We start from the raw sequence: 135,001 nt of genomic DNA on the forward strand, positions 1-135,001 counted from the left end.
TTGATGAAAGGATAGAAGGAGAGAACTTTGCAGTATCAGGCCTGGATATCAATGGAGCAGTCAGCACTACTCTGTATAGCACCAACTTCTGTAACTCGTCGCCACTCTACTTGGAGTGGGTAAAGTGCCCCCGGACAGACCCCTATAATAGGCCTGGAAGCCGAAGTGTCACTCTGAACTGTCTGGGAGGAGCAGGTCTGTCTCACAGACCCGGCTCCAGACTTCGGCCACAGGCCAGTTTCAATAAAGGACTTAGGTGAATAAAGAGCGACTCCTCCCAGTAGACTTTCCTTAAACAGGCCCCCCGGATGACAGCAATCATACCTGTCAGTGGTCCGGACACCCGATCCCAGACTGGGATTTTCTCAATAGGTCCTGGAACCCAGCGAAACACTGGGGTCCCCTCAGACCTCCGGATGAGGTTCAATGCAGCCTTGAGCTTTGGCCAGGTGGGCCTCGCTGGCGGGGTCCATGGATGCGCGTACCCTAAAGGTGGGTACCGCACCTGGAACGGGGACCCCGTGAAGATTTTTGGATACATGACACCTGTCCCAGATATACTCTCCCCCAGCATGCCCCGTGAGGGAAAACTCCTCCAATTGGCTGCTGGGAAAGCTTTCTCTGCCAGAACTTCTCTAGCGCCAACTGCTGGCCAGGGATGGCACTGCATCCCTGGACCACAAACTGACCCAGTGGACAATTCTGGAAAGACAGAGGTCCCAAAATTTGAACAAATGATGAGTGGGAGCAAAGTAACTCTCCCCATTAACTTTAGCGTAGAGCCCATGCTGAAAGCAAGGGGGCGCTACACTAAATATACAGTATTTCAGCAAGCATAGCTCTGGACAAAAGTGAAGACTGGCAACATGACGAATAGGATAAGCGAGTAATTCCATTCTTTGCACGCAGACCTTAGTTTCATGTTTTTATTCCAATGAATAACAGAATCACGTTAACATTTTATATGAAAATTGTGGATAAAAATGAATGCAAGTAAAATAACACATACACAAGGCTTTTGACCCTCTTATTTAGCTCCTTGGCTTTAGTTATGTCTCTAGTTCAAGCCATAGCAATGTTTGAAAAACATACACTCTACCACACTCTTGGGATAAGGGGAGAGTGAAACGGAAAATTATGCTCAGCTCATACATACTTTATTAGCTCAGCATGGGAAAATTTGGGGCCACATGTTTTTAGGAACCAAAAATCTCATCCACTTTACGCCTTGTTTAATAAAGCAGTAAACAATATATTAATCATAGTACACACATTAACCAATCAGACTCCTCCTTTCACTTACTTAGAATGCAGACAGGACATTGAAGTTTGGTTTTTGACTAGTTATCATGGTTATTGTGCCTGCTGGAGACGAAAAAATATCTTGCATACAGTACCTGTGATATAATCTTCATTTTGCATTGTATGAACAAATACAATGCAGAAATATAAATATAAATTTTTAAACATATACTTTTTTATTTTTTTTTACATATAGACATCCTTCTTTGCACAGAAATATACATGTTTAGTCAAAAGATAAGTGAAAAAAATCATTACTATCCCACCCATATGAAAGTCAGAAAAATCCTACCATCTGCTTGGTCTGGGATGGAGGAATTTGCATGATAAGTAAACTTATCTATTAAAGCCCAACTAGTTTTGGCTTTAACCCTTCCTTATGCCGTGTACACACGATCGGATTTCTGATGGAATAGAATCTGATGGTTTTTTTTCCCTCGGATATCCGATGAAGCTGACTTTCATCAGTCTTGCATACACACTATGAGGCCCCGTACACACGTCCGAGAAACTCGACGAGCAAAACACATCGTTTTGCTCGTCGAGTTCCTTGTGAAGCCGCCGAGGATCTCGGCGAGCCAAGTTTCCCCATTGACTAACGAGGAAATAGAGAACATGTTCTCTATTTGGCTCGACGAGTTCCTCGTCGGTTTCCTCGGCCAAAAGTGTACACACGACCGGTTTCCTCGGCAGAATACGGCTCCCATCGAGTTTCTGGCTGAATTCTGTCGTGTGTACGGGGCCTCAGACTAAATTCCGACTGTGCCAAAACGCGTCGACGTACAACACTACGAGGAGCCGAAAAAAATTAAGTTCAATGCTTTCCGAGCATGCGTCGACTTGAGTCTGAGCATGAGTGGATTTTTCTCCGATGGAGTTCCACACAGACGATTGGAATTTACTATCGTTTTTTTTATCTATCGGAAAAATGTAAAACATGCAGGGCCGATCCTAGGCAGGGTGCATTGCACCCAGGCGCCTGCAGAGATGGGGACGCCAAACATCTAACAGACTCTCTAACAGAAGCCCTCTCTGTGTCCATCACAGAGGCCCTTCTCCAGGTCCCAATAAAGTACTCTGCTTCTCTTCCTGTATTTTGTTTATTGTTAAGAGATCATGTAGGGATCCCAGGTTAATGAAGACTTTGTGGGAGAGCATCTCCGTGGTTGAGTCATTGCCATAGAAACATTTGTAAAGGGGAGGAGTTAGTAAAATGATGACGCCATGTGGGGGCGCCAGAAATATTTCTGCACCCAGGCGCCTATGACCCTAGGATCGGCCCTGAAAACATGTTCTATTTTTTTACATCGATTGGAAAAAACACCGATGGGGCCCACACACGATCGGTTTGTCCGATGAAAAAAGTCCATCGGACTGTTTTCATCGGATAAACCGATCGTGTGTACGCGGCATTACTGTATCCAAGCAAAATAAAAAATTAAAAAGTACACCCGTGTCCAGACTACATATTCCTGGCCCTCTCTAGCTGCTTGTACTGTAAAGTATCTAATTATCAAAATCCTCAAATATCACAAAAAGGCTGATTTAAGTTGGTTTCTAACAGCTTAGAAACACCTGATGTGTGCCTATATTAGAAGGATTGCAGGCTTCCAAGATTTGCTATCTTTAGAATATGGCTAGTATTTCGGTTTCTCTGTTGTGAACTTTAAATATTAATTCTTCCACAATGCTTATAGCCACAGAGATGAATTAGAGCTGCTGTAAAGTGCTCATACTGTTTGCTCTTAATTTACTACTTTAGTGTGCATAGTCTGGGCATAGGGTTTTACTTTAAAGCGGAAGTAAACCCATCCATAAAACAGTTTCGTTTCCGGCACGTGCCAGAAATGTAACACTCCCATTGGTTGTGCTCTCAACCAAACTGTCAAACCATCCAATATCTATTGTCATAACGGATCAGAGGTGTACCATCATGGCAGTTGTAGATTAAACAGAGGCATTTTTTAAAAAAAAATGGGATATTATTATAACAAAAAGTAAAAAATATTGTGGTTTTTTTCAAAATTTTCTGTCTTTTTATGTTTATAGCACAAAAAATAAAAATCGCAGAGATGATCAAATACCACCAAAAGAAAGCTCTCTTTGTAGGAAAAATATAATTTGGGTACAGTGTTGTATGACCGCGCAAATGTCATTCAAAATGCGTCAGCGCTGAAAGCTGAAAATTGGTCTGGGCACGAAAGGGGGTTCAAGTGCCCAGTAATGAAGTGGTTAAGGTCCAATACAGCTTTGGGTTGCCCAAACTAATATTTTGGATCCACTGTTTACAAAGACATTCAGTGCAGGTAACCGATGCTTATGCATTTTTGTATAATATGTTTTGTTTGAACTGTTGAAATTTGTGACAAATTTACTGTTAGCTTATTAAAACTCAATAAATACACATTGATTTGTACACATATACATATCTCTCATAACTTCTATAGACTGATGCGTTTTATTAGACTGGGCCTTGTTTGAATGTAGAGAACCATATTTCCTGCCCACATCAACCAATCCAAGGTGAAAATAAAATAAGTTTTGGATTAGCTACTATAGGTCAGACCATTTTACCTTACACACTTTGATTACTTAAGCCCCGTATACACGGTCGGACCTTAGTCCGACCAAAATCACATCGGAATTCCATCAGAGTAAAGGAGAACATGTTCTCTATCTAAACTCTGATGGAATTCCTCTGAATTTCCGATGGGGCATACACACGGTCGGAATTTCCACTGGAAAAAGTCAGTCGGACTTTTTCCATCGGAAATTCCGATCGTGTGTACGGGGCATAAGACTGTACCCTAAAACAACTCTTTCTAAAAAGAACATTTCTAAAAAAGGTTCCTTTGCACAGAAATTTGTAAAATGTCTCTCTCGAATCCTGAAGAATCGTCAGAATCCAGCATTTCTGGGTTTCCTGGTCTCAGTGGTTCAATCCACTGGCCCCAACATCACTACTGTGACCTGTAGTGACTTCTTGGGTCACTTGGGGACCAATTGGAGGGGGACCATGAATTTGACACTCCTGGATGTTTCAGGCCCCGTACACACGACCTGTTTTCTCGGCAGAATTCAGCAAGAAACTCGATGGGAGACGTATTCTGCCGAGGAAACCGGTCGTGTGTACACTTTTCGCCGAGAAACCCGTCGGGAAACTCGTCGAGCCAAAAAGAGAGCATGTTCTCTATTTCCTCGTTGGGCAATGGGAACATTTGGCTCGACGAGTTTTCTGACAGCCGAAAAAGGAACTCGACGAGCAAAACGATGTGTTTTGCCCGTCGAGTTTCTCGGTCGTGTGTACGGGGCCTCAGAGTCTGAAGAATCTTAAGTCAGCAGTTTCTCAGGAGAGTTTGGTGTTGCAGGTTGCAGGATAGTAATATCTTCTACGCAGAGGAACCTCTTTTGGAAATTTTATTTTAGCGGCAAAGTTGCTTTAAAATGTGTTTAATTTGCTCTACATTTTTTATAAAAGGTCACACTGAAGTGCTGAAATTGTCTCATTTACATGGTTTATTAAAATTTCATTCCTCCGTATTTCAGTCTTTGGTAAATGCTGGAAACTTAAACCAACTAACGGTTTCTTATGCTGCGTACACATGACCGTTTTTCATAACGTGAAAAATGCATTTTTTTTTAAAATGTCATTAAAAACGATCGTGTGTGGGCTCCAGAGCATTTTTCTCGACATGAAAAATGGGCATTAAAAATTTAGAACATGCTTTAACGACGGGGAAAAAAAAGCGGATGCTCAGAAGCAAGTTATGAGACGGGAGCACTCGTTCTGGTAAAACTAGCGTTTGTAATGGAGATAGCACATTCATCACGCTGTAACAGACTGAAAAGCACGAAGACTGAAAAGCGCGAATTGTCTCTCACCAAACTTTTACTAACACGAAATTAGCAAAAGAAGCCCAAAGGGTGGCGCCATCTGAATGGAACTTCCCCTTTATAGTGCCGTTGTACGTGTTGTACGCCACCGCGCTTTGCACAAGCATTTTTGTTTCACGATCGTGTGTATGGAAGGCAGGCTTGACAAGAATCACATTGAGAAGAACGTTGTTTTTTTCTAGGACATTAAAAACGGTCGTGTGTATGCGGCATCATATGTTTCACAGACTCTGTTGAGGTTGTTCCAGGGTTTGCACACCTGTTGTGCCCATTATGAGTTTCTAACTTTCCTGTTGGATTTTTAATTTATTATATCAGAATGCAACTGTAAGGCCTCGTACACACGATCGGTTAACCAGAGGACAACAGTCTGATGGACCGTTTTCATCAGTCAAACCCGATCGTGTGTGGGCCCCATAGGTTATTTAACCATAGGTTAAAAAAAAGCCAACTTGCTTTAAAATTAACCTATGGATTCCTAACCGATAGGTCAAAACCGATCATTAGTAGGCACGACCATCGGTTAAAAATCCATGCATACTCAGAATCAAGTCGACGCATGCTTGGAAGCATTGAACTTAGTTTTTTTCAGAACGTCGTTGTGTTTTACGTCACCGCGTTCTGACACGATCGGTTATTTAACCTATGGTGTGTAGTCGCGACGGACCATCAGTCAGCTTCATCGGTTAACCTAAGACAACAGTCCTTCAGACCGTTGTCCTCTGGTTAACCTATCGTGTGTACAGGGCTTTAGAGCTAGTAAGTGTGGGTAAGAACATCTCCAGGATGGACAGGCACAGTCAGGACTATCAAAGAGATCTTGCTGCACCCAAGGCATACAAGAAAGATTGGAGCTGACTCTGGCTCTATCTATAACTGAAATATCAATTTGGGTGCAATTGCCCCATATAAGGGTTGTACAACCTGGTTTCTCTGCAGTGGGTTTACGTCACTTTGCTGTCAGCTTCATTAAGCACCAGTTAAAAAGAACTGGACTGATGTAGAAGGGACCAATACTTTCGTAAAAGTCATGTAAACTCCAAATTGATTTATAACAGTTGGTTTGTACAACACCACCTCAATCAGACTAAATAGTTACATTTTGAACATCCATTTTTTTGCTGCGGGTCTAAATGTAATTTGTTATTAAGGGCAACTAAGGCCTCGTACACACGATAGGTTAACCAGAGGACAACGGTCTGATGGACCGTTTTCATCGGTCCAGACCGATCGTGTGTGGGCCCCATAGGTTATTTAACCATCGGTTAAAAAAAAAGCCAACTTGCTTTAAATTTAACCGATGGATTCCTAACCGATGGGAAAAAAACAATTGTTAGTAGGCACGACCATCGGTTAAAAATCCATGCATGCTCAGAATCAAGTCGACGCATGCTTGGAAGCATTGAACTTCATTTTTTTCAGCACGTCGTTGTGTTTTACGTCACCGCGTTCTGACACGATCGTTTTTTTAACTGAAGGTGTGTAGGCGCGACGGACCATCAGTCAGCTTCATCGGTTAACCTATGACAATGGTCCTTCAGACCGTTCTCATCGGATGGACTGATCGTGTGTACGAGGCTTAAGAAAGTCCTTATTTCAGACCATATGGTAGGTTTAGCCTTTGTTTCCTTATAATAAACAGATTATCCATCACAGAACACTTTCAGAGTAAGCCATGTGGAGTCGTTGACATCATTGCATCAAATAAATACTGTAAGTCACATGTTATAACAGCGATGTCACTACAGATAAAATAAAATATAACATACACATATTCACATCACTGAAAATATATTTATGTGTAATAAATGTCTTTAAAATCTTTTTTTACTGGATATATGGGAAGCCAACAATTCCCCCATCCAATCAATTTTAGGTGCTGAAGAACCAATGTGAACTATCCTGTACATCATCTGTTTGTTTGGTTTGCTAGCAAATGTCTATATCCTAAGGGGCAGGCCATACATATGCATGGCAACATATATATAAAAAAAATCAGGCTATTTGCACCTCTGTCATACAAGAAGACAAATTTAAAATGCACCTACTTTAAAAAGAATCAGCGACAGACTTCTGTAAGAATCTCAACTACTATTATAGTAATTTGTAACTAAATATTTGTGGCTGATTCTCTTTAAAGCGGGGGTTCCAATCCTGACGGAAGGTGATTGACGGCCGGCTCTGGCGCGTCACGCTTCTCCGGAAATAGCCGAAATATGCTTGGCTCTTCACGGCGCCTGCGCATAGTCTGTGTGCAGGCGCCGTGAAGAGCCGAGACCTACTCCGGCTGTCTTCGGGGAGCGTGACGTGCCAGAGCCGGCCGTCAATCACCCTCCCTCTTGAAAGGAATGCCCATTCCCCGCGGGCAGTCGGAATCTTCTATGTACGATATAACAGTGAGTACGGGGATAAAAAATTTAAGACAGGCATACTGTAGCTCGCGCTACTATGCCAAATTTTATGCTAAAAAGTTGTTCTGCAGGGTGAAACACCGCTTTAAGAAAAAACTCCACCTAAGTATGACTTGGGCTGGGGTTTGTACTCACCAGCCCATCCTGTTCCCCAATCCAATGTAACCAGTGAGTGATAATGAAAACTCAGATGAAGAGCCAAACAGGACTTGTATGGATAGAATAGGATTTGGAGCATATCCCACCAGCCTACTCCCCTCCCCCCATTAAAAGGAAAATACATATCAATTGGTGTTCTGCTGTAATACATAGATACAATTAGTTGCATTTATACAATATCTACTGTATGCAAAACTTAATACACTTTATGTACAGAATTACACTCTCTGTGTAAGTACTTATGGAGCAGTCTATATACATGTATTTGTACAAATATTTCTATACATATGGTCATTCCAAAAGAACATTATATGGTCAAAAGTTTGTGGACACCTGACCGTCACATATTCGGACAAAACTATGTTGACCCACCCCTTTAAATATTAAGTTCAGATGTTTCCATTGGAGAGTGGAGATGAGGAAACCTATGAAAAGTTTGGTCAGTTGTGGTTCAGTCAAACTTTTTAAATATTCACAAGCATCTGAAATTTTGAAATTCTGAAGCACAAGTCCCACTGAAGTCAATGGAAAAAGCAACAAAAGATGCAAAATTGTCTTGGAAAGATCTTGGCAACAATGTTGATGAGATGATTGGGCCAAACAACAGCCACTTCTAAAAGGCATACAAAGGCCTCGTACACACGATAGGTTAACCAGAGGACAACGGTCTGATGGACCGTTTTCATCGGTCAAAACCGATCGTGTGTGGGCCCCATAGGTTATTTAACCATCGGTTAAAAAAAAGCCAACTTGCTTTAGATTTAACCGATGGATTCCTAACTGATAGGCCAAAACCCATCGTTAGTAGGCATGACCATCGGTTAAAAATCCACGCATGCTCAGAATCAAGTCGACGCATGCTTGGAAGCATTGAACTTCATTCTTTTCAGCACGTCGTTGTGTTTTACGTCACCTCGTTCTGACACGATTGGTTATTTAACCGATGGTGTGTGGGCGCGACGGACCATCAGTCAGCTTCATCGGTTAACCGATTAAAACGGTCCTTCAGACCGTTGTCGTCGGATGGACTGATCGTGTGTACGCGGCTTAAGATAGAAGGGTGGGACTTGGTGGCACTAGAAAGTCAAGCTAAGGGTGCCCAGACAACAGCGGGACCAGATAAAAGGCAGAATATGCCTCAAAGCAGTCTTTGGTCCTTTTCCCAATCCAAACCAGCAAACATTACATTGAAATTTGGATTCAGATTTGGCCATAAAAATCCATGAAACCGTAATTAACAACATTTGAAATTCAGGTCAGCTCTAGTGAAGGGTACTGTTAATGCTACAGCATAAAAAGACATTTTAGATAATTGTGAGGCTACAACCTTGTGGCAAAAGCTTAGTGGTTCTAAAGCCTAATATTTTTTTTACCTTAGTGCTATCTTTTTTTTATTTTCAATCGCTTAAAAAAAGGCCCTTTTCTGTTCCAGCACTCCAGCTCCATAAAGATATGGTTTGACAAATTTGGTGTGGAGGAACCCAAGTTTCTTGCAAAGAGCCCTGATCCCAACCCTACTGAACACCTAATGAAAGGGAATGCCAATTGCGAGCAACCTCATGAATTTCCTTTTGACTGAATAGGAACAAATTCACACAGACATATTTCAAAATCATGCGGAAAGCATTCCCAGAAGAGTGGAGGCTAGACATGTGCATTCGTTTTCATCCGAATGCATTTTCGTCTGAATTTCAGGTATTTTCGTTATCGTTTTAACAAACGAAAACGAATGCGCAGAATACGAAAACCGAAAGATCCGACATAAACAAATGCTTTATTTTCGTTTTCGTTGCTGCAACAGTTCGATATAGATAGACGATTCGACATGACGCCGACAATAGTGATCTGTGTCTATTGAATCTGTGGTCAAATGTGCCTAACCCTAACTCTGTTAAGATTATTCTACATTGAGAGGAAAGATTCAACATAGAGAGAAAAGATTTGACATTATAGAGAGAAAAGATTCAACATAGAGAGAAAAGATTCGACATTATAGAGAGAAAAGATTCGACATTATAGAGAGAAAAGATTTGACATTATAGAGAGAAAAGATTCGACATTATAGAGAGAAAAGATCGAACATTATAGAGAGGAAAGATTTGACATTATAGAGAGGAAAGATTCGACATTATAGAGAGAAAAGATTTGACATTATAGAGAGAAAAGATTCGACATTATAGAGAGAAAAGATCGAACATTATAGAGAGAAAAGATTTGACATTATAGAGAGGAAAGATTCGACATTATAGAGAGAAAAGATTCGACATTATAGAGAGAAAAGATTTGACATTATAGAGAGAAAAGATTCGACATTATAGAGAGAAAAGATTCGACATTATAGAGAGAAAAGATTTGACATTATAGAGAGAAAAGATTTGACATTATAGAGAGAAAAGATCGCTGCTGGAATTGGGTGGGGGAAGTAAAATAAAAATAATGATAATGATGAATGTTATTGGCTGATTGTAACCAAAGAGGAGGAGCAGTAAAATAGCTAGAACTAACTTGACAATTCAACATGAACGTCGAAGATTCGACAAAGGATCGAAAAACATACAACCTGTCATTGAAGGCTTATGGTGTCTGTCAAAAGTTCTAAGAAGATTCCACGGAGCAGCTAAACTGTACGACGCCGCAATCGTACATTTCTGGTCAAATGCTCGGCCCATAGGCTATAGAAAAATTCTAATGTTGGTTGACTAGTAATAATAATTAATAAATATAATTACTACTAGTCATACAACATTAGAATTCTAATATAGCTAGCTTGTAGGCGGAACATTCGACCAGAAATGTACGATCGCGGCGTCGTAAAGTTTCGCTGCTCCATAAACCTTCAATGACAGATTTCGGACGAATGCAATTTCTAACGAAAAACAAAATGAATAAAAACTAATTTCGGGAGTAACTAAATTAATTTATTTTTCGGACGAAAACGAAATTCCGAAACAAAATATTTCAGTGTGCACATGTCTAGTGGAGGCTAACCAAAGCCACAAAATAGGAAGGGGGTCAATTTCATATTAATGCCCATGGTTGTGGAATAGTATGTCCTACAAGCTCATATAGTTGTGATGGTCAGGTGTCCACAAACTCTTGGTCATATAGAGTATATATGTACACTTTGCTCTGCGGAAAACACAGATACAGGACTGTATAGAAGCTGCAGTCATGACAGCCGACAGCATCGTAAGATTTTGCTGGCTTCTTCCTCTTCTTCTTCAGATGTAGCTTTTAGTCGTAAAATTGGGGGATCCCCACTAGTGGGTGTATAGTACACAGGCGTACCATTGGAACACCATGGGGGTGTGCCAGGATCACTACCGTAGTCTACATTGCCAGACCCAAGCAACTCACTCGTACTCCGTGCCAGGTACCTGCTCTGTTTTGCTGCCATCCTCTGCCGCTTCAGCTCAGAAAGTGTAATTGGGGCCTGGTCCAAGATGCTGCTCCACACGGGGCTTTGTGTATACGAGGACAGGGAGTAGTTGGAGCTGCCGTTGGAAATGGGGGTAGGAACTTGTGAGTCAGGAATGATTTGAGAACAATAAAAAGGAGGGACTGGAGAGCAGTACCCATTATGGTACTGGACTTCTGAAAAGTCATTGTGATTTCCTCGGACTGTGTCAGGATCCAAGGGTTTACTCTGTAAAGACAAACATCAAATACACCGTTATGCTGCTGTCACTAAATAGATTACCATCTTACTTCTTCCCATACATCTATTACCTCTCTAGGTCCTATATGAAATAGTCTCTTTGTTTTATATAAAATAGACCATTCTAAGCTTGTGGTCCATATAACCCTGTTGGCATAGGCGTGCGCACAGGGTGTGCCGAGTGTGCCCAGGCACACCCTAATCACCCTGTGCAGCACAGATTCCCCCTACTGCTCCTTCCCTCTGCAGCACTACTGGCATCCCTCCTCTCCTCTCGACTGTCGCTGCGGGGATGTTTTAGGATGAGTGAGGAAAGGGGCTGGTAAATATGGGCCAGATTCACGTACCCGCGGCGCAGCGTAACGTAACCCGTTTACGTTACACCGCCGCAAGTTTTCAGTCTAAGTGCCCGATCCACAAAGCACTTACCTGGAAATTTGCGGTGGTGTATCGTAAACACGTCCGGCTCAAGACGGCCCAATTCAAATGGGGCGGGTACCATTTAAATTAGACGCGCTCCCGCGACGGACGTACTGCGCATGCCCAGGTCGCAAGTTTCCCGACGTGCTTTGCGCGAAATTACAACGCGCCGACGTTTTGAGAATCGCGACGTGCGTAACGTACTTACGCCGGGAAAAAAAATTCAAAAGCGACGCGGGAAAGACGGGCATACTTTAACATGGTGGAGTACTTTTACACCATATTAAAGGCGCCCTATCTTTGCGACGGGAATCTAAAACTTGCGACAACGTAACGACGGGAAGAACCTTCGTGGATCGCCGTAACTGCTAATTTGCATACCCGACGCTGGTTTACGACGCAAACTCCCCCCAGCGGCGGCCGCGGTACTGCATCCTAAGATCCGACAGTGTAAAACAATTACACCTGTCGGATCTTAGGGCTATCTATGCGTAACTGATTCTATGAATCAGCCGCATAGATACATTTGGCTGCATTTGATGGCACAGTGGCTGCGTTTGATGGGCACAGTGGCTGTATTTGATGGGCACATTGGCTGTATTTGATGGGCACATTGGCTGTATTTGATGGGCACAGTGAGGCTGCAATTGTTTTGTTTTTTCGTTTGTTTGCGCCCCCCCCCAAAAATGTTGAGCACCAGCCACCACTGCTGTTTACACATGCACGTCCCTGTTCTGCCTCTCATGCCCGTGACCGCTGGCACCCCCGCCATGCAGCTGTGGTGGAATCTTATTAGAAGAGCCATGGTTTGCCTTTAACCACTTGTACATAACAAAAATGTGTTATGTTATGTTAATATTCACCCAATATTCACTGCAGGTAAATCTTCATGGGGCATGTGTTTTAAGTTATGGCCAATGATTCAACTCCAAATGTATCTCTCATTCACTGCTTTATAAATAGGATACCTTTACAGGAAGAAGTGGGACAAACAATGGCATGTCCCTGTGTTGCTAGAAGAGATTCCTTAATCATCACTAGAGGGAGCTGTTTCCCTGTGAATACCTCACATGTGTGGTATGAATGCCAATCACATATGCGTGTGCAACGTACGCAGGCGTTCGCTCCTGCACGCGAGCATGAGGGATGGATCTTTCTTTTTCTTATTTTACTACAGGGAGTGTAGAATTATTAGGCAAATTAGTATTTTGACCACATCATCCTCTTTATGCACGTTGTCTTACTCCAAGCTGTATAGGCTCGAAAGCCTACTACCAATTAAGCATATTAGGTGATGTGCATCTCTGTAATGAGAAGGTGTGTGGTCTAATGACATCAACACCCTATATCAGGTGTGCATAATTATTAGGCAACTTCCTTTCCTTTGGCAAAATGGGTCAAAAGAAGGACTTGACAGGCTCAGAAAAGTCAAAAATAGTGAGATATCTTGCAGAGGGATGCAGCACTCTTAAAATTGCAAAGCTTCTGAAGCGTGATCATCGAACAATCAAGCGTTTCATTCAAAATAGTCAACAGGGTCACAAGAAGCGTGTGGAAAAACCAAGGCGCAAAATAACTGCCCATGAACTGAGAAAAGTTAAGCGTGCAGCTGCCAAGATGCCACTTGCCACCAGTTTGGCCATATTTCAGAGCTGCAACATCACTGGAGTGCCCAAAAGCACAAGGTGTGCAATACTCCGAGACATGGCCAAGGTAAGAAAGGCTGAAAGACCACTGCACAAGACACACAAGCTGAAACGTCAAGACTGGGCCAAGAAATATCTCAAGAATGATTTTTCTAAGGTTTTATGGACTGATGAAATGAGAGTGAGTCTTGATGGGCCAGATGGAAGAGCCCGTGGCTGGATTGGTAAAGGGCAGAGAGCTCCAGTCCGACTCAGACGCCAGCAAGGTGGTGGTGGAGTACTGGTTTGGGCTGGTATCATCAAAGATGAGCTTGTGGGGCCTTTTCGGGTTGAGGATGGAGTCAAGCTCAACTCCCAGTCCTACTGCCAGTTTCTGGAAGACACCTTCTTCAAGCAGTGGTACAGGAAGAAGTCTGCATCCTTCAAGAAAAACATGATTTTCATGCAGGACAATGCTCCATCACACGCGTCCAAGTACTCCACAGCGTGGCTGGCAAGAAAGGGTATAAAAGAAGAAAAACTAATGACATGGCCTCCTTGTTCACCTGATCTGAACCCCATTGAGAACCTGTGGTCCGTCATCAAATGTGAGATTTACAAGGAGGGAAAACAGTACACCTCTCTGAACAGTGTCTGGGAGGCTGTGGTTGCTGCTGCACGCAATGTTGATGGTGAACAGATCAAAACACTGACATAATCCATGGATGGCAGGCTTTTGAGTGTCCTTGCAAAGAAAGGTGGCTATATTGGTCACTGATTTGTTTTTGTTTTGTTTTTGAATGTCAGAAATGTATATTTGTGAATGTTGAGATGTTATATTGGTTTCACTGGTAAAAATAAATAATTGAAATGGGTATATATTTGTTTTTTGTTAAGTTGCCTAATAATTATGCACAGTAATAGTCACCTGCACACACAGATACCCCCCTAAAATAGCTAAAACTAAAAACAAACTAAAAACTACTTCCAAAAATATTCAGCTTTGATATTAATGAGTTTTTTGGGTTCATTGAGAACATGGTTGTTGTTCAATAATAAAATTAATCCTCAAAAATACAACTTGCCTAATAATTCTGCACTCCCTGTATATATTTTTTTACACTGTCCCTTTACTTTATTTATTTTTTGGTTGCTTTTATTCCTTTTGCAAGGCATGTAAACATCCCTTGTAATAGAAATAAGAATGACAGATCCTCTTTATGGAGAGATCTGGGGTCAAAGGAAACAATCAATTTTTTTTTTAATTCTTTAAATTTTTTGCTTTAAAAAAAATATAGATTAGTTTACTTCCACCCTGGACCGGGAAGTGAAGTCATGACGTCGCTCCGGTCCTCCAAGGACATAGAGGCGTTTAGGGACAATCTACTTTTTGATGGCTTCTGGAACCACCCGGCCACACCGTTGGATCGTTTCTCAGGCAAGCCGGTGGAAATGGTAAGCCCGAGAGACACCAGCAAGCAGAGGGAGGCGGAGACGAGTATGTCTATGTATGAATGTTAGTTAGGGATCTTAGATTGTAAGCTCCTCTGGGGCAGGGACTGATGTGAATGTACAATACTGTAAATGTAAAGTGCTGCATCAATTGTTGGCGCTATACAGCATAAGTACCTGAAATATAATACAGTAAAACCTTGGTTTGAAAGTAACTTGGATTGAGAGCGTTTTGCAAGACAAGCTAAATTTTTAAAAACACATTTTGACTTGATAGACAAGTGATGTCTTGATATACAAGTATAAGGCTTCATTTCCACTGGCGTTTTTACAGCGTTTTTGAGCGTTTTTGCGCGTTTTTGAGCGTTTTTTAATGTCTGGCGTTTTTACAGCTCTATTGCTGGAGCCACAGAACGCCCTGGTCCCGCGTTTTTTTTACAGCTCAAAAACACCTATGCCATTTGCAGCTCAAAAACGCCTATGTGGGCATGATGCCATAGAATAACATGGACAGGCGTTTTTAAAGCGGATGTGCCATGGGAAAAAAATATTAAAAGCCAGCAGCTACAAATACTGCAGCTGCTGACTTTTAATATTAGGACACTTACCTGTCCTGGAGTCCAGCGCTGATCGCAGCAGAGGACGAGCGATCGCTCGTCTCTCTGCTGCTCCCCCCTCCATCCACGGTGAGGGAACCAGGAAGTGAAGCGCTGCGGCTTCACTGCCCGGTTCCCTACGGCGCATGCGCGAGTCGCGCTGCGCCCGCCGATTGGCTCACACGCTGTGTGCTAGGAGCCGAGTGTTCCCAGCACACAACGGGCGACAGACGGGAAGTCAGAAAAACCCGTCTTTTGCCCGTAGCGTGTGGCCGGAAGTGGGTGCAAATACCTGTCTTTAGACAGGTATCTGCACCCCCCTCCCCCCTGAAAGGTGTCAAATGTGACACCGGAGGGGGGGAGGGTTCCGATCAGCGGGACTCCACTTTAGGGTGGAGAACCGCTTTAAGCTGTAAAAAACGCTCGGAAAAGTGGCTGTAAAAACGCCAGTAGAAATGATGCCTAAAAGAGAAGAGAGGAGCCTCTAAGTGTAGCAATATGGTTACATTTAATGGAGGTACAACATTTTGCAACATATTGCATATTGCACTCCAAAGACATGCTGGTAGGTAAATTGGATCCTGTCCAAAAATTGGCCCAGTATATATATGTATATCTGTGTGTATGACTGTGTGTCCCAAGCGTGTCGAGATCCTACGGGGTAAAATGACCGCACCAGCCAAGCAGACACTGGCTGGAAAAAGCGCCCAGAGGCGATTCAGTTTGCATGTGTAGCGCTATACAAGTCATTCATTCATTCATTCATTGCTACACTTAGAGGCTCCTCTCTGGATTTTTCTTCTAATCCCCTTGTGGAGGCTTCCATTTGTGGATGGACATTTTATGGTTACACAACCTATCACATTGCTATAATCTTTTTATATGGACTATAAACTGAAGGACTTATGAATAAATGGTTGTGGAATGAATCATTTGAGTTTCCATTATTTCTTATGGGAAAATTTGCTTTGATATACAAGTGCTTTGGATTACAAGCATCTTTCTGGAACTAATTATACTCGCAATCCAAGGTTTTACTGTATATGAAAGTATAAAGTATAATGGGGTCACTGTGTTTCTACAAACGGTTTACTATGACAGCCTGATCCCACATATGATGACACAGCTGCCATCTGTCATACAGCAGTGTGCCAACAGTGACTGGGCACGTGATGATGTCATCACCCTGTGTACTGTACACTCAGTTCTGCACTGATGTCCCCATACAGGGTGCGCCAGCTGTATACCAAGAGACCTGATTACTCAGCCAGACAAATAACCCTCCATATAATGAGATCTTCAGATGTAATTATCAGAGTCGCTCTAACTGTTGCAGAGCGGCACCCCCACACACACTATTATGCTAGCGTAATTTTCCCACTTATGATTAAACCTACACTGTGCTTTTTATCATGACTCAGGGTGGACTTACATGGTTTCTGGAGTTGTATGTGATGCAAGTGACTCAAGCCTAGCTCCTAAGAAAATGCTCTATGCAGAAATCTTTTCTGGCACATGTACAGTAACCCTCCGAAGATTTAAATGGCACCAAACCCCTAGTGCCTCTATAGTAAGAGTGTCTCTGTGTCTGTGAGGAGTTACTACACAGGTACAGGCTGTAGTGTACTTAGGTTTTGTGCTGCCCTAGGCCTGACTAAACTCGCGCACCCCCTAATTTAAATATGACCCACCCCTTCCTGTCAAGGCCACACCCCTTTCTGTTTAAGTCTCGCCCTGAAATTTTCGAGTGGGGAGGTGGGGCGGGGGCAATGGATTTGCATAGATTTTCTCTCACTTCCTGTTTGGCTATGGGGCAGGAAGTGAAGGGAAAGCGCTGTAATGAGACAGGAATGGTAAAAAATAAACCCTCCCTTACTCTATCCAAAATGAAAAAACGAAAAAAGTGTTGCCTATAGTTCTACCGTACTACTTTATGGAGTATTGCTTACCCTCTGTAAGTCGGGGCTACTTTCCTCATCCTCTTGTGCTCCTTCTGCTTCCGCTGATACAAGACATTGCCACACTACGGCCTCCTTCTCATATTCCCGTCGGTACATATTAGTCCTCTCTGATAAGCTGGCACGCCGCACAACCTTTCTGAGAAACAACCAAACTGTCAGATCATTGGAAAACGTATAAAATCAACAGGAAATAATAAATGATTGTAACAGTCACTGAACAAGACTTACAGCTGGTATATAACCTCTCTTTAAAGCGGAGTTCCACCTAAAAATGGAACTTCCGCTTAACCCACTCCTCGCCCCCTTACATGCCACATTTGGCATGTAATTTTTTTGGGGGGGGGGGGAGTGGGGGCTTCAGGAGAAGAGGACTTCCTGTCCCACTTCCTCCTTCCGCCGAGGGGCTGGAAAGGCGATTAGCTTAATCGCCTTTTCACAGCCCCTCCCTGTAGGCGAGCGCCTGTCCAATCGGACGGCGCCGCTCGCGCATGCGCACTGCCACTCGTGCATGCGCAGTGGGTGCCCGGCCGTGAAGCCGAAAGCTGTCACTGCCGGGTGCCCACACTAAGAATGAAGACGCCGGCCGGCGAGGGGGGGCGAGGAGCGGAGCCCCGGCCGGCTCGTCGCTGGAGCCGTGGAGCAGGTAAGTGTCTGTTTATTAAAAGCCAGCAGCTACACTTTTTGTAGCTGCTGACTTTTAATAAACTTAAAAAAAAGGTGGAAAACCCCTTTAAAATAATCACATGTTGTTGCTTTGCAGCCTTAAAGCGGGGGTTCACCCTAAAAACAATTTTCTAACATTACATTGAGCTCAGTCTCGACATTGACAGTATGCCGATTTTTTTTTTTTTTTTTGCTGTTTATACTTCGTATAGCTATTTTCTTAGCCAGCTTCCGGGTGTTAATCCCGCGGGAGTGGGCGTTCCTATGCAGCAGTTAGTGATTGACTTGATGACAAAAACTACCCCCCCGCCCCCGTCGCATAAGGAGCGTCACGAGTTGCCGAAAGAAGCCGAACGTCGAGTCGGTGCTATACGGCGCTTGTGCACCGACGTTCGGCTTCTTTCGGTAACTCGTGATGCTCCTTATGCGACGGGGGGGGGGGTCGTTTTTGTCATCACGTCAATCACTAACTGCTGCATAGGAACGCCCACTCCCGCGGGATTCACTACCCGGAAGCCGGCTAAGAAAATAGCTATACGAAGTATAAACAGCAAAAAAAAAAAATCGACATACTGTCAATGTCGAGACTGAGCTCAATGTAATGTTAGAAAATTGTTTTTAGGGTGAACCCCCGCTTTAAATGAAGACAGAAACAGTTTTTGTTTTATTCAGCTGTATTTACTCAGTACAACTTTTAACATCCAAGTGAAAGATAGAACATCAACATGTCAGAAGAAAATAACAAAAATGCAAAAACTGAATCAGTGAGTTGGAAAAAGGATCACCCCCGTGTATCAGTATTTTATTGAACCACCTTTTGCTTTCAGCCTTTAGTCTATTGGGATATGTCTTTACTAACCTTGCACATCTAGACTTTGCAATATTTACCCACTCTTCAACAAAATACTGACATAAAGGGGGGGGGGGGGTCCTTTTTCCAACTTAGTGATTCTGTTTTTGAATTTTTATATATATTTTTTATAACATGCTGGTGTTATATCTTTCACTTGGATGTGTTAAAGTGTTAGTTACCCTAAAAAACAAAAAACAAAATGGATCCTGTTCCTTTAACCTCCTGGGACCCGCGCTATAGTCAAATGACGGCTACAGCGCGGATCCCAAAATCCAACAGGACGTCAATTGACTTCCGCCCCTTTGGGCGTTCCCCGCGCGCGCTCCAGAGCGTGCAGCGGGGAAACTCTGTGTTGGCCGTGTCCCTTGGACACAGCCAATTACAGATCGCCGCGAACGGCCAATCAGAGTGGCCGTTTGCGATGCGATCTGTGCGGCCAATGAGAGATGATCTCATATGTAAACATATGAGATCATCTCTCATTGCCGTTTTACACAGAGACAGCGGTGCTGTCTCTGGAGAGGAGACCGATCTGTGTCCCTTGTACATAGAGACATAGATCGGTCACCCCCCCTCCACCTACAGTTAGAACACAATGCAGGGATACATTTAACCCCTTCCTCACCCCCTAGTGTTAACCCCTTCAATGCCAGTCACATTTATACTGTAATTAGTGCATATTTATAGCACTGATCGCAGTATAAATGTGAATGGCGCCAAAAATGTGTCAAAAGTGTCCGATGTGTCCGCCATAACTTTGCAGTCCCAATAAAAATCGCAGATCGCCGCCATTTCTAGTAAAAAAAATAAATAATAAAAAATAATAATTCTGTCCCCTATTTTGTAGGCGCTATAACTTTTGCGCAAAGCAGTCGCTTATTGCGATTTTTTTTTTTCTTTACCAAAAATACGTAGAAGAATACGTATCGGCCTAAACTGAGAAAAAAAATGTGTTTTTTTTTTTAAATTTGGATATTTATTATAGCAACAAGTAAAAAATATTGTATTTTTTTCAAAATTGTCGCTCTTTTTTGTTTATAGCGCAAAAAATAAAAACCGCACCGGCGATCAAATACCACCAAAAGAAAGCTCTATTTGTGGGGAAAAAAGGACGTCAATTTTGTTTGGGAGCCACGTCGCACGACCGCGCAATTGTTAGTTAAAGCGATGCAGTGCCGGAAGCTGAAATTTCACCTGGGCAGGAGGGGGGTATATGTGCCCAGTAAGCAAGTGGTTAAAGTATGAATAACAGCACAGTGTAATTTGGCCCCCTGTATCACCTGAAATACCTGGCTGATCCTGCCTGGTTCTGCCCTCCCCCCTGTAAACTGACTACGGTTTATCCTAGCTGCTGCTCCCTGACACCCTGGTCAGTTTACATGCCTCCGTCATCCGCAGCTCTCCTCTCTGCTCTCCCCTGTCCTCTCCCCCCTCCCCTCCCTGCCTGTCAGCTTTGTGTCAGGGCCTGCCCCCCTCCTGCTGCTGAAAAACCTTAGTGATTTATCAGGCAATCCCCTGTCTTTTATAATGGTAAGTGTCCTGTATATGTGCCTTATAAAAAAAATGCTGTTCTATACCTTATTTGCTAGGGCTGTTTGGTGCTCACATGACCGGTCGCCTCTCTCCTTCCCTCCTCCCAACTGACATCAGCTGCGAATCTCAGCCCCTCCCGCTCTAGCTGTCAGATCAGGAGAGGGGAGAACCAGCCGGTTACCTTAGCGCCGCCAGCAAATAAGGTTTAGAACAGCATTTTTTTAATAAGGCACATATACAGGACACTTACCATTATGGAAGAGAGGGGATAATCACTAAGTGGGTTTACAACCACTTTAAGTTGCACTAGTAAATACAGCTGGATAAAACAAAAACTGTGTCTGTCTTCGTTTTAGGCTGCAAAGCAACAAAGTGTGATTATTTTAAAGGGGGTGATTCTTTTCTATAACCACTGTAGCTAATTGTTTGTATAAAGGATATTTAAAATGACTGTCCAAATACTGCCTGTTTTATTAGGATAAATGCGATATAAAAAAGATAGACTACTGTGAATTCTGAAAAGAATTGTTTAATCATTGTGTCTCTATAAACATTTTCAAGTAAATGTCATAAAATAATTTCAACATGTAATGAAGAAAAAAATCCCTTGAGCTGCACATCACTTCAAATCTGCTATAGAGAAGTATGTGTCTGTCTCAGCCCGGTCTACGGCCAGGCCACGCCCCACCCCCGGAGCTACAGTATATCATGGGTGGCACCAACATTTGTTCATGGGTTGACATAAAATAATGTCACTTACAGAAAAGAAACTTTTATAATAATATTTTAAAAAATATTGTTAACCTTTTGGCGCCAAGCACATGCAAATATGGATGGGCCTTTGCGCAGAGTGGCTGCATATTTGTGTGCATTAGTGCTGTCCTGAGAGCTGTCCTGAGAGAGACCATTAGAGCTGTCCTGAGAGCACACAGTTGCCGGCGGGTAACACAAAGCTCCTGAACGCTTATGATTGGGAGCTTTTCGATCATGTGACTGCCGTGACAGCCAATTATGGTGGTCACATGACCATAAGCCCCACCCCTGGTATTCTAAACCCCTTAAAGTGATTGTAAACCCTTACAGACCACTTAGACCTACAGGTAAGCCTAGATTAAGGCTTACCTGTAGGTGCAAGAAATATCTCCAATACATTTCCAAAAGACATGCACTGATACTATTCCTCCTACTAATAGGGGGAATACTCCTCTTCCTATTGACCACCAACCCTGAGGCCATATTTATGGTCACTGATGCTGGGCCCTGTGACATTTTCTGCCCGTGCTGGCCCTCCTAAAGTCTGAAGGACAATTAAAGTGGCCCTTTGTTTGAAAAGTTTGGAGATCCCTGCTATAGACTATTAGGACACTTTACATGAACTATGCATGAACTACCGCTCTGAAATTCACCATATGCAAGCACAAGGAACCATAGAGCGAAACGACATTCTCAAGCACATAAGATGAGGATAGCCATTTTAAATGAAAAAATAAACATTTTCATTACAAGCCTTCCAGTGTGGCGTTGGAGGGCTGTGCGTACTGCTGACCCACCAAATTTCTCAGTACAAAAATACTGTCCGAGAATTTAAAAGTGTATAGTTGTCATTATCTTTCTTACTGACCCATGGCTTCCAGTGCTGGAGCTCCTGCGGCTCAGAGAGGACTTGTTCTTCTGCTGAGATTTCATAATGAGGTCATGCTTGTGCTTCAGCTCCAGCAGCAAAGAGCGCAGCTCTTCATCTTCACACAAATCTAGGGAGAGAGGAATATAAATGTTTCATAATTCGCTCCTCTCAAGACCCCCTGCTCTCTAACTCCCTCGTCACCTCATCCAATGCTCGCCTTCAGGACTTCTCCAGAGCCTCTCCCATCCCCTGGAATGCTCTACCCCAATCTGTCCAACTTTCTCCTACTTTGTCCACTTTTAGACGATCCCTGAAAACTCATCTCTTCAGAGAAGCCTATCTGGCCCCCACCTAACAACTGTACATTTATTTTCTCCATGATGCAGCATAAAGAGAGGTCAAATGCACCTGTCAATTAAAGCGGTTGTAAGCCCTTGTATATACCAAGTGAAGTGACTGGCATTAGGTGATACACAAAGATGAAACAAAGCCTCCAACATAAGTTGTTCCAGTATATCTGCAGTCTTCTCTTCTCTACATCTGTTCAAAGTGGTGAATTTATAAAGCTTGTAGAGCTGTCAAGAAAGGGGGCGGAGAGCTGAAGTTACACTCTGCAGAGCTCAGTGAGGAGAGCTCTGAGAGCTGATTGGAGGGAAGGGACACCGCCCCCTTCACACAGCACACAGGAACAGAGCTGAGGCTGGGGGTTCCTTCCCCTGACACAATTTTTCTGTTGGTGTCAGGAAAACTCATCAGAAGTGATTCATGCAGATAACAGAGGAACAAAGCAACAGACAGAAAATGACATTTCGTGCTCTGGACTAGTACACACTATAGAGGGATATGCTTTGTTCATATTTCATGCCTGAGGTTTACAATCAATTTAATTCTGAATAATCCCAGAAACATCCCAAACTGATGTTAAATGCAAGTAGAAGGAATTTTAAAAAGCAAGCCCAGCCCACTGATACAGGCCCTATTACTGCTGATCGGCACAGGCAAATTTAGAAAGATTATAAATTTCAATCTAGACTCACCAAGAGGAGTTTCATCCAAAGAGGTCCTACAGCTCAGACTAGCTCCATGTGAGACCAAAATCTCAGCCACATAGATCTGAAACAGGCAAAGCAACACAGACATTATTTTTAAGACATTTAAGAAAAGATTTTGAAAAAATATTTTTTTGTGAATATCTAGAAAGGATTGCATATGAACTGCCCAACTAAAATAAAAGCAACCTAAAGTGTGTGAATAGCTGAAAGCTTTGTTTTTCTTAAGTTTTGGATCGAGTATAAAGGATTATAACACCTCTTTACATGTAAAGGAATATAAAGAGGACCTGCCATGGCTCTTTAAATGTATATAGGAGTATAAAGAGGACCTGACATGGCTCTATACATGTATAAAGGAGTATAAAGGGACCTGTGAATTGCCGGCGGCCACAATGTCTTTTGCGCAAACTAATCAATGTACGCTAATTGTGTTTTTTTTTTTTGTTGGTACCAAAAATATGTAGAAGAATACATATTGGCCTAAACTGAAGAAAATCGTTTATTTTTCTAAATTTTGGGGATATTTATTATAGCAAAAAGTTTAAAAATATATATATTTATAGCACAAAAAATATGCAGCCCCCCTAAAAGTGCTGCCTGGTACCCATGGTACCACCCGGTCCCATCATAGGGCCGGCCCTGGTGTATACTGTGTATGCATACTGTATGTGTGTGTTTATACTGTGTGGCCCCATAATCTATTGCCTGGGGGCCCCATAATCTCCTATTGCCCGGGGGCCCCATAATCTCCTATTGCCTGGGGGCCCCATAATCTCCTATTGCCCGGGGGCCCCATGAGTTGTCAGTCCACCCCTGACTTTAACATTATGTGTTGCTCAGTGTGTAATATTAAAGGTGCATTATAAAACAAATATTGTATATAATAAATGAGATGACGTTGTCCTTTCTTTATTTAAAATGCTCTGATTTCCATTTATCTCCACATTTATATGCAGAGAAAATTCTGTTCAGCAAACATGACCATGAGAAATGTTAGGCAAAACCTTCTAGGGGTGCTGTTGCAGCAATAATTCTCTAAAAATAAGAAGATATAAAACATGTGAACACAAGATTATCATTATGAGAACTCAATTCTAGTGTTAAAGTTCATCCCACAAAGGCTGTGGCCTAGGGTGCCGTTGCCGTTGAGAATGGCAGAGTCTAGGGTTACCAAGTGTCCTGGATGCCACGGGTTGTCCTTTAGGATTCAGGAGACTCAGCAGTCCCCGGCCTCATGCAAATCCTCTCGATTGCCTCTCCACTGACTCTCAGCTACGTACAGTCCACCTCAGCTCTGGAGCTACCCGGCCCTGTCCACAGTGACCAACCCCATGAGTGGTTGTTTGGAGGGTAAGGGGTGGCAAAAGGTAGCTAACCTAGGAAAAAAGTAGGAATTATCCAGACCTGGTCCCAACAACTCACCATCACATTTACTGACCAGTTGGATTTTCCCAGCCGAAAGTTAATTTTTTTTCCTGCAATGGGATCGGCCAGCTGCTTTCGCACACACAAATGTTCCCAATATGTCCAGATCAAGAAAAAGGTCTATAATGTTTGTAGGCACCTTAATTGTTCAGCTGAGCAATTAAACACAACAGAGCAAAATTAATTTACTGAAGGCCACTCGAGATATCAAATTGCTTTTGGGATAAAAAAGGAAAGTGGAGCAAACCAATGCAAAAATAAGACTGAACAGCCTCCCCTGCATCCAACCCAAAAGCCTTGCGTTGCTAGGCAGCAATGCTAATGTACCCTAGTTAGGCTATCTTCATACTGGCATAATGACATCAAGTTCTAAGCTGATCTCTCAGTCTGAGCAGAATGTGTTCTTACCTGACCCCAAAATGCTGCAGCATGCAGAGGCTCCCACATGTCCGGGTCCTTCACATCCACTTGAGCCCCATTTTCAAGCAGAGTCTCTGCTACTTCTGCATAACCTCGAGAAGATGCAATATGGAGCTGTACAGGAACAACAACAGTCACTATTACTATTGAAAGCCTACATCCAGGTGATTTTTTTGGGGGGGGGGTGTGCAAGTCGGGGGAAATTTTCCTTTGTTTTTAGTTGTTGTGACACCCATACAAGAAATCGGTAGTGTGACTGCTCCTAAGGCAGGAAAGCACAGGCAGCAATACAAACATTACCAGGATTTAACCCTTCCCTATTGTATGAAAAAAAAAAGTTCTGCGTCCCTCTTGAAGAGAATTACCATCACTTCCTGTCCTGACATTAGACTTCTAGGTAGATTCAGTAAGAGTTAGGCCGGCTTATCAGTAGATAAGCCGACCTAACTCAGAATCTACGCCGACTTAGACATGTGCACAGAATTTTTTTTTTGTTCTGTTTCGTATCGTTCCGTAGGTTCGTTCCCGTTCGTTTTTCGTAAGACACCTGTTTTCCTGTTCGTTTTTCGTACGACGCGATTTTTTCGTATTCCGATCGTTTCGTATTTTGGTTACCGTTTTATTTTCGTACATGCGGGATGGTTCGTTATTCTGTTTAATTCATGTTCGTTACTTGTTAGACAATAATTTTCGTGAATTTTCGTCATTTTGTACTTTCGTAAAAATATCGCGGGATTCGCGGCACTTTCAACACGCAGCTCATCCATATTAACTATTGTTAAGCCCCATACACTTGGTCAGACTTTTTTAACAACAAACATAAAAACGATCGTTTTACCGAACGTTCGTTCGTTTTTAAACTCCATCAGAAAAACATTTTTGGGTTCCAGGTTCAAAAGTCTGGCCAACTGATCTCTCCCTTCAGACGAAAATCCACAGAAAAGTTTATTTGGCTCTACTGTACTACTGTACTCAGCACAAAAGAGAAGCTGCTTCACTAACTAACTACACTCACTGCCCATTCAAAAAAACGAAAATGACATCTTATAACAAAAGATTTGCATTCTGTATTTTGAAACCAAATTACGAACAGAAAAAAGGCATTCAGAATACAGAATACAAATCTTTTGTTATAAGATGTCATATGAACATACAAACAGAAAAAGGAATCAAACAAAATACAGAATGAAAATCTTTTGTTAGATGTCATATGAACATACGACTGAAAATCAAAATACGAACAGAACAAGGATTCAAACAAAATAAAGAATGCAAGTCTTTTGTTATAGATGTCATATTCGTTCTTTTGCCGTTTTCGTTTTGTCGTATTTTCGTCGGATCGTTCGTTCGTATTTGCGGTTGTTCGTTATGCGACTCATTCGTAATCCCGTCGTTTTCGTATTTTGGTGCTTACATTTTTTCGTAGGTACACATTATTCTGCGGGTACGAAAATGAACATTTTCGTACGAAAATAACATTCGTACGAACGGGAATGCACATATCTACGACTTATGTTTAAGTGTATGCTCAAACAGAGATACGCTTAAACATATCTAAGATAGGACGGCTTGCGCCGTCCTATCTTAGGTTGCAATATTTCCGATGGCCGCTAGGTGGCGCTTCCATTGCGCTCGGCATAGAATATGTAAATTAGTAGATACGCCCATTCACGAACGTACGCCCGGCCGCTGCAGTACATTTACGCCATTTCCGTAAGCCTTTATCAGGCCTAAAGTTATTCTATTAGATGGAATAGCAATGTTAAAGTATGGCCGGCGTTCCCGCTTCGAGATTCAAAATTTTTACGTTGTTTACGTCCACGTCGAAATCAATAGGCCTGTGCGGCGTACTTAGCCGCAATGCACACTGGGAAATGTAGGCGCCCGGCATGCGCAGTTCGAATAAAACGTAAAAAAAACGCAAGGTCAAGCACTATTAACATAAAACACGCCCCCCCTAAACACATTTTAATTAGGCGCCCTTATGCCCGCCGCTTTAGGCTTTAGGCTACGCCGCCATAACTTAGCAGGCAAGTACATTGTGAATCATGTACTTGCCTCGCTAACTTAGGGCGGCGTAGCTAAAAATTCCTTAAGCTACGCCGCCGCAAAGTTGCGGCAATCTTACTGAATCTACCTATAAAAGTGGGTGGCAATACTCTCTGAGCCAATCAGGTTGTACTGCACAGGACAATGCTGTCAATCCAATATGCTTTAGGGTACTGAGAGATGGAGTGGGGAGTTTGTTAAGAAGCTTACAGGAGAACTCAGGGAAGACCTCAGCAGTGATTATGTTAATATACAGTCCAATGAGCAGACAACTACATTGTAATACAGGAACTTTCGGTCAGTGTGTACAGCAGACTGTCCAACAGAAGCAAGTCTAACGATGTTGGAGTGTGTAAACATTCCTGAGCTGCTGGGCTCATTCCAGTATGGTGGTTTTGACTGTGATGTTCTCTCCCTGTCTGCCTGTCCACCTGCAAGGTGATTGATGTAGTCAGTCTCTGGGTGGAGACCAAACCTGATTTAAGCCAGCCAAGCCTGCAGTCTCATGCTTATGATAGTGTTTGTTACACATGCTTCAAGCTTCCTGTGTGTCTGCCCTGCTCTGCTGTTTGGATTGCCCTATTTATGACCTCGGATTGGAACTTGGACTATTCTCTGAACTTTGTCTGCCTTTTGACTACGGACTGGACCCTGACTATTATGAACCCTCCCTGCCTTATACCCGGACTCTCATTGAACCACTACGGCAGACAGTGGTAATTTTACGCCTGCCCTGGCGTGTTGGACAAGTACTATGGCATTGTGTATAAGACCTGGGGGCAACCAAGTACCGGTAGGCCTGCTTGCCTTATGGGAAAGGGGGTTGCTATAGGTGAAGAACACAGAAGCCAGCTATAGTGTCTGACCACCAGTGCTAGGGGTAGGCGTGACAAACACGCTTTTGTCACAGCAACATGCTGGAAAACCAGCATCCAATCAGCGATTGCAGCCAATAAGCCAACGGTTGAACGAAAAAAATAAACTTGTAGTATATACCGGGCTCTAATCTGCAACAGGAAATTGTCAAGTCACTCTGCTTGCTATGCAGTATGAAAGGGATGCCTGGATTTTCAGATTTAATGAACATATATGTGTTTGAATGTGTTAGAATGTTTACCTTTGTTTCAGTGAAGCAAGTTTAGCTTCATTTGGAGAAAATAGAATTCTAAGGGCGCATTCAAACTGGCCTGTGGTCCGTACAGTTTGAATGAGCCCTTTGTTCATGTGGCTGTAGTCGCTTTGAGCTTTATGCAGGCAGCCTGTTTTAATATATGTGGATACAGCAGCTTTAAGGACACAGCTGCAGGTCCTAACTGGACAGACATGTGGGCGCATGGCCCCAAACGCAGACAGTGTGAATTCAGGGGCCACACATCCACACGTCACATGACCTGTGGCTTTGCCCATACAGCGGCTGTGTCCCCAAAGAGTAAGTAACTAAGGCCCAGATTCTCGTATCTCGGCGTAAATCTCCACGGGCGTAACGTATCTCTTTACGTTAAGCCGCCGCAAGTTTTACGGGCAAGTGCTTTATTCACAAAGAACTTGCCTGTAAAGTTGTGGCGGCGTAGCATAAATCCTCCGGCGCAAGCCCGCCTAATTCAAATGATCCGGGTAGGGGGCGTGGATCATTTAAATTAGGCGCATTCCCACGCCGATCGTACTGCGCATGCGCCGTCCCTAAAATTTCCCGACGTGCATTGCGCTAAATGAAGTCGCAAGGACGTCATTGGTTTCAACGTAAATGGTGTCCAGCGCCATTCACGGACGACTTACGCAAACAACGTAAATTTTAAAATTTCGACACGGGAACGACGGCCATACTTAAAGTTGGTTGCCCCTCATATAGCAGGGGCAACTTTACGCGTCGCAAATCTAACGTAAACGTTGTATCTTCACTGCGTCGACCGTGCGTACGTTCGGGAATTCGCATATTTTGCTAATTTGCATACTCGATCGGGAAAACGACGGAGGCGACACCTAGCGGCGAAAAAAAAAATTGCATTTAAGATCCGACAGCATAAGAGCCTTACGCCTGTCGGATCTAAAGGTTATCTATGCGTAACTGATTCTAAGAATCAGTCGCATAGATACGACGGCCCAGATAAGGACTTATGACGGCGCACATGGCGTTGCGCTGTCGTAAGCCCTTTCAGAATCTGGGCCATAGGCTGCTCTGTAGGGAATCTAGATCCTGATCTGCATCACTTTTCTCTTAGGCCCCGTACACACGATAGAATCTATCCGCAGATAAATCCCAGCAAATGGGTTTCTGCGGATAGATCCTATGGTGTGTACACGCCAGCGGATCTGTTTCCGCGGAGAAATCTCCTCTGGGATGGATTCCAGCAGATCGAATATTTGTTGTGCTGCACAACATATCCATCTGCTGGAATCCATTCCAACGGATGGATCCGCTCGTCTGTACAGACTTACCGGATCCATCCGTCCAAAGGGATTCCCCGCACGCGTCGTAATGATTTGACGCATGCGTGGAATTCCTTATATGACAGCGTCGCGCCCGTCGCCGCGTCATAATCGCGGCGACGGCGCGACACGTCATCGGCAGAGGATTTCCGCGCGGATTTCAATGGGATGGTGTGTACACTCCATCCCATCGAAATCAGCGGATTTCTTTGAGAGGATTTATCCGTGGAAACGGTCCGCTGGACCGTATCTGCGGATAAATCCTCTCGTGTGTATGGGGCCTTAAGGTCAGGTGTCTAGTCCGAAAAGCCAGAGCCTGGCTAGAAGAACCCCCACATCTTCACCCCCACTTCAAGAGCCAACGGAAGTGAAAGACAGGGCACTTCAGCTCCCATCTACTGCAACCGCTAAAGTCTAGCTGTCAGAGCAGCCAGCAAAACAAGGTTCCAGCAGGAGGAAGACTATGATGGTTGAGAACCAATGTCCTAAATGCAGCTGTGTCAGTGTGAATGAGGCCTATAGGAATGCAAAATCTGTCTGAAGGTACGAAGGAGGTCAACAGCAGATGATATGCTCCTGTCAATAAATTATGAACATGCTCAGAAGCTTCTCAAACTGATTGCAAACTGATACCATCAACGTATATACTCGAGTATAAGCCGAGTTTTTCAGCACATTTTTTTATGCTGAAAATGCCCCCCTCGGCTTATACTCGAGTCACCTTTTTGCGCCCGATCTTCCGGACTTTGGGGACCCGGTACCGGCTGTAGGTCCCCTGGACCCCAAACTTGGCACACATATAGCCCCACTATTCCTCTACAAGTGTGCAAAGGTTGTTGTCCGGGGGACCTATGGCCGGGGAGCACCGATTTTTCAAAGCCGGGCACCCCTTCTATATACTCCCATCTTAAACGTAAGTCTAGTCATGGACACAGTGAGGCATGGGCACAGTGAGGCATGCACACAGTCTCCCGGACTTTGGGGACCCGGTATCGGCCGGCTGTAGATCCCCTGGACCCCAAACTTGGCACACATGTAGCCCCACTCTTCCTCTACAAAGTTTGTTGTCCGGGGGACCTATGGCCGGGGAGCACCAATCTTTCAAAGCCGGGCATCCCTTCCATAGACTCCCATGTTAAACGGTAATTTCTACGGTGACTTTGGGGACCCGGTACCGGCTGGTCGTAGGTCCCCTGGCACACATGTTGCCCAGTTTCTCCTCTACAAGTGTGCAAAGTTTGTTGTCTAGGGGACCTACGGCTGGGGAGCACCAATTTTTCAAAGCCGGGCACCCCTTTCATATGACTCCCATTTTAAATGTCAGTCTAGTCATGGACACAGTGAGGCATGGGCATAGTGAGGCATGGGCATAGTGAGGCATGGGCACAGTGAGGCATGCACACAGTGAGGCATGGGCACAGTGAGGCGTGGACACAGTGAGGCGTGGACACAGTGAGGCGTGGGCACAGTGAGGCGTGGGCACAGTGAGGCATGGGCACCGTGAGGCATGGGCACAGTGAGGCATGGGCACAGTGAGGCATGCAGATGGACAACCTAGGCTTATACTTGAGTCAATACGTTTTGCCATTTTTTGGGGGTAAAATTAGGTGCCTCAGCTTATATTCGGGTCTGCTTATACTCGAGTATATACGGTAATTTGATTAAAATTAAAATGATCTAATGGATTATTCTAAATCTATTCTTCCCCCAAGCAGCAAGCTTTGTTTATGTTCTGTAAAACGTGAAATAATCAATAAAAAATAACTTTGCAAGCAGAAAGTAAAAGCAGTAATGCATCATATATGAATATATTGCTGTAAACATGTTCTGCTCAATGCAAGCTCTCTCTGACCCATGGGATGAAGTGAATGATAGCCGCTGAGTGCTGCCCTTATGACAGACAGGGGTATAACATACTGACACGACTTGCTTGTACAATAAATTAACTTATCTCACCAGGGTGGCCCCTTGGTTATCTGTTCTGTTCAGGTCCTGTCCGGCTGCTACCAGCGCTCCGATGTCATTTAGCATGTGACGCTCAGGAGCCTGACGAGCTTCATTAACCATTTCTTGTGTGACGCCTAGGGGGAATGAAAAGGTTAAGTAAAGGGTAAAGGCTCAATACATTGCGAGTTAGTCGCTGAGCTGGAAAAAGTATGCTGATCAGGATCTCTGACTTTACTTGCTGCATGCTTGTTCCAATCATGTGACTCGGAAAGACTCTAAAGCAAACTTTCCTAAGAAGAGACACAACATTATCCCTCATATTACCTTTACTGGTCAAACAGGTCTCTTCATGCCACTTTCTGCTTTAGTTTCAGTTTATTATTGGGTTCACTCACACAGGCACACAACCCCATGCGGTGGCCAGAGCCGATTGTTCCTTTTTTTTTTTATTTCCAGTGAGCTGCATGCCCCCTCGCCGGTCAGTTACCAGCCCCGCACTTACCCCATCTATGGGGCAGGTAGCGTTTCCCTCCGGCTGACAGGTGGCGGCTTCCCCTGCGTCTCCTCCTCGGCATCACAGTGGCCATGCATCCCCTCCCTCCTCCACCTAGGCCAATAGGATTGCTTCTCCTTTCGGCCAATCAGGAAATGGGTCCCAGGACCGGCTTCCTGATTGGCCAGGAGGAAAATCAGTGTGACAATATGGCTCTAATCACGTGATAAAAAAAAAACATTGGAATCCACGCGTCTGGCGCCCCGCATGTAGATTAGGGAGCTGGACGCATGAGTGAGTAAAAAACGTATATAGCGCAACGCCTGCGAACTGAATCGCATCTGGGCGCTTAGTATCCTTTCCCTAACAGAACTTTTGCCCTCAGAAAAGACGGGTTTGATTATTTTCCTGAAAGCCAGGTAATTCACTTCCGAGCGGATGCTGGTTGGTAGAGCGTTCCATAGTCTAGGTCCTTGGACTGCATGGATAGGGGGGTGGCATCCCTGCGCCCTGCATTACGGGCCGCCACTGGTGCACCCATCCTTGTGTACCTGTCAAACTCGGCTGTGCAGGTGGTGAGTCTGTACAGCCAATACATACCCATTAACTTTCCATTCGTTGCTGCACTTAGCTACTCAGTACTAATGAAAAAAGTATACAGATGGCTATGGCCGTTGGATAGTTGTTGACACCATAGGGACTGGTAAAATGCAATGTATAACATTTTTGGGTTCAAATATGCTAAACCCTGGGCCGGATTCAGAAAAGAGATATGACGGCGTATCTCCTCATACGCCGTCGTATCTCTGAGTCCGGCCGTCGTATCTATGCGCCTGATTCATAGAATCAAGTTACGTATAGAAATCCCTAAGATCCGACAGGTGTAAGTGTCTTACACCGTCGTATCTTAGGCTGCAATTTTACGCTGGCCTCTAGGTGGCGCTTCCGTTTGTTTACGCAAGGAATATGCAAATTAGTATTTACGTCGATTCAGAAACGAACTACCGCCTGTCACTTTTTTTTTACGTCGCTTGCGTTCGGCTTTTTCCGGTGTATAGTTACCCCTGCTATATGAGGCGTAGCTAATGTTAAGTATGGCCGTCGTTCCCACGACGAAATTTGAAATTTTAACGTCGTTTGCGTAAGTCGTTCGCGAATACGGCTGGACGTAATTTTTCGTTCACGTCGAAAGCATGACGATTTACTGACGTCATTTGGAGCATGCGCACTGGGATTCAGTCGCGGCCGGCGCATGCGCAGTTCGTTCGGCGCGGGGAAGTGCTTCATTTAAATGATACACGCCCCCTGCCCGCCGAATTTGAATTCCGCCGGGTGATTTACGCTACGCCGCCTCAACTTTACAGGCAAGTGCTTTGTGAATAAAGCACTTGCCTGAAAAACTTGCGGCGGCGTAACGTAAACGACATACGTTACGCCAGCAGAAAGATCCGCTGATCTTTCTGAATCTTGCACCCTGTTTACCAATAAAATATGACACTGCGATAATGAGTGGTATCACCAGCAAATATAAGATATATGTGGCCAGTGATCTCATTCCTGTATTTGTGAATGTTTGTTAGTCATTCATACAAATTAAGTTTTAGCCCCCGTTCACATCGGCGTGATTTGACATGCCATTTGACAGGTTAAATCGGAGCCTATTGCCAGCAATAGGAGTGTCCCAATCCATGGGCATCCGCTGAAATTTTTTCAAAGGGGGGGCGCTTCGGCAGCGACGATACACAGTCGCTTTTTACCCTTTCTTCGACCGCTAGCGGGGCTTAAAAGCGACCCCCCCCCACGTTAAAATGTAAAAACACCCCACTGTGCCCCCTGCATCTTTCAATATCTCTTTGTCACTACTGTGTACCCCCTCTCCACAACTGCACCTCTGGACCCCTTTACATTACACAACACCCCACAGCTCTGGACCCCTTTACATTACACAACACCCCACAGCTCTGGACCCCTTTACATTACACAGCACCTCACAGCTCTGGACCCCTTTACATTACAAAGCACCCTGCAACACTGGCCCCCTTTACATTACACAGCACCCTGCATCACTGGCCCTCTTTACATTACACAGCACCCTGCATCACTGGACCCCTTTACATTACACAGCACCCTGCATCACTGGCCCCCTTTACATTACACAGCACCCTGCATTACTGGCCCCCTTTACATTACACAGCACCCTGCATTAATGGCCCCCTTTACATTACACAGCACCCTGCATTACTGGCCCCCTTTACATTACACAGCACCCTGCACCACTGGACCCCTTTACATTACACAGCACCCCTTTCCCTTGACTCAAACACTACACTATATTGACAGTATATTTATTTCAGGTCTAAAAGTGGAACCTTTTGGAATGAGGGACAAATGGATTTGATTCCAGAAGAGGGACAGGCACTCTAAATAAGGGACAACTAGAGGGGAGGGGAGCGCTGCAATCACTGCTTAAATCGGCCCCAGGGCCAGTTCGGCCCTGCTCCTGGCTCTCCCTGGCGATTCCAGGAGGGGGCAAATGACCCCCCTTGCCCTATGGAGCGGACGCCCATGTCCCAATCGGTGCGACGCCAACTTTGCAGCGCTGCACCCGTTTCCAAAAGTAGTTACTGCACTACTTTCGGCGACTTCGGGGGCGATTTCAATAGACATGTGTGCATGAAGATGTCTTTCATGTCAGACTGAAATGCGGTTTTGAAATTGTGCGAGTTTAGATGAAGCCGTGTTTAGTGTGAACGAGAGCTAAATGGAAATTTGTAAAATGTATAAGGAAGAAAAGGTTGTAGCAATTGTCTCTTTTCACCTTTGTACGTCATGAAATTCTCGATGACATTCAGCGTAGCATCTTCCTCACACAGATCATACACCATGTTGCCATCTGCATTTACAGCCAGTAGATCTGCCCCACTGAAAGAGACACATAATTACAATGAAACATGGTTGTTGGGGACACCTGTAATCTAAAGGGTTAATCTGACAGACCAATCCACTTATTTTAAAGGTAATGTTGGGTTCTGCCTGCTATTATCTGATGATCAGTCCCAGTGTTGTAATAGGACAATCTAATTGGAAAAGCAGTGAGCCCATTATAGGATCAAGGAATGAGCTTTCTGATTTCGTGTGAAAAGAGTGTACAGAATGCCTTTAGCTGCCAAGAAGTGAAAATTTGTTCTTCGACAGTTTTATAAATTTATAGTTGTGTGCAGATTGAAATGAAATGAAAACTTGTATTATTTAACAGTTCTATATGTAATCTTATGTTTTTTTGAAATGGAGTTTTTTTGCCCAATTATTATGTGACAGTGACATGTAACATTTTGAAAATGCAATTGTGCTCGAGTTTCTTAGCAATTATACCTATAGTTTAAAGTGCCCATAGGTTATCCAGGGTTGGGGATATAGCCATGGCCTAGACCAGTGGTTCTCAACCGTGCTAGTGCCATGACTGCGACATTATGGCGGACACTTCGAACACTTTTGACACATTTTTGGGACCATTGGCATTTTTATAGCGATCAGTGCATTGGATTACTATAAAAATGCCACTGGCAGTGAAGGGGTTAACACTAGGGGGCGGGGAAGGAGTTAAGTATGTCCCTGGGTGTGTTCTTACTGTAGGGGGAGTGGGACTTACATGGGGAAATGACTGATCTTCTGTTCATACATTGTATGAACAGAAGATCAGCATTTCTCTCCCTGACAGGACCGGGAGCTGTGTGTTTACAGACACAGCTCCCGGTCCTCGCTCTGTAACGAGCAATCGCGTGTGCTGTAAAACGACGGCGGCTGGTCGGCAACCAGTTAAGATAGTGCATTGTTGGTTCACTAACCCTTTCCTTCGATTTCCCTTCTAAAAAATGTTTTTCTTTGTTTTCTTTGTCTGAATTTCTCACTTCCTGTTCCTCCCCAGTAAGCTCAGTAAGAAAAAAACATTTAGAAGGGAAATGGAAGGAAAAGGTAAGTGAACCAACAAAGCACTAGCTTAAAGGAACCTATTTAGAAAATAAAAAACAAACCTTTACAATCCCTTTAAGGGCTTTAAAACTTTTTGTTTCACATACTCAGAACAAATATCTAGATCATGAGTTCTGATTTTGGTCTGATGTTGCTTGTGTGCTTTTTTTTTTAGGTCAGTCACTTATAAACTACTAAGCCAGAGAGGCTCAATCAGTTTTCAAAAAGAGGTCAGAAATGTCATCCCCTGAGGCCCCGTACACACAGCCGAGAAACTCGACGAGCAAAACACATCGTTTTGCTAGTCGAGTTTCTTGTGAAGCCGCCGAGGATCTCGGCGGGCCAACTTTTCCCATTGAGGAACGAGGAAATAGAGAACATGTTCTCTATTTAACCGACGAGATTCTCGTCGGTTTCCTCGGCCGAAAGTGTACACACGGCCGGGTTTCTCGGCAGAATACAGCTCCGATCGAGTTTCTGGCTGAATTCTGTCGAGAAACTCGGTCGTGTGTACGGGGCCTGACTCTTTTTCAGGACAGGTTTCCTTTATAGCCCAACTCTAGCCAAACAGGGGAGGACTGGGAACCCTTGGCCTGGGTGGGGGCAAACGCAATCAACTTGTCTTTTCCATGTAGATTTCTGTGGACTAAAGAAAGTGTACCAAGGAAAATGTGCCGTGGTGCAGCAGTAATCGTGGTCATGATGAAAGGTTCTCAAGGATTTGGTTTACTTTGATACACCACCTCACATTTTCTTTTGGCATTAGATTACATGACTTGTCAGAGACTCAACAAAAGTTGGTGTTGAATGTTTTCACCTTGCTAGACAAGGTGATTTCAGATCTGAGTTTTGGAGCGAGTAGCTATACAATGCCCAACATGTATTAATGGTTTCAAGTCTTGGTCTGAATGGTAAAGCATGTCCACTCATCAGCCCAACATACACTATATGGACAAACGTATTGGGACACCTGCCTTTACACTCACATGAACTTTAATGACACCCCAGTCTTAGTCCGTAGGGTTCAATATTGAGTTGGCCCAGCCTTAGCAGCTATGACAGCTTCAACTCTTCTGGGAAGGCTGTCCACAAGGTTTAGGAGTGTGTTTATGGGAATGTTTGACGCATTTATGAGGTCAAGCACTGATGTTGCACGAGAAGGCCTGGCTCGCAGTCTCCGCTTGAATTCATCCCAAAGGTGTGCAGGCCAGTCAAATTCCTCCACCCCAAACTTGCTCAATTATTTCTTTAAGGACCTTGCTTTGTGCACTGGTCCAAATCATTTGATGGAGGGGGGCTTATGGTGTGGGGTTGTTTTTCAGGGGTTGGGCTTGGCCCCTTAGTTCCAGTGAAAGGAACTCTTAAGACATCATCGTACCAAGACATTTTGGACAATTACATAGTTACATAGTTAGTCAGGTTGAAAAAAAACACAAGTCCATCCAGTTCAACCATAAAAAAAAAACAATGTCATGCTCCCAATTTTGTGGTAACAGTTTGGGGATGGTCCCTTCCCGTTTCAACATTATGCGCACCAGTGCACAAAGCAAGGTCCAGAAAGACATGGATGAGTGAGTTTGGGGTGGAGGAACTTGACAGGCCTGCAACTCGATAGAACACTTAGGCCCCGTACAGACGAGGAGACATGTCCGATGAAAACGGTCCGCAGACCGTGTTCATCGGACATGTCTCCTGGGAGCTTTTGGTCTGATGTGTGTAGACACCATCAGACCAAAATCCCCGCGGACAGAGAACGTGGTGACGTAGAAGACACCGACGTTCTCAAACACGGAAGTGCAATGCTTCCACGCATGCGTCGAATCAATTCGACGCATGCGCGGGATTTCGGGACGCTGGTTACACGTCATAACCAGCGGACATGTCCGATTAGGTGTCCAACGGACATGTTTCCAGCGGACAAGTTTCTTAGCTTGCTAAGAAACTTTTGCCTGCTGGAAACCTGTCCGCTAGGCCGTACACATGGTCGGACATGTCCGCGGAAACTGGTCCGCGGACCAGTTTCAGCAGACATGTTCGACCGTGTGTACGGGGCCTTAAGGGTTGAATTAGAGTGGAGACTGCGAGCCAGGCCTTCTCACCAAACATCAGTGCCTGACCTCACAAATGCGCTTCTAGAAGAATGGTCAAACAGTCCCCATAGACCTAAACCTTGTGAAAAGCCTTCCCAGAAGAGTTGAAGCTGTTATAGCTGCAAAGGGAGGGCCAACTCAATATTAAACCCTATGAACTGGGATGCCATTAAAGTTCATGTGCATGTAAAGGCAGACTTCCCAATAATTTCATCAATAGAGTGTATCTTAGAAGTACTGGCCCAGTGGAAAAAAAGGGGCCCTATTCCAGTCTTCCTCTGGTGGAAAAGAACAGACCATCAAGATACAGTAAGAGACCATAGTTAATTGTAGCATATTATAGCACAATATACTTACTGCTGAATTAGTATCCGCACCAGGTTGGTGTGACCGCAGGTGGCCGCCGCATGGAGAGGTGTCCAAAGCTCATTGTCTGTGACATTAACATTAGCACCATGTGATAACAGCAACTTGAGAAGATCTTCATAGTTATCAATGCAGCACTGAGGGGACAGAGTGACAGGACAGATGATGTGATGCAGGAAAGACAGTGACTGAAAATGGGCAGAATTTGCAGAATATGAAATACAGTCAGATGTAAGATGGCACTACTGGTAGGTACAGGATCGGGACACTGTACAGACACAACAATAGGAAGGAAGAGGAGTTTCAGCACCTTCATGGACAGGTCACAAGACACACAAAGTGGTGTACAGACAACATTTTTAAACCACTGATGGAAATGTTTTAAATATCCATGTTCTTAAAGGCAACCATAGCCAAAAGGAGGGCAAAATAAGTCAACCACCAATACATCTCTTTTTTTTTTTTACCATGCTAGTATCCTGCTAACTATGGTGCCCCATCAGTAAAGTCATAGCAGGTGATGCAGGCATGATTAGGCCAGTAAGTGACAAAGGCCTTCACTGCAACACTGTTTAATATAGGAAATTCACCCGCCACATATACTTACCCAACCAGCACCATATAGCAACACTTCTCTATTGAAATTCAATACCATAGATATTTGTGCTAAGAGTGTCTCTGTTTAGTTCTTGATAACTGCCATTAGGAAGATAACTGCCATATAACTGCCATACATACGAATAACTAAAAGATGGCTAATAATACTTTCTGGGGGAACCGACTGGGCAGTCAATGGTGGTCTTTCTGCAGGGCAGTTTCGGCTGCATGGAGGGCCATTACCTGGAGAGTTATGCCCCCAAAACACGGTCGGAATTTCCGCCACCAACCGTCCGATGTGAGCTTTTCGTCGGAAATTCCGACAGTGTGTAGGCTCCATCGGACTTTTGTTGTTGGAATTACCGCCAGCAAAAGATTGAGAGCTGGTTCTCAAATTTTCAGACGGAAAAAATTCTGATCGTCTGTGGCAATTCCGACGCGCAAAATTCCGACACGTGCTGTCCTCCGACACGTGCTGTGTGTACATCACCGCGTTCTTGACAGACGAAAGTTCAGAGAACTTTTGCATGACCGTGTGTATGCAAGTCAAGCTTGAGCACAATTACGTCAGAAAAACCATCCAAGATTTTTCCTACGGAAAATCCGATTGTGTGTACGGGGCATTACTGAGCTGAGGGGCTGTTGGGCAAGGCCCATATTAGGATCAGTAACCCATGTCTCATCACTGCCTGGACACACTGAGGCATGGGCACAGTGAGGCATGGGCACAGTGAGGCATGGGCACAGTGAGGTATGTGCACAGTTAGGCATGTGCACAGTGAGGCATTCACATGGACACAGTGGGGTAGATTCACGTATGTGCGCGCATAGTTACGGCGGCGCAGCGTATCGTATTTACGCTACGCCGCCGTAACTTACAGGAGCAAGTGCTGTATTCACAAAGCACTTGCTCCGTAAGTCGTGTCAGCGTAGCGTAAAAGGGGCCGGCGTAAGCGCGCGTAATTCAAATGTGGAAGGGGGGGCGTGTTTTATGTAAATTTAGGATGACCTGACGTGATTGACGTTTTGCGCCGTCCGTGTACATTGCTTCCAAGTACGGCGCAACGACGTATTGGTTTCGACGTGAACGTAATTTATGTCCAGCCCTATTCGCGAACGACTTACGCAAACGACGTAAAAAATTGAAATTTCGAAGCGGGAACGACGTCCATACTTAACATTGGCTGCGCCTCCTAATAGCAGGAACAACGTGACGCCGGAAAAGCCTTAACGCAAACGACGTAAAAAACGAACGCCGGGCGCACGTACATTTGTGAATCAATTTTACTTATTTACTTATATATACTGTTTGCATCAACACACATCTCATTTAAAGTCCCAACCCTTTCTTTCTTTCAACTTTTAGGGATGGAGGCATGTGTTATTCACATGCCTCATTCAAAGTCCCAAACCCATTTCCATGTTTACATTTGTGAATCGACGTAAGTAGGCAATTTGCATACTCTACGCTGAAAACTACGGGAGCGCCACCTAGCGGCCAGCGTAAGAATGCACCCTAAGATACGACGGTGTAAGAGACTTATGCCAGTCGTATCTTAGGCTAATGTCGGCGTATCTAGCTTTCTGAATACAGAAAGTAGATACGCCGGCGCCGCTTAGCAATTACGCGGCGTATCTATGGATACGCCGGCGTAATTGTTCTCTGAATCTACCCCAGTGAGGCAAAGTGAGGCATGCAGATGGACACTCTAGGCTTATACTCGAGTCAATAAGTTTTCCCAGTTTTTTGTGGTAAAATTAGGTGCCTCTGGTTATATTCGGGTCGGCTTATACTCAAATATATACGGGAATTTGGCAAAATCTTCAGATAATTTTTTTTTCTTTCTTCTAGCAATTTTTTATTTTGTGTGTAAACTACATGACACATGCACAGAATAGTATATACTCAACTGTTGCCTGCTGAGTGATGAGCCAATGTAGTAACTCTTGTGGGCATGCACAGGATTTACACCATCAATGGCTGCTCAATGGCTGAAGAGGAGCAATAAAATGGCAGCAGGAGGAAGGAGCAGTGACAGCGAGCTTTGATCTACCTTCTAGTGAAGGGCACTCTAGTATGCCATTTTGCGCTAGGGCACTTTAGTGGGTAAGTGTACAATTACCTAGCAATTACCTACCTAGAAACGGCAGAGAAGATGGCAGAGAATAAGCAGGGGGATGAAACGGTGACAGCGAGCCTTGAATTGCCAGCACTAGAGGATGGCATGCTATGTGACATTATGCTGTGTGCTTAAATTCTGCTTTAAATTATATAGTTGTCATGCAAACTTATGTCAGAAACAAGTCACTAGAGGATATATAAGTAAACTCTTTAAAGACACGGAATGCATCAGGTGGTGAAAGTAAATGGGCACCTAATGGATACTAAGCACACAACCTCTCAGATAAATTACATATTATCCTATTCCAGCTTATACTAGCGGCAGCTCTGGAAGCAAAGCTGACTTGCCTTAGGCTGCTATTGGGTTAATTTTCACAAACATTAAAAGCAAGTACAACTATTTAGTACGTGTTCAGTACAAATTATGCAACATCATGTACTCCTGCCAATGCCTTGACAGGATTTCTAAGAACAAATTGCTACTGAGCAGATGTACCAAGTACATCATGTGTGATTTCTGTCTAAGTGAATCTTGGATTGCTAAGTTAACTATTACTAATTGCACAAGTACACCTGTCATAAAAGAAATATAGGGGCTGCAACTGATGATCTCCATGTGAAAATGCCAGTTGCTTGGCATTTATGCAAATATATATATATATATATATATATATATATATATACACCGTATATACTCGAGTATAAGCTGACCCAAATATAAGCCGAGGGACATAATTTTATAACAAAAAAATGGGAAATTATATTGACTCGAGTATAAGCGTAGGATGAGAATGCAGCAACTACTGTAAGTGGAAAAAAGGGTCAACAATGCCCATTTTCAACCTCGCTGTGCCCATTTGCAGCCTCACTGTGCCCATTGCATGTCTCACTGTGCCCATTACAAGCCTCACTGTGCCCATTGATGCCTCACTGTGCCCATTGATGCCTCACTGTGTCCATTACAAGCCTCACTGTGCCCATTACAAGCCTCACTATGCCCATTACAAGCCTCACTGTGCCCATTACAAGCCTCACTGTGCCCATTACAAGCCTCACTGTGCCCATTGATGCCTCACTGTGTCCATTGCACGCCTCACTGTGCCCATTGCACGCCTCACTGTGACATACCTGATAAAAGCCATGTCATGATTTGCCAAGCCTCACTGTGCCATACCTGATGAGAGCCGTGTCATGCTTTGCATGACAGGGCTCTCATCAGGTATGCAGACACAGACTCGAGTATAAGCCGAGGGGGGCATTTTCAGCACAAAAAAAATGTGCTGAAAAACTCGGCTTATACTCGAGTATATACGGTATATACAGTGGGAAAAATAATTATTTGATCCCCTGCAGATTTTGTAAGTTTGCCCACTTACAAAGAAATGAAAGGTCTATCATTTTTATCACAGGTAAATTTTAAATGCTAGAGACAGAATACCAACCAAAAATCTAGAAAAAACACATGATACAAATGTTATAAATTAAGTTGCAGTTCAGTGAGTAAAATAAGTATTCGATCCCCAAGCAAAACATGACTTAGTACTTGGTGGAGCAACCCTTGTTGGCAAGCACAGAGGTCAGACGTTTCTTGTAGTTGGTTATTAGGTTTGCACACATCTCAGGAGGGATTTGGTCCACTCTTCTTTACAGATCTTGGGGCAGATCCGCCTCTCATTTGCAACTATTAGTTGTCTCTACAACTCCTATTTACTACGTGCTTGACATAGGCCTTGCCCCAAACTCCTGTTTACGTGGAGTGACGCCTGGGGTCCCGTACTGATAATCACTTGCATATAGAGGTGCATTGGAATCTTTAAAGTGTATATTATAATTTTAAATATTAAGCTCTGGTCGCATGTTGTAATGCGTCCATCCTTAGTAGCTCAACGCCTTTCTTTATGTGAAAGAGAGATGATGTAGAGAACCCCCAAACTCCTGTTTGTGTGGAGTGATGCCTGGGGTCCAATACTGAATTCTAACATAAAGAAGTGCATTGAAATCCTTGCTAACGGCAGTTGTGGTTCACTCATTCACCAGAGCTGTTACACATACACACGATCGTGAAAAAAAAATGCTCGAGCAAAGTGTGGTGACGTACAACACGTAGGACGGCACTATAAAGGGGACGTTCCATTCGAATGGAACCCTTTGGGCTTGATTATGCAAATTTCCCTTCTCATAACCTGCTTCCCCGTCGTTAAAGCCTACACGACGTGAAAAACGGCGAGAAAAAATAGAGCATGTTCAAAATTTTTAATGGCCATTTTTCACGTCCAGAAAAATGCTCTGGAGCCTACACATGATCGTTTTTAATGACCAAATAAAAAAATAGCATTTTTCTCGTCATGAAAAACGGTCATGTATACTCGGCATAGTCAGCATTTTGTTTCCTCCAAACACAACGAGTCGAGTTAATGCCAAAGAGCTCAATTGTGGTCCCATCTGACCACAGCACTTTCTTCCAATCCTCCAATCCAATCATTTAGATGTTCATTGGTAAACTGCTGACGGGCCTGTACTTTTCCCTTTTTGCGGAGGGGGACCTTGTAGGATTTTAATCCATGGCGGCGTATTGTATCACCAATGGTTTGCTTGGTGACTGTGGTCCCAACTGCCTTAAGATCATTCACAAGCTCCTCTTGTGTCGTTCTAGGCTGATCCTTCACTTTTCTCATGATCATCCTTACCCCAAGAGGCGAAATCTTGCATGGAGCTCCATACCAAGGGTGATTCTTCCATTTGCAAATAATCACTCCAACAGTTGCCCCCTTCTCACCAAGCTACTTGCTGATGGTCTTGTAGCCCATTCCTGCCTTGTGCAAGTCTACAGTCTTGTTCCTGACCAGTAGTGTATTTAGGTTTTGTGCTGCCCTAGGCCTGTCTAAACTCATGCACCCTCTAATTTAAATATGACCCACCCCTTCCTGTCAAGGCCACACCCCTTTCCGTTTAAGACCCGCCCTGACATTTTCGAGTGGGGGCACTAGTTCTTAGGGCCTGGGGGGGGGGGGCAATGGATTCCCATAATTTGCAAAGATTTCCTCTCACTTCGTGTTTGGCTATGGGGCAGGAAGCAAAGGGAAATAAACTGTCAGGTGCTATAACCCTCCCTTACTCTATCTATTTTTTGGCAAGGATGACAATGTGCAGTTTTTTATTATATCTATGTATTTGGCTATTTGCCTGGGGTTCAGCTTTAAATTGTTCTTAAGAAATGTTATGGGGACAGGGCATTTGAGTTGATCAGCCTTCATACAAAATGACATAATCTTGAGGATGAATTGATGGTATTATCAATTACCCATACAGCACCACCATAGTTAAGCATATCTGAAGCCTTAATAAAGTTTCAGTATACATGAAGGCTTCTAATGACCCATGCTCATGGGGTCATTAGTTTAAAAGAAGCCTTTACCCAACACATACTACTGCAGAAGCCTATAAACAAAAAATGGGTACCCCTACAAGACTAAGGGACCAGAGGACGCAAGGTGTGTGCCAGGTGTGCCTGGGCACACCCTAATCCTGGGGTTGGCAACCTGTCAATGGTGGGCAGGTGCTAGGTAAACCGCAATCCTTAATTGCCGACCCCAGAACCTGGACACTAGAGGTGGCGGGGGTGGAATTTAGTGGAACCGAATATTTTCCTCCTGCAGCATCTGAAAGTAGGCATCTCCTCCTCTCCCTTTTGTCAATATTCAGCTGCCACAGGAGTTAAATATAGGGGATTGGTACTAATATATGCCACCCCTTCTTTCCCTGTTCCTCTTCCCTCTGTTGCCCGGGTCCCCCATGTGCTCCCCGTTTCCCCCTATTGTTTCAGGATGGAGAGCGAGGAAGAGACCAGTAATGTCAAACGCATATGTGCTGGAGCTTTGGGGTGCACACCCTAATGCGATAGGCTGCGCACACCTATGCAGAGGACCAAATACGTGTGCAATGTATAAGAAATTATAAAATATGATAATCTATTGATATATATCATAAAACTCCTTTTTTATAATTTCTCATACATTGCATACTGTGTCACTTATTTGGTCCTCTGGTCCCTTACAGTCTTGTAGGGGTACCCATTTTTATTATTTTTTGTTTATATGCAGTATTTTCTGACTAGAGTGCATACTAGTGTGTTTTATACACGCATATTTGCCATTTTCCTTTCTTTTTTGTTTATATTACTGAAGAAGCCTGCACATTAGGATAAAAGAGGAAAATTAGGGCTTGACCCAGTGGCGATTGGTGCTCAAAAGTTTTTGGGGGGTGCAAAATTCAGAAAAATACTGAAAAAAACCCCCATCAAATGCAACCACTGTACCCATCAAATGCAGCCACTGTGCCCATCAAATGCAGCAACTGTGCCTTTAAATGCAGCCACTGTGACCCCCCCCCCCCGCTCGCCCGGCACTTACCTCATCTTGGTATGGGAATCAGGCAGCGGGTCAGGTGGCGAGCTGTGGAAAGAGCAGCGGGTGATGGCTCCTTCTGCTAGGCGTCCAATCACAGGCGCCGGTGCCTTTGAAGATGAAGATGATGAGGGTAATAGATAGGGGTGGCCCGCCCCCATCTGGCACCACGGGGAAACCGCAGAAAAACCCCTGGCATCAGAGGGGGCGGGGTCACCCGTGTACGTCACGGGTGACCCCACCCTCAGCTATTTAAGAGCTGTCACGGAGGGTGTAGCATCATTTGACGGGTACCACCTATGAGGCAACAGGTCAAATGGCACCAGCAACAGGCTGAAAAGGCACCGGCGCCTGTGATTGGACGCCTAGCAGAAGGAGCCGTAACCCGCTGCTCTTTCCACAGCTCGCCGCCTGACCCGCTGCCTGATCCCATACCAAGATGAGTTAAGTGCCATGGGGTGGTGACAGTGGCTGCATTTGACGGGCACAGTGGCTACATTTGACCAGGTGACGGGTATTAAATCCGCGCCCCCTGATTGGCTGAGAGGCAGTTCAGTGTTAGAAAATCCCATACCAAGATGAGGTAAGTGCCAGGGGGGGGGGGGGGGGGGGGTGACAGTGGCTGCATTTGACGGGCACAGTGGCTACATTTCACCAGGTGACGGGTATTAGATCCGCGCCCCCTGATTGGCTGAGAGGCAGTTCAATGTTAGAAAATCCCATACCAAGATGAGGTAAGTGCCGGGGGGGGGGGGGGTGACAGTGGCTGCATTTGACCAGGTGACGGGTATTAGATACGCGCCCCCTGATTGGCTGAGAGGCAGTTCAGTGTTAGAAAAGCGCCTACTCATTTGATTTTCTAACACATCTGGGTGGGCTCGTAGCGCAATGCTCTGTGCCACAAGTTTATATTTTTTGAAGCCCATTAGAGCCTAATGCCCCATACAGACGGTCGTTTTTTGTGATGAAAAAAAAATGACGTTTGAAGTGATGAAAAAAAACGACATTTTTGAAACTTCATTTTCAAAAACGATGGAGCATACACACCATCATTTTGAAAAATGATGAACAAAGTGACGGCACTCTAAAGGGGAAGTTCTATTCGCCTTGAGGCCGCTTTTAGCTGGTTACTTGTTAGTAAAAGATGATTTGTGCTTTTTTGTCTGTTAAAGCGTGATGAATGTGCTTACTCCATTATGAATGGTAGTTTTACCTCCCGTCTCAAAACTTGCTTCTGGGCATGTGCGGGTTTAAAAACGTCGTTTTGCCCACACACTATCATTTTCATTGACACAAAAAATGACATTTTGAAAAACGACACAAAAAATTCGAGCATGTTCGAATTTTTTTTTGTCGTTTTTCTGAAGACATAAAACGACATTTTCCCCACACACTATCATTTTAAATGACGTTTTCAAAAACGTCATTTTTTTTCATCACAAAAAACGATCGTCTGTATGCGGCATAAGGCTCAGCGTCTTAAAAGGGGCTTGCGCCTGAATAGGGGGTGGCGGCGGCGATGGATAGATTCATGTTATCTATCCATATTACACAGAGGGTGGGGGGGGGGGGGGCGTGATAGAGGGGGTGCACGCACTGCCACTGGCTTGACCTCTTTTTTTTTCAATCAGGCAGGGGCTATTTCAGGCTCTACAAAAATAAAAATTACCTTTTGGGTGGAATGATAATGTTCCTACATTTGTTACTGAGTAATAAGAGAAAGCAGGACTGGAGAAAGCATTTAGAACTTGTGTTATATTGGCTCTTTAAGTATGAAAAAAGCATTATTCTAATAATGATGGGAACTCGATGTTGAATTGTGTTTATTTCTATGAGTCTGGCCTCTAGCGCTCCAAGGCCAGCTACTTTCCTACCACTGTGAAAAACAGCATTGAACACAGGCCAGTATAATTAAGACCGAGGATACCGGATCAGACGGACAAACAGTGGGTGGCAGACAATGCCTGCCTTGATACTCAGATCTATGTAGGGTGCTGAGAATGTGCAATCTCTGAAGTTCTTTCTTATGGTTAAAAATGGCAGTGGCTTCACTTAAAGCGGGAGTTCACCCGAATTTTTTTTTAGCATTAGATTGATGCTCATTTTGTGAAGGGGAATCGGGTAGTTTTTTTAAAATCGAAGCAGTACTTACCGTTTTAGAGACCGATCTTCTCCGCCACTTCCGGGTATGGGCTGCTGGACTGGGCGTTCCTACTTGATTGACAGGCTTCCGACGGTCGCATACATCGCGTCACGAGTAGCCGAAAGAAGCCGAACGTCGGTGCGGCTCTATACGGCGCCTGCGCACCGACGTTCGGCTACTTTCGTAAAATCGTGACGCGATGTATGCGACCGTCGGAAGCCTGTCAATCAAATAGGAACGCCCAGTCCCGCAGCCCATACCCGGAAGCGGCGGAGAAGATCGCTCTCTAATACGGTAAGTACTGCTTCGATTGTAAAAAAAACACCCGATTCCCCTTGACAAAACGAGCATCAATCTAATGTTAAAAAAGTTTTTGGGGTGAACCTCCACTTTAACCCCTCTGATAGAGTTAAAGTGTTACTAAACCCAGGACCCTGCATTCACTATATCTGGACTCCCATACCTCCCAACTGTCCCTGATTTCGAGGGACTGTCCCTGATCTGGAGCAATGTCCCTCATTCTCCTCATTTGTCCCTCATTTTGGTCTGATCTGTATAGATGTATATAAAATGCACTTTTTATCTATCAAAAAGTGTTTCCCATCACTAAACTTTCATCTGATTTCTAAATTGCTGGATTTGTAAATTCCAAAAGCCAATATAAAGAAATAGTAGTGGTAAAAAAAGCACTTGTGGGTTTAACCAATCTTATTTTTTTGTAAATTCTCCTTTAAGGGGGCGTGGCAAGGGGTGTGTCCTATGCCTGCATACTTTTGCTGATAGGTGTCCCTCATTCCCATCTCAGAAAGTTGGGAGGTATGGACTCCCACAGTACATGGAAATGCAATAGTTTTAGTAAATATAAACTGCTAAATATGTTTTTTTTCATCAGAAGTATATAGCAGTCTTGTGACTTCTATCAGTGTCTGGTTAAAGCTTGTAGGAGATGTTTTATTTGTCCCCTGATTGTCCGATGAGGCTGCATGACCCCTGACCCTCTGTCTGGACAGTGCTGATTAGCCCTATGCTGATCACATGCACCCTCCAAAGAAAAAAAAAAACTTTCAATAAACAGCAAACTGTGCATGTGCAGAGTTCTCCCAATGCTCTGTGCTATAAGAAGGTGGTTTGGGGACTTTGGAAGAAGGAGAGGATCAAACAGCCTTTTTACACAATGTGCAGGATTAACCCCCTAGGTACCACATTGAGTAGGACAAGAACGTTTTACTGCATTATACAGCCTGATTTTACTGTTGTGGGTTTAGTAATACTTTCACCACTTCATTACTGGGCACTTAAACCCCCTTCCTGTCCAGACCAATTTTCAGCTTTCAGCATTGACGCATTTTGAATGACAATTGCGCGGTCATACAACACTGTACCCAAATTTTTTTCCTCGGTTTAGGCTGATACGTATTCTTCTACATATTTTTGTTAAAAAAAATCGCAATAAGCGTATATTGATGGGTTTGCGCAAAAGTTATAGCGCCTACAAAATAGGGGATATATTTATTTATTTTTTAATAGTAATGGCGGCGATCTGCGTTTTTTTTTGTCAGGCCTGCGATATTGCGGCGGACATATCGGACAGTTTAGACACAATTTTGGGACCATTCACATTTATACAGCGATCAGTGCTATAAAAATGCACTAATTACTGTATAAATGTGACTGTCAGGGAAGGGGTTAACAACTAGGGGGTGAGGAAGGGGTTAAATGTATTCCCTGGGTGTGTTCTAACCAGTGCCGATCCTGACCTCCCTGGGGCCCTAAGCAAAATGACATGGCACATTAAAAATGAGAAGCGGGGGGCGCTGACGACAGTGACATGTCACATTAAAGAAAGTTGAGAAGTGGGGGGAGGGGGTGTTCTGCTGTCGGAAATGACATCTTACATTAAATTGAGAAGCAGGGGGTGCTGACTTCGTACCTCTTCTCCCATGCAGCCAGCGAGTTGAGAAGCGGAGTGAGGGGGCAAAAATGACTTCTCACCAGGCCTCTAGTAATTTGGGGGGCCCTTCGCAGCTTTGCGGGGCCCTAAGCGGCTTGCATAGTGAGCCTATAAGGCGGATCGGCCCTGGTTCTAACTGTGGGGGGAGGGGACTGACTGAGGGAGGTGACCGATGCTGTGTCCCTATGTACAAGGGACACAGCATCGGTCTCCTCTCTCTCTGACAGGACGTGGAGCTCTGTGTTTACACACAGAGCTCCACATCCCTGCTGTCACCGCTGATCGCGGGCACCCGGCGGACATCGCGGCCGCCAGGCACGCGCATCGGCATCTCAGCGATACGCCGGGCACAGTGTTTCTCCGATGCGCGCCCCCAGCGGCGCGCGTGGGGAATGCACATAAAAGGACATCCACCTGGCAGTTGAGAGCCGCGCTGTGGACGTCTTTCGTCTATAGCGTGGCCCTCAAGTGGTTAAGTACTATAGCATAACATTATGAAGTCAGCAGCTACAAATACTGCAGCTGCTGACTTTTAATATATGGATCCAGTGACCCTTAAGGATCCAGGGAGCCCACAATGTTGGCACCCCAACAGATCTTCGGATCGGCTGTCAGGTGCAGCCGCCGCCATTACTGGTAACGGAACCCTACTGCGCATACGTGAAGCGAGCTACGCTTTCTAATTGGTCTGGCGGCAGAGGAGACCAAACTTCTGGGAGACCGGGTCCACCATCTCCCGGGCCAGAAGTGGGGAACAATACCTGTCAAAAAACAGGTACTTGTTCCGCCTCCCCCTAAAAGGTGCCAAACGTGGCACCGGAGGGGGGGTAGACAGATAAGCAAACTTTTGAGAACTCCGCTTTAAATACCTATAATGCTGATGACAGCCAAGGGCAATGGGCCAGATTCCCGTATATCCTGCTGCGGCGTCGCGTAGGCTATTTACACTATGCCGCCGCAACTTACAGGAGCAAGTGCCGTATTCCTCAAGCACTTGCTCCGTAATTTGCGGCGGCGTAGTGTAAATGGCCCGGCGTATGGCCGTGCAATTCAAAGGGGGCACTTGTATTCAAATTAAGCGCACCCCCGCGCCGATCGAACTTCGCATGCGCCGGGCGGAAAAAGAGCCCAGTGCGCATGCTCCAGCTCACGACGGAAAACGTCAATGACGCCGACGTGAGCGTCATTGACGTAAAGTCGTATTCGCGGACGACTTAGTAAAACGACGTAACCGACGGAAAAAGACGACGCTGACCCGACGCCATACTTAACATGGCATACGGCGGACTGGCGTAAGGTTACCCCCTCATATAGCAGGGGTAACCTTACGCTTACGTAAACGACGTAAACGACAACTACGCGGCGCTAATTCGTTCGGGAATCGGCGTATAAGGCTCATTTGCATAGTCAAATGAGAACTGAACGTAAACGCCACCTAGCGGCCGGCATTGAATTACATCTAAGATCCGACGGTGTAAGTGACTTACACCTGTCGGATCTTGGCCGTATGTATGCGAATATGATTCTAGGAATCACTCGCATAGATACCCGGGGCCAAAAACAGAGATACGATGGTGTTTCCTGAGATACACCGTCGTATCTCTTCTGAGAATCTGGCCCATAGTGATCAAGACTGGTTCACCAAACATTCATTTGGCCATGCTGACACATGCCTAAGGATTGAAATGAAGTGTGAGTTTTAATGGAAGGTGCACCTTACTATGAATGACAGTATGGAAAGTAGTGTCGGTGGTACAAAAAATATGTCTCCACATACCTGATGTAGAGCTGTCAAGCCATCTTCATTACTCAGGTTGGGGTCCACATTACTCTTAAGTAATACCAGGACTGCAGAAGACACAGAGAGAGAGAGAGAGAGAGAGAGAGAGAGAGAGAGAATAGTTTTAAACTCATTTTAGGGAATATTTAGCCTTTTCAAAGATTATTTAGTCTAAAGCCTCATACACACGATCGTACTTCAAACAAACTTTTCCGTGGATTTTTGTTTGAAGGGAGTTGCCCGGGCACGCCCATAGCATACACACGGCAGAGCTTTTCTGCAAACTTTCCCGAAACTTTCCCACCATCACGTGTTTTTTTTGCTCTTTACCGCCACCCTTTGGCCAACTTCTGCTTTTGTTGGTTGATTTTAACATTGGTTCTGGGCATGCGTGTTTGTACTTCGGACAAAAGTCCGATGGATTTCTGTACACATGATAGGACTTTGCACCATCATACTTTTGTTGCCGGAAAGTTGGTCCATTTGCAGAGCGAACTTTTGTCCGATGAAAATCGAAAAAAGTTTGTCTGATGGAGCGTACACACGGTCGGATTTTTTAGGAAAACTTGCTCATTTTGAAGTTTGTTGGAAAATAGTCCAACCTGGACAGGTAAGTGTCCTAATATTAAAAGTCAGTGGGGCAGATTCATCAAGGGGATACAACGGCGGATCTCCTGATCCGCCGTCGTATCTCTGAGTCCAGCCGGTCGGATCTATGCGACTGATTCATAAGAATCAGTTCTGCATAGATCTCCCTTAGATCCGACTGGTGTAAGTGCCTTACACCAGTCGGATCTTAGGCTGCAATCTACCGCCGGCCGCTAGGTGTCGTCGCAGTTTTTTACGCGTCAGATATGCAAATGAGGAGAACCGCCGATTCGAGACCGAACGCCCGCCCGTCGCTTTTTTTTTACGTCGTTTGCGTTCGGCTTTTTACGTGGGATAGTTACCCCTGCTATATGAGGGGTAGCTAATGTTAAGTATGGCCGTCGTTCCCGCGCCGAGTTTTGAAATTTTTACGTTGTTTGCGTAAGTCGATCGGGAATACGGATGGCCGGAATTTACGTAGCCGCTGAAAACATTGACGTCCTAGCGACGTCATTTGGAGCATGCACACTGGCAAATTTCGCCGGCGACGCATGCACAGTTAAATCGGCGCGGGAACGCGCCTGATTTAAATTGTACATTCCCCCTAGCCGCAAAATTTGCATTCCGCCGGGGGAGTTACCATCCGACGGTGCAATTTTCGAGGTAAGTGCTTGGTGAATCATGCACTAGCCTCACAAAATTGGACCGGCGGATCGAAAATCAGATAGATTACGCGGATCTAAAGATCCGCTAATCTATCTGAATCTGCCCCAGTAGCTGCAGTATTTGTAGCTGCTGACTTTTATTTTTCATTTATTTCATCGGAACTCTTCTTTAAAAAGTCAACACAGCATAACAAATTATTAGCCTCTGATATTTACAGACAATTGTAAAAATCATAGATTTTCTATAAACTGTCAGTAAATTTACTGATGGTTGGCAACCCCATGCGTTTGTCTAATGCTATTTGCTTTATGTAAAATGGCTGTGCAAAAAGAAATTTAGTTCAAATGAAGTGCAAACTGCAGGAGCCCATACAACAAACCAGATTTCACTTTACGGTGGGTCGGATGTCAGTTGATTCGAATCTCTTTGGTTTCCACCACAGTTACTTATACTTATTTCTTACATTTATATTCAAATCAAGCCTAATCAGTCCATAATGCATTGCACAGTCACTTACATTACCTGTAGATAGCAAGTATACTTTTAGAAATACGGTATGTACAAGAACAGATTTGCATACCAAAATGTGACCTACATTTTTTGAAAAGCGGAACGCCATCTGTTTGGATAGAGTGTGCACAAGTAAAAATTTCTGTCAAAACATTTTATTGCTGGGTCCTTATTGAGAATTGACATTTCCCATACTTCATGATTCTGTAACATTCAGAGTATTGCAGTGTTACAACCATCCTGCCATTCCCTCTTCCAGGAGTGCATCCTCTACTTGATATTATGCAGGTTGGTGGCATAGGCATGCACAGGCAGTGGCGGCTGGTGCTCAAAAATTTTGGGGGGGCGCAAGCGAAAAAAAATAAAAAAAATTGCAGCCTCACTGTGCCCATCAAATGCAGCCATTGTGCCATCAATTGTCACCACTGTGCCATGCCATCAAACGCAGTCACTGTGCCATGCCATCAAACGCAGTCACTGTGCCATGCCATCAAACGCAGTCACTGTGCCATGCCATCAAACGCAGTCACTGTGCCATGCCATCAAATGCAGCCACTGTACCATGTCATCAAACACAGCCACTGTGCCATCAATTGTCACCACTGTGCCATGCCATCAAAGGCAGCCACTGTGCCCCTCAATTGTCGCCACTGTGCCAATTGTCGCCACTGTGCCAATTGTCACCACTGTGCCCTTTAATTGTTGCCACTGTGCCCATTGTTGCCACTGTGCATGTCACTGTGCCCTTTAATTGTTGCCACTGTGCCCATTGTCACCACTGTGCCATTTGTCACCACTGTGCCCATTGATGCCACTGTGCCCTTTGTCGCCTCTGTGCCCATTGTCGCCGCTGTGCCCTGTAAAATGCACTTACCTTAATCCTTCCACATCCCTCGATGTCCTCTCCCACCTTGGTGACGCTTCAGTCAGGTTACCGATAACCAGAATCGGGGAACCTGATTGGCTGAGACGGCCGTCAGTCTTATCCAAGGAACGCACCCCCGTACGTCCCGAGGATAAGACATCCGGGAGCCGAGGGCTGTACTCAGAAAGCCTATCAGAGCAGCTGGCTCTGATAGGCACTTCCGCACAGCCAACCAGCTGCCAAAATTCAGGTGGCCGGCACTCAAGTTCCGGCCATCTGAATAGACCAGCGGCAGCTGGCAACAATAACATACATTCATGCAATGCATGAATGTATGTTATTAGACTCAGTGGCAGGCGAGAGCCAGAGGGGGTGGCGCCCCAGCGCCCTCTATGGACGAACCGCCACTGTACACTGGAGGTGTGCCGGGTGTGCCTGGGCACAAGTGGCTGCTTTTGATGGGCACAAGTGGCTGCATATGATGGGCACAGTGACTGCATTTGATGGGCACAATGGCTGCCTTTGATGGGTACAATGGCTGCAATTGATGGCACAGTGGCTGCATTTGATGGGCAAAGTGAGGCTGCAATTGATGTTTTTTTTTCAGTATTTTTCAGTTTGTTTGCTCCCCAAAAAATTTTGAGCACCAGCCGCCTCTAGCATGTACCATTTATGGCAGTGCACTGAATGGCAACACACATTAGTGTGTTGTCCTGTGCTGCAACACATGACCATTGGCAGGGTGTGTTAAATAAATAAATGACACTGCATTGCACCACCACACATTATATTTCATGCTATGCATTACCCAGTAGTATAAATGGAGCCTCAATAGTGTGCCTGTGTTTCTGTCTGTTTGAGTCATAAAGTGTTTGTTTGGCTTGGCATAATGCCCAGAGTAAAAAAAACTATGGGAAAAGTGTAGGGTGTGCCCAGGTGTTGGCAGCGTAGGTGCAAAAAATAGAAAATGTTCTATTTTTTGCCTATGCCCCTACTCTATACCTGTGTTTACACACAGCTCTCCTCGTTCTTCAGCTCCGGAGGACCGATCGCGGGACACCAGCGGCGATCGGGTCCGCGGGTCCCGTAGCTTCGGACCAGGTCGCGTGCACGCGCCGGCGGCGCACGACCCCACGGCTGGGCTTAAAGGGCAACGTACAGGTACGTGGATATGCCCAGCCGTGCCATTCTGCCGACGTATATCGGCGTGAAGGGGTCCTTAAGTGGTTAAAGGGAACTGAGAGTTTCCCCCAAGAGGCCTGGAGGGAGAGTTAGGTGGTTAATTGCTGTTTGCAGTTGGTGGGTACCAGGGCCGCCATCAGGGGGGTACAGGCAGTACACCTGTAAGGGGCCCGGAGGTCCCCAGGGGCCCCAGATGGCAACCCCCCATTTTTTTATTTATTTTTTATAAAAAAATATATATATTTTTTAATATATTTATATTTTATTTTTTATTAAAAGGGACAATTTTATTTTTTAGAGGTCCGGAGGTCCCCAGGGGCCCGGAGGCCCCCAGGGCCCCGGATGACAACCCCCTTTTTTTAGAAAAACAATATTTTTTATATATATATTTTTATTTCTTTTATTTTTTATATATATATATATATATATATATATATATACATATATATATATATTATTTTTTTATAAATGTTTATTTTTTTTATATTTTTTAATTTTTTTATTAAAGGGCCCAGAGGTTTCTTTTTTTTTAATTAAAGTGCCCCAGATTGCAACCCCCCTTTCAAAAAAAAAATATATATATATATATTTTTATTTCTTTTTATTAAAGGGCCCCCCGCTTCTCGAATCGCGGCAGCCTCCACCCCCCCCCCCCCCGCTTCTCAATCTTAGGCGGCAGCACCCACCCCCTGTTCTCTGCTCCAGGAGGCCCCTGAAGCTGTGTAAGGGGCCCCATAATTCCTGATGGCGGCTCTGGTGGGTACTAGTGTAACATTGCTAATTCCATGTCTTAGTGTTATCCCATCCATCATGAACTGGAGAGAAATTAGTGGAGGGGGGGAACAGCCTGAGGCCTAGTAAGAGTCCTGCCAATTGGCAGTGAAGGAAGGAATTAGAGCTGGGCACACAATGTGCATTAGGCTGCGTTGCGCAGTACAGACCCAATGCAATAACAAGGTGAAATCATTTGTTTCCAGTTTGAACAGTTCACAGTAATGTGTACTAAGCTTTGTGAAAATGGAACATGCTGTAATGTGTTATAATGAGTCACAGTGCAATGCAATGCACTCTAAGGAAAAAAGATTAATTTATTTTGGCTCCTGCTGTGAACAATAAACCTGTACATAAATGCAACAAATTACTAAATGCATATCAACAATGCAATTCCTTAAAAAAATGAATGTCGATGCACGCCAACTAAAGTGCATTTAATGCACGCAAAGGCAAGCTAAAAATGCAATGGATGTTGTGTGAATCTAGCCTAGGGATGTGTGTGACCCAAGGTAAGGTGACCAGATATTTAAAGCGGATGTTCGCTCAAAAAACATATTAAAAGCCAGCAGCTACAAATACTGCAGCTGCTGACTTTTAATATTAGGACACTTACCTGTCCTGGAGTCCAGCGGCGTCCGCAGCAGAGGACGAGCGATCGCTCGTCACCCTGCTGCTCCCCCCTCCATCCACGCTGAGGGAACCAGGAAGTGAAGCGCTCCGGCTTCACTGCCCAGTTCCCTACGGCGCATGCGCGAGTTGCGCTGCGCCCACCGATTGGCTCCCGCTGTGTGCTAGGAGCCGAGTGTTCCCAGCACACAACGGGGGGGGGGGGCCATGGGATGTGACGCAATGCCCGTCTTTTGCCCGTGAATGCCAGGCCGGGAGTGGGTGCAAATACCTGTCTTTATCTGCACCCCCCTCCCCCCTGAAAGGTGTCAAATGTGACACCGGAGGGGGGGGGGCTGCCGATCAGCGCGACTTCACTTTAGGGTGGAGAACATTTTTTTTCTATACTAGTAATGGCGGCAAACAGCCACTCTCTGCCCCTTGCCACCACCGCCCACCTCACAGCCTGTCAAGTCTTACTCTCCGGGCCCTGGCCACTACTGGGTGGGGAGCAGAGGAAGATCCACCAAGGAAGGCAAGCAGATAGGCAGGCGGCTGGCCGGGACTTGAGCCAAGGTAGAAGAACATGCGAGCGGAGTTGGATGGGCACCCGAAACTGAAGAAATATTCCCTCCGCTCCGACCAGCTCGTGATCAACAGAAAGGGACACAGATAATGGAAAAAATAGACCCCCCCCCCCTAAGCTAGTAGGAGCTTAGGGGGGGGCAGACTGTTCAAATCCAATCTGGGGACAAAACCGGGGACAGACTTGGTCCGGGGACAGTGTCCTCAATCTGGGGACTGTCCCCAGAAACCGGGGATATCTGGTCACCCTAACCCAAGGGAATATGGTTCCTTTCTGCTGCTGCTGTTGTGGGGTGCTTGTAAAGAGCGTCCAGTATAGTGATAAAGATTACACTTTACCTTAGCAAGTATTCTCCCACCATCCTGTATGGTAGCCACCTTCTGAACCCTATACCTATGTCGCATATGTTACATTATCATGCATTTAAAGTGGAATGTTAGTCAGAAAATCCTGCTAGATCACTTCAGGTTGGCACCTTTTGCAGCTATAGCTATGTAAAACATTAAAAATAAATGCACATAGTGTTTAAAATTAAGTAATACACCGTCTCATCCTGCTCTGCACATGCTCAGTTGCTCTCTATTTTTAGGCACTGATGAATTTATAGAGACTGGTCTGCTGACAGCCTTAAAGCAGAATTACACCAGTGAGAGGAAGTATTAAAGTGGATGTAAACGCAGTGGCGGCTGGTGCTCAAAATTTTGGGGGGGCGCAAACGAAAAAACAAAAAACAAAAAAAACAATTGCAGCCTCACTGTGCCCATCAAATGCAGCCACTGTGCCCATCAAATGCAGCCACTGTGCCATCAATTGTCACCACTGTGCCATGCCATCAAACGCAGCCACTGTGCCATTCCATCAAACGCAGCCACTGTGCCATCAATTTTCACCACTGTGCCATGCCATCAAATGCAGTTACTGTGCCATGCCATCAAACGCAGCCACTGTGTCATCAATTGTCACCACTGTGCCATGCCATCAAACGCAGCCACTGTGCCGTCAATTGTTACGACTGTGCCATGCCATCAAACGCAGTCACTGTGCCATGCCATCAAACACAGCCACTGTGCCATCAATTGTCACCACTGTGCCATGCCATCAAACGCAGCCACTGTGCCGTCAATTGTTACGACTGTGCCATGCCATCAAACGCAGTCACTGTGCCATGCCATCAAACGCAGCCACTGTGTCATCAATTGTCACCACTGTGCCATGCCATCAAACGCAGCCACTGTGCCGTCAATTGTTACGACTGTGCCATGCCATCAAACGCAGTCACTGTGCCATGCCATCAAACACAGCCACTGTGCCATCAATTGTCACCACTGTGCCATGCCATCAAACGCAGCCACCTGTCGCTACTGTGACAATTGTCGCCACTGGGCCCTTTAATTGTCACCACTGTGCCCTTTAATTGTCGCCACTGTGCCCATTGTCGCCACTGTGCCCAATTGATTCCACTGTGCCCTTTAATTGTCGCCACTGTGCCCATTGTCGCCACTGTGTCCATTGATGCCACTGTGCCCATTGTCACCAGATTTCTGATAGAACACCTTTGGGATGAATTAGAGTGGAGACTGCGAGCCAGGCCTTTTCTTGTCCAATATCAGTGCCTGACCTCACAAATGCGCTTCTGGAAGAATAGTCAAAGACTCCCACAGAGACACACTCCTAAACCTTGTGGAAAGCCTTCCCAGAAGAGTTGAAGCTGTTATAGCTGCAAAGGGTGGGCCAACTCAATATCGAACCCAATGGACTAAAGCCTCGTACACACGCTCGGTTTACTCGGCAAGAACCAGCAAGAAAACTGCTGGCAGAGCTTTCTTGCTGAGTATACCGTGCGTGTGTACGAGGCTTTCAGGTTTCTCGTCAAGAAAACTGGCTAAAATCTTGACGAGAAAAATAGAGAACATGTTCTCTATTTTCTCGTCGTGATTCTCGGCAGTGTTTTGCACTGCCGAGAAACCCGAGCGTGTGTATACTTACCTGTCGCTATGAGTCATGTAATGTGACAGTACAGATCACATGACCAAACATAAGAGATGCACATATCTTCCTCCCTGCAGAGCTGTGTGATAAGTGTGGGCAACAGAAGAGGTTCTAAACTTCCATAAGGCAAGGGTCATTCTGAATATGAATGGGTCTGCTGGCCTTTTAATAGCCAATTTATCCATAGCACAGAACTCTTAAGCCTCGTACACACGATCAGTCCATCCGATGAGTCTGAAGGACCGTTGTCATCGGTTACCCGATGAAGCTGACTGATGGTCCGTCGCGCCCACACACCAGAGGTCAGAACGCCGTGACGTAAAATACAATGACTTGCTCTGAAAAACGAAGTTCAATGCTTCCAAGCATACGTCGACTTGATTCTGAGCATGCGTGGATTTTTAACCGATGGTCGTGCCTACTAACGATCAGTTTTGACCTGTCGGTTAGGAATCCATCGGTTAAATTTAAAGCAAGTTGGCTTTTTTTTAACCGATGGTTAAATAACCTATGGGGCCCACACACGATCGGTTTTGACCGATGAAAACGGTCCATCAGACCGTTGTCCTCTGGTTAACCTATCGTGTGTACGAGGCCTAAGAGTTTCAGTTCAGTTTTCGGTGCAAGATAAAATCAGGACAGCATCTTAGCCCATAATCATGAGATCATTACTCCGAAATTTTATAACCATTCGAACATAAGATACAAAACCAGAGAATGCATGAGCTGTATTTTATTAGGTATAGAGTCTGGATCTTCTCTTTATAATAAACGAAGATCTGGTACGCAACTCTCTCAAACCCGCCTGCACCAGTTCCTAACAAGCCACCATAACAAGTTTCAGAAGGTTTATTGGTTTATAAATAGACAGGTGTCCTTGTGCTTCCTTAACCTTTTCCTTCTCACAGTGATGTCGCAGTGTTACATACCTGAGTGACCCACCCAATCACCTTTGTAATATTGCAGCTTCGGCAACATCACACTGGCATTTATGATCCATCAAAAACATATTATTCCAGCAATTAAGACAAGAACATATGTCAGTAACATAGTTATTATCACTGTACTTGGCTGACTGTTTGGATGAAGAGATATATAGGTCACTGGAACCTAACAATTATCAGAAATGTCAGCTAACCAAACTTTTGTGGTCGTCCCTTCCTTGTGATATATACCACGTGAAGGTTACAGCACTATTTAGTACTGGTCAAAGGAAGAGCTGCGCTGTTGTAAGCTAAAATTAATAATGATATCTGTAAATAGGTCTGTGAGACCTCAATAGGATAACAAGAAGGGGTTAATTCCTAAATTAGGTAGAAACCTGAGCATAATCAAGTGAATAAATAGCATTCCGTGTGAACAAACAAAAAAAAAAAACCCTTAGGAATACCATTAACGAAGCGTCAAAGGTAAAAAATGTGAATATAATAAAAAATACTAATGCAGAGTGTCCATATAAACTTAAATATCCCCAGTGTTCAACAAATCCAATAGTCCAGGAAAAAGTGCTGACAGGATAGTGCCTCCACCAAATAATAACACTGCCGCTTACCAGATGGACGTGATCTCTAATTATAGGAGATCAATATGCCCATATGGTTGATATCCCAGCCTGGGGTCTGTATTGATAGCAAAAATCCCTCAGTGTGTTTCAATATTGCATAGAAGATGTCTCAAACAATGTAGCAATCCAGGATGCACCACATAAAAAAAGGAAGGGACTAGCATAGCGTAAAACCCTTAAAAATTGAATAAGTAACATAAAAATGCACACTTACATCGAAGAAGTGAGATAAGGCATATAAAATACAATCGAGCTGGCCGGCTCTTCAATTCAGCAGCCCGTATCTTCCGGGTCTGACGCACAACGCGGTGACGTCAGAACGTCGTTCCTCCCAAAACTATTAGTACTACTCTTTTCAAGAAGAACGTACATTGGATTTTTGAACGACATTTTTGAACGACATTCAAATAGTGACTAAAGTGAACCTGTCAATTTGTTCAATGGCAGCAAATTTGTAGGATCTTGATGGTGTGTGTAGTTTTTTGGCACTCTGGGGGTCCCAGAACTCTGGACACAAACTATACAAACGATCTTCCTCCCCCTCCTGGAGCTAGGTCCCACCTCCACCACTCAAGAGTCCATTGACAGAACCTTTTGTCAGCAGAGGCTGAGTTGTCAAAGTATGTCTAAAACAAGGTGACAGCAAAAAGATCAAGTAGTCCATTGAGTCTTCACTCAAGTGGCCAATGTTGCCTTTGTTGGCTAGAATTATTGTACAACATGCACCATTCTCAAATGGAGATCAGAAGATTTTATTAATTATGTACGCCTATCTCTCATTTGTACCACATACCAGGAGAGGACTGGGTTGGGGGGGGGGGGGGACCTCTGCCCCCGGGCAAGCACTAATAAGATATATTGGGCAGATGGCCCTGATTTATAGATATACAATATTCAGACTTTGATCACAGTGGGTCCTACAGTCAGTGACATATACTTGGCATTATATAGCCCATTCTCCAGTTAGAACTGTGATCACTGCATTCAACAGAGGGAAGTCTTCACACACAGACTTCCTTTTCGGGTTCTGTAACATCATGTGACTTATAGGTGTGAGCACATGGTGTGCCAGGTGTGCCTGGGCACACCTTAATCACCCTGTGCTGGGCAGATTCCCCCTGCTGCTTGGCTGCAGAAAAGGGGACTGTGGGATCTCTGTCTTCAGTCTCTTTCTCTGTCTCAAAAGTAAGACATCAGGGGTCTAGACCCCCTAATATTTCAACAAAGATCCCCCAACGGGGCTCCTAAAAAAAATTGTAAAACAACAATAATAAAAAAATATTGTAAAAAATAATACAATTGTAAAAAAAATAATAATAAATAAATATAAAAAATAAACTACTGACACCAATATCTGCCCTACTGACATTGTCCACTGCTCTACAGACACTGTCCATTGCCCTACTGCTATATATTGTATAAATAAATAAATAAATATATATATATATATATATATATTTGTGTGTGTATATGTATATAAACTGTATATATGTATATATATATATATATATATATATATATATATATATATATATATATATACACACACACGTGTGTGTTTGAGGTTTGGGATGCACACCCTAATGCAATTGGCTGCGCACACCTATGATGTGACTAAATGAAAAAGCTGTAGAGGAAGCTGATGTTGGAAGAAGATAAATAGTTGTTTAATGTTTCACAATGCCCATCAATCACTGTAGCACCAAAATACCGTTTGCATGATATAAATTATTTAGCTCACAGAGATTTCCCTGCCATGAAAGGACTACTTGGTTGTATTTTTCCCCTAGACCTGTGGTCTACAAACTGCAGTCCGAGGTCAGGATTCTGCCCTTTGCCTGCCTCTCTCCGGCCCTTGGGTACCATTTCTCCCACTGATGCAAGGCATTCTTCCCCCCGCTGACACCAAAGATGGGGCCTTTTTCCCCCCACTAGCACCAATGAAGGGAAACTATTCCTCCCACAAGTGGCGAAGGTACCGGGATTGCAAAGGTCGCACTTGTGACCGGGCCATGGTGTTCCGCCACCGTGGGGGGCTCCAAGACGGCAGGAAGGGACCTACTGCAGAACATGTGAAAGGGTCCCACTGCAGGTTTGTAATAAAGGGCCCCACAATGGGAGTAAAGGGAGGGAAGGGCCTTGGGACCAGTGGGTCTGGGGGGCCATTCATGTTTTTTTTTTTTTGCACCGGGGCTCTAGTTACGCCTCTGTCTCCCACTTATACCAATGATGGGACATTGATTACTTCCACTGACGCTGGGGCATTTTCTACTCCCATTGACCACAGTCCGCCCCTCTAAAGTCTGAAGGACAACAAATTGGCCCTTTGTATAGAAAAATTGGAGATCCCTGCCCTAGACCAAAGGTTTCAAGTCCTAGCCTGCCACATACATTTGCTATAGATTGGCTGGCTTGCAAATCAACTAAGTAGCCTAAAACCCTTATTTTTATGTGTCAGCATTTGTCCTCTATTAGTGCTAAGCTAGATAAGTCCGGAGAGCCTAAATGCATGCCAGCCAACGAGAATAAGCCCAGACATCATAAAAATTGGACCAAATCTCACTATTATAAATATGCTTCTAAGTCACACCTGCCATGATGTCACCTGCCATCGACACTTGCAGTATGACACATACACACCAGGAAAAATCCTATTGTTACCACCTCAGTCCATGAAACGTTAGTTGTGTTTCTGGTCATAGGCTTTTAATTAGGGTTGTCCCGATACCGATACCAGTACCGGTACCGATACTGAGCATTTGCGGGAGTACTTGTACTCCCGCAAATGCCCCCGATGCCAGATCCGATACTATCCCCCCCCGCGCTGCCGTAGCTGCCGCCGCCGCAATGCCGCCGCACACCGCAACGCCGCCGCCTAGTTAATCAGCGTGCGGGGAACATTACAGCTTTCATTTGAATAGCTGTGTGTTCCCCGCCGCACCGCGTATAGACACTCCCCCTTGCTCGGGATTGGACGGGTGATCTGTCTATCAAAGTGCAGATCACCCGTCCAATCCCGAGCAAGGGGGAGTGTCTATACGCGGCGCGGCGGGGAACACACAGCTATTTAAATGAAAGCTGTAATGTTTCCCGCATGCTGATTAACTAGGCGGCGGCGGCATCTAGGTATGGGGAGACATGGCTGCATATGTGGGGGGACATGGCTGCATATGGGGGGGACATGGCTGCATTTGTGGGGGACATGGCTGCATATATGGGGGACATGGCTGCATATGTGGGGGACATGGCTGCATCTGTGGGGGACATGGCTGCATATATGGGGGACATGGCTGCATATATGGGGGACATGGCTGCATCTGTGGGGGACATGGCTGCATATATGGGGGACATGGCTGCATATATGGGGGACATGGCTGCATCTGTGGGGGACATCGCTGCATTTGGGGACACATTTAAAAAAAAGTATCGGTATTCGGTATCGGCGAGTGCTTGAAAAAAAGGATCGGTACTTGTACTCGGTCCTAAAAAAGTGGTATCGGGACAACCCTACTTTTAATGTGTTCATCATTTTAAATTCCAGTATAAAACAGCTTGGTTTAAAATGAAATATCACAGTCTGCAGTGGCACAGTTCATTACAAGGTCATTTATGATGGTTAGGGGCAACTATGTACTCCACATATTGCATCAAACACCCCACTGTGATGCCACCAGAGGCAGCGATGAGTCAGGCTGCTGATTCCGACACACATCAAACTTACCGCAAGCACCTAAGCACATCTCAGGTTCATTATTTATAGCACTCATCTGTATGTACGTACCTCAGCCACATCACTTACAGAACTAATCCCTACAGAATTCTAGAGCTCGAAGCACTAACCCCATCATGTCAAGCTTACCACTGATCAAAGCGTACTTCAACTTTATCACATACACACTGATCTCAACACAACTCAGCTCAAACCATCATTAACTACTTATCACGTTTCTCCATTCTGCTGGCCAGAGCGCACATTCCTACAGTTACAGTGCCTTGAAAAAGTATTCATACCCCTTGAAATTATCTACGTTTTGTCATGTTACAACCAAAAATGTCAATGGATTTTGTGATAGATCAACACAAAGTGGCACGTAATTGTAAAGTGGAAGTAAAATGATAAATGATTTTCATTTTTTTTTTACAAATAAATATGTGAAAAGTGTGGCGTACATTTGTATTCAGCCCAATAGTCAATACTTTATAGAACCACCTTTCACTACAATTACAGCTGCAAGTCTTTTTGGGGATGTCTCTACCAGTTTTGCACATCTAGAGAGGGACATTTGTGCCCATTCTTCTTTGCAAAATATCTCAAGTTCTGTCAGATTGGATAAAGAGCGTCTGTGAACAGCAATTTTCAAGTCTTGCCACATATTCTCAATTGGATTTAGGTCTGGACTTTGACTGGGCAATTGTAACACATAAATATGCTTTTATCTAAACCATTACATTGTAGCTCTGGCTGTATGTTTAGGGTCGTTGACTGGTAAAGCCTGGAGTGGTGACATTATGCATATGTTCCTATGTTCCATCTGTTGTTGGTGCTCCCTCCTCTCCACACTTGTGACAGTGCCCCTCTAAATTTTGCGCCCGGGGCGGTGGCCCCCCTGGCACCCCACACGCTACGCCACTGCTGGGCACATATATCTGCAGTATTTTGTTATCTCTTTTCAATGAGTCTTAAAGCTCTCTTCTGAACGGTTCCTCTGTTATCAGCCTGAGAACTCCTGACATATTTTTTGACTTTTTAGACAAAAGCAGCCTGAATCTTTTGTCAACGAAGATTGCTAAAATAGATTAGCAGAGAGCAGCTCCTTTTACAAAACAGCTCTGAGAGTTTCTGCCTATGATGATAGGGGGTGTGTGCCTTTCCTCCAATCAGCAATGTTAGCTATATTGGCTGTATGCCCAGACATCACACTCTGTGTTAACCAGGAAGAGAAAAATCTCCTAACAAAATCTCAACTTTCTAAACAATATATAAATGTAAAGACAGCAGATATACATATAAAACCTATGTAGGGAGATTTGGTTCATCCCTGTGTATCATCTGAGGCTGTTCACTTCACTGGGTGTATGGAGGGTTTACATCCACTTTAAGCAGCTGTGCCCCATAGACAACAATGCACCTGTATTCAGATCTTGCCCATGTTCATCCAAAAGACTCTGATAAATTAATCTCATTTTTGTCTTATATCTTATGTACAGTATTTATTATCCCATGTGTTACTGTGTTCACCTTCCTCTGGGTCGTTCCTCAGGCAGGCCTCATGGAGAGTCACTCGACAAGGAAAGGAAACTCTTTTGCTCCTGGTGGGCGTCTTCCTTCTGGATTTCTGCTGACGTCGCCTTCTGTTGTCTTCCTCCCTCTCATTTTGCACCCACCTCTTCAACTGCTGCTCTCTCCGTTTCTTTGCAGCACGCAGTCTCTCTAGGGTAGACGCCTTCTCCAAGAGCTGCAGTTCTGCCAGGAGGTCCATGGGCTTGGTGGCCATATTTAATGTCAGGGCTGCGAAAACTTCTCCTTCTGAACAAGCGCAGGAGACCTTGACATATCTGCTGAACAAAGCATATAGTGAGATCTTTTAGGATAAATCAAGATGTAAAGAAAACTGTAAAGCTGAACTACAGGCAGGAAGCTAAATATGTAAATAAAATACATATAACAGTAAAACCTTGGTTTAAGAGTAACTTGGTTTGAGAGTGTTTTGAAAGACAAGCAAAACATTTTAATACATTTTGACTTGATATCCAAGCGATGTCTTGATAAACAAGTAGTGTCATGTCACAACTGAGTATAAAAGAGAAGAGAGGCGCCTCAAAGTGTAGCAATATGGTTACATTTAATGAATGTACAACATTTAGCAACATATTGCTACGCTACAGATCTATCACACAGCATAGCCAGATGGTTGACACGACTACCAGTTGAAGCGGAGCTCCACCCAAAAGGCCTCCTCATCCCCATTTGGCACTTTTTTGTGGGGGGGGGGGCAGGTATCTGGTTTTGACTTCTGATCTCCTCTCCCCCTCCCTCCCTGCGGTCATCTGGGACACGTCACATGTCCCAGAAGACTGCGGGACCATTCAAACTAAAGCAGAAAAGGAAAGTCTGGGACCATTTGAAAAGGAGCCCAGTGCTCCAACTACTGAATGTGAATATGTAATAGTAATAAGCTCATATATATATATATATAAAAAAAAATCTATCGAATTGGTTATATATACATTTCATATTTTAGAAGTATTATTTAAAAAAAAAAAATACATATCGCAATACCTGTATTGTACTAGATATTTAAAAACCACTTGCCGACCAGCTGCCGTCATACAGCGGCAGGTCGGCTCGTTCCCACGAATCGCCGTAGCTGTACATTGGCTCCTTCAAGAGCCAAAGCTGCATGGCGGGGGACCGCGATATAGAGAGCCAGAAAGTGGATCTGTCAATGTAAACAGACAGATCCCCTTTCTGACAGTGGAGGAGAGAGAGATCTGCTGTTCCCTGCTCCAGTCCTCAAGGCTCCCCAGCAGGTCATGTTTTCAACATTTCCTTCAGGTGAAACAGCTGTGGTAATTACTAAGGCAGTGAAATTGATCAAATCACCTGTGCAAATAACGGAAAGCCTGAAAACATGACCTGTTAGGGCGCTTTGAGGACTGGAATTGAGAACCACTACTTTAGACTGTAGACTGGGACAGGAAAGAGCAGCTCCTGCCACCTCCTGAATGCCCTTTTTATTATAATGGGATCCTGTTGTCGTTGGTTCAGGAGAAGATCCTGCCACCTCCTGAATGCCCTCTTTTTTTTTTTTAATAATGAGCAGCCACTGTCAGGGGTTCAGGAGGAGATCCTGCCATCTCCTGAATGCCCTTTTTAATTTTTTTATAATGAGGCAATTGCACTGCAATTGCCAGTGAAGCATTTGGCTTGCAGTTGCAGTGCAGCCCCATAGATCATAATGGCCGAGTTTAATAAGTCAATTCAACCTCCTCCAATTGTTGTTTATCCTTTAGGTGGCTGAGGGGTCTAAAACTGCCTGTTTTTACTGCCCCCCAACCACCAGAGGCGGCTCTAGGCTTTGTGAGGCTTTAGACAAGAGCCTCTTCCCCACAACCCTGGTCGGTGGTTGTGGGTGTCTGCGAGCAGGGGGCTTATCAGAATCTGGAAGCCCCCTTTAACAAGACGGCCCCCAGATCCTGCTCTTTAATAACTAAGGGGCAGGGGCCACCCAGTGATGTCATCTGTGAACCCTCCCCCCCCTGGTGACGTCATTGACTGAGGGCATGCTGGGTCATTGACGTCACAAGGGGTGGTGTCACCAATATTCACTGGTTGTTACGGACGCTGGCGGCCCCGTCAGGGCTCTTAACGCTGCCTGAGCACAGCAAAGTTGAGGTCCCCTGTCCCTCAAAACTGGAGTAATGTATTGGGTAAGTTAGGCGGCCGCAAGGCCACTGTTAATGCAGGGCCTTAGGCGATCGCCTAATTTGCCTAATTAAAGAGCCGCCTCAGCCAACCACTAACAAGAAAGAGGCTTTTCTGTTGCGTCTTCAAGACAAGAAATGAAGGAAAATCTCCCCTGCAGGACACAGACTGCAAAAAATACCCTGATCAGGGATTCAACCCCTTCCTATCCAAAACTAAAGGGAAAAAATAAAAACAAATCATACTTCTGTACATGGATCATGATAGCTAAGGGAGGCTTTCCAGAAATGTTTCTGTTACCAAGACGGAATTACACGATAATTTTAGATTGAAATAATTCTTAGTTGTGTTCCGGGTAGCGACACAATTTATTACAAAGTAATAGGTGCTGATACATGGCTTCAGCACCACATGGCCTAATTGATTGCACAGGAGGTTTCATCTCTGATCATTCAGCTATGGGGAGCTTCCTGTGCGGTTAACACAGCCAGAGACGTCAACTGAAACCAAAGCAGGAAAGACAGAGACCGAGCGCCGATGTGACTTCCTGCAGTGACACACGGCTCAATACTAAGAGCAGCAGAGGATGAACAAGGCATGAAATAAACACGCAGAGAAGTAAAAGAACACAGCGGCTCAGACCGTGTATAAAACGCATTTCTACTTGTTACATAACAGAGCAGAGATATTTCTGTTTCTGCCATGCTTGGTAAGGCACAACATCCAGCCTGGCACAATCTCGCCGTTTGGAGTTTAGTATGTAAATATATTTTTTAACCACGGAATATTTAGCCCCTTCATGACCAGGCCATGTCTGGAGATACAGCACTGCGTCACTTTAACTGACAATTGCGCGGTCGTGCGATTTTGTACCCAAATTAGGGCTGCGAAAATTAACGATTAATTCCTCCATTAATCGTTAATTTCTTTGATCGATCAAAATAATTTTGATCGGTACGATCCGCGGATTGAGCTCCGCTGTCTCGCCCATAGGAAAGGCCGCGGCTTCGGCCTAGCTCCGGAGCGGCCGCCATCTTGGTACACCCAGCGGCCGCCTAGTAGCGGCGCGCTGACGTCATCGTCACCCACCTAAAGGGAACCGGAGGTGACCTCGGTACGTGACCAGGTGACGCCTCTACGTCCGTTTCGTTTGACACGTCTTCAGGAAGTGTACGTACCGAGGTCACCTCCGGTTCCCTTTGGCTCACAGCGGTGCAGGGTGGAACGCACGCCAGCGCACACGAGTCGGGACCATCTCCACCAATTTGTTTCTATGCCATCCAGCCTCAGTGCCGGGCCTTGGGCACTCCTAAAGTAAGCAGCCATTTGGCTTTTTATTTGAACAAGTTTAACCGCTTGCCGACCGCCGCATGTATATGTACGTCCACAGAATGGCACGTACAGGCATATGGGCGTACATGTACGTCCCGCCTTTCCGCGGGTCGGGGGTCCGATCGGGACCCCCCCCGCTACATGCGGCGGTCGGTAACCCGCGGGGAGCGATCCGGGACGACGGCGCGGCTATTCGTTTATAGCCGCCCCATCGCGATCGCTCCCCGGAGCTGAAGAACGGGGAGAGCCGTATGTAAACACGGCTTCCCCGTGCTTCACTGTGGCGGCTGCATCGATCGAGTGATCCCTTTTATAGGGAGACTCGATCGATGACGTCAGACCTACAGCCACACCCCCCTACAGTTGTAAACACACACTAGGTGAACCCTAACTCCTACAGCGCCCCCTGTGGTTAACTCCCAAACTGCAACTGTCATTTTCACAATAAACAATGCAATTTAAATGCATTTTTTGCTGTGAAAATGACAATGGTCCCAAATATGTGTCAAAATTGTCCGAAGTGTCCGCCGTAATGTCGCAGTCACGAAAAAAATCGCTGATCGCCGCCATTAGTAGTAAAAAAAAAAATAATAATAAAACTATCCCCTATTTTGTAAACGCTATAAATTTTGCGCAAACCAATCGATAAACGCTTATTGCGATTTTTTTTTACCAAAAATAGGTAGAAGAATACGTATCGGCCTAAACTGAGGAAAAAAAAAATGTTATATATGTTTTTGGGGGATATTTATTACAGCAAAAAGTAAAAAATATTGCATTGTTTTCAAAATTGTCGCTCTATTTTTGTTTATAGCGCAAAAAATAAAAACCGCAGAGGCGATCAAATACCACCAAAAGAAAGCTCTATTTGTGGGAAGAAAAGGACGCAAATTTTGTTTGGGAGCCACGTCGCACGACCGCGCAATTGTCTGTTAAAGCGCCGAATTGTAAAAACGCCTTTGGGCATTTAGCAGCATATTGGTCCGGGGCTTAAGTGGTTAATAAACGGGATTACACTATTTCGGACCTTATCTTCTTATTTGAGTCTCCATGGGTTAAAAGGCTGTTCCATCTGCTTATTTCATCTGTTAATAGCAAAGGCCAACTTGCTATGAAGCACATTTGACCACTTTTTTTCAGTAAAAGGGTCAACTACTTGTGGTAAGCTGCCATCTTTTGAGCACTTTTGTGGGTGTCCTTATTAGAGTCGGTGAAGGTGGACCATTAACAGCTTTTATCACTGGATATTATTTCACTGGATGTTCTTGGAAATTGTTGTGGATCTTGCAGTACACTACAGTTCTATGGACTTATAACAGCACATAAATCTATTGGGCTAGATTCAGAAACGAGATCCGACGGCGTATCTCCTGATACGCTGTCGTATCTCTGAGTGCGGGCCGTAGTATCTATGCGCCTGATTCAGAGAATCAGTTACGCATAGATTTCCCTAAGATCCAACTGGTGTAAGTATCTTAGGCTGCATATTCACGCTGGCCGCTAGGTGGCGCTTCCGTATAGTTACGCGAGGAATATGCAAATTAGATATTTACGCCGATTCAGAAACTTACGTCCCGCCGGCGCATTTTTTTACGTCGTTTACGTTAGGCTTTTTTCGCCGTATAGTTACCCCTGCTTTATGAGGCCTAGCTAATGTTAAGTATGGCCGTCGTTCCCGCGCCGAGTTTTGAAATTTTACGTCGTTTGCGTAAGTCGTTCGCGAATAGGGCTGTACGTCATTTACGTTCACGTCAAATCCAATACGTCCTTGCGGCGTACTTTAGAGCAATGCACACTGGGATATTTTACGGATGGCGCATGCGCCCTTCAAAAAAAAAAAGTCAAAAACGCGGGGTCAAGTAAAATTTAAATAAAACACGCCCCCAACATCCCCATTTGAATTAGGCGGGCTTACAGCGCCACACATACGTTATGCCACCGTAACTAAGGGCGCAAGTTCTTTCTGAATACAGAACTTGCGCCCAAAGTTACAGCGGCGTAACGTATCGGAGATACGTTACGCCCGCAGAAAGATGCGCTCATCTTTCTGAATCCGGGCCATTGAATTTATGTTATTGTGATTATTTATGGAATATTGTCATTATATTCATTTATTTTTCACTTAATGATCACTAATTATCAAGTTGATCTATTAGGCACCTGTCACGATGGGGACTAGATGTTAACGTGTTTTTTTTTTGATATTTAGGTTATATTAGGTAGGCTGGTGTTTCACTTGCTGTTCATTTATTTATTAATTTATTTTTGATTATAGTTATTAGGCCCAGATTCTCGTATATGGGCGTAAAACTGTGCGGGCGTAACGTATCTGATTTACGTTACGCTGCCGCAAGTTTTACAGGCAAGTGCTTTATTTACAAAGAACTTGCCTGTAAAGTTGCGGCGGCGTAGCGTAAATCACCCGGCGCAAGCCCGCCTAATTCAAATTAGCCGGGTAGGGGGCGTGGAGCATTTAAATTAAGCGCGTTCCCGCGCCGAACGTAATGCGCTTGCGCTGTCCGAAAAAAATCCCATGGTGCATTGCTCCAAGGACGTCATTGGTTTCGACGTGAACCTAAATGGCGTCCAGCCCCATTCACGGACGACTTACGCAAACAACGTAAATTTTAAAATTTCGACGCGGGAACGACGGCCATACTTAACATTGGTTGCCCCTCATATAGCAGGGGCAACTTTACGCGGCGCAAATCTAACGTAAACGTCGTAACTTCACTGCGTCGACCGCGCGTACGTTCGGGAATTTGCGTATTTTGCTAATTTGCATACTCGACAGGGAAAACGACGGAGGCGACACCTAGCGGCAAAAAAAAAAAAATTGCATTTAAGATCCGACAGTGTAAGAGCCTTACGCCTGTCGGATCTAATGGATATCTATGCGTAACTGATTCTAAGAATCAGTCTCATAGATATGACGGCCCAGATTAGGACTTACGACGGCGTACATTGCGTTGCGCCGTCGTAAGCCCTTTGAGAATCTGGGCCATTATTTTTATTTAATAGCTATTAGCGCACTCACCCGTTTTTTTAATCCACTTGCAGAAGTGGTATCCACAGTTTTTTTGAGGTGCCGCTCATATTTAGTTTAATTCTTTGTTTAATTGCACATTTGGCGCGAGATACATTTTTTATTTTTATTTTCTCTTGTTTGGTAGTCTGTAGAGCTGAAAAAGTAGCCCTGCATATAAAGAAGAAACATGACACAAGGGGAAGAATTTTAAAAAAGTGTGTCATCATTCAGGTGTTTAGGTGCCTATGGCAGCATAAAGTCTTTATAACTTGCTAAGAAACCCGTCTTGCTGGTTTCTTATGTTACCTATACCTCTATATTCTTCTTAGAGCAATCGGCATGTAACAGACATTTGGCACGAGATGTTAGCTTGGGCAAACTCCATGTTTCTCTCAGGAGACATTCACTTTAATTTAAGCAGGTTTGAAAAGTGGTATAATGAGATTAAATCAGACATTGACTCAGCATAAAGCAAGCCAATTATAGTAATTTCATTTGCATACAGTGTTGCATGACTGTGCAATTGGCAGTTAACCACTTTAGCCCCGGAAGATCTATCCCCCCTTCATGACCAGGCCAATACAGCACGGGGGAGAGCGGCACGGAGGGGAACAAAACAGCACAGGGGAAGAGCGGCACGGAGGGGGACAAAACAGCACAGGGGAAGAGCGGCACAGAGGGGGACAATACAGCACGGGGGGGAGAGTGGCACGGAGGGGTACAAAACAGCACAGGGGAAGAGCGGCACGGAGGGGGACAAAGCAGCACAGGGGAGAGCGGCACAGAGGGGGACAATACAGCACGGGGGGAGAGTGGCACGGAGGGGTACAATACAACACGGGGGAGAGCGGCACGGAGGGGTACAATACAGCACGGGGGAGAGTGGCACGGAGGGGGACACTACAGCACAGGGGAAGAGCGGCACAGAGGGGGACAAAACAGCACGGGGGAGAGCGGCACAGAGGGGGACAAAACAGCACGGGGGAAGAGCGGCACGGAGGGGAACAAAACAGCACAGGGGAAGAGCGGCACAGAGGGGGACAAAACAGCACGGGGGAGAGCGGCACAGAGGGGGACAAAACAGCACGGGGGAGAGCGGCACGGAGGGGGACAATACAGCACGGGAGGAGAGTGGCACGGAGGGGTAGAATACAGCAAGGGGGAGATCGGCACAGAGGGGTACAATACAGCACAGGGGGGAGAGTGGCACGGAGGGGGACAAGACAGCATGGGGGGAGAGCAGCACGGAGGGGGAAGAGACAGCACAGGGGAACAAGACAGCACAGGGGGACAAGACAGCACGGGGGGAGAGTGGCACGGAGGGGAACAAAACAGCACAGGGAAGAGGGCACGGAGGGGACAATACAGGACGGGGGGAGAGCGGCAAGTAGAGGGACAAAACAGCACGGGGGGAGCGGCATGGAGGGGAACAATACAGCACGGGGGGGAGAGCGGCACGTAGGGGTACAATACAGCACAGGGGGAGAGCGGCACGGAGGGGGACAAGACAGCACAGGGGGAGGGCGGAACGGAGGGGGACAAGACAGCACAGGGGGAGGGCGGAACGGAGGGGGACAAGACAGCACGGGGGGAGAGCAGCACAGAGGGGGACAAGACAGCACAGGGGGACAAGACAGCACAGGGGGACAAGACAGCACGGGGAGAGCGGCATGGAGAGGGAGAAGACTTGTAACTCTCCCCACCATCTCCTTTAAGGGGGCGTGGCATGGGTTGTGTCCTATGCCTGCATACTTTTGTTGATAGGTGTCCCTCATTTCCATCTCAAAAAGTTGGGAGGTATGCTAAATAGCAAAAAATGCCCTTGTCATAAAGGGGGTAAAACCTTATGGAAGCCAAGTGGTTAAAAAAAGGTCAATGAACGCACTTGATCAATTTTTTTTTTCTATGTAATAGAATACTCTCCTGCTATTGGTAGAAGACCACTGTTTCTGCTCTCCTTCACGTGACCTTAAACCTAGGCATATGATCACATGGTCCTAGGCTACCAGGAGCATTTGTCATTACACACTGCAAAGAACCCATTGTTTTCAATCAGAGAGACTTGAGGTTAGATAAAAGAAAGAAAAACCTTCATATGTAATGAGCAAACATGGCCACCCCCCCGTGTACATATATTTAATTAGAGTATAAAGAAATAAAGTTTAGAAAACAATAAGACACACTGATAAGAATATTTACTGTACTTTAAGATTATTACTTGCACTTGTATTCCCTAGAAAATATCTTAAACACTATGGTTCCCCTTTAACTGTACTTGGATGTGTTGTCTGGCAGGAGCACGTCAATCCTAATATTGGATGAACGGAATCTTGGCAGCTAAGACAGTTTACATTTATGGATTTTAACTGCGTTTGTAGCGAAAGTAAATACGGAGCAAGCTTTTTAAAGGGGTGGTTCACCCTAAAAACTACTTTTTTTATTACACTGGCGCCCCACATTACAATACGATTAAGGCTTTTATTATTTTTTTGATGCTGTACATACCTTTGTACAGCATATTCACCCGTTGCGAGTCCCACGGGAGTGGGCGTTCCTCACATGTCTGTGATTGACATTTTGACCAAAAACGAGCTCCCCCCCGTCGCGTAAGCCGCGTCACGATTGGCGAAAGGAGCTGAACGGCGATGCGCATGCGCAGTATAGCGCCGACTCGCCGTTCGGCTCCTTTCGCCAACCGTGACGCGGCTTACGCGATGGGGGGGAGCTCGTTTTTGGTCAAAATGTCAATCACAGACATGTGAGGAACGCCCACTCCCGCGGGACTCGCAACGGGTGAATATGCTGTACAAAGGTATGTACAGCATCAAAAAAATAATAAAAGCCTTAATCGTATTGTAATGTGGGGGGCCAGTGTAATAAAAAAAAGTAGTTTTTAGGGTGAACCACCCCTTTAACCACTTGACCTCCAGAAGATTTACCCCCCTTCATGACCAAGCCATTTTTTTCAGCACTGCGTTACTTTAACTGGCATTTGCGTGGACATGCAACGCTGTACCCAATTACATTTTATGCAATTTTCCTCCCACAAATAGAACTTTCTTTTGGTGGTATTTGGTGGTATTTAAAAAACACGTTTTTCTTTTATATTTTGCGCTATAAACCAAAACAAGCTAACAATTTTTTACTTTTTGCTATAAAATACCAAACAAAAATGTATGCTATTATGTTGACGAAGTGAGAGTCGATTTTGCTGCATTATTATTATGCCTGTTTATGCCAAACTTTGTTTATTTTCCAATAAAAATATTGAGATCTAAAACACACACAAAAAAAATGTCTATTAATTTAGGCCAATGTGTATTCTGCTACATATTTTTGGTAAATTAAAATCCCAAATAAGCGTATATTGATTGGTTTGCACAAAAGTTATAGGGCCAGATCCACGTACCTCCGCGCATATCTAGGCGGGCGTAGCGCATCTCATTTACGCTACGCCGCCCCAACTTAGTGAGGCAAGTGCTGTATTTTCAAAGCACTTGCGTCCTAAGTTACAGCGGCGTAGCGTAAATGTGCCGGCGTAAGCGCGCCTAATTCAAATTGTGAAGAGGTGGGCGTGTTTTATGCTAATGAATCGTGACCCGACGTGATTGACGTTTTGAACGAACGGCGCATGTGCCGTCCGTGGGGTAGCCCAGTGCGCATGCGCGAAATCACGTCGCAAATAGTCAATGTTTTCGACGTGAACGTAACTTATGCAAAGCCCTATTCGCAAACAATTTCCACAAACTACGTAAACGACGGAAAATTCAACGCTGTCCCGACATCCATACTTAACATTGCGTACGCCTCATAGAGGCAGGGGTAACGTTACGCCGAAAAAAGCCTTACGTAAACGACGTAAAAAAATGCGCCGGGCGGACGTACGTTTGAGGATCGGCGTATCTAGCTAATTTGCATACTCGACGCGGAAGCGCCACCTGGTAGCCAGCGTAAATATGCACCTTACATCCGACGGCGTACTAAGACGTATGTCAGTCGGATCTAGCCCACATTCAGGCGTATCTTGTTTTGTGGATACAAAACAAAGATACGACTGCGCATCGTAGAACTTATGCAGCGTATCAATAGATACACCGCCGTAAGTTCTTTGTGGATCTGGCCCATAGCGTCTACAAACTATGGGATATACTGGATTTTTTTTTTTTTTTTTTTTTTTACTAGTAATGGCGGCGATCAGCAATCCCACACTTTTGAAATTTTGTGGCAACCGGTGACACTAATACAGTGATCCATGCAAAAAATATGCACTGTCACTGTACTAATAGCTGGCTGGGAAGGGGTTAAATATCTAGGGTGATCAAGGGGTTAACTGTGTGCCTAGCTAGTGTTTTTGTGTGTACAGTGTGTGGTGTTTTTACTCAGGGATTTGCTGGATTTTATTCCTTGCTTTCCAGGGAAACAAAATCCAGCACATCCAGGCTACCTTGTTTACATAGGCAGAGCTCCATTCTGTGTGTCTCCTTGACGATCAGCGAGTGCCAGAGGACATCCATTGGGCGGAACCTGCTGATCGGCTTCTGCTGTGACTAATTACAGCGGAAGAAGCATGCCAGTGGTGCGTGCCTCCTACCCGGAAGTACAGAATTACATATATAGCTATACCGTATATACTCGAGTATAAGCCGAGTTTTTCAGTACATTTTTTGTGCTGAAAATGCCCCCCTCGGCTTATACTCGAGTCACCTTTTTGCGCCTCATCTCCCGGATTTGGGGACCCGGTATCAACCCTTTATCGGCCGCTAGCGGGGGTTAATACCGCACCGTTAGCGACCGAATCCCACAGCAATTCCGACGGTATAGCGCCGCTATTTTTAGCGGCGCTATACCGCCACCGCACCTCCCGCCTCAGTGTGAAAGGGGCCTAACATCCTTATCACCTCCTCCCATACTCACCTACAGGACTTTTCCAGAACCTCTCCAATCTTATGGAACTCGTTACCCCATTCTGTCTGATTTTCTCCTACTCTATTAGCATTTAGAAGATCCCTGAAAACCCTTCTCTTCAGAGAAGCCTATCCTACCCACACCTAACAACTGTGGGGCAGATCCACAAAGAAGTTACGACGGCGTATCTATTGATACGCCGCGTAACTTCTATTTAGCTCCGGCGTATCTTTGTTTTGTATCCACAAAACAAGATACGCCTGAAGCTGGGCTAGATCCGACTGGCGTACGTCTTAGTACGCCGTCGGATCTAAGGTGCATATTTACGCTGGCCGCTAGGTGGGGCTTCCGTCGAATTCCGCGTCGAGTATGCAAATTAGCTAGATACGCGAATCCACAAACGTACGTCCGGACGGCGCATTTTTTTACGTCGTTTCCGTAAGGCTTTTTTCCGGCGTAAAGTTACCCCTGCTATATGAGGCGTACTCAATGTTAAGTATGGACGTCGTTCCCGCTTTGAATTTTGAAAATTTGACGTCGTTTGCGTAAGTCGTTCGCGAATAGGGCTTTGCGTAGAATGACGTTCACGTCGTAAGCATTGGCTTGTTGCGGGTTAATTTCGAGCATGCGCACTGGGATACCCCCACGGACGGCGCATGCGCCGTTAAAAAAAAACGTCATTTACGTCGGGTCAAGTAAAATTAACATAACACACGCCCACATCTTTAACATTTGAATTCCACGCCTATACGCCGGCCTATTTACGCTACGCCGCCGCAACTTTCATTTGAGAATACGGCACTTGCCTGTAAAAGTTGTGGAGGCGTAACGTAAATAGGATACGTTACGCCCGCACAAAGATACGCCATTCTACGTGAATCCGGGCCTGTGTTTCCATTTTCTCCATCTGATCATCCCCCACAGCTATTACCTTTTGTTCCACTTGACCCTCCCTTCTAGATTGTAAGCTCTAATGAGCTGTATTGAATTGTATTGTAACTACTGTACTGTCTGTCTTCATGTTGTAAAGTACTGCGCAATCTGTTGGCGCTATATAAACTCTGTATAATAATAATAATAATAATAATAATAATAATATAGAAAAAAATGTATGTAAAAAAAAAAAATATATAAATCAAACATATATATATATATATATATATATATATATATATATATATATACATATATAAATATATATATATACAATAAATGCCATCAAACAATACTAGCTGGAAAAACTGACACCACTAGATTTAATTCGTAGACCTATCACCACTCGTTCTTGTCAGCGTGCCACATGACATCAGGAAGCATGGAAAGCGATTAGCAGGAAGCGTAATCAGTGCAAATATGCACAAATGCCAAGAATTCTCAGCATCACCTGAGATTAACGTATAAGCCTCCAACCTCCTGTGGTGACCCTGTGATCTGGAACTGAACTGGAACAGAACTAGTTAAAGCCTCCTTCTACAGCTCGGGATGCAGAGGCATCATGCGGTCTTCACACGGCAAAGAAAAGTCCAAAGGATGAGCTTGGAAATCGCATGGCAAATAGAATCCAGAAATGATACGCTGTCATGCCTTTTCTTCCTAGGAAAACCTAGGCCGAAATTTACTGCGCAAATGAAGGAATTTATTTTTTGGCAGAATAAATACAGATTGCTTTGAACTGACAGCTATTAAATATAGCGTGGAAAAAAAACAACAACAAAAAAAAACATACTGGGCTGGATTCAGGAACATTTGCGCTTTTTTCGCGGAGGCGCAGGGCAACGTTTTTGCCCTGCGCCCCCGCAAATTTACTGCGCTGCCCTTGATTCACGGAGCAGTAGCTCCGTAAATTGCGTGGGCGCGCCGGCAAAATGCCGGGCGTAAGAGCGCGCAATTTAAATGATCCCGTAGGGGGCGGGAATCATTTAAATTAGGCGCGTTCCCGCGCCGATCGTAGAGCGCATGCTCCGTCGGGAAACTTTCCCGACGTGCATTGCGGCAAATGACGTCGCAAGGACGTCATTTGCTTCAAAGTGAACGTGAATGGCGTCCAGCGCCATTCACGAATCACTTACGCAAACTACGTACATTTGAAATTTCGCAAAACGGGAATGACGGGTATACGTAACATTGGCTGCCCCTGCTAATAGCAGGGGCAGCCTTACGCGAAAAACGCCGTACGGAAACGACGTAAAACTGCGTACGCAGGGCTCGCGCAACGTTGTGAATCGGTGTTAGTATGCAATTTGCATACTATACGCTGAGCACAACGGGAACGCCACCTAGCGGCCATCGCAAGAATGCAGCCTAAGATATGCGGGCATAAGAGCCTTATGCCGCACATATCTTAGGCTGCAGTCGGCGTAACGAGGTTCCTGAATCAGGAGCATTTGTTACGTCGGGGCAAGTAAGCAATTGCGCCTGTGTAACTATGGTTACACAGGCGCAATTGCTTCTTGAATCCAGCCCACTATTAACATTGATTTTTGATTAACCATGCAACCCTGTGTACATTAAATAGTTTAATAATTATCCCAGATCTACTATTAATAAATATGCAGGTAAGGTGTGTTCATTGGGTATTCCAACACTCTCCTGTTACTTGTGTCTTACAGTAGGGTTAGGCCTCGTACACACGATAGGTTAAACAGAGGACCGTTTTCATCGGTCAAAACCGATCGTGTGTGGGCCCCATAAGTTATTTAACCATCGGTTAAAAAAAAAGCCAACTTGTTTTAAATTTAACCGATGGATTCCTAACCGATAGGACAAAACCGATCGTTAGTAGGCACAACCTTTGGTTAGAAAATCCACGCATGGTCAGAATCGAGTGGAGGGAAAGTTGGAAGCATTGAACTTCGTTTTTTTCAGCACGTTGTTGTGTTTTACGTCACCGCGTTCTGACACGATCGGTTATTTAACGATGGTGTGTGGGCGCGACGGACCATCGGTTAACCGATGACAACGGTCCATCAGACCGTTCTCATCGGATGGACTGATCGTGTGTACGAGGCTTTACTCTTCAGCAATTAAAGGGGTTGTAAAGGAATTTTTCCCCCCTAAATAGCTTCCTTTACCTTAGTGCAGTCCTCCTTCACTTACCTCATCCTTCCATTTTGCTTTTAAATGTCCTTATTTCTTCTGAGAAATCCTCACTTCCTGTTCTTCTGTCTGTAACTCCACACAGTAATGCGAGGCTTTCTCCCTGGTGTGGAGCGTCGTGCTCGCCCCCTCCCTTGGACTACAGAAGAGTCAGGATGCCCACTAATACACAGATCCTTTCTCTATTTTCAATGTAGAGAGCATCCTGACTCTTCAGTAGTCCAAGGGAGGGGGCGAGCACGACACTCCACACCAGGGAGAAAGCCTTGCATTACTGTGTGGAGTTACAGACAGAAGAACAGGAAGTGAGGATTTCTCAGAAGAAATAAGGACATTTAAAAGCAAAATGGAAGGATGAGGTAAGTGAAGGAGGACTGCACTAAGGTAAAGGAAGCCATTTAGGAAAGAAAAATTGTACCTTTACAACCCATCTAATCCCAATTATTAACTAGAGTTCAACTTTTTAAAAGATATCCTGGTCATACAGGCAAGCACATGCATAATGCCTCCATCCCTCCACCTGAGTGACTCATTCCTGAACTCTAAAGCCTTGTACACACAATCAGTCCATCCGATGAGAACGGTCTGATGGACCGTTGTCATCGGTTAACCGGTGAAGCTGACTGATGGTCCGTCGCGCCTACACACCATATGTTAAATAACCGATTGTGTCAGAACACGGTGACGTAAAACACAACGACGTGCTGAAAAAAATGAAGTTCAATGCTTCCAAGCATGCGTTGACTTGATTCTGAGCATGCGTAGATTTTTAACCGATGGTCGTGCCTACTAACGATCGGTTTTGACCTATCGGTTAAATTTAAAGCAAGTTGGCTTTTTTTTAACCAATGGTTAAATAACCTATGGGGCCCACACACGATCGGTTTTGACCGATGAAACCGGTCCATCAGACCGTTGTCCTCTGGTTAACTTATCGTGTGTACAAGGCCTGAATCCTATCATAGGGTGCACCTACTTATGCCTTCATTGTCAACTTTACATGTGTCCACTTTTTCAGTATCACCTCCATTATTCAAATCTTTTAATAAACACAATACCTTGGGGGAAAAAGGGGCAACTAGAGTTACAGGCATACCCCATCCTTACATATGGTCTGAAGATCCACTCCAAAGCCAGCCCTGGATGCTAAGAGCCGGTTCACACAGGGGCGGCACGACTTTGGGGGCGACTCGGCAAGGCGATCTCAAGACGACTTCAGAGGCGATTTGCAAAATGACTTCTGTATTGAAGCCGCCCCGTGTCAACCCAAAGTCGTACAAGAACCTTTTTCTAAGTCGGAGCGACTTGAGTCGCTCTATTAGAACGGTTCCATTGAACAGAGCAGAGCGCGACTTGTCAGGCAGCTGAGTCGCGCCTGTGTGAACCGGCCACTCACTGTTAATGTATATGTATGTTATTGTGGATCTATGTCTTAAGTTATTTTATGTTTTTATCTATCTCTCTATCTTATATCCTGCCCCTGGGACACATTATTTATCTATCTCCCTATCTGAGCCATTCTTAACCAGGGCTCCTCCAGAGGTCGCGGCGGCTGATTGACCTCCCATTTGATAGTGCCTACATAATTCCAGGGCCAGTGCCACTTGGTAAATCAAGTATTGCATTCTTCCCACTGACTACCAATGAATTTGTTTTAGCAAGAGACCTGAGAACTCTATCTATCTATCTATCTATCTATCTATCTATCTATCTATCTATCTATCTATCTATCTATCTATCCATGCCTTTCTCAACCAGGGTTCAGAGGAGCCCTAAGGTTCCTCCAGAGATTGCTACAGAGTCCTTGGACTGTGGCCCATTGATCAGCCTAATTCCAGGGTCATTGCCACTTGGTAGAGTCAGTAGAGGTTGCATGCTTCCTACTGACCACCAATGAATTGGTTTTAGCAAGGGTTCCTCAAAGACCTGAGAACGATTTCAAGGGATCTTCTGGGGTAAAAAGGTTGAGAAAAGATGATCTATCTATCTATCTATCTATCTATCTATCTATCTATCTATCTATCTATCTATCTATCTATCTATCTATCTATCCCATTCTCAACCAGGGTAATAATTCTGGGGTCAACACCACTTGGTAGAGTCAATACAGGTTGTATTCTTCCCACTGACCACCATTGTAAGGGACATTTATCTCACTGACCACCAATGAATTGGTTTTAGCAAGGGTCGTTCAAAGCCTCAAAGAACTGAGAACTATTTCAAGGGTTCCTCTGGGATAGAAAGGTTGAAAAAGGATGATCTATCTATCGCTATGCCATTTTCAACCAGGGTTCTGAACAACCCTAAGGTTCCTCCAGAGCTTGTGACAGGTTCCTTGGGCTGCGGCTTTATGACCTTTCATGCCGGCATAGTCCTGGGGTCAACACCAAATGGTAGAGCCAATAGGGGGTTGTATTCTTTCCACTGACCACCAATGTAAGGGGCATTTATCTCACTGGCCACCAATGAATTGGCTTTAGCAAGGGTTCCCCGAGACATGAAAACTATTTCAAGGGTTCCTATGGGATAAAAAGGATGAGAAAGCCCTAGCTATCTATCTATCGATCTCCCGTTCCTAGGACATATTCTCTATCTATCTATCTACAGTATCTCCTTTTCCTAGGATACATTATCTATCTATCTATCTATCTATCTATCTATCTATCTATCTATCTATCTATCGCTATGCCATTTTCAACCACGGTTCAGTACAACCCTAAGGTTCCTCCAGAGGTTGTGACAGGTTCCTTGGGCTGCGGCTTTATGACCTTTCATCTGATGGTGCCGGCATAGTCCTGGGGTCAACACCAAATGGTAGAGCCAATAGAGGGTTGTATTCTTTCCAATGACCACCAATGTAAGAGGCATTTATCTCACTAGCCACCAATGAATTGGTTTTAGCAAGGGTTCTCCGAGACCTGAAAACTATTTCAAGGGTTCCTATGGGACAAAAAGGTTGAGAAAGCCCTAGCTATCTATCTATTTATCTATCTATCAATCTCCTGTTCCTAGGACACATTCTCTATCTATCTATCTATCTATCTATCTATCTATCTATCTATCCCATTCTCAACCAGGGTAATAATTCTGGGGTCAACACCACTTGGTAGAGTCAATACAGGTTGTATTCTTCCCACTGACCACCATTGTAAGGGACATTTATCTCACTGACCACCAATGAATTGGTTTTAGCAAGGGTCATTCAAAGCCCCAAAGACCTAAGAACTATTTCAAGGGTTCCTCTGGGATAAAAAGGTTGAAAAAGGATGATCTATCTATCACTATGCCATTTTCAACCAGGGTTCTGAACAACCCTAAGGTTCCTCCAAAGGTTGTGACAGGTTCCTTGGGCTGCAGCTTTATGACCTTTCATCTGATGGTGCCGGCATAGTCCTGGGGTCAACACCAAATGGTAGAGCCAATAGGGGGTTGTATTCTTTCCACTGACCACCAATGTAAGAGGCATTTATCTCACTAGCCACCAATGAATTTGTTTTAGCAAGGGTTTTCCGAGACGTAAAAAAACAAATTTAAGGGTTGCTATGGGATAAAAAGGTTGAGAAAGCTATCTATCGATCTCCTGTTCCTAGGACAGATTATCTATCTATCTATCTATCTATCTATCTATCTATCTATCTATCTATCTATTGCTATGCCATTTTCAACCAGGGTTCTGAGGAACCCTAAGGTTCCTCCAGAGGTTGTGACAGGTTCCTTGGGCTGTGGCTTTAAGACCTTTCATCTGATGGTGCCGGCATAGTGCAATTTGTAAGGGGCATTTATCTCACTGGCCATCAATGAATTGGTTTTAGCAAGGGTTCCCCGAGACCTGAAAACTATTTCGAGGGTTCCTATGGGATAAAAAGGTCGAGAAAGCCCTATCTTTCTATCGATCTCCCATTCCTAGGACAGATTATCTATCTATCTATCTATCTATCTATCTATCTATCTATCTATCTATCTATCTATCTCATTTTCCTAGGATACATTATCTATCTATCTATCTATCTATCTATCTATCTATCTATCTATCTATCTATCTATCTATCTATCTATATTGCTATGCCATTTTCAACCAGGGTTCTGAGGAACCCTAAAGTTCCTCCAGAGTTTGTGACAGGTTCCTTGGGCTGCGGCTTTATGACCTTTCATCTGATGGTGCCGGCATAGTCCTGGGGTCAACACCAAATGGTAGAGCCAATAGGGGGTTGTAATTTTTCCACTGACCACCAATGTAAGGGGCATTTATCACTGGTCATCAATGAATTGGTTTTAGCAAGGGTTCCCCGAGACCTGAAAACTATTTCAAGGGTTCCTATGGGTATGGGATAAAAAGGTTGAGAAAGCCCTAGCTATCTATCTATTTATCTATCTATCTATCAATCTCCTGTTCCGTGGACTATCTATCTATCTATCTATCTATCTATTTATCTATCTATCAATCTCCTGTTCCTAGGACACATTCTCTATCTATCTATCTATCTATCTATCTATCTATCTATCTATCTATCTATCTATCTATATATCTCCTGTTCCTAGGATACATTATCTATCTACCTCCTGTTCCTAGGACACTCTATCTGTCTATCTATCTATCTATCTATCTATCTATCTATCTATCTATCTATTTATCTATCTATCAATCTCCTGTTCCTAGGACACATAGTGGCCCATATTCTGGCTAAATGTCCGCGGGCTGCGCGTAAGGCATTTACACTCCGCCGCCCCAACCTACAGGAGCAAGTGCTGTATTCCCCAAACACTTGCTCCGTAGTTTGGGGCGGCGGAGTGTAAATGCCCCAGCGTAGCCACGCGTATCTCCAAGGGGGCGGCTTCTATTCAAATTAAGCGCGCCCCCAATTCTAAGTAACTGCGCATGCGCCGGGCTTAAAAAAGCCCAGTGCGCATGCTCCAGTTCTCGGCGTAAAACGTCAATGACGCCGACTTGTGCGTCATTGACGTAAAGTCGTATTCAAGAACGACTTACGGAAACGACAGAGCCGACGGAAAAATACAACGCGGACCCGACGCCATCCGTAACATGACCTACGTGGGACTTGCGGAAACTTACTCCTCATATAGCAGGAGTAAGTTTCCGCTTACGCAAACGACGTTAGCGACGGGTACGCGACGCAAAATCGTTCGGGAATCGGCGTAGCAGGCTCATTTGCATAAGCAAATGAGTCCTTCACGTACATGCCATCTAGCGGCGGGCGGCGTACTTGCATTTAAGATCCGACAGTGTAAGTGACTCCTGTTCCTAGGATACATTATCTATCTACCTCCTGTTCCTAGGACACTCTATCTATCTATCTATCTATCTATCTATCTATCTATCTATCTCCTGTTCCTAGGACACATTCTCTATCTATCTATCTATCTATCTATCTATCTATCTATCTCCTGTTCCTAGGATACATTATCTATCTACCGCCTGTTCCTAGGACACTCTATCTATCTATCTATCTATCTATCTATCTATCTATCTATCTATCTATCTATCTATCTATCTATCTCCTGTTCCTAGGACACATTCTCTATCTATCTATCTATCTCCTGTTCCTAGGATACATTATCTATCTACCGCCTGTTCCTAGGACACTCTATCTATCTATCTATCTATCTATCTATCTATCTATCTATCAATCTCCTGTTCCTAGGACACATTCTCTATCTATCTATCTATCTATCTATCTATCTATCTATCTATCTATCTCCTGTTCCTAGGACACATTCTCTATCTATCTATCTATCTATCTATCTATCTATCTATCTATCTATCTATCTATCTATCTATCAATCTCCTGTTCCTAGGACACATTCTCTATCTATCTATCTATCTATCTATCTATCTATCTATCTATCTATCTATCTATCTATCTATCTATCTATCTATCTATCTATATCCTGGGACACAAATATACTTTACAGTTCACCCTGGATGACCGATACACGTGTTCCCCTGCACAGAACAGTGACAATGATGTATAGGTATTGTGTCCAGTGTGAACACAGCCCCTATATATGCAGTACAGTCACACATGCTTTATGTCCCTATACTGTATAAATTCACCCAATGCTGCATATACAAGATGTAAGTATATGATGTGCTCAATGCACCCACTGATGCTGTGCGCTATACAAATACAATTCTATTAGAAAATAGGATAATTTCACATTCATATCATGCGCTGGAAACCATAATGGACATATACATAAACACGTGACACGTATAGAATATCGCTGAAGCTTTGAATGGAATAGATTGTTGGTTACCTGTATGCTCTGGGACCAGTAGACGAGGTTTAGAAGAAGATCTCAGCGGTAGACCGGTTTACCACCGGGGCAGAGAAATCAGGAAATTGGGAGCCACCTGACAGCGTAGGGGGACTAATGCAGACAGTGCTGGGGGACCGGCGTAGAAGGCAGACTGCTGGCATCAGTGCACATTGCTGTCAGCTCTGCAGGCTAAAGAGAGGAGGCGTCTGCTGCAGCCTGAGAGCTGAGCGAGGAAAGGAGGGGGAGAGAGTGCAGAGACTCATTATACAACTCCACCTCCAGCATTGCTAATACACAGAGCACAGCCCGCATGTCTCATACATACTACCCCGGGTGTAATACACAGACGCATTGTTCTCCGCAAACTACAGGTATAATACAGATACACACCGCTCTGTATTATACAGATACACAACGCTCTGTGTATAATACAGATACACACCGCTCTGTATTATACAGATACACACCGCTCTGTGTATAATACAGATACACACCACTCTGTATAATACAGATACACACCACTCTGTGTATAATACAGATACACACCACACTGTATAATACAGATACACACTACTCTGTATAATACAGATACACACCACACTGTATAATACAGATACACACCACTCTGTATAATACAGATACACACCACTCTGTGTATAATACAGATACACACCACACTGTATAATACAGATACACACTACTCTGTATAATACAGATACACACCACACTGTATAATACAGATACACACCGCTCTGTATAATACAGATACACACCACTCTGTGTATAATACAGATACACACCGCTCTGTGTATAATACAGATACACACCACTCTGTGTATAATACAGATACACACCACTCTGTGTATAATACAGATACACACCACTCTGTGTATAATACAGATACACACTACTCTGTATAATACAGATACACACCACTCTGTGTATAATACAGATACACACCACTCTGTATAATACAGATACACACCACTCTGTATAATACAGATACACACCGCTCTGTATAATACAGATACACACCACTCTGTATAATACAGATACACACCGCTCTGTATAATACAGATACACACCACTCTGTATAATACAGATACACACCGCTCTGTATAATACAGATACACACCACTCTGTGTATAATAGAGATACACACCACTCTGTGTATAATACAGATACACACCACTCTGTATAATACAGATACACACCGCTCTGTATAATACAGATACACACCACACTGTATAATACAGATACACACCACTCTGTATAATACAGATACACACCACTCTGTATAATACAGATACACACCGCTCTGTGTATAATACAGATACACACCACTCTGTATAATACAGATACACACCACTCTGTGTATAATACAGATACACACCACTCTGTGTATAATACAGATACACACCGCTCTGTGTATAATACAGATACACACCACTCTGTGTATAATACAGATACACACCACACTGTGTATAATACAGATACACACCACTCTGTGTATAATACAGATACACACCACTCTGTGTATAATACAGATACACACCACTCTGTGTATAATACAGATACACACCACTCTGTATAATACAGATACACACCACTCTGTGTATAATACAGATACACACCACACTGTGTATAATACAGATACACACCACTCTGTGTATAATACAGATACACACCACTCTGTGTATAATACAGATACACACCACTCTGTGTATAATACAGATACACACCACTCTGTGTATAATACAGATGTAGCGCTACCCCCGGAGGAGCCGCTGGTTAGATTTGGGATCGGCGTATTTAAGTTACCTCTATACTGTGTCTAGGGGTGATGGTGTTGTTGAGAGCAGTAACAGAATGTCCAGTCGTTGGTTGACGTTTTCAATGCTTTTATTCTCTGGTCAAACACGACCAACTTGTCAACTTAAGGTAGACAGGATAGGTTGGTGAAGGAAGAGCAACTTCCCAGAATCAGGCTATGGATATTAAAGGCAGTCCTGCCCTTTAGCAATTGTATTTGTTTACGTCGCCACTCCAGCCGGAGTGGGTAAAGTGCCCCCTGGACAGACCTCTCTCACAGGCCTGGCAGCCAGAGCGCCACTTAGAGCTTCTGAGAGGAACAAGTCTCTGCCACAGACTTGGCTCTAATTTAAATTGGGATGTCCAGATGAGACCTCTGCCACAGGCCTAGTGCTTGGAAGTTTGGATGGTAGAGCAAATCCTCCCAGTATGTCTTTGGGGTCACCGACTGACAGTTTGAATGTGACCTGTCAGTGTCCGGTCACCCAGATCCCCGATGGTTCGTTCAAGCCCTATTGGATCACCTGCATCCGGGTCCTCAGACCGATCCCCCACCGAAGAGCACCTGGCTTGGGATCTTCTCAAAAGGTTTGGGAACCCAGTAAGTCACTGGGGTCCCCTGGCAGCATCAGTTGCTCCGGGCTATGAGAGCCCAGAGTCAGGAACTCCGCATAGCACGCGACCCCGGCCTGGTAGACCATAGTGGTGGGGCCCGTGATGTGCGCACACCCTAAAGGTGGGTGCCGCACCTGGAACCAGGAACCCGCGAAGAACCCCGAACAACAGCCTCCACCACAGAAATACCCCTCCCCAGCATGCCCCGCAAGGGAAAACTCCTCCAATTGGCTGCTGGGAAGAAGCGGCTCCGCCTGGACACCCTCTGGCGCCACCTGCTGCCCAGAGATGAGACCGCATCTCTGGGGCACAGACTGACCCACAGGACAATCCAGATTTGGCGACAGCCAAATTTAAAAAAATTAAAGAATGAGAGCAACATAACTCTCTCATTCCCCCACTAACTTTAAATATAGCACCTGTACGAAAGTACACAGGCGCTACATACCCCCTCCACTTGAAATGACACTGTCCCCAGTGTCCTAAGGCATTCAAGCCTGAATGCCAGCCTGATATCTGCTAAAAACAGTAAAAAGTAGGAAAGAAGAAAACATAATTGTAAAACTTTGGATTACAAATATACGTGCGTTTAAATACGGCAGTAAGAACTATGACATTACAATCACATACACAGCCCTATCTATCTATGCTGCCCATTCTCCGACAGTGTTGATAGTAGGTGGGTCCAATAACCTGCAGAGGAAATATTAAAAAAAAAACATACATACAAAATATATATACTCTCATATATTAATATTGTTACTATTTACAAAACTCCAAGGTCAGAGTTGAAACTGCACCCTTGGGCCCGAGTGTGAAATTTCCCTTCCTCCCAGGGAGTTTAACCATAAGTGCTGAGCATTTCTCTCACTGTAGCTGCAAGAAATAAAACACAATGGGACAGATCTTTAAAGAAATTACGCCGGCGTATCTCTTGATACGCCGCGTAATTTCAAATTTTGCGCGTCGTATCTTTTTTTGGTATCCACAAAACAAGATACGACAGCATCTGTGTTAGATCCGACAGGCGTACGTCTTCGTACGCTGTCGGATCTTAGATGCAATTTTTCGGCTTCCGCTAGGTGGCGTTCCCGTCGTAATCCACGGCGAGTATGCAAATTAGCTATTTCCGACGATCCACGAACGTACGACCGGCCGTCGCATTTTTTTACGTCGTTTCTGTTCGGCTTTTTCCGGCGTATAGTTAAAGCTGCTATATGGTGGCGTACTCAATGTTAAAGCGGAGGTTCACCCTTAAAATGAACTTTTCAGCATCCTTAAACTCCATCCCATTTAAGCATCATAGCGTTGTCAATTTTTTTTTTCAATGGTCCCTTACCTGTACTTTGCTGTGCTTCCGGGTTTTCATCCCAGCGGGGAGTGGGCGTGTCTCTATTTTCCCCGACGGCGCTGTGCATTGTGGGCGCTTTTTGCCTGGTGTTCTTGCAGTGACGTGTGGGCCAATCACAGCACATCAACTGAACTAGCTGCGCGTGTAGTCTCACGCTAGCTGTGCTGTCACATGACGAACTAGTGTAACATCACAGCGGGGCGTGTCCTGTTCAGGACGCCGCCGGCCGTTGTGATGGCAACTGTGCAGTGTTGACGGCGCGACTTGCCGTCAACACTGCGCATGCGCGGGATTACGCGGTGAATGCTGGGACATCAGCATTCGCCGCATCCCGGAAGAAATACAGGAGGGCTTCAAGGTGCCCTCAATGAAGATGGCAATGTTCATGACAACATTTTATAAAATATCCTTTGCTGGCAAAGCGCGATCGTGGCGGCTGCAAGATCGGCACTAGTAAGTGAAGAAATGTGTATTTGAACAGCAGCAGAGTAGTCAGGAAAAAGAAAAACGTTTCCCAGCAGAACCTCCGCTTTAAGTATGGCCGTCGTTCCCGCGTCTAATTTTGAAAATTTTACGTCGTTTGCGTAAGTCGTCCGTGAATGGTGCTGGACGCCATTTCCGTTCACGTTGAAAACAATGACGTCCTTGCGACGTCATTTGGAGCAATGCACCCTGGGAGTTTTTACGGACGGTGCATGCGCAGTTCGTTCGGCGCGGGCCCAATTTGAATTCCGCGCCCTTACGCAGCGAGAGATACACTACGCCGCCGTAACTTACGGCGCAAATTCGTTGAGGATTCAAACCAAAGCCAAGTAAGTTACAGCGGCGTAGCGTATCTTACATCTGCGCCGGGCGCAGCGTATGTATGTGGATCTGCCCCAATATGTACAATTCAGTCCTGCAATAAGAACGTTGCAGAACACTGCCCCTAGCGGTCAGTGCGCTGGTATCACATGGCAGTTCAATTTTAATTTAGAAGATGTAGCAGCAAGAGGGAAATAAAAAATCAGACATTCCCTTCGCTGAGTCTTCTTCTAATGCTGTGGAGAAGTTGGCAAGGCCCCACTCTAACTGGTTGAACCCACCCCCCGAAATTCTTCACATAAAACATAATGTGGATCCGGAAAGGCAGGGAAAAAAAACAAAAGAACAAATGTGAGTGGGGGCGAGAACCCTTGTCCATGTACTTCTTAGAAAGAGTAGGTCAGGCAACACGGGCATAAGACCTATTTATAGAACCGCGGGTCTGGCAGGATAATAATGTCACCTTCTGCAGTGGTAGAGGTGACCGAAAAGACCTGGTCTTCTCTCCCAGGAGACTTTAACACAACCCGGTCGCTGTAAATGTGTCGGCCCCAGCTCCACTCTCGGAGACAATGCTCGAACCAAGGGTTTAAATGGGCCAAACATAAGTCAGTGTTCTTCACGACCCGGGGCACTTTTAAACTTTTCCAACCGAAACAAACATGGTGGGGACCCCCACTGTAGTCATAGGGGGTCTCAATCGCTGAGACACAGCATCCGGTAGAGGTAACAGCCAAATCCCGGACGAGCCCCCACGTGTAGCGCTACCCCCGGAGGAGCCGCTGGTTAGATTTGAGATCGGCATATTTAAATTACATCTATACTGTGTTTAGGGGTGATGGTGGTGTTGAGAGCAGTAACAGAATGTCCAGTCGTTGGTTGACGTTTTCAATGCTTTTATTCTCTGGCCAAACACGACCAACTTGTCAACCTAAGGTAGACAGGATAGGTTGGTGAAGGAAGAGCAACTTCACAGAATCAGGCTATGGATATTAAAGGCAGTCCTGCCCTTTAGCAATTGTATTTGTTTACGTCGCCACTCCAGCCGGAGTGGGTAAAGTGCCCCCTGGACAGACCTCTCTCACAGGCCTGGCAGCCAGAGTGCCACTAAGGCCCCGTACACACGAGAGGATCCATCCGCTGGAATTGATCCGCGGACCGGCTCCAGCGGATAGATCCCCTGGTGTGTACAATCCAGCGGATCTGTTTCCGCGGATTTTTATCCCCTGGGATGGATTTCCAGCGGATAAAAATTTTAAGACATGCTTTAAAATCTATCCGCTTGGCTTCACTGCCCGGTTCCCTACGGCGCATGCGCGAGTCGCGCTGCGCCCGCCGATTGGCTCACACGCTGTGTGCTGGGAGCCGAGTGTTCCCAGCACACAACGGGCGACAGACGGGATGTCAGAAAAACCCGTCTTTCGCCCGTAGCGTGTGGCCGGAAGTGGGTGCAAATACCTGTCTTTAGACCCCCCTCCCCCCTGAAAGGTGTCAAATGTGACACCGGAGGGGGGGAGGGTTCCGATCAGCGGGACTCCACTTTAGGGTGGAGAACCGCTTTAACAACCTTTTACCTTTACAACCCCTTTAAAGTCAGCAGCTACAAATACTGTAGCTGCTGACTTTACTATTAGGGCATTTAACTGTCCAGGCATCTAGCCGTGTTCTCACCCAAGCCGATTCTTGAATTGACCCTCGGGTTCTGGCGTCGCCATCTTGGCTAAGGTAAATCGGAGGTGAAGCCTTGCAGCTTCACAGCCAGTTTCTACTGAACGAATTGCGCTGCGCTCTATGAATAGGCCGGCTACAGGGGGAAGGAGGGGGGGGGGGGACTTCCGGCTCACTTCGCCACAGTGAACTGAGCTGGAAGTGGGAGCAGGTACCTGTCAAAACCAGGTACTCGCTCCCCCCGAAAAGTGCCAAATGTGGCAGCGGAGGGGGGGAGGATGCAGACAAACGAAGCTTTCCCTTTTGGGTGGAGCTCCACTTTAAAGGGTTACTTCACCTTTAACAAATAACTGCCTATGCAAGTAAGGGGCGTCTGTAGATAAAAAACAAACTGTGCCCAGGGGCGAACTGACCATTGAGTCACTCGGGCACTGCCCAAGGGCCCCATGCCACTAGGCAGCCCCATACTCAAAATATGGGACGATGCCCTCGAGGCCGCAGACGAAGGAGAATCTTGTCTCCTGGTTCTGCTGGACCTAAGCGCAGCCTTTGACACGGTAGACCACAAACTGTTACTGATGCGACTAGCCAAGGTAGCAGAAGTCGCAGAAGGTGATTTACCATGGTTTTCTTCCTTTATTGAAAACCGATCACAAACAGTTAAATTGGGTTGTTTCACGTCGGAAAAGCGCACGGTGTCATGTGGAGTCCCCCAAGGATCCCCCCTGTCACCGGTGCTTTTCAACATCTATCTTCGCCCTCTCTTTGATATTATCAGTAGCCAAGAACTACTTTATCACTCTTATGCAGACGATACGCAATTGTATTTTCGCATCTGCAACAAAAAGGATCATCATCTCAGTTTAGAGAAATGTCTCTCTTTGATAGAAAACTGGATGACTAAGAGTTATCTTAAACTCAACAGTTCAAAAACAGAACTCCTTATGTTTCACGCCAGCCGAAAGAGTCAACTGGCAACAACCTGGACACCCCCGCCCATTCTGGGCCAAATCATCACCCCTAGCTCCAAAGTCAAAAGTCTCGGGGTCATCTTCGACACCTTCATGACAATGGACGCACAAATAGGGTCAGTAGTCAGCGGAGCGCACCATCTGTTGCGCCTACTACGCAGACTTATTCCATTTATCCCCAAAGAAGACGTAGCAGTCGTGGTGGGAACAATCGTGAATTCCAGACTGGACTATGCTAACGCCCTGTACCTCGGACTCCCAAAGTACCAAATCTCCCGTCTGCAAGTCGTTCAGAATACAGCCGCCAGACTGGTGACTGGGAAAAGGACATGGGAATCAATCTCACCTTCGTTGAGAACCCTTCACTGGCTGCCAGTAAAAGACAGAATTGCATTTAAAGCACTCTGCCTGACACATATGTGCATCCATGGGAAGGCTCCGCAATATCTTTGCGACAAGATAGAACCTCACAATTCGAATCGCGTTCTGCGATCCACCGACCAAAATCTGGTCAGGGTACCAAAAACCAAATACAAGTCCAAAGGAGAAAGAAGGTTTGCTTTTCAGGGTCCTAGACTATGGAACGCTTTACCAACCAGCATTCGGTTGGAGGAAAACCACCTGACTTTCAGAAGACGAATCAAAACTCTGCTCTTTTGATGTCATGAGACATGAACAACTAGCGCCCAGAAGCGATTCAGTTCGCATGCGCCGCGCTTTATAAGTTTTTCATTCATTCATTCATTCATTCATTCATTCATTCATTCATTCATTCATCAGGGTTGCCAGGCTCAGTAAAACCAGGGACAGTATGTCAAAATCTGTGTTTTTTTTACATCTGTTCCTGATATGTCTGAACCTGACATGCTTTTGAGATTTTAGCTGCCCCGGCTCTGCACTGCCTCCTGGCGTGGTGGCCATCTGTAACTCCAGGGGCCCCATAATCTTTTATTGCCCGGGGGTCCCATGAGTTGTCAGTCCGCCCCTGACTGTGCCGCTTTGTAGGCCATTTAGATACCTTTCCAAAGCCTGATTAGAATAATCCCAGGACGTTGCTACGAGGTTGCTAAGTAAGGCCTAGTCGTTCCTGCTCACCTCCTTCATCACAGAAACGTTGCGCTCAGAGCTAATGCATTAGGGGGAGAAAGAACATGTGAGGGGTTTTGAGTCAGAGAAACTCACTCCTGTGATGGAGGAGGTGAGTGGTAATGACTAGGCCTCACTTTAGTAACATCCTGGGAGTTTTCCAGTCAGGCTATGGGAGATATGCAGATGGCTTACACCTTTGGCAAGGGTATTATTCAAATTTTAGTCAGAGCTGCACACTTTGTTTTTATGGCTCCCCAATCACAAGTGTAAATGAGGCCTAATACAGTCACAGATTGCTCTGAGTATTCCACAGACACAGCTAATGATAAATTCTGCAGTTTTGTATCCTTCTAGTGATGCGTGTTGGCAGAAGACAGAAGTGATGACGGTTGCCTGGCGATGGCAGGACAGAACACTTCCCCTATAGAAGCGTCTGTTTTATAATGGGACGCCTTCTCGCTCTATTGTATCGCAGACACCTGTGGATGTGATTTCACATTGTACCCGGCGGTTTCTGTACAGAGAGCGGCTGGCAGTTTCTGAATATATAATGTGAATCGCCTACACAGTGTTTACTTTGATAAGGCACAGTTGGGGGATAACATGTTTTGCACATCTCCCATGCGTCTTCAATAAAGCATAGGCCTCTTCCTCTGTCCATATCTGTAGTTCTCTTCCTCTCTGGGCTTCCTTTTCAGTACATTCAGCTCACTTATCTGATAGAAGTCTGTCAGCTCCCCTCTGCATCAGCTCCTATAGCCAACTTCTCTGTTTATTAGTCAGTACCGACATTCCCTGCAATTTAAAAGGTGTGGGTAGCAAAGTCCCGGGGCCCCTGAAGCCCAATGGTGATCTCCAGAGTTAAAGGAACACTAAAGGTTTGTTTTTTATTAGATCAATTGATTGCTGTAAGCTAGAGCATTTAAATATCACTTACCTCGTTTTTCCTTTTGACCTCCAAAATACAGTAATCCAGGTTTGAAAATGCCATTTCCTGTCTCTCCTCTTCTTGCTTTCCACCAGCACCTGAGCTGTTTTACATGGTGGAAAGCAGAATGTGCTCACCCCCTCCCTATTGCCGCGTACACACCATGGGCTAGATTCACATAGATCAGCGGATCTTTAGATCCGCGTGATCTATGTGATTTAAGATCCGCTGCCGCAAGTTTGAGAGGCAAGTGGGTAATTCACAAACCACTTACCTCCAAACTTGCGGCGGCGGATCGTAAAACCCCCGGCGGAATTCAAATTCCACGGCTAGGGGGAGTGTACTATTTAAATCAGGCGCGTTCCCGCGCCGATTTAAATGCGCATGCGCCGTCCGCGAAATTTTCCGGCGTGCATTGCTTCCACTGACGTCGCTAGGACGTCAGTGGTTTCGACGCTTACGTAAATGATGTCCATCCGTATTCGAGAACGACTTACGCAAACGACGTAAAAAAATTCAAAATCGACGCGGGAACGACGGCTATACTTAAAGCGGGAGTTCACCCAATGGAGTTTTTTTTTTCTCTTTTCCCCTTAGATGGATGCTCGTTTTGTCTAGGGGAATTGGCTAGTTGTTTTAAAATATGAGCAGTACTTACCGTTTTCGAGATGCATCTTCTCCGCCGCTTCCGGGTATGGGTCTTCGGGAGCGGGCATTCCTTCTTGATTGACAGTCTTCCGAGAGGCCTCCGACGGTCGCATCCATCGCGTCACTAGTAGCCGAAAGAAGCCGAACGTCGGTGCGGCTCTATACTGCGCCTGCGCACCGACGTTCGGCTTCTTTCGGAAAATCGTGACGTGATGGATGCGACCGTCGGAAGCCTCTCGGAAGACTGTCAATCAAAATAGGAACGCCCAGTCCCGCAGCCCATACCCGGAAGCGACGGAGAAGATGCATCGGTAAGTACAGCTCATATTTTAAAACAACTAGCCGATTCCCCTAGACAAAACGAGCAGGAATCTAAGGGGAAAAAGTCTTATGTACGGGTGAACCCCCGCTTTAACATTGGCTGCGCCTCATAGAAGCAGGGGTAAGTATACGCCGGGAAAACCGCTACGGAAACGTCGTAACAACACTGCGTCGGGTCCGCGTACGTTCGTGAATTGCCGTATCTCGCTGATTTACATATTTCTCAGTGTAAATCAGCGAGAACGCCCCCCGCGGCCATTTTTAAAATGCAGTTAAGATCCGACGGTGTAACACAGTTACAGCAGTCGGATCTTAGGCATATCTATGCGTAACTGATTCTATGAATCAGTCGCATAGATACGACGGGCCTAAGTCAGAGATACGACGGTGTATCAGGAGATACACCGTCGTATCTCTTTGTGAATCTGGCCCCATCACTTTATGTGATGAAAAAAAAACGATGTTTTTAAAAACGTCACTTTAAATGACCGTGTGTGGAGGAAAACGCTGTTTTATGTCTTGTGAAAAACGACAAAAAAAATTGAAGCATGCTTCAATTTTATGTGTCGTTTTTTACTTCACAGAAATTGACCGTGTGTAGCAAAAAACGACGTTTAAAACGACAATTTTACACCCGCGCATGCCCAGAAGCTAGTTATGAAGCTAGCTTCAATGGAAAAAAGTGGTGAACGTAACCTCGCTTTGCTAGAGCATTGTGAAAAAACGATGGTGTGTAGGCAACTTCGTCTTTGAAAATTGAAATCTACTGATATGCCGGCCTAACTCTTTCTGAATCTAGCTAATAGTCTCTTAAACATAACTGTGGGTGAGAGGATTAGGGCCAGGACACCCTTAGGTAGATGCAATGTTGAATGGCAGCCTCCGAGACTTCTATAGGTAGACAGCTATACAGGTGAAGGCCTCCAGCCGGACACAACTTCTGTATAGATAGGACCGCTGTCTCCTATGGCAACAATCTTGTAGCTGTTACTAACGGTAAAGGTATTCAACTACAGTGGAACCTCGGATTACGAGCATAATCCGTTCCAGGATAATACTTGTAATCCAAAGTACTCTCATATCAAAGCAAGTTTCCCCATTAGAGGCTCCTCTCTTCTCTTTTTTACTCTGTAGCTCCTGATGGATTTTGCTTCTAATCCCCTTGTGGAGGCTTCCATTTGTGGATGGACATCACATTTTATGTTTACACAACCTGGTCACATTGCTATAATCTTTTTGTATGGACTATAAACTGAGACGTGCGACTTACACAAACAGGGTTGCCAACCGCCAGTAAATTTACTGACAGTGTACAAATCAGTGATTTTTTTACAACTGCCAGTAAATATCAGAGGCTGATAATTTGATGATGTGTTGACTTTTTAAGTGTAAATCAAGCAAATTCCTTTGTTATCGTGTAACGCTCACCCCCGAAGGAGCCGCTGATTAGTTTGGGATCGGCGTACGAGGTTGCCCTCTCGTTTTTGTCTAGGGTGATACTTGTGAGTGCGGATAAAGAGTGAGGGCCAGATTCACAGTAGAAATACGCCGGCGTATTTTCAAATTTGCCGCGTCGTATCTTTAGTTTGAATTCTCAAACCAAGATACGACGACTTTAGGCTTCAATCCGACAAGCGTACGGCTTCGTACGCCTTCGGATCGTAGGTGTAATACTTCAGCGCCCGCTGGGTGGAGTTCATGTCGTTTTCCGCGTCGGGTATGCTAATTAGCTGTTAACGGAGATCCACGAAGGTACGCGCGTTCGTCCCATTCTCTTACGTCGTCGCTAGTCGGCTTTTCCCGGCGGATAGTTACGGCTGCTATTTCATGGCTTATATTTAGACTGCCCATGTTAAAGTATGGCCGTCGTTCCCACGTCGAATTAAAATTAATTTTTTTTTTGCGTAATTCGTCCGTGAATAGGAATGGACGTAACTCACGTCGCCGTTCAAAAGATTACGTTGGTGCGACGTCATTTCGCGCAAAGCACGAAATTTCAAAACGGAGCATGCGCAGTACGTTCGGCGTGGGGACGTGCCTAATTTAAATGACACACGCCCCATTTGAATTAGGCGGGCTTGCGCCGGACGCATTTACGCTACACCGCCGCAAGTTTACAGGCAAGTGCTTTCTGAATCAAGCCCTTGCACTTAAAACTTGCGGCGGTGCAACGTAAATGGGATACGTTAGACAGCCGCAAATGTACCTGAATCTGGCCCTGAGTGTCCAGACATCAAATACGTTTTCAATGCTTTATTCCAAGGCCCAACATCAACATGGCACACAATAGAGAAAGGTTGATGAGCAGGGAGAGAACTTTAGTATCAGGCCTTGGATATGAAGGAGAGCAAGCCCGCTCTCGGCAATAATTAAGCTCAACTCGTCGCCACTCCAGCCAGAGTGGGTAAAGTGCCCCCGGACAGGCGATTGTCATAGGCCTGGCAGCCGGAGCGCCACTTGCAAATCACTGGGAGGAAACAGGCCTCTGCCACAGGCTCAGCAATTTGAGATATAAGAGATTAGATTGAGTGAATCCTCCCAGTCAGTTCAAATAGTGTCACCAATTGACAGCTTTAAGCATACCTGTCATACGGTGTGGTGACTGGATCCCCCATGGTTCGTCAAGGCCTCCTGGGCAACCTCTAGTTCTAGGTTCTCCCCGAGCCAATACCCATCGCACAGCTCCCAGCTTAGGTTCCTCTCAGCAGAGGGTTTGAGACCCAGCAAGACGCTGGGGCCCCTCTCAATGTTAGGTTGAGGCTCCGCATGGTGCGCAACCTCGGTGAAGTAGGCCACGGTGGTGGGGCCCATGGATGCGCGCACCCTGAAGGTAGATGCTGCACCTGGAACTTGGGCGGTTGCCACAGATATACCCCCCCCCCCAGCATGCCCAACGAGGGAAACACTCCTCTGATTGGCTGTTGGGGAAGATGGGCCCGTCAGAACCCCTCTAGCGCCAACTGTCGCCCAGGGGTGGTAACGCACCCCCGGAGCGCAGACTACCTACAGGACAGTTCTGAATTGACAACAGCCCAAATTTCAATAAATTGTGAATGGGAGTAAACTAATCCTCCCATTCCCTACTAACTTTAGCGTAGTGCCCATACTGAAAGTAAGGGGGCGCTACAATAGGTATTGTCAGTGTTTCCATATCATGTTTGTACAGTTCTGTAATTTCTCAGGTTGCCAGTAAAAAATGTGCTCCGCTAGTAAATTTTCCATGTTTTTTAATTAAAAATGCTGCGGGAGGTTAGCAACCCTGCCTTGCACCCACATCCACCTGCTACAGTGTGAACTTAGACTAAGGACTGGTAAACTGCAATATATTATATTTTTGCTTTTGTGTCTCTCTTTAGTTTGTTTTGAGGCTGGGCTTTAACTGGCAGTCCTCCAATCAGTTTAGAGAGCAGTATTATCTTATAAAGTTTCCTCCACCCTCCTCGTTATGGGGATACCATAGACCAAAACCTATTGTGAAAGTCTTGATACATCTACTGTCCAAAACAACAAGAACAATAATAAACTATTGTGCCACGGTGTGTATCTACTCATAAGCAGATACACAGGGTTGCACAATTGTTTATTACTATCTTTGTTCTTTAGGATAGTATATGCATCAAGACTTACACAATCAGTTTTGGTCTATATAATTAAGAGGGTGGAAGAGATAATTATATAGATCAGGGGTCTCCAAACTTTCTAAACAAAAAGCCAGTTTACTCTCCTTCAGACTTTAGGAGGGCCGGACTGTGGCCACCAAGAGTACAAAACGTCCCAGCATCAATGAGAGTCAACAATCCCTCGTCATTGGTAGAAATTGTGCCCCATCACTGGTGTCACTGGGAGGAATTGTGCCCTATCACTGGTGTCACTGGGAGGAATTGTGCCCTATCACTGGTGTCACTGGGAGGAAGGCAAGGAGATAGGCAGGTGGCTGGCCAGGACTTGAGCCAAAGCAGAAGAATATGCGAGCGAAGCTGAATGGGCATGCGCCCGAAACTGAAGAAATATTCCCTCTGCTCCGACCAGCACATGATCATCAGAAAGGGGCTCAGAAAATGGGAAAAATACAACCCCCCTATGACTCAGTAACTCGTATAATATTCGTATTCGTATAATATTCTAGGACTCAGTAACTCATATACTATTCTAGGACTCAGTAACTAGTTTTTTATTCCAGGACTCAGTAACACGTATAATATTCTAGGACTCAGTAACTCATATATAATTCTAGGACTCAGTAACTCGTATATTATTCTAGGACTCAGTAACTCATATACTATTCTAGGACTCAGTAACTCGATTATTATAGGACTCAGTAACACGTATAATATTCTAGGACTCAGTAACTCATATATAATTCTAGGACTCAGTAACTCGTATACTATTCTAGGACTCAGTAACTCGTATATTATTCTAGGACTCAGTAACTCATATACTATTCTAGGACTCAGTTACTCGTATAATATTCTAGGACTCAGTTACTCATATATAATTCTAGGACTCGGTAACTCGTATATAATTCTAGGACTCTGTAACTCGTATATTATTCTACGACTCAGCAACTCGTATATTATTTTAGGACTCCGTAACTGGTATAATATTATAGGACACAGTAACTCGTATAATATTCTATGACTCAGTAACTTGAATACTATTCTAGGACTCAGTAACTCGTATAATATTCTAGGACTCCGTAACTGGTATCATATTCTAGGACTCAGTAACACATATATTATTTTAGGACTCAGTAACTTGTATATTATTCTAGGACTCAGTAACTCATATGATTCTTTAACTCAGTAACTCGTATATAATTCTAGGACACCGTGTTGGTGTCTTCTTTGGTGTTATCACTTTGAACAATAAAAGGCAATCGGAATTCCAGGATATGCAGCCATTTATTTTCTTACAAGGGGTTAAATATGTGTCCTAGGGAGTGATTCTAACTGTAGGGGGAGGGGACTCACAAGGGGAGGAGACCGATCAGTGTTCCTCTGTACAAGGAACACACCATCGGTCTCCTCTCACCTGACAGGACGTGGATCTGTGTGTTTACACACACAGACATGGGCGTCCACTCCATAGGGCAAAGGGGGGCAATTGACCCCCCTGGAAAATCGAGAAGGTGTTGAAGAGTCTCGCAGCTGTGGGCTGTCTGAGCAGTCCCGGGCCGGATGTCACACAGACACAGCGAACAGAGTGAAGCCGCCTCCCCCTCCAGTGTTTATGTGTTAACAGGGGGAGGGAACCTGCTGTGCCCATGCCGTGCTGATGGCTGATCTGAGGTAATGAATGGGATGGGGAAGGGGGGGGTCCGTCTGTGCTGAAGGGGGGGTTTGTGCTGAATGGGGGTCCATCTGTGCTGAAGGGGGGGTCTGTGCTGGATGGGGGGCTGTGCTGAAGGGGGGTCCATCTGTGCTGAATGGAGGGGTTTGTGCAGAATGGGGGGTCTGTGCTGAAGGGGGGGGTCTGTGCTGAAGGGAGGGTCCATCTGTGCTGAAGGGGGGTCTGTACATTCTCTAGGCTATATTTAAATGGGCATGGAGTGAAGCTGAATTATCTCAAGAGCAATTTCACACTGCCAGCTGGCCGCGTTATCGGTAAAGCGCCGCTTTACCATTGTTTTAGCTGCGCTATTTGGCCGCTAGTAGGGTGCTTTTAACCCCTGCTAGCGTTTGAAGAAAGGGTTAAATGCAACTGTGTATCGCCACTGCGGAAGCGCCCCCCCCCCCCCCCCCTGAAAAAATGTAAGCGGACGCCCATGCACACAGATCCACGGTCCTGCTCCATTACTGGGCAATCGCAGTTGCCCGGCGGACAACATCGGGTTCCCAGTGACTTAGCTAAGTAGTGGCCTGGGAAGGCGAGGACGTCATATGACGCCCGCCCAAAACAAGAGCTGCACCATCATATGACGGCCGGCGGTAGGCAAGCCGTTAAATAAAAGGCAACCAAAACTGCTGACTTGGCACTGCTGACTACTTGCCAGGTATCCTTTAGCCCTGGTTAACACTGGAGCGTTTTACATGTGATTTGACATGTCAAATCGCATGCCAAATCGGTGGCAAATGCCGTCAATGGCACCGTCCTAATCGGTGCGACGCCGCAGTTGAGGCGCTGCACCAATTTCAAGAAGTCGTTTCTGTACTACTTTTTGTGATTTTAGGCTGCAATTTACATTGATATCTATGCACAGATGTCTCTGTAATCACGGCCAGTGGCGGTGCGTCCATAGAGGGCACTGGAGCGCCACCCCCCTCTCTCCTGCACCGCCACTGAATACAATACATAGATTCATGCATTGCATGAATCTATGTATTGTCGCTGCCACCCACTATTCAGATGGCAGGCCCCCTGGTGAGCGCCGACCATGGCAGGCCCCCAGGGTGTGCGTTCCCTGGTTAACACTGACAGGTGTCTCAGCCAATCAGGTTCACCGGTTCTGGTTCCGGTAACCTGATTGGCTGAAGCGTCATCGAGGGCGGGAGAAGACATTGAGGGACGGTGGAAGGAGGATGGCTGACCCCAGAAAGGTAAGTGAAATCTGGCAGCATTTTACAGGGCACAGTGGTGACAATTGATGGGCACAGTGGTGACAATTAATGGGCACAGAGGCAACAATTGATGGCACAGTGGTAAAAATTGATGGCACAGTGGCTGCGTTTGGCATGGCACAGTGGCGACAATTTATGGGCACAGTGGCGACAATCGATAGGCACAGTGGCGACAATTGATAGGCACAATGGCGACAATTGATGGCACAGTGGCTGCGTTTGATGGCATGGCACATTGGTGAAAATTAATGGGCACAGTGGCGACAATTGATGGCACAGTGACTGCGTTTGATGGCATGGAACTGTGGTGGCAATTGATGGGCACAGTGGCGATAAATGATGGCACAGTGGCTGCATTTGATGGCATGGCACAGTTGCGACAATTGATGGCATGGCACAGTGCCGACAATTGATGGCATGGCACAGTGGCGAGACTGGCGACAATTGATGGCACAGTGGTGACAATTGATGGCACAGTGGCTGCGTTTGATGGGCACAGTGGCTGCGTTTGATGGACACAGTGGCTGCGTTTGATGGACACAGTGGCTGCGTTTGATGGGCACAGTGGCTGCAATTGATAGGCACAGTGGCTGCAATTGATGGGCACAGTGAGGCTGCAATTGTTTTTTTTTTTTTGTTTGCGCCCCCCCCAAAAAAAAATTTGAGCACCAGCCGCCACTGATCCCGCCCAAAATCGGGACTGCCATGCGGGAGTGAAAACGGCTTAATTCAGCTGAACTCGCACCTCGCACAGCTTCATTCGCTCAGTGTGAACCTGGGCTCAAGGACAGTTCAAGTTGACCTAAAAGGAGGAACAATAGTTTGGATAGCATTACCAACCTAATAGCCTAATGTTTATAGAAGCAATATTTATAATGACTATTACAATTCACCATTTGTGTGATGCGTGAAAATACAGCGATGGGATCACGGAAAGTGTTTGGCCAGAGAGAAGCTCCGGGAGACGTTGTAAATATCACTTGCACAATTTTCTGCTATGGTTTGCTTAGGTGGCACACATTTCTTAATCTCCTGTTGAATGGCAAGTTACATAAATACTACTTAACAGGGAGGCATTGCAGAGTTATCAAGTGTTGGGTTTCCACATGTAATGGCTTTTCCAAATGTCTTACAGAATAAGTGATCCTCTGTAATTAAAAACTTAACTGTTTTATTGTTTCTTATACCTAGCTGCAGAGCTATTCATCCTATGAAACTGCATGTACATTCGCTCTGTGTGAATAGAGGTGAAAACGAATGTTTTTAGGGCTATGATTTCTCCAGGTAAAATGTTTTTCATTCATAATAATACACTGAATTGGGAAAATACCGCATTGTGGCCACTAGATGGAGCTGCTGATCATAGGAAATAAATACTTCTTTAGGGCTCATTCAAATTGGGCGATTAGACACATCCCCTGATCTGGAGAAAGCCTCTTGAGGGGGGAGGGGGCGAGCAGGAGTGTCAGGACGCCCACTAACACACAGCTCCTTTCTCTATCACGACTGGGATCTTAAAGGGGACGTACCTGTACGCCCTTGTGCCCAGCCGTGCCATTCTGTCAACATATATCGTCGTGCGGCGGTCCTTAAGCGGTTAAAGGAGAATTACCACAAAAAAAGGTTAATATCGGTGACACCACCCCTTGTGAGGTCAAGGACCCAGCATGCCCTCAGTCAGTGTCGTCACAAGGGGCGGGTTCACCAGCTGACATCACCGGGTGTCCCCCGCCCCTTAGTTATTAAAGAGCAGGATCTGGGGGCCACCTTGTTAAAGAGGGGCTTCCAGATTCCGATAAGCCCTCTGCCCACAGACCCCCCACAACCACCGGCCAGGGTTGTGGGGAAGAGGCTCTTGTCCTTGAATTATATTTCCCATCATGGGTGTGAGTGGGGCCCCATGTCAAGTTTTGCCTAAAGCCTCACAAAGCCCAGAGCCGCCTCTGATGAATTGCAACCCACTGCATGTAGAGAAGGTGCATTGAAGGTGGAAGGGTGGACCATGTAATGTGTGTTGTGTGTTTCGGATTCAATTATTTTTATTACATTTTATAAATTGAAATTGGTCTCAGGGTACAAACGAGTGCCTAGACCCGTGTTTCTCAACCAGAGTGCCTCCAGAGGTTGGAAGGGGTTCCTTGAGCAATGAGCAATTTCTGCCTCTCCGATAAGATCCCATTGATTTTTCTATTGACCACATGTGGGAGGAGCGTTCTTCCCACTCACTATCACACTAATGTATCATGAGTTGCAGATATAGACATTTTAGCAGGGGGTTTCTGAGACCATAAAGTTATTTCAAGATTTCCTCTGTGTTGAAAAAGGTTGAGAAAGGCTGGTCTAGACCAATAAGTGAAATGAAGAAGTCTCCATCATAACAAAACAGAATACATTAGGCAAGTTGCCAATACCATTGAAAAGTAGACACAGTTCCACATTAGGGTGACCACATTCCCAAACGACCATTCAGGGACCCCCTTCCCCAGAAATCAGCTTGTGCTGTAATGAATCACAGCACAGCTGATGTAGTGGATGCGCGCTCTACCCAGAAGAACTGATCACGCCCCCAAAAAAGGCAGCCGCATCGGCACTTTACTCATTGACAGCACTTGTCCTGACTGGCGAAAAATTTATATCGGAAATTCTGTTCGTCTGTAGGGAACTCCGACAGAGAAAAAAACACGCATGCTCAGAATCAAGTCGACGCATGCTCGGAAGCATTGAACTTAATTTTTCTCGGCTCGTCGTAGTGTTGTACGTCACCGCGTTCTTGACGGTCGGAATTTGGTGTGACAGTGTGTATGCAAGACAGCTTGAACGGAATTCCATCTGTAAAATCTTTATCCCGACGGAAAATCAGATGGTGTGTACAAGGCATTAGGCTTTCCTCTCCTTCCTTTTCTCAGTTCCTGTCTAGAGGCAGAGTTCAACCTCAGCACTCCATCTTCCACCCAACTCCCCTGCTGGCCAGACTCCACAACCTTTAGGCCTCGTACAGACGACCGAACATGTCCGCTGAAACTGTTCCGGCGGACATGTTCGGTCGTGTGTAGGGCCGACCGGACAATTTTCCGGCCGACCGGACATGTCCGATGGTCAGAAACATGTCCGCTGGAACCTAGTCCGCCGGACATGTCCGATGGTCAGTATGACTCATCGGACATGTCCGCTGGCCCGAGAACCCGCGGATGACGTCGAAGTGGTTCGACGCATGCGTGGAAGCATTGAACTTCCGGGTTTGTGCACGTCGCCGCGTCATCGTCGCCGCCACGTCACCGCGTCGTCACCGTGTCGTCTGTCCATGGGAAATTTGGTCTGATGGTGTGTACAGCCATCAGACCAAATGATCCCAGCAGATATGTCCGATGAAAACGGTCCGCAGACCGTTTTCATCGGACAGATCCACTTGTCTGTACAAGGCCTTAAGGGCTAATCCAGCCACCCTACCAGGCCTTCTGCCTGGGGATTGGGCAGTGTAACGGGAGGGCCCGTGGAACCCAGAAGCTCTTAGAAAGTATGAGATACTTCTGTTTCAGCTTCCCCGACGCCTCTTATGTGTAGATCACCCTGTGTCTCTAATAGGGGCAAAGGGTGAATGAGAACCCCACTATGATCTGTGCTAGTCTAGATTTAATGCGGTATACATTGTATATATTGTGTATATATATTGGCTGTTGTGTACTATAAAGTTTGCTGTTATGAGGTGGGGTGTGATTGCATTCTATTGTCTATTGTGGTAATTAAGTCTGCTACTGTGATAATGTGTATTGTAAGTTAGCAGACTGCCTAAAGGTCAGGTGTCTGAGTCATCAGCTGTAGTTAATTAGCTCATGTAAATTAAGTCAGGTCCCGGAGTCAGGATGTCTGCTAAAGAGATGTATTGAGGATGATGTGTATTGGGGGGGGGGGGGGGGCTCATTAGGTAACCATTGTGTGATGTTGTGGGTGGAGTTGGGTCATTGTCTATTTGGTTACTGCAGTATCCTAGATTGTATATAAGAGCTTGTATTTCTCAATAAAGGGTCAGACCTGATGGAAACCTAACAACAAAAGCTGTGTTATTAGAAAGAATTATTACTTTGGGTCTTGTTCGCCTGACTGTGGCGTGTCGGTAGCTGCCTTGTGTTCGGGAATGGGAGATCCTAAACGGCGTTAACCCCTGTCCCATTTGGGGTGCTGTTACAGGCAGATTCCCTCAAGTACGCTGATCAGGACCTCCTGGCCCCTGCCTACTAACTTCCAGAAGCTCCTCCAAGCTTCTAGATCCAGGGGGAGGCACCAGAGACCTGCCCTGTAGAGCTATCCAGCCTGACCTGCAGTAACTCCACCTAATTACAGACTCACACAGCTACCATGAGTTATGAACTAAATTTACCTACACTAGTCGCACACTAGAGGGTGCTACACATAATTTAAAACGGAGATCCACCCAAAAGGGGAAGTTTCACTTTAAGCACTGCTCCCCCTCTCCTGCCACATTTGGCATGCCATTTTTTTGTTGGGGGGGGGGGCAGCGATTACCTAGTTTTGACAGTTCTCCTTGGAAATTCTCCTCCCCCCTCCCTCCCTGCAGTCTTCTGTGACATAGTCCCAGAAGCCTGCCCGACCATTCAGTAAGGCGCAAGCTGTCACAGCCGCGTGCCCACGGTTTAAATGCCAGCGCAGAGGAGAGGGAGAGAATCGATGATTCAGGCAACCACATCGCTGGATTCTGGGACAGGTGAGTGTCTGTTTATTAAAAGTCAGCAACTACACTTTTTTTACCTGCTGACGTTTAATAAACACAAAAACAACTGGAGCTCCTTTTTAACTACACTGTGCAGTGTGCACGCTTCTTTCCAGTAGAAAGAAAGATTTAGGTACTTATACTAGGCGGGAGTGATTTACCATAAATACATAACTGGATTAAATGGTGAGCTTTTTTATCTACTTGAATGAGTTTAACCCCTTCTCGCCCAGCCCTGGCATCCCATTAAATGGGTCTTTATGCTCAGGGGTGAGAGATGGACTTCCTGATTACGTGACCGCTGTGATTGGCTGTCACATAAGAAGCCTGCCCCTCTGGGTCCAGACTAGAGACTTAAAGCTATCTGACAGCTCAGTCACTGTGATGGGAGCGTGCAGTGAACACACTTTCTGCACCATAACCTCGGCTGACCATGGGCTCAAGCGTGTGGCGGTTGGGCATTAACCTCTTAAAGGCCAGCCGCCGCAGTTGTACTGCGGCAGGTTGGCTCTCCAGGGCGAATCACCGTACCTGTATGTTGGGCGCTTTAAGACCACTAGGGGGAGCGTGTGCTGCTGAAGGCGCCCGTGGCACGACCCTGGAGCCGATGCGCATGGCCAGTGGCCGGGATGTCCGCTGGCCACCCGCGATCGCTCCAGAGAGAGACAGAACGGGGATCTATGAATGCAAACAGTTTCCCATTCTGACAGGGGAGGATAGACAGATCTGCTGTTCCTAGTGATTAGGAACAGCGATCTGTCTCCTCCTCCAGTCACTACACTCCCCCCTAGGGTTGCCACCTCATCCCTTTAAACCCGAACACACATGAACTTACACAGGTTCTGAGGCTAATTTAATTCAGATAAGACACCATGTGCGTTTAATTATCTTCCTAATCAGCCACAAAACTGTAATTGTAATTGTAATTAATATGTGTTTGGTTTTAAAGGGATGAGGTGGCAACCCTACTCCCCCCACAGTTAGAAACACCTCCCTAGTGAACACATAACCCTTTGATCGCCCCCTAGTGTGAACCCCTTCCCAGCCAGTGACATTTATACAATAATCAGTGGCTAGTTTTAGCACTGATGGCTGTATAAATGTCACTGGTCCCCAAAAAAAAATCAAAAGTGTCCGCTGCAATGTCGCGGTCTTGCCTAAAAAAAAACCGCTGATCACTGCCATTACTAGTAAAAAAATAAAAGAAATAATAATAAAAATGGCATAAATCTATCCCCTATTTTGTAGATGTTATAACTTAAACAAATCAATATACACCTCATTTTTTTACATTTTTGGGGGGGATATTTATTATAGCAAAAAGTAAAAAATATTGGTTTTTTTTTTTCAAAATTGTCAGGCTTTTTTTTTGTCTATGGCGCAAAAAGAAAAAAAAATGCAGAGGTGATCAAATACCACCAAAAAAAAAGCTCTATTTGTTGGGAATAAAAGACATACATTTTGTTTGGGTACAGCGTCGCACGACAGTTAGTAAGGCTGCATTCACACCTGAGCGACAAAACGCCCGACGCCGGACGCTTCTGCCGCTAGAGGGGAGAATTCCCATTGCTGTCTATGGAGATGGTTCACATCTCATAGACGCCGAACGCCTGTCCCCTGAAAAAAAGTCCCCGACCCTTTTTTTCAGGCGACATTGGCGTTTGCCCATTGACAGCAATGGGAAGACTTTGAAAAAAAAAAAAAAAAAAATTTAAAGTTTCACACTCGCGGCAAAATACGCCGCTACCGCCGAACGCGGCTGTCGCTCAGGTGTGAATGGAGTCTTATTGTCAGTTAAAGCGACGCAGTGCAGTATCGCAAAAAATGGCCCGGTCATTAACTGCTTGCCCACCAGCCGTCGCAGTTATACGGCGGCAGGTTGGCTCCCCTGCGCGAGAGCCCGTAGCTATACGTCGGCTCTTGCGCTGCCCACCGCTCGCCCCAGACTCCCGTGCCCGGTGGGCGTGATCGCCGCCGGGCACTTGCGATCGCTCGTTACAGAGCGAGGACCGGGAGCTGTGTGTGTAAACACACAGCTCCCGGTCCTGTCAGGGAGAGAAATGCTGATCTTCTGTTCATACAATGTATGAACAGAAGATCAGTCATTTCCCCATGTCAGTCCACCCCCCCCCCCTACAGTTAGAACACACCCAGGGAACATACTTAACCCTTTCCCCGCCCCCTAGTGTTAACCCCTTCACTGCCAGTGGCATTTTTATAGTAATCAATGCATTTTTATAGTACTGATCGCTATAAAAATGCCAATGGTCCCAAAAATGTGTCAAAAGTGTCCGAAGTGTCCGCCATAATGTCGCAGTACCGAAAAAAAAATCGCTGATCGCCGCCATTACTAGTAAAAAAAAAATATTAATAAAAATGCCATAAAAATACCCCCTATTTTGTAAACGCTATAACTTTTGCGCAAACCAATCAATAAACGCTTATTGCGTTTTTTTTTTACAGAAAATATGTACCGGCCTAAACTCAGGAATTTTTTTTTTTTTTTTTAGATATTTTTGGGGGATATTTATTATAGCAAAAAAGTAAAAAATATTCATTTTTTTCAAAATTGTCGCTCTATTTTTGTTTATAGCGCAAAAACTAAAAACCGCAGAGGTGATCAAATACCACCAAAAGAAAGCTCTATTTGTGGGGAAAATAGGACGCCAATTTTGTTTGGGAGCCACGTCGCACGACCGCGCAATTGTCAGTTAAAGCGACGCAGTGCCGAATCGCAAAAAGTGCTCTGGTCTTTGACCAGCAATATGGTCCGGGGGTTAAGTGGTTAAGGGGGCAAATCCTTCCGATCCTTAAGTGGTAAAGCTACCCCGCTTTATCACCGCACACATGGGTGGCAAGAGGTTAAAAAGCTGAAATCAGCTCGACTTGGAAAGAAAATATTGGTATTTTGAAGTCTGCGTCTTCAGTGTTCCTCTAATGAGTAACGCTAAACATGAAAGCGTGTAATATACATGTACACAGTGAGTGGGTTGAAGACCTTGAGGCGCTGGTAATCATATGCTTCTGTTCTCTGGGAGAGGACACTGCTGTTTGAACGTTGGAGCTAATTATTAGGATTACTCAACTGCAGATAAAATTTCATGTAATGTCATCAATGCTAATGGCTGCTGCCAGAAGATTTCTCCCAAAAAATCATTTAAAGTGAATTTGGTTGTTTACAAAGTTGAAAGAATTGAATAAAAGGGAAAATGTTCCTGTTTGCAAGGTTTTTTTTTTTTTTTGCATTTTAAGATAATGTTTCCTCTGAAAGGGTCTTTTATCATAACTATATGAAGGAAAAAATGCTGGACATGGCAAATTTAGTAATCCATTTATGAGATTAGGGTTATTTATCTCTGTACACAGCATCAGAGGAAACCAATAGGGTTGCAGACCCAACAAACTAGCTATTGCACACAATAAAAGTTCATTCATGACCCCCCTCCCCCTTTAACCACTTGCCTACAGGGCACTTTCACCCCCTTCCTGCCCAGGCCATTTTTCAGCTTTCACACTTTGAATGACAATTGCACAGTCATGCAACACTATACCCACAGATAGAGCTTTCTTTTGGTGGTATTTGATCACCTCTGTGGTTTTTATTTATTTATTGCGCTATAAACAAAAGAAGAGGGACAATTTTGAAAAAAAATAAAAAATACTTTTTGCTATAATAAATATCAATTTTTTGTCATGGTGCATGCGAACCAGCTGTTAAGGGAGGCCCGGAATCAGTGCTCAAGTCCTGCGGGAACGTGTGGGAACGGAGTTCCTGCACTTTTTTCACAGCAGGAACTCAGTTCCCTTTGCAGGACTAGAGCAGCCGAGCCGCCCGAGCCGATCCTTCACTAAGCGGCGATGCCCAGCTCGAGTCACTGTCAGGGGCAGGCGAACCTTAGTAATCCTTTATGTTACTGGCCGCTTCCTGTATATGGATTCGTCGGGTAGTGTGGGGGTATTCCGTCACTTCCTCGATGCCGCAAAGTCTCCTGGGAGCTTTTGTCATTGTTCCCAGGAGACATTGCGGAGGTCTGCCGCGAGTTATCGCGGGATTTAGAAAAAACATGCGTTTAGTAATTATGCATATGAGCGTATCATTTATTTGTTTTGGTGGGGGAGTGGATCTTGGGTGGGAGTTCCCTCACTTTTTCCCCCAGGACTTGACCCCTGCCCGGAATGGAGAGACACAAAATAAAAGTATCTGTTACGTACCTGGTTTCCAGAGTCTGATGCAGGGTAGCCTCTCTTACGACTCTGGTTCGCGAGCCACTGGATATGGGACAGCGGGCTCGGAGCACAGAGGGGTAGGAGTGCCGGGTGGTGATGTGTAGAAGCAGGTGGACGAATACCTCTGGCAAGTAGATGCTGAACGTACAGCGGAGGATGGGTCAGCGACCCGCACAGAAGCTGCGACTACAGCGGCACAAGTTGGTAACAGTTCAGGTAGGATGGGTCAGCGACCCGCACAGAAGCTGCGACTACAGCGGCACAAGTTAGTAATAGTTCAGGTATACCGGGAAAGCAGGGTCAAACAAGCCGGGTCATAACAGGTGATCGTGCAGAAAGATGACTGAAGAATGGTCGGTAAACAAGCAGGTGGATCTGGCAGCAGTGAAGTCAAGCAGGCGGATGGTCAAACGGAGCCGGGTCAGAATAGGAGAGATGAGAGGAGTCAGACAAGCCAGGTTCAGTGTTCAAATCAGGTTTCAGGTAGAGTAGTCAAAACAAGCCAGGTTCAGTGTTCAAATCAGGTTTCAGATAGCAAACAGGTCTCAGATAGGATCCAGGTCAGAACTGCAGATCAGGCAGCAAAGACCCTGTGCTGCTGAAGTGTTTAAATAGGGCAGCCTGCTGTTAATCACTGAAATCAGTCTGCACCATTAACCCTTAAGTGGCAGATCCATGACATTGCCCCCCCCCCCCCCAAGGGGCAGCCTCCGGATGCCCAGTCGGGCTTCTTTGTCAGGATGAGCAAGGAAAAAAGCATGCAACAACCTCTTGGCATGTATATTACCTTCTGGCTCCCAAGAATTATCCTCTGGGCCGTACCCCTTCCATTTGACTAGGAACTGATTCTGGCCTTGTCGCTTCCGACAGTCCAATATGGCTTCTACCACGTATTCTTCCCATCCGTCCACATGAATGGGTTCTGGAGGTTTAGACCCTCTGTTGGGAAAAGGATCGGCAACTGCAGGCTTGAGCAAAGAGACGTGAAACACAGGATGTATCTTTAGGGTGTCAGGCAAAAACAGTTCATAAGAGGCTACATTAATTTTTCTTTTGACTGGAAAAGGACCCAAAAACTTAGGTGCTAGCTTTTTAGATGGACAAGGTAATCTGAGGTTATTTGAAGATAGCCATACCTGATCGTCCGGTTTTAGATCCAAGTCACCCCTTCTCTTCTTATCGAAAAAATTTTTGCTGTCCGCCTGAGCCTTGGTAATTGCGTCGTGCAAAAGTTGATTGTTGCGTCTGAGAAAGTCCATAGTACTTTGTACGGCTGGAACTGATGACTCTGAAAAGAAATCTGGCAAAAATGTTAAATTGAACCCATAATTAGCAAAGAAAGGAGATTGCCCAGTAGCTGAATGATTGGCATTGTTGTATGCAAATTCTGCCAAAGGTAGCAGGGAGACCCAATCGTCTTGGGAGAAGGTTGTGAAACATCTAATATATTGCTCTAATGTTTGATTCGTCCTTTCCGTTTGTCCATTGGACTGAGGATGATAGGCAGAGGACAAGGACAGTTGAATTTGTAGTGTTTCGCAGAGAGCTCTCCAGAATCGGGAAGTAAACTGAACCCCTCTGTCAGAGACGATATTAGAAGGTACTCCATGCAATCTGATAATCTCCTTGATAAACACGCGGGCCGTCTCCGCTGCAGAAGGCGTGTTTTTCAGGGGCAAGAAATGGGCCATTTTGGTGAAACGATCCACAACAACAAAGATCGCCGTACATCCCTCGGAACGAGGAAGTTCAACAATGAAATCCATTGCGATCATTTCCCATGGTCGGTTGGGTACTGGTAACGGTTTTAGTAAACCCCAAGCTTGTTTTCGGGGTGTTTTATTTCGGTTGCATATAGGACAAGAATTGATGTATGACCTACAGAAGTCCTCCAGATTGGGCCACCAGAATGTGCGTCGTATTAATTCAAGAGTTTTATTAACTCCAAAGTGGCCTGCTAATGGATGATCATGGCAAAGTTTCAAGACCTCGACTCTGATATCTTCTGGTACAAAAACCTGACTTCCTCTCCAAAATAGTCCGTCTCTAGAGGTTAGTGAGATATTAGAGGGTTTAGAGGAATCGGAAGAGGCCCTTCTGATCATAGAGAGTAGGTCGGTATGTAACAGTAGGAAGTTGTTGTCCGGTAAAATGGTATCAGGTGTGGATGCATCCTTCGGATTGTCGTGCATTCGAGATAATGCATCCGGTTTCACGTTTTTAGATCCTGGCCGGTAAGTAATGTGAAAACAAAAACGAGAAAAGAAAAGAGCCCAACTTCAGAGGCATCTACTTCGAGGAGGAAGGGTAACGCTGGATTGGGGTGTCTGAGAATTGGAGCTGAAGTAAAAAGTCTTTTTAGAGTGTCGAAGGCCTTCTGGGCTTCAGGGTTCCAACGGAAGCGAAGGTTCTGTTTTGTGAGTTGTGTGATGGGGGCGACAATAGCAGAAAAACCTTTAATAAATTTTCTATAAAAATTCGCGAATCCTATGAAGCGTTGTACCCCTTTCTTATCTAGAGGTGTTGGCCAGTCTAAGATTGCAGATACCTTCTTTTGATCCATCTCAATTCCTGTTGGAGAAATTACCAAGCCTAAAAATTGAATGGTTTGCTGCTCGAACTCGCATTTTTCTGCTTTCGCATACAAACTGTGCTGGCGAAGACGATCCAAAACTTTACAGACATGTCCTCGGTGTTCTTCTAAGGAACGAGAGAAAATTAATATGTCATCTAAATAAACAATAACGAAAATGTCCAAGAAATCTCTGAACACGTCATTAACAAAATGTTGGAATGTAGCAGGCGCATTGCATAACCCGAAGGGCATGACCAAGTACTCGTAGTGGCCATAACGGGTACGAAATGCTGTCTTCCATTCATGTCCGTCTTTGATACGTATTAGGTTATACGCTCCCCTCAGGTCTAATTTCGTGAAAATGACGGCAAACCTTAGCTTTTGGAAGAGTTCCGGTATTAGGGGTAAGGGGTAACGGTTTTTCACTGTAACATTGTTGAGTTCCCGGTAGTCAATGCAGGGACGGAGAGATTGATCTTTCTTTGTAACAAAAAATATTCCGGCACCTGCTGGTGAAGTGGACGGGCGGATAAATCCCTTTTCCAGATTTTCATCCAGGTAGATCTTTAATGCGTCCTGTTCTTTTTCGGAGAGTGGAAAAATTCGTCCGAAGGGAATCTCAGCCCCAGGAAGGAGGTCGATCGGACAATCATATGGCCGATGAGGTGGAAGGGAGTCAGCTCCCTTCTTGCTGAAGACATCCAGGAATTGGTGGTAGGGTTTAGGGACGGATTGTAGCAGACTTGGATCGGTATTCAAACAAAGTAGGGCAGAAGATGGATCAGGGAGTCCAGGTAGACAGTGTACTTGACAGTAGGGGGATGAAAACAAGATTTCTTTGGATATCCAGTCGATCTGAGGATTATGTGCTTTAAGCCAAGGTATTCCCAGGATCACCGGGAACAAAGGAGACGAGATAACGTCCAAAATCAAAAGTTCCTTATGATTGGAGGCAGTGATGGCAGGTAAAGGAAAGGTTTCCTGGGTGACTTGCCCGGATTTGATATGTGAGCCATCAGCCAAAAAAACTGAAAGTGTAAAGTTCTTTAAGCGGACAGGGATGTTGTGCATATCGGCAAATGAGGAGTCAATAAAGCAGCTGCACGCACCTGAATCAACGATGGCTTTGACCGACACGGTCTTTCCTGGAAGCTGTAACAAAAGGGAGATATCGAGAAGGTTGGTATTGGTAGAGATAGCAGAAATGTTACCAGGAACTGATGATCGGGACTTACGTAGTTTAACAGGGCAATTGTGAACGTAGTGGCCGGCCTTACCACAATACAGGCATAAGTTCAGCTGGCGGCGGCGAATGCGTTCTTCTGGCGGTAAGGTAGGTCGCATCACGCCTAACTGCATGGGTTCAGGAGTGTCCAAGGAAGAGCCAGTAGAGTTAGAAGAAGTTGGTGGCTGATAACGAGAAGGAGGCAAAGGCGCTCGGGTAGTGACCCAGACTGGGCGACTTGGCTGAGAAGATCGTTCTGCTCGGCGCTCCCTTAATCGTCGGTCGATCTGCACAGCTTTATCGATCAGGTCATCCAGGGTGTCAGGTACCCCAATACGGGCCAATTCGTCTTTTAAAGCTTCGGACAAACCTAAACGAAATTGATGGCGCAAGGCTGCGCTATTCCACTGAGTGTCCGCACTCCAGCGGCGGAAATCTGTAACATAGTCCTCTACGGCCCTTCGCCCCTGTTGGAGAGCGAGTAGAGCCGCTTCAGCTGTGGCAGTTCTCTGAGGGTCGTCATAAAGTTGCGCCATGGCCTGGAAAAAGGACGGCAAAGTCTCGGTTTGGACACTGTTCTCCTCCAGTAATCGATGTGCCCAATTCAAAGGTTCCCCTTGAAGCAAAGAAACAACAAATCCTACTTTGGTAGCTTCCAAAGAAAATGTGCGAGGTTGCAAGGCGAAATACAACTGACAGGAGTTGCGAAAGTCCCGGAATTTGGTTCGATCTCCAGAAAATCGTTCGGGCATGGGAACCCTGGGTTCGGGCGGTAACATCACTACTGACGGACCAGAAGCAGATGAAGATGTAGATGGTCTAGCAGCAGATGCTGAAATTGCGTCCCCAGATGCTGTTAAGTTCTGAACTTGTCCCTCCAACCTTAGATAGCCATCTTGCAGATTTTTCACGGCTTGGGTAAGGGAAGCTAGATGTTTACACACCTCTTCCATGGCCGGAACTACACCTGCAGACTCTGTCATGGCTGCCTGATACTGTTACGTACCTGGTTTCCAGAGTCTGATGCAGGGTAGCCTCTCTTACGACTCTGGTTCGCGAGCCACTGGATATGGGACAGCGGGCTCGGAGCACAGAGGGGTAGGAGTGCCGGGTGGTGATGTGTAGAAGCAGGTGGACGAATACCTCTGGCAAGTAGATGCTGAACGTACAGCGGAGGATGGGTCAGCGACCCGCACAGAAGCTGCGACTACAGCGGCACAAGTTGGTAACAGTTCAGGTAGGATGGGTCAGCGACCCGCACAGAAGCTGCGACTACAGCGGCACAAGTTAGTAATAGTTCAGGTATACCGGGAAAGCAGGGTCAAACAAGCCGGGTCATAACAGGTGATCGTGCAGAAAGATGACTGAAGAATGGTCGGTAAACAAGCAGGTGGATCTGGCAGCAGTGAAGTCAAGCAGGCGGATGGTCAAACGGAGCCGGGTCAGAATAGGAGAGATGAGAGGAGTCAGACAAGCCAGGTTCAGTGTTCAAATCAGGTTTCAGGTAGAGTAGTCAAAACAAGCCAGGTTCAGTGTTCAAATCAGGTTTCAGATAGCAAACAGGTCTCAGATAGGATCCAGGTCAGAACTGCAGATCAGGCAGCAAAGACCCTGTGCTGCTGAAGTGTTTAAATAGGGCAGCCTGCTGTTAATCACTGAAATCAGTCTGCACCATTAACCCTTAAGTGGCAGATCCATGACAGTATCGGTGGGCCGGGCATGACAAGGTGGAGAGGAGAGGCAACAAAAGGGTTAAAGATAGGGGAAGGCTAGAAGGGAGGAGTCAGGATGTTAAAATGACTGGAGGGGAGGAGCGTTACAAAAGTGGGAACTTCCGGGAACATATTTGAGAATTTTAAAAAGAGAGAGGACGTTTTTTCCACTCACCCTCCCTGTTGTGTTGTGTTTTTCTTGTTGTTTATTTTGTTTTCATTTCATTTGTTTGTTTTTTTTCCCATTTATCGGATCATTTGTTATGATCGGCATTTGTTACTTTGGACTATTTGTAAATTTGGATGCATTCATAATATTCCATTATTATTATTATACAGGTTTCATATAGCGGCAACAGTTTGCGCAGCACTATTCCATTTGTTTAGATGCGGCATTCGTTACTTCAGGTAATTTGTAAATTCGAATGCATTCGTATTTGTTACATTCACTAAAACCGCTTTCACACAATTTTTCAGGCATTTTAGCGCTAGAAATAGCGCCTGTACAGCACCTGAAAACTGCCTCCCATTCATGGCAATGGATACTTTCACACCCAGGCGGTGCGCTTGCGGGCTGTTAGAAAAGGTCCTGCAAGCAGCATTTTTGGGGCGGTTTGTAAGGCCCCTGTCCATTGCAATGCAGCAACAGAGTTCTTAACCCCTTCTAACCCTGAAAAGCGTCACGTAAACCACGGTAAAGTGTCGCTAAAGTGAGCAGCGCTTTACCGGGAACGAACGGGCGACCCCAGTGTGAAAGGGGTCTTACAGTTACTTTAGCCAAATTTGAAAGGTAATTCCAAGACCTATATTTTAATAGTTTATAATAAATAATAATAATAGTTAAAAATGTAATTATAATAGGTAATACAAAACCAAAATGATCTGAATGTAATCGATTTGTTAAACTCGTTGGTTGAATAGTTTTTCGTTCTTTCAGATTTTTGTTGTTTCTGAAAATTTGTTTTTGTATGCATTCGTCAAAAGAGTCTTTTGTTCATTCGGATGCTTCCAAATGAACGAATGTGCCAAATTTCGTCTGAAAACAAATTTGTGACAAAATGAATTGCACATGTCTAATGGACAAATAAGATGCATTGTTACATAAAAAGTTGAGATTTGCATAGAACTTCCGCTGCCCATATCTCTGGATACAAGGGGCGGGTACAGAGTCTAGTCTCGGGAGGGGCACTGCCAGAAAATATGATTTTTTGCAGGAAATTTATCAGGGAAATGGCTGGTGTTGACGCTTCAGTCATCACGGCACCAGGGTTGTTATGGTGTCAGGGTGATTGAAGCGCATTATTTCTATTATTACATTGTTATATAAAATGAAATGGTTCAATCACCATAATGCAGAATCAGTGGGAGCCCCGAGGGTGTCACTTGCCACGTCGCCTGCCACACATTGCGGATTGTCATTTGCCACATCACCTGCCACACACTGCGGATTTTCATTTGCCACATCACCTGCCACACACTGCGGATTTTCATTTGCCACGTCATCTGCAACAAGTTGTGGATTGTCCACTTGCCACAAGTTGCGGATTGTCCACATACCACGTCACCTGCCACACGTTGCGGATTGTCACTTTCCTTCTAAGGTGGGGATTGTCACTTCCTGTGTCCCAGGGAGCAGAGAGATGATGTAATCTCTCTGCTGCCCATGGCTGCCTGCACAGTGAGTGAGGGCGGAACTGCAGGGGTGCAGGGTGGGCGCTGGGCGGTGAGAGATGATGTCATCTCTCTGCTCTACCGCCTGCTGATTGGCCAGCTCACCCACCGAGCCTCCCAGCTGCCCAACTGCTCTCTCACCTGCCCGTCCAGCTGCGTCCGCTGTCTTACCCACCCGCTGAGCCGCCCATCTGCTCGCACAATGAATGTGACTGTACGAGTGGATGGGCAGCTGGGTGGCTCACCGGCTCACCCACCGGAGCTTGCACACTCACTTGCCTGTCGAGCCACCCGCCGGCTCACCCAATGTGCCGCCCGTGCACTCACCCGCTGACTCACCCAGCCACAACTAATTTCTCGGGGTGAGGGGGGGGGAATAGCCCCGCCCCCCCCCCCCAGGATCTGCCCCTGCTGGATGCACTGATTATCGTGACATGCGTCTTTAGTGCTCAATAAGAATTGCTGACTTTCAGCCTAGGTTCACACTGCTGCGAATTCAAAATCGCGGTAAAATGCGCGATTTTACCGCGATTTATCGGCCGCGATTTTGCCGCGATTTGCCGCGATTTCGGCCACAATTTAATGTAAATCGCGGCCCGAAATCGCAAAAAGTAGTACAGGAACTACTTTTTGAAATCGCAGATGCGGCGTCGCACTGATTAGGACAGTGCCATTGCCGACAATTGCCGCCGATTTGAGATGCGATTTGACATGTCAAATCGCATCTCAAATCGTTCCAAATCGTACCCAGTGTGAACCAGGGCTAAACAAAATACCTCCTGAAGAGTTTTTTTTGTTATGTGTTTTGTGCGAGACGTAAAAATGGTTTACTTTTCTAGCTTATGTCAGTACCACATACTGAGATAAGTACTTGTATGACCGGTATGTACTAGTATCAGTACTCGGTACACGCGTGGTTTCCTTAGCTGATTACTTGTTATGTGTAAACTGTTTAGATGACATGGAAATCATCAGTAATGTGTTTGGATGTGACGACTCAACTATGTCAACAAAGCATTTGCTGGAGCCGAGTGAAATGGGGACACAGAGCCCAACCCCCGGGCACAATCATTGTACAATGTTTACGGCTGTTAACAAATCTTTAGCCCTGAGCTCAATAGGATGTTGTTTGCAGGCTTTCTCCAGAGTTGTGTAAAAAAGCTATACAAGGCTACTTTTACACTGCGGCCATGTTGGCGGTACTGTGCTGCGCGTTCTAGCGGCGCTTTCTCTTTGCTTTAGTGGCGCTTTTTGGCCGCTAGCGGGGCGCTTTTAGCGCCCGAAGAAAGGGTTAAAAACCACCCGTGTTGCGGCGCTTCGGAGACTCTGCTAGGGTTGCCACCTTTTCTTCAAGTCAAACTTAAACACTTTTTACGGAGCATGACAATTTTGTTTTATAGTATAAACTATACATATATTTTGCTATTAAATAACATTTCTAATAATATGAAGTTAATAACAAGAGTTCCCCTTTACATCAGAGGCCACAGAGTTCCCTTTTTACAACTGAGCTCATAGAGTTCCCTTTCACTTAGGGTGACCACATTTTCAAACTACCATTCAGGGACACCCCCCTTCCCAAAAATCATGTGGGATTTATGATTTCTCCAATCACAAGAAGGGGGGCGGGGTTTGTGCTCCTCCAGGCATTCCCGGCCAGGGCAAGTACCGTCAGTGAATAAAGCGGTGATGTGGCGGCCTTTTTTGGGGTCATCAGATTGGCCCGGGGGGTGGCTGTGTCAGTTTCATTGCGGGACACTGTATTGTCCTGGAATAAATGTGCCTGGGACAGACCTGCAAAATGCGGGACTGTCCCGGGCAATCCGGGACACGTGGTCACCCTACTTTCACTGTAAAAGGGGATTCTGCAGACTCTGATGTAAGGGAGAACTCTAACATAAGGGGTGCTCTAGGAACCCTGATTTAAGGGGAGACACTGAGAATTCTGATGTACAGAGAGGACTCTGATGTAAGGGGGAACTCTGAGAATTCTGATGCACAGAGAGGACTCTGATGTAAGGGGAAACACTGAGAACTCTGATGTACAGAGAGGACTCTGATGGGGGGGAACACTTTGGCTTCTGGTGTAAAGGGGAACTCTAAAGTAAGGGGTGCTCTGAGAACCCTGATTTACCTTAGTGTACTCACTTAGAGGCATGAGAGAGAAGAGGGAGGCTTCAGTCACAGACAGGGATGGATTGTGAGCTCACTCACCCCTTGGAAGTCAGCACCTCTCATCCAGATGTATCTGAGGCTGCTGGACTTCATATTTCCCACCCCCACATTCTTTTTCTGAGGGGCGACTTGCATTGACTTCAATACAGAAGTCATTTTACAAGTTGCCTCTCAAGTCGCCTTGAGATCGCCTTGCCGAGTCGCCCCCCAAAGTCGTACCGCCTGGGTGTGAACCGGCTCTTAAGAGAGTGCTCCTAATCTCAGCTCGTTACCTGTATAGAAGACACCTGGGAGCCAGAAATCTTGTTGATTGATAGGGGATCAAATACTTATTTCCCCACTTTGGCCGCTTTAAAACTAAAAGGGGGCATGTGCGCCCACAACGTGACGCCGGAGCCGATGCTCGTGGCTGGCAGCTGCGATGCCTGCCGGCCACCCGCGATCGCTCCTGACAGAGACAGAACAGTGATCTGTCAATGTAAACAGACAGATCCCGTTCTGTCACTGGAGGAGAGACAGATCTGCTGTTCCTAGTGATTAGGAACAGCGATCTCTCTCCTCCTCCAGTCACTACACTGCCCCCACAGTTAGAAACACCTCCCTATGGAACACTTAACCCCTTGATTGCCCCCTAGTGTTAACCCCTTACCTGCCAGTGCCATTTATACAGTAATCAGTGGCTATTTTTAGCACTGATCGCTGTATAAATTTCAATGGTCCCAAAAAAGTGTCAAAAGTGTCCGATCTGTCCGTTGCAATGTCGCAGTCCTGCTAAAAATCCCTGATCACCGCCATTACTAGTAAAAAAAATAATAATAATAAAAATGCCATAAATCTATCCCCTATTTTGTAGACGCTATAACGTTTGCGCAAACCAAGCGGTATACGCTTATTGTCATTTTATTTACCAAAAATATGTAGAAGAATAAATATCGGCCTAAGCTGATAAAGGTGTCCAACCCTGCTCATTCCTATCCTACCAGAATATCTACAGATTTGCAAGCAGTACACCTGATTAGCTCCTAGTCCTACCCTCCGTATGCACGAGACTGATACCAAGTCAAATAAACTGCTTTCATTTAAAAATAGATTTAATGGTATAGTTAAGAATGCAGAGCTGCGCTAATTTGTGTCTTTTAGATTGGGCTGGAGTTCAACTATAAATATAAAACAAAACTGACGTATCAGCAGAAATTAGTTCTGAATCCACCCTTTATCTGCCCTCTTTCTTCTTTTATAGCAATCCTTATTCTGCAAAGTTATATGGTGTACACGGATGGTAATTACAGATGCATTTTTTTTATTTTTTTAAATAGATTTTTATTGAAAAGTAAAAATCATACAGATAATACAGCAACATTATTTATATATATATATATATATATATATATATATATATATATATATATATATATATATATATATATATATATTTTGCACTCATTCATCAATCATTTAATTACATTTATTCACCCACATCATATTTTATTCATATTTCATATTTATGCCCATCATGCTTTGCATTTCACCATTCTTTTATCCCACTGATCTAACGATATTAAAGGGGTTGTAAAGGAAAAAAACGTCTTCATAATAAGCATCCTTTACCTGCAGATATTCCTCTTTTCACTTCCTCATTGTTCGTTTTTGCCCAGAAGTTGCTCTATTTCTTCTCTGTTCTGTTCACTTCCTGCTTGTCTGATTATACTGACCACCGTGAAGGGAGGCTTTACTGCGGTGGTCAGTGACGTGCTCACCCCATCCTGGGAACTACATCTGTGCGGCAGGACGCTCTCTACGTGTTAGGCCGCGTACACACGGTCGGTCAAAACTGATGGAAACGGACTGAAGGACCTTTTCATCGGTCCAAACCGACCGTGTGTGGGCCCCATCAGTCAGTTATCCTTCGGTTGAAAAATTTAGAACTAAATGAGGGGACGGGAGCGCTCGGTCTTGTAAAACTCGCGTTCGTAATGGAGATAGCACATTCGTCACGCTGTAACTGACTGAAAAGCACGAATTGGCTCTAACCAAACTTTCACTAACACGCGGGAACACGGAATCAGCAAAAGCAGAGGCAAGGGTGGCGCCAAAGGCTTTGGCCTTCCCCTTTATAGTGACGTCGTACGTGGTTTACGTGTCCGCGTTCTGAACCGAACGCTTCATTAACCTATGGTGTGTAGGCACATCAGACCATCAGTCAGCTTCATCGGTGAACCGATGAAACGGTCCTTCAGTCCGTTCTCATCGGATGGACTGATCGTGTGTACAGGGCTTGAGAGACTTCAAGGAGGTGTGAATTACTGGGCATGCCGCAATGCATACTGGGAAATGTAGTTCTTACATGAACGAGCGCCGCAAACCAGGAAGTGAATGAGAGAACAGAAACTAGAACGCCGGAGGTGATATAGATGAAGGAATTTAATAGGTATTTACTAGTTTTTTAACAGAATCATTACACTATTCTGTCTGTCTACCTTGCAGACATTGGGCCAGATCCACAAAAGGGATACGACGGCGTAACTGCTGTTACGCCGTCGTATCCCTGTTCCTAACTATGGAACTGATCCACAGAATCAGTTTTCCATAGTTAGGCAGAAGATCCGGCATGTGTAATTGAATTACACTGCCGGATCTTAGGATGCAGTACCGAATCCGCCGCTGGGGGCATTTCGTGTCGAAATGCCGCCTCGGGTATGCAAATTAGCACTTACGGAGATCCACAAAGCTTTTCTGCTTCTTTTTTTCTCCGTAAGTTTTAGTTTGCATACGCAAAATTAGGGCTGCTTTTACAAGGTGTAAAGTTAGTACACCATGTAAAAGCAGACCTTTCTGTCCAGCAACGCTCGACGTAACGTAATTTCGCGCTATGCACGTCGGGAAAATGACGTCACGAGCATGCGCAGTACGGCCGGCGCGGGAGCGCGCCTCATTTAAATGGGAATCGCCCCCATTTGAAGAGGAACGCCTTGCGACGGCGGAATTTAAGTTACACCGCTCAAAATTTCTAGGTAAGTGCTTTGTGGATCGGGCACTTAGGTAGAAATTTTAAGGCAGTGTAACTTAAATGGAAAAATTTACGTTAGGCACGATCTTTGTGGATTTGGCCCATTAATTTTAGGCAAAAAATGTTTTTCCTTTACAACTCCTTTAATTCACAGATTAATTCTTACCCTCATGCACTTCGGCACGTACCCAACATTATTATCTATTTATTATTTTGAATTTTATTTATTACTCAACATGTTTTGATGTTGCTATATGCAAGATCATAACACATACACCTGTTTTTTTATTCAATATTCTTGATTTTCTAAATGAAATGATCAACATACAATATAATACATAAGGGATGCCATTGGTCGGCCATGGGAGCATATGGGACCAAGTAAGGATCCACCGGCCCCTGTGTTCTGGCATAGACGACCATATGTGCTAACTAAAGCAAAAGTTCAGTAATGCCTACAAAGGCTCACCAGACCCTCCATGTTGATGACCTAAAATGCCTGTGTTTTTAATTTCTAATTTCAGGATTCTGGCCAATAGAATGTATTAACATCAGACGCAGAAACACGCAAAAAGGTGCGTGAATGCGCATAAACGTGCATGCAAAAAGCAGCTTTATACTGTGTTTTTGCTGCTGATAAACTCATGTTGGAGAAAAAAGCGTCAATAGAATACAGCAAGCCTTATAATAAGCCTTAAAATAATTATGTGGCTCTTAAATTTCCTACCTTACTTTTTAATTTTTTGCTTACTTACCATTCCATTACTCACACTTGAAACTCCAGTTTTATAACTTTATAATCTTTGTCCCCATTGTGTCTTATCTGTGGAATTCGAAATGAGACCCTGCCTTTCACATTAACCTTTACATGCATCATCAAAGCTTGGCGTTTTAAAGGATAAGGTTTTATCTCATGAACAGCCACATCCTCTTAGAACTTCCTGGTAGCTTAAATATAAGGTTATCTGGGAGGAAATGGAAAATTAATGCAGATTTTTTAAATTATTAATTACATTAGGTGTTTATCTAATTGTGCCACAATACCCAAGCCAACAAGTCTTTTGTTTTGTTATGCTTTTGGATTCTTTCAGTTTTAGCCTAGGTTCACACTGCTGCGAATTCAAAATCGCGGTAAAATGCGTGATTTTACCGCGATTTCGCGGCTGCGATTTTGCCGCGATTTCGGCCGCAATTTAATGTAAATCGCGGCCCGAAATCGCAAAAAGTAGTACAGGAACTACTTTTTGAAATCGCAGATGCGGTGTCGCACTGATTAGGACAGTGCCATTGCCGACAATTGCCGCCGATTTGAGATGCGATTTGACATGTCAAATCGCATCTCAAATCGTTCCAAATCGTTCCCAGTGTGAACCAGGGCTTATTTAGTGAACATGCCGCCTACTGTTATCACTTTTCCGTCAATAATTGTGAAGTGCATTCAGGGTCACATTGTGAGCTTCTTGTTTCTAAGAAAGCTGAGCACTAAAGAGAGCACAGGAGAGTCAGGACGCCCACTAACACACAGCTCATTTCTCTATCTGCAACGTAGAGAGCGTCCTGACTCTCCTGTAGTCCAAGGGAGGGGGCGAGCACGACACTCCACACCAGGGAGAAAGCCTTGCATAACTGCGTGGAGTTACAGACAGAAGAACAGGAAGTCTCTGCCAATCGCAGATTCTGAGAAAAGCAGAGGTAGCTGACCAATCAACAGTGGGCCAGATCCACATAGAAATAGATCGGCGCAGCGTATCAGAGATACGCTACGCCGCCGTACCTTACCTGGCGTAATTTCGAATCCTTAAAGATTTTGCGCCGTAAGTTACGGCGGCGTAGTGTATCTCTGGCGGCGGAATGCAAATCGGCGATTAGGGGGCGTGTTTCATTTAAATGAAGCGCGTCCCCGCGCCGAATGAACTGCGCATGCTCCGTTTCTAAATTTCCCGCCGTGCATTGCGCTAAATGACGTCACAACGACGTCATTTTTTTTAACTTAGACGTGAATTACGTCCATCCAGATTCACGGACGACTTACGAAAAAAAAAAAATTCAAATTTCGACGCGGGAACGACGACCATACTTAACATGGCAAGTCTAACTATACGCCGCAAAATACCAGCTTTAACTACCGTATTTATCGGCGTATATCGTTCACTTTTTTCCCCTTAAAATAAGGGGAAAATCGTGGGTGTGCGATATACGCCGATAACCGCTTCCCGTGCTCAGTTTGAATTCCTGCGCCGACATATACCGAGTGCAGTACACTCGGGTACATTCGGCTAGGCTCGGCTTCGCTCGTGCTCACGCATAAACGTCACAGAGCGTGAGCGAAGCCGAGCCTTGCCGAATGTACCCGAGTGTACTGCACTCGGTATATGTCGGCGGAGGCGTTCGAACTGAGCGCGGGAAGCGGGGACTCGACTTGAGACGCGTGCTGGAGAAGCCGGGAGGACACCACTGAGGCCGCAGACGGACGCCGGACCGGACGATGGACGCTGGGAAGACACCAAAACTGTAAGTAATAAAATCATATAACATTTTTTTTTACAGGAATTTTTGGGGGCAACTTTAGGGGTGCGCGGTATACGCAGGAGCGCGCTATACCGCGATAAATACGGTATACGCCGGAAAAAGCCGACTAGAGACCCCGTTAAAAAATCCCCTGGCCGCTCGTACGTTCGTGGATCGACAGAAATAGCTAATTTGCATACCCGACGCAGAAAACGACGTGAACGCCACCCAGCGGACGCCAAAGTATTGCATCTTAGATCCAAAAGGCGTACGAGGACGTATACCTGTCGGATCTAACCCAGATGCCGTCGTATCTTGGTTTGAGGATTCAAACCAAAGATACGACGCGGGTAATTTGAAAGTACGCCGGCGTATCAGTAGATACGCCGGCGTACTCGCTCTGTGGATCTGCCCCATTGTGTTTAACTATCCCTGCACCGCTGACAAGCAGTATCCACACTGGTTCCAACTACTTCTCCTCCATACCAGGCTACATCCTGCTAGACCAGAAAAATCTCAGTAACCCCAAGCTGGAGATCGCGGGGGGGGGGGGGGGGGGTGAATCGAGATTGCGATTAATATACGATTAATCCTGCAGCTCTAATATATATGCCAGGAACCTCAGAAAGTATTTAGTCCAATTGGTGCTATATTGGTATTTAGACAGAGGTTTGTAGACACCTGATCATCACATCTACACTGTATGGTCAACAGTAAGTGGACAACTCTCCATATTGTTGAGTTGAATTGAGTGGCATCTTGATATAGCATGGTCATTTACCCCCAGGGATGGACTGGCCATTGGGACCACAGGGAGTTTCCCGGTGGGCCGATGGCTCAGTGGGCCTGCTTCAGTGACAGCGGCCTGAGAGTTTCTCACTTCTGCCTAATCTTGTCCCATAAGGGGGGGCACCAAACTGATCCTTTGCCCCGGGAGAAATAATGTCTAGCTTCCCCACTGGTACTGCCTATAAGAGTACCAGTACCAGCCGTTCTACTCTAATAAAGTAAAACGGCTAGTGGCTAGTGAAGGGGGAGAGGGGGCTTGGGTGGCTGGGGGGGGGGTGCAGGAGTTGTCCGGCCCCTGTGGGAGAGACCTGTCAAAGTGGGCCAGTCTGGATGAAGTCCAGGGCCAAATTTTTGTCCCAGTCCAGCCCTGTTTACCCCGTAGGATCCCGACGTGCTTGGTGAAGTCCCAGGGACTAGGAGGAAACAGAAGCAGGTGGAAGCAGCATGAGAGATGGAACAAAAGAGGCTACGCAGGAAAGGCTTGTATGAAGAGCCAAGTCTTCAGTTTCCTGCGAAAGACCAAGATGGTAGGGGCCTCCTGGAGCTCAGCAGGGAGGCGATTCCACAGCACGGCACCCTGGTGGGAGAAAACTCGACCACCACGTCGGGTCTTCTTAGGCACAGAGATGTGGAGGAAGTCTCTTCTGCTCGATTTAAGTGATCTTCCCAGAACTCGTTTGTGGAAGCGTGAACAGAGGTAACTCTGATTTTGAACATGATACAATCTGCTTTAAACAGAATACGATGCTAGACCGGCAACCAGTGCAAGGCACAAAGAACGGGGGTGATATGATCCCTCAAAGGGGCACCCATAAGTAGCCTTGCTGCAGCATTCTGTATGAGTTGAAGCCTCTGCCCGGTCTTCTTTGGCAATCCCAGATATAATGAATTGCAATAGTCTAGGCGGCTGCCTATCGTGGCACAGATGATGGTTTTCTTGTCTGGAGGGTCCAAGTATTTAAACAAAACCCTCAGGAGTTTTAGCTGCCAGTGGCATGCACTGACAACCTTATTTACCTGAGGGACCAGGGTTAAGCCTGAGTCTAAGAGGAATCCCAAGTCACGAACCTGGGAGGCCACCTCAGGAGGAGAACCAAATGAGGAAGGCCAAGGCGGAATATCTGGAGGAATAGCCAAATCACTGATGATGATCAATTCAGATTTTTCACCATTGAGTTCAGGTATTTCCAGTGGCGGGTACTGTTACAGCTACAGCACACAAGGACATTTTAGACAACTGCAATGTGTTGTGTAGCTGCAAAGAGGTGGTCAACTACACAACAATGCCTGTGGTTTTGGAATGGGATACCAAGCTGATTGAGATGTGATGGTCAGTTGTCCACAAATCTTTAGCCATACAGTGTATTTGTCTTTAATGTCAAGCATGATTAAATCCAATGAGTGCTATTTGCTGGTCTTGTCTATTGACAGTTGTTTCCTGAGCAATCTGCTAACATAAAACTAAGTTACAATAAGATAAACCCATTGAAATCTCCAATCAAGACGTAAACATACTTATTCTCAACTACAACTTATAGAGGATCTATCCATCAAGCTTTTGATATGGCTTCATGGAAAATTCTATGCTGGAAACAGTATGGCCTATATTCACGTAGGGCGGCGTAACTATGTGCGGGCGTAGCGTATCGTATTTACGCTACGCCGCCGCAACTTAGAGAGGCAAGTGCTGTATTCACAAAGCACTTGCGTCCTAAGTTACGACGGCGTAGTGTAAATGGGCCGGCGTAAGCGCACGTATTTCAAAGTAGGCAGGTCGTGGGCGTGTTGTATTTAAATTAAGCGTGGCCCCATGTAGATGCATGGCCGAACGAACGGCCCATGCTCGGTATCACGTCGTATTTACGCCCAAAGATACGCCGGCTCAATGCCTGTGACGTGAACGTAACCTACACACAGCCCCATTCACGTACGACTTACGTAAACGATGTAAAAAGATACGCTTGTTCCGACGTCCATACCTTGCATGGGCTGCGCCACCTAGAGACCAGCTTTACCTTTACGCCGGCATATGTCTTATGTAAACGGCGTAACTAATTGCGACGGGTGTGCGTACGTACGTTTGTGAATCGGCGTATCTTGCTCATTTACATATTCAACGCGGAAATAAACAGAAGCGCCACCTAGTGGCCAGCGTAAATATGCACCCAAGATACGACGGCGTAGGAGACTTACGCCGCTCGTATCTTGGCAGAATTTATGCGTAACTGATTCTATGAATCAGGCGCATAGATACGACGGCACCCATTCGGACTTACGACGGCGTATCTGGAGAAAAGCTGTCGTAAGTCTTTGAGAATCTGGGCCTATATGTCTATCTAAGAGAAAAATAAAAGATGTAATGTAACAGTACAAATCAACCCATCTTACAGATAATTTGCAACATTGCTTGTCAGATCAAATACATGTTTTTATCAGAAATTTTCATTGAAGTCACAAGGCATTCATGTTCAACAGATCCAGGCGTTGTGCATCACAATAGGGAATGGATATATCGGACAAAGCATAGGGCAGATATGCAAACAACAACAATAACCTGAAAGCTATTTTCTAAAATCTGTCTTGGCTTGTCAATGACAATTTCTAAAGTCTTGCATAAAGTTTCTACAGTTTTTTATTTGTCTAAACTATTTGCTTACTTTATCACGAGTAAGCCATAGCAGCCAAATATACACTTTACTTTGTTTTATGTGTTGAGATTAATGAAAGCTGGTCTGTTGCTGTGGGTTACTGCACATTATTGCTCCTGGCTCTGTTATCACATAAAAGTCCTAATTGTTCATTTTCCCTCTAGACTACCAGAAATGAGCACTGTGATTTTCCACCAGACTATACAGGATCAGCACAATGCTGAATGTAATAGGCTACCACTGAATGTATCTCAACAAAAGGTACCGAGACCTCATATTTGTATACTGGGAATACAGTGCAACCTCGGATTACGAGCATAATCCGTTCCAGGAGAATGCTCATAATCCAAAGTACTCGCATATCAAAGCGAGTTTCCCCATTGAAGTCAATGGAAACTAAAATAATTTGTTCCGTATTGACTTCAATGACATGCAATACAGCATGTGGCCAGAGGTGGGGGGTGGGCGCCGGAGAGCCTTGGAAACACACGGAAAGGCCAGAGGACAGCTCGGCTGACTTCGGAAAGGCTTCAGAAAGTCTTTCCGAGCATTTACGAACGGCGCTGTTAAGCTCCGCTTGGCTCTGATCGCCTCATAAGGGGAGAGCGGAGAAAAGACAGGGGAAGATTGTCCTCTCGTAGCTATTTGCTAATCATTCGTTGGAGTATCCCATGCCCTAACTCCTCTATTGTTTAAAGTTCTTCAAGCAATATATTTAAAAAAATACATCCCCGAGACTGAGTTATTGGAGTTGGTTTGTGTACCCGCTTGGCTCCCGGCGCCCCTCCCCACCTCAGTACTGCACACCGCTTTGGCTTAAATCCTGCTTGTTTTGCGAGACAACACACGCAAACCGAGTTATACAGTGCTCGTATTGCGATACGCTCGTTAACCGCGTTACTCGCAATCCGAGGTTCCACTGTGTAGTTTTACAATATTGTCATTTCAGTTTTTTCTGCTGGGAATAGCTGGTTCTTCTCTAATAGTACAGAGCCTACCCACAGCCTCAAGCGGGTACACAAACCAACTCCAATAACTCGGGGATGTATTTTTTTAAATATATTGCTTGAAGAACTTTAAACAATAGAGGAGTTAGGGCATGGGATACTCCAACGAATGATTAGCAAATAGCTACGAGAGGACAATCTTCCCCTGTCTTTTCTCCGCTCTCCCCTTATGAGGCGATCAGATGAACACGGACTGTGTGTCTGTGTTCATCAGATCCGCAGACGGAAGGAAAAATAGGGTTTTCTTCCGTCTGCAAAATCGGATCTTTGCGGAGGCGGACGAGATCGGGTGTCAGCGGATTTGCAATCTCATAGGGACCAATGTATGTCCCTTTTTTTGTTTAACCACTTAAAGCTGTCACAGCCGGTTGCCCACAGTTGAAATGAAGACGCCGGCCGGGGAGGGGGGGAGGGCAGCGGACCCCCGGCGCGTCGCTGGAACGCTGGAGCAGGTAAGTGTATGTTTATTAAAAGCCAGCAGCTACACTTTTTGTTAAAAATTGGCTGGAACACCCCTTTAAGGACCGCTCACTGTATATATACGTCATTTTTTTAAAGATGGATATCTCGGTAACGGCAGCAGCCGCTGCCACAGCCAAGATATCCATCTTTCCTGTGAGCGGTCCTCTAAACGATAACGTGGTCTTCGCAGCGGATTCGCCGCAAGATCACTGTTATCGGCAGCGGGAGAGGGGACCCCCCTCCCGCCGCTCTCCCGCGCCCACCGCCGCTTACCGGAGCCGTCGGCAGCAGCGGAGGCGATCGGGTCCTGTCTCTTGCTCGGCTGGGATACGAGTGAGGGCAAGATGGCCCCCACCCGTCTCCATAGCATAGCAGGGCGGAAGCGACGTTAAAACGTCACTTCCACACATGCTTCTTAAAAGGCATATTTTCTTGTTGTCATTTTTTCAAATGACAATTTTTTTTTTTTTTTTTTGCATTTTAGTCTATTAGCTAGATTCAGAAAGAGTTAGGCCGGCGTATCAGTAGATACGCCGACCTAACTCGGAATCTGCGCCGACTTATGTTTAAGTGTATTCTCAAACAGAGATACACTTAAACCTATCTAAGATACGTCCTATCTTAGGATGCAATATTTAGGCTGGCCGCTAGGTGGCGCTTCCATTGCGCCTATTCACAAACGTATGCCCGGCCGACGCAGTACAGATACGCTGTTTACGTAACGCATTATCAGGCCTAAAGACATTCCATCAAATAGTTGGAATAGTAATGTTAAAGTATGGCCGCCGTTCCCGCGTCAAAATTAGAAAATTTTACGTTGTTTGCGTAAGTCGTCCGTGAATAGGGATTTACGTCATTTACGTCCACGTCGAAATCAATAGGACTGTGTGGCGTACTTGGCCGCAATGCACACTGGGAAATGTAGGCGGACGGCGCATGCGCCGTTCCAAAAAAACGTCAATCACGTCAGGTCAAACCAAATTATCATAAAACACACCCCCTCGGCCTGTTTTGAATTAGGCGCGCTTGCGCCCGCCGCATTTACGCTACGCCGCGGTAAGTTAGGAGGCAAGTACTTTGTGAATACAGTACTTGCCTCTCTGACTTAAGGCGGCGTAGCGTAAATACGATACGCTACGCCGCCTTAAAGTTGCGCGCCCCTACCTGAATCTAGCTATAAATATGAGATCTGAGGTCTTTTTGACACACAAAATAAAACAGCAAAAGTGATCAAATGCCACCAAAAGAAAGCTCTATTTGTGTGAAAAAAGGACATACGTTTTATTTTGGTACAGCGTCTTACGACGGCGCAATTGTCAGTCAAAGTGACGCAGTGCCGTATCGCAAAAAAATGGCATGGTCATGGGGGGGGGGGGTAAATCTTCTGGAACTGAAGTGGTTAAACCAATGGGTTTAGTTCTGCTTTGACTAGCAGTCCACCGATCAGATGACAGCAGTATTATTGCATTGTTTCCGATAACAAGAGTGCACCCTAGAGCGCCCACGTGCGCGCTTCACAGACTTTCCCATAGACTTGCAGGTAGTATTTCCATTCCTCACTTCCTGCTGCTAAATAAAGCCCGTGTTCAGCCAGTCTTGTACTGGTTTCCACCAACTAATTGTCATGTGTTATTACACGCAACAGATACAGCTTTGCAAGTCACCTACTGGGAGGAAGTCGTTTATTTATTAAAAATACAGGGTGGCAGTGTGGGCAAGAATGCCTAACAACACATATATAACTCAAACAATCAATTATAATAACAGTAAGCACGCCATTTATGACTCTTCCAACATGTGCAAGAAATTCAACTCATGTAAGTCTTTGACTAGAAGGCCAAATAGCTTTTTTATATAATAAATATTACTCCCTGCAGTCACTAATGAATTGAAACGCCCGCAATGCACCTAGGAGCCAAAGATGGGTCATTTTTGCATAGGCAGGAAGGGCAACATTTTTATTTATATATATTTTTTTATTAGGCGTCTTGCACATCATACTCCTGTTTGAGCATCTACCTTTTCAGACTTTTTTTTTTATATGTATTTTCACGTACCGTATTTATCGCGGTATAACGCGCTCCTGCGTATACCGCGCACCCCTAAAGTGACCCCCAATCCTGTGGAAAAAAAGTTATTTTTGTACTTACAGTTTTGGTGTCTTGCGCGGCGTCCATCGGCGGCCTCGTCGGGTCCGGCGTCCTTCTGCGGCTTCGGGTGTCCTCTTCGGCGGGTCCGGCATCCCTCTGCTGGTTCGGGTGTCCTTCTGCGGCGAGTCCGGTGTCCTCTTCGGCGGGTCCGGTGTCCTCTTCGGCGGGTCCGGCGTCCTCCCCCGCGCCGAGTTTTGAATACTGCGCCAGCATATACCGAGCGCAGTACACTCGGGCAGGCTCGGCAACTGTCGCGCTCACGTCCTGTACGTCCAGGACGTGACCGCGGAAGAAGCCGAGACTGGCCGACTATACCCGAGTGTACTGCGCTCGGTATATGTCGGCGCAGTATTCAAAACTCGGCGCGGGAAAGCGGGTATCGGCGTATATTGCGCACCCACGATTTTGCCCTGATTTTCAGGGCAAAAAAGTGCGCAATATACGCCGATAAATACGGTATTTATGCAGTAAGGGCAACATTTTTATTTATATATATTTTTTTATTAGGCGTCTTGCACATCATACTCCTGTTTGAGCATCTACCTTTTCAGACTTTTTTTTTTATATGTATTTT

The 135,001-nt window shown here is 45.4% G+C and overlaps 1 protein-coding gene across 2 annotated transcripts; it reads right to left on the reverse strand.

The window, feature by feature from the left end:
• Positions 1-10,669: 10,669 nt before the first annotated feature.
• PPP1R16B (protein phosphatase 1 regulatory subunit 16B) lies at positions 10,670-87,030 on the reverse strand. Of its 2 annotated transcripts, none has more exons than XM_040330448.1 (11): positions 86,779-87,030; positions 65,955-66,271; positions 51,383-51,453; positions 38,381-38,526; positions 34,783-34,886; positions 31,481-31,605; positions 25,037-25,162; positions 23,189-23,264; positions 22,149-22,278; positions 17,467-17,614; positions 10,670-11,412 (listed from the first exon to the last, which is right to left on the reverse strand). In XM_040330448.1, the coding sequence occupies exons 2-11, from the start codon at positions 66,208-66,210 to the stop codon at positions 10,936-10,938; spliced, it is 1,659 nt and encodes a 552-aa protein (XP_040186382.1). In that variant the 5' UTR covers positions 66,211-66,271; positions 86,779-87,030; the 3' UTR covers positions 10,670-10,935. The 2 variants fall into 2 exon arrangements, with proteins under 2 accessions (XP_040186382.1, XP_040186384.1); XM_040330450.1 differs by having other exon boundaries at positions 65,955-66,274.
• Positions 87,031-135,001: the final 47,971 nt, after the last annotated feature.

Source organism: Rana temporaria, chromosome 12 (assembly GCF_905171775.1).
Source record: "Rana temporaria chromosome 12, aRanTem1.1, whole genome shotgun sequence".
In the NCBI taxonomy this organism is placed as follows: Eukaryota; Metazoa; Chordata; class Amphibia; order Anura; family Ranidae; genus Rana; species Rana temporaria.

Bases quoted from the DNA above. Each gene is read 5' to 3' on its own strand.
- PPP1R16B (XM_040330448.1), bottom strand. From the start codon at position 66,210: ATGGCCACCAAGCCCATGGACCTCCTGGCAGAACTGCAGCTCTTGGAG. The intron at 22,279-23,188 runs GTGAGTCTAGAT...CTCTCTCCCTAG, and splicing joins TTTGGATGAAACTCCTCTTG to ATTTGTGTGAAGATGAAGAG. The intron at 11,413-17,466 runs GTAAGCAATACT...TTGTCTTTACAG, and splicing joins GTAGCCCCGACTTACAGAGG to AGTAAACCCTTGGATCCTGA.